The 115365-nt window shown below is 48.5% G+C and overlaps 2 protein-coding genes and 21 non-coding genes across 24 annotated transcripts; 22 read left to right on the forward strand and 1 right to left on the reverse strand.

Annotated features, from left to right (window-relative positions):
• Window positions 1-2695: 2695 nt before the first annotated feature.
• On the forward strand, window positions 2696-2767 carry trnam-cau (transfer RNA methionine (anticodon CAU)). The gene has a single exon. It is a non-coding gene; the product is annotated as a tRNA-Met (tRNA).
• A 3213-nt stretch (window positions 2768-5980) lies between these two features.
• On the forward strand, window positions 5981-6052 carry trnam-cau (transfer RNA methionine (anticodon CAU)). The gene has a single exon. It is a non-coding gene; the product is annotated as a tRNA-Met (tRNA).
• A 3210-nt stretch (window positions 6053-9262) lies between these two features.
• trnam-cau (transfer RNA methionine (anticodon CAU)) lies at window positions 9263-9334 on the forward strand. Its single transcript has one exon. It is a non-coding gene; the product is annotated as a tRNA-Met (tRNA).
• A 3209-nt stretch (window positions 9335-12543) lies between these two features.
• On the forward strand, window positions 12544-12615 carry trnam-cau (transfer RNA methionine (anticodon CAU)). Its single transcript has one exon. It is a non-coding gene; the product is annotated as a tRNA-Met (tRNA).
• A 3203-nt stretch (window positions 12616-15818) lies between these two features.
• trnam-cau (transfer RNA methionine (anticodon CAU)) lies at window positions 15819-15890 on the forward strand. Its single transcript has one exon. It is a non-coding gene; the product is annotated as a tRNA-Met (tRNA).
• Window positions 15891-19100: 3210 nt separating this feature from the next.
• trnam-cau (transfer RNA methionine (anticodon CAU)) lies at window positions 19101-19172 on the forward strand. Its single transcript has one exon. It is a non-coding gene; the product is annotated as a tRNA-Met (tRNA).
• A 3209-nt stretch (window positions 19173-22381) lies between these two features.
• Window positions 22382-22453, forward strand: trnam-cau (transfer RNA methionine (anticodon CAU)). The gene has a single exon. It is a non-coding gene; the product is annotated as a tRNA-Met (tRNA).
• Window positions 22454-25650: 3197 nt separating this feature from the next.
• Window positions 25651-25722, forward strand: trnam-cau (transfer RNA methionine (anticodon CAU)). Its single transcript has one exon. It is a non-coding gene; the product is annotated as a tRNA-Met (tRNA).
• A 3196-nt stretch (window positions 25723-28918) lies between these two features.
• Window positions 28919-28990, forward strand: trnam-cau (transfer RNA methionine (anticodon CAU)). Its single transcript has one exon. It is a non-coding gene; the product is annotated as a tRNA-Met (tRNA).
• A 3204-nt stretch (window positions 28991-32194) lies between these two features.
• trnam-cau (transfer RNA methionine (anticodon CAU)) lies at window positions 32195-32266 on the forward strand. Its single transcript has one exon. It is a non-coding gene; the product is annotated as a tRNA-Met (tRNA).
• Window positions 32267-35465: 3199 nt separating this feature from the next.
• On the forward strand, window positions 35466-35537 carry trnam-cau (transfer RNA methionine (anticodon CAU)). Its single transcript has one exon. It is a non-coding gene; the product is annotated as a tRNA-Met (tRNA).
• A 3205-nt stretch (window positions 35538-38742) lies between these two features.
• trnam-cau (transfer RNA methionine (anticodon CAU)) lies at window positions 38743-38814 on the forward strand. The gene has a single exon. It is a non-coding gene; the product is annotated as a tRNA-Met (tRNA).
• A 3207-nt stretch (window positions 38815-42021) lies between these two features.
• trnam-cau (transfer RNA methionine (anticodon CAU)) lies at window positions 42022-42093 on the forward strand. Its single transcript has one exon. It is a non-coding gene; the product is annotated as a tRNA-Met (tRNA).
• A 3211-nt stretch (window positions 42094-45304) lies between these two features.
• trnam-cau (transfer RNA methionine (anticodon CAU)) lies at window positions 45305-45376 on the forward strand. The gene has a single exon. It is a non-coding gene; the product is annotated as a tRNA-Met (tRNA).
• A 3213-nt stretch (window positions 45377-48589) lies between these two features.
• trnam-cau (transfer RNA methionine (anticodon CAU)) lies at window positions 48590-48661 on the forward strand. Its single transcript has one exon. It is a non-coding gene; the product is annotated as a tRNA-Met (tRNA).
• Window positions 48662-51875: 3214 nt separating this feature from the next.
• trnam-cau (transfer RNA methionine (anticodon CAU)) lies at window positions 51876-51947 on the forward strand. Its single transcript has one exon. It is a non-coding gene; the product is annotated as a tRNA-Met (tRNA).
• A 3212-nt stretch (window positions 51948-55159) lies between these two features.
• trnam-cau (transfer RNA methionine (anticodon CAU)) lies at window positions 55160-55231 on the forward strand. Its single transcript has one exon. It is a non-coding gene; the product is annotated as a tRNA-Met (tRNA).
• Window positions 55232-58440: 3209 nt separating this feature from the next.
• trnam-cau (transfer RNA methionine (anticodon CAU)) lies at window positions 58441-58512 on the forward strand. Its single transcript has one exon. It is a non-coding gene; the product is annotated as a tRNA-Met (tRNA).
• Window positions 58513-65003: 6491 nt separating this feature from the next.
• Window positions 65004-65075, forward strand: trnam-cau (transfer RNA methionine (anticodon CAU)). The gene has a single exon. It is a non-coding gene; the product is annotated as a tRNA-Met (tRNA).
• Window positions 65076-68285: 3210 nt separating this feature from the next.
• On the forward strand, window positions 68286-68357 carry trnam-cau (transfer RNA methionine (anticodon CAU)). The gene has a single exon. It is a non-coding gene; the product is annotated as a tRNA-Met (tRNA).
• Window positions 68358-71566: 3209 nt separating this feature from the next.
• trnam-cau (transfer RNA methionine (anticodon CAU)) lies at window positions 71567-71638 on the forward strand. Its single transcript has one exon. It is a non-coding gene; the product is annotated as a tRNA-Met (tRNA).
• Window positions 71639-80085: 8447 nt separating this feature from the next.
• LOC132809818 (zinc finger protein 239-like) lies at window positions 80086-93098 on the forward strand. 2 transcript variants are annotated; one of them, XM_060822590.1, is made up of 2 exons: window positions 80086-80164; window positions 90010-93098. In XM_060822590.1, the coding sequence occupies exon 2, from the start codon at window positions 90409-90411 to the stop codon at window positions 91414-91416; it is 1008 nt and encodes a 335-aa protein (XP_060678573.1). In that variant the 5' UTR covers window positions 80086-80164; window positions 90010-90408; the 3' UTR covers window positions 91417-93098. The 2 variants fall into 2 exon arrangements, with proteins under 2 accessions (XP_060678573.1, XP_060678574.1); XM_060822591.1 differs by lacking the exon at window positions 80086-80164 and adding an exon at window positions 88847-88963.
• A 6064-nt stretch (window positions 93099-99162) lies between these two features.
• LOC132809817 (oocyte zinc finger protein XlCOF6.1-like) lies at window positions 99163-104868 on the reverse strand. The gene is made up of 2 exons (XM_060822589.1): window positions 104804-104868; window positions 99163-100798 (listed from the first exon to the last, which is right to left on the reverse strand). The coding sequence occupies exon 2, from the start codon at window positions 100409-100411 to the stop codon at window positions 99200-99202; it is 1212 nt and encodes a 403-aa protein (XP_060678572.1). The 5' UTR covers window positions 100412-100798; window positions 104804-104868; the 3' UTR covers window positions 99163-99199.
• Window positions 104869-115365: the final 10497 nt, after the last annotated feature.

A 115365-nucleotide genomic window follows, 5' to 3' on the forward strand; every position in this document is an offset into this window, starting at 1 on the left:
CCGTCCCTTCCGTGTTGGACTGCCTGCAGTCCCTCAGCTCAGGGCCGTGGGGAGGACTCTCAGTGAGTGAAGGTTTCACTCGGATTCTCATCATCTGGGACACTTGGGGCTCAGATGTTAACTGCGCGCGGTAGCAACAAAGAAAGCGATGCCCACTTGCTATAGACTTTCCGTAAGATTGCTGCGTGAAGACGATTTCTAACACCAAGAAGGCTGCACAACAATGTGAATTTACCTGGGCGAAGAGTCCTCGGTGTCCATTTCTTTCTGTCCTTCCAGCACAGCATCTTTCCATCTCTCAGATAACAGACCTTTGGAGAAAGTTCACAATAAAGTTGTGTCATGTTCCCCGCATTAATGCAACTGACACCTCTCACCCCAAGGGTTTCAGAGAGTGAGAGAGAGAGAGAGAGAGACTCTAACCCCGCCCCCACCCTACACCCCGCCCCACCCCACCCCAGAACAACGTGCAAGTAGAAATAAATTGGTTTAATTATCGAGCAGTGGAGATAGTCCAGTTCCTGGGAATGAGACAAACATCATCGCCCCGGGGACAGAATGACAAGCAGAAGTTCTGGAAACGCTTTGCTGCTTGCAATTCTGGAGCAATGTGGAATGTACTTCACACTGAGCAACTTTCAGCTGGCTCAGAGTCTCCAATGTACATTGCTGTGTTTGCCGCCAGCTCAGAGAGAGAGAACAATAGGAAGGACGTAGGAGTGAATAACGATCCGCGTGAGAGGGCGAATAGCTGCTCATGGAGACTGTTAGTGGCTAACAATACGTAGTCTGTCATAGCCGACGAGGTGATAACAAGGAGTCGTTTGTGTGGTAGGGGTCAAGGACATGGGGGAGTTCAGGCCCTAAAGTTATGGAACTCGATATTGAAGACCGGAGGGCTGTAAGGTCTCCAAGTGGAAAATGAGTTGTTGTTCTTTCATCTGGAGCTAGAACACTGCTGCAAGCCTGAGACAGAGATGTTGGTCAGGGAACAGGGTGATGTGTTAAAGTGGCAGACAACCGCCAGGTCAGGGCCTTTTTCCTGCGGGCAGAACCGGGATGTTCTGCGAAGCAGTCACCCAGTTTATGCTTCATGCTACATTGGGAAACGACACTGTGAGCAGCGAATGCAGTGGACTAGGTTGTGGCAAAAGTGCTGCTTCACCTGGCAGGTATGTTTGAGCCCTTGGATATTCAGGAGGGAGCCGGTAAATGGGCAGGTGTTGCACATTCGGCAGTTTCAGGCGAAAGCGACTTGGCACTATGGGAGGTGGGTGTGGGGTGTTGCGAGTGAAGGAAGAGTGGACCCGAAGTGTAACCCCGGCACAACGGGTGCGTGTTGGGACCATAACCCACTCTCTCCTATTCACTCAATGTCGTCTTTAGCAGCTTTCCCTTATAACTGCGCTCTGTTCTGCACCTCGCCTTCTCATCTGCTTCCGAAAAAAAGGCTTGGACATAAATATTTCACAGTGATATACTGGCCCAATGTGCACAGTCGAGTTGATACACTCGTGGAGATCTGCGTGGTCTTCTCCTGTTCTCTGTATCCCATGGTGAGGAGGGTAATGCTTGTCACTGGCCGCTCGGGTGTCATAGAAAAATTTCAAAACAAAATGTTTGAATTGTCTGCCAGTGGAGAGAGCCCGGTTCCTGGGGACGTGACAAACAGCAGCAGGGAGACTGAATGAGAAGCAGCTGTTCGAGAAACTCTTTGCCGCTAGCAATTCTTCGAGCAATCTCAAATGTATTTCATAGTGAGCACGTCTCAGGTCACTCAAGCGGTGTGGGGCATCTATCGCGGGCCGGCTCTCTGGCTCGTTGGTCTAGGCGTATGATTCTCGCTTTGGGTGCCGTACTGTGATGAGTTGCGAGAGGTCCCGGGTTCAAATCCCGGACGAGCCCGAGGTTTTTCTAAAACTTGACTTGTGCAAAACTGCCTGATTAATTTTCTCAAAAAGCACCTTGGTGAAACGAGGTTGGGCTGTCTGGAGTACGGACAAGGCAGAAAACAGGGAAGTGAAATGGTTGGATGTCGTGTCGAACAGGTTGACGTGAGCTGTGCGGTGTTTGGGGAATGTCAGCAATGAAGGTAGATTGGAAAATTGGGACAGCTCTCCTCGGAGAACCGAAGTTTTCCAAGTCATGAGGGACCTAGAAACAGGAAATAATGTTGTGAAAATGTTCCCACACCTGAAAGGTCCACAACGATTCGGCAGAATTTTAAGGTCACCAGGAAAACAAGTAAAAATGACAGGAGGAAGAACGTTTTCGTACAGGGAGTGGTTAGTGTCAGTAAGTCCCTGTCGGACATTGACAAAGAGGAAGATTCAATGAACACAAAAGGGAATTCGGTGGTCACGTTCAGATGTGCAGATTTACGCTGAGAATGCGAGAGAATGAAACGAATAGACACACGTTGACTGAAGTATAGAACCAGCAGAGCGAAGGTGGGCCGCATGGCCTCCGTCTGCGCTGCGACACATGTGATTTCACACATTCAGTGTGAAATCACAGTTCGACCAACAGAATGTGGGAATTTAGTAAAAACGTTTCTATTTACACAGCCTCCGTACGTCTGCGAAACAGCATATCACACGACAGCAGCGGAGGTCTTTGACATCAGTCTCGAACGTGCGAGCCGCGTGCCAGATGAAAAGCTGAATCGCTCTGTGGACAGGGCTCAGAGCGTGGCAGCAGAGTGGCGCAGCGGGAGCGTGCTGGGCCCATAACCCAGAGGTCGATGGATCGAAACCATCCTCTGCTATTATTCAATGTCACCTCGAGCTGATTTCCTTTGGATCGGTGCTCTCTTCTGCCAGCTGCATACCCGAATGGCGTGAAGCATATCGATGCACTCGCCAAATCCACTCCATGCAAGGTGCGTGGTTTTAGAGGTCTCAGTGGCATTCTGTTGTTCGGCGGTTTTTATTCTGAACTGGATCGCAAAACCAGTTCTCTGCGATGCCAATCAGCTGGTCAAGTTGAAACAAATGTCTTGCGGTTTCGTCCATTCCCTGCAGTAATTCGCTACCCTGGTTCAGACGTGAATGACAAGCATGTCAAAAACCTCATCACGACTCAGACACAGTTCCCCCACGATTAGGACGGATCCCACCGATTGTGAATAACCTCAGAGAGAGAGAGACAGGCAATCGGCGTGGATTCGATGGGTTGAACGGCTTGTGTCTACGCGAGAATGGTGCTACGTGTTTATGGCGTCCCACTGCCTGTCTCTGGGACAGAGAGGCTGAGGGAGCAAAACTGGTTCATTTTTACCCGTCCCTTCCGTGTTGGACTGCCTGCAGTCCCTCAGCTCAGGGCCGTGGGGAGGACTCTCAGTGAGTGAAGGTTTCACTCGGATTCTCTTCATCTGGGACACTTGGGGCTCAGATGTTAACTGCTGCGCGGTAGCAACAAAGAAAGCGATGCCCACTTTGCTATAGACTTTCCGTAAGATTGCTGCGTGAAGACGATTTCTGAACACCAAGAAGGCTGCACAACAATGTGAATTTACCTGGGCGAAGAGTCCTCGGTGTCCATTTCTTTCTGTCCTTCCAGCACAGCATCTTTCCATCTCTCAGATAACAGACCTTTGGAGAAAGTTCACAATCAAAGTTGTTCATGTTCCCCGCATTAATGCAACTGACACCTCTCACCCCAACGGTTTCAGAGAGTGAGAGAGAGAGAGAGAGAGAGACTCTACCCGCCCCCCCCCCACACCCCCCCCCCACCCCACCCCAGAACAACGTGCAAGTAGAAATAAATTGGTTTAATTATCGAGCAGTGGAGATAGTCCAGTTCCTGGGATGAGACAAACATCATCGCCCCGGGGACAGAATGACAAGCAGAAGTTCTGGAAACGCTTTGCTGCTTGCAATTCTTGGAGCAATGTGGAATGTACTTCACACTGAGCAACTTTCAGCTGGCTCAGAGTCTCCAATGTACATTGCTGTGTTTGCCGCCAGCTCAGAGAGAGAGAACAATAGGAAGGACGTAGGAGTGAATAACGATCCGCGTGAGAGGGCGAATAGCTGCTCATGGAGACTGTTAGTGGCTAACAATACGTAGTCTGTCATAGCCGACGAGGTGATAACAAGGAGTCGTTTGTGTGGTAGGGGTCAAGGACATGGGGGAGTTCAGGCCCTAAAGTTATGGAACTCGATATTGAAGACCGGAGGGCTGTAAGGTCTCCAAGTGGAAAATGAGTTGTTGTTCTTTCATCTGGAGCTAGAACACTGCTGCAAGCCTGAGACAGAGATGTTGGTCAGGGAACAGGGTGATGTGTTAAAGTGGCAGACAACCGCCAGGTCAGGGCCTTTTTCCTGCGGGCAGAACCGGGATGTTCTGCGAAGCAGTCACCCAGTTTATGCTTCATGCTACATTGGGGGAAACGACACTGTGAGCAGCGAATGCAGTGGACTAGGTTGTGGCAAAAGTGCTGCTTCACCTGGCAGGTATGTTTGAGCCCTTGGATATTCAGGAGGGAGCCGGTAAATGGGCAGGTGTTGCACATTCGGCAGTTTCAGGCGAAAGCGACTTGGCACTATGGGAGGTGGGTGTGGGGTGTTGCGAGTGAAGGAAGAGTGGACCCGAAGTGTAACCCCCGGCACAACGGGTGCGTGTTGGGACCATAACCCACTCTCTCCTATTCACTCAATGTCGTCTTTAGCAGCTTTCCCTTATAACTGCGCTCTGTTCTGCACCTCGCCTTCTCATCTGCTTCCGAAAAAAGGCTTGGACATAAATATTTCACAGTGATATACTGGCCCAATGTGCACAGTCGAGTTGATACACTCGTGGAGATCTGCGTGGTCTTCTCCTGTTCTCTGTATCCCATGGTGAGGAGGGTAATGCTTGTCACTGGCCGCTCGGGTGTCATAGAAAAATTTCAAAACAAAATGTTTGAATTGTCTGCCAGTGGAGAGAGCCCGGTTCCTGGGGACGTGACAAACAGCAGCAGGGAGACTGAATGAGAAGCAGCTGTTCGAGAAACTCTTTGCCGCTAGCAATTCTTCGAGCAATCTCAAATGTATTTCATAGTGAGCACGTCTCAGGTCACTCAAGCGGTGTGGGGCATCTATCGCGGGCCGGCTCTCTGGCTCGTTGGTCTAGGCGTATGATTCTCGCTTTGGGTGCCGTACTGTGATGAGTTGCGAGAGGTCCCGGGTTCAAATCCCGGACGAGCCCGAGGTTTTTCTAAAACTTGACTTGTGCAAAACTGCCTGATTAATTTTCTCAAAAAGCACCTTGGTGAAACGAGGTTGGGCTGTCTGGAGTACGGACAAGGCAGAAAACAGGGAAGTGAAATGGTTGGATGTCGTGTCGAACAGGTTGACGTGAGCTGTGCGGTGTTTGGGGAATGTCAGCAATGAAGGTAGATTGGAAAATTGGGACAGCTCTCCTCGGAGAACCGAAGTTTTCCAAGTCATGAGGGACCTAGAAACAGGAAATAATGTTGTGAAAATGTTCCCACACCTGAAAGGTCCACAACGATTCGGCAGAATTTTAAGGTCACCAGGAAAACAAGTAAAAATGACAGGAGGAAGAACGTTTTCGTACAGGGAGTGGTTAGTGTCAGTAAGTCCCTGTCGGACATTGACAAAGAGGAAGATTCAATGAACACAAAAGGGAATTCGGTGGTCACGTTCAGATGTGCAGATTTACGCTGAGAATGCGAGAGAATGAAACGAATAGACACACGTTGACTGAAGTATAGAACCAGCAGAGCGAAGGTGGGCCGCATGGCCTCCGTCTGCGCTGCGACACATGTGATTTCACACATTCAGTGTGAAATCACAGTTCGACCAACAGAATGTGGGAATTTAGTAAAAACGTTTCTATTTACACAGCCTCCGTACGTCTGCGAAACAGCATATCACACGACAGCAGCGGAGGTCTTTGACATCAGTCTCGAACGTGCGAGCCGCGTGCCAGATGAAAAGCTGAATCGCTCTGTGGACAGGGCTCAGAGCGTGGCAGCAGAGTGGCGCAGCGGGAGCGTGCTGGGCCCATAACCCAGAGGTCGATGGATCGAAACCATCCTCTGCTATTATTCAATGTCACCTCGAGCTGATTTCCTTTGGATCGGTGCTCTCTTCTGCCAGCTGCATACCCGAATGGCGTGAAGCATATCGATGCACTCGCCAAATCCACTCCACGCAAGGTGCGTGGTTTTAGAGGTCTCAGTGGCATTCTGTTGTTCGGCGGTTTTTATTCTGAACTGGATCGCAAAACCAGTTCTCTGCGATGCCAATCAGCTGGTCAAGTTGAAACAAATGTCTTGCGGTTTCGTCCATTCCCTGCAGTAATTCGCTACCCTGGTTCAGACGTGAATGACAAGCATGTCAAAAACCTCATCACGACTCAGACACAGTTCCCCCACGATTAGGACGGATCCCACCGATTGTGAATAACCTCAGAGAGAGAGAGACAGGCAATCGGCGTGGATTCGATGGGTTGAACGGCTTGTGTCTACGCGAGAATGGTGCTACGTGTTTATGGCGTCCCACTGCCTGTCTCTGGGACAGAGAGGCTGAGGGAGCAAAACTGGTTCATTTTTACCCGTCCCTTCCGTGTTGGACTGCCTGCAGTCCCTCAGCTCAGGGCCGTGGGGAGGACTCTCAGTGAGTGAAGGTTTCACTCGGATTCTCTTCATCTGGGACACTTGGGGCTCAGATGTTAACTGCTGCGCGGTAGCAACAAAGAAAGCGATGCCCACTTTGCTATAGACTTTCCGTAAGATTGCTGCGTGAAGACGATTTCTGAACACCAAGAAGGCTGCACAACAATGTGAATTTACCTGGGCGAAGAGTCCTCGGTGTCCATTTCTTTCTGTCCTTCCAGCACAGCATCTTTCCATCTCTCAGATAACAGACCTTTGGAGAAAGTTCACAATCAAAGTTGTTCATGTTCCCCGCATTAATGCAACTGACACCTCTCACCCCAAGGGTTTCAGAGAGTGAGAGAGAGAGAGAGAGAGACTCTACCCGCCCCCCCCCCACACCCCCCCCCACCCCCCCCCCAGAACAACGTGCAAGTAGAAATAAATTGGTTTAATTATCGAGCAGTGGAGATAGTCCAGTTCCTGGGGATGAGACAAACATCATCGCCCCGGGGACAGAATGACAAGCAGAAGTTCTGGAAACGCTTTGCTGCTTGCAATTCTTGGAGCAATGTGGAATGTACTTCACACTGAGCAACTTTCAGCTGGCTCAGAGTCTCCAATGTACATTGCTGTGTTTGCCGCCAGCTCAGAGAGAGAGAACAATAGGAAGGACGTAGGAGTGAATAACGATCCGCGTGAGAGGGCGAATAGCTGCTCATGGAGACTGTTAGTGGCTAACAATACGTAGTCTGTCATAGCCGACGAGGTGATAACAAGGAGTCGTTTGTGTGGTAGGGGTCAAGGACATGGGGGAGTTCAGGCCCTAAAGTTATGGAACTCGATATTGAAGACCGGAGGGCTGTAAGGTCTCCAAGTGGAAAATGAGTTGTTGTTCTTTCATCTGGAGCTAGAACACTGCTGCAAGCCTGAGACAGAGATGTTGGTCAGGGAACAGGGTGATGTGTTAAAGTGGCAGACAACCGCCAGGTCAGGGCCTTTTTCCTGCGGGCAGAACCGGGATGTTCTGCGAAGCAGTCACCCAGTTTATGCTTCATGCTACATTGGGGAAACGACACTGTGAGCAGCGAATGCAGTGGACTAGGTTGTGGCAAAAGTGCTGCTTCACCTGGCAGGTATGTTTGAGCCCTTGGATATTCAGGAGGGAGCCGGTAAATGGGCAGGTGTTGCACATTCGGCAGTTTCAGGCGAAAGCGACTTGGCACTATGGGAGGTGGGTGTGGGGTGTTGCGAGTGAAGGAAGAGTGGACCCGAAGTGTAACCCCTGGCACAACGGGTGCGTGTTGGGACCATAACCCACTCTCTCCTATTCACTCAATGTCGTCTTTAGCAGCTTTCCCTTATAACTGCGCTCTGTTCTGCACCTCGCCTTCTCATCTGCTTCCGAAAAAAGCTTGGACATAAATATTTCACAGTGATATACTGGCCCAATGTGCACAGTCGAGTTGATACACTCGTGGAGATCTGCGTGGTCTTCTCCTGTTCTCTGTATCCCATGGTGAGGAGGGTAATGCTTGTCACTGGCCGCTCGGGTGTCATAGAAAAATTTCAAAACAAAATGTTTGAATTGTCTGCCAGTGGAGAGAGCCCGGTTCCTGGGGACGTGACAAACAGCAGCAGGGAGACTGAATGAGAAGCAGCTGTTCGAGAAACTCTTTGCCGCTAGCAATTCTTCGAGCAATCTCAAATGTATTTCATAGTGAGCACGTCTCAGGTCACTCAAGCGGTGTGGGGCATCTATCGCGGGCCGGCTCTCTGGCTCGTTGGTCTAGGCGTATGATTCTCGCTTTGGGTGCCGTACTGTGATGAGTTGCGAGAGGTCCCGGGTTCAAATCCCGGACGAGCCCGAGGTTTTTCTAAAACTTGACTTGTGCAAAACTGCCTGATTAATTTTCTCAAAAAGCACCTTGGTGAAACGAGGTTGGGCTGTCTGGAGTACGGACAAGGCAGAAAACAGGGAAGTGAAATGGTTGGATGTCGTGTCGAACAGGTTGACGTGAGCTGTGCGGTGTTTGGGGAATGTCAGCAATGAAGGTAGATTGGAAAATTGGGACAGCTCTCCTCGGAGAACCGAAGTTTTCCAAGTCATGAGGGACCTAGAAACAGGAAATAATGTTGTGAAAATGTTCCCACACCTGAAAGGTCCACAACGATTCGGCAGAATTTTAAGGTCACCAGGAAAACAAGTAAAAATGACAGGAGGAAGAACGTTTTCGTACAGGGAGTGGTTAGTGTCAGTAAGTCCCTGTCGGACATTGACAAAGAGGAAGATTCAATGAACACAAAAGGGAATTCGGTGGTCACGTTCAGATGTGCAGATTTACGCTGAGAATGCGAGAGAATGAAACGAATAGACACACGTTGACTGAAGTATAGAACCAGCAGAGCGAAGGTGGGCCGCATGGCCTCCGTCTGCGCTGCGACACATGTGATTTCACACATTCAGTGTGAAATCACAGTTCGACCAACAGAATGTGGGAATTTAGTAAAAACGTTTCTATTTACACAGCCTCCGTACGTCTGCGAAACAGCATATCACACGACAGCAGCGGAGGTCTTTGACATCAGTCTCGAACGTGCGAGCCGCGTGCCAGATGAAAAGCTGAATCGCTCTGTGGACAGGGCTCAGAGCGTGGCAGCAGAGTGGCGCAGCGGGAGCGTGCTGGGCCCATAACCCAGAGGTCGATGGATCGAAACCATCCTCTGCTATTATTCAATGTCACCTCGAGCTGATTTCCTTTGGATCGGTGCTCTCTTCTGCCAGCTGCATACCCGAATGGCGTGAAGCATATCGATGCACTCGCCAAATCCACTCCACGCAAGGTGCGTGGTTTTAGAGGTCTCAGTGGCATTCTGTTGTTCGGCGGTTTTTATTCTGAACTGGATCGCAAAACCAGTTCTCTGCGATGCCAATCAGCTGGTCAAGTTGAAACAAATGTCTTGCGGTTTCGTCCATTCCCTGCAGTAATTCGCTACCCTGGTTCAGACGTGAATGACAAGCATGTCAAAAACCTCATCACGACTCAGACACAGTTCCCCCACGATTAGGACGGATCCCACCGATTGTGAATAACCTCAGAGAGAGAGAGACAGGCAATCGGCGTGGATTCGATGGGTTGAACGGCTTGTGTCTACGCGAGAATGGTGCTACGTGTTTATGGCGTCCCACTGCCTGTCTCTGGGACAGAGAGGCTGAGGGAGCAAAACTGGTTCATTTTTACCCGTCCCTTCCGTGTTGGACTGCCTGCAGTCCCTCAGCTCAGGGCCGTGGGGAGGACTCTCAGTGAGTGAAGGTTTCACTCGGATTCTCTTCATCTGGGACACTTGGGGCTCAGATGTTAACTGCTGCGCGGTAGCAACAAAGAAAGCGATGCCCACTTTGCTATAGACTTTCCGTAAGATTGCTGCGTGAAGACGATTTCTGAACACCAAGAAGGCTGCACAACAATGTGAATTTACCTGGGCGAAGAGTCCTCGGTGTCCATTTCTTTCTGTCCTTCCAGCACAGCATCTTTCCATCTCTCAGATAACAGACCTTTGGAGAAAGTTCACAATCAAAGTTGTTCATGTTCCCCGCATTAATGCAACTGACACCTCTCACCCCAAGGGTTTCAGAGAGTGAGAGAGAGAGAGAGAGAGACTCTACCCGCCCCCACCCTACACCCCGCCCCACCCCACCCCAGAACAACGTGCAAGTAGAAATAAATTGGTTTAATTATCGAGCAGTGGAGATAGTCCAGTTCCTGGGGATGAGACAAACATCATCGCCCCGGGGACAGAATGACAAGCAGAAGTTCTGGAAACGCTTTGCTGCTTGCAATTCTTGGAGCAATGTGGAATGTACTTCACACTGAGCAACTTTCAGCTGGCTCAGAGTCTCCAATGTACATTGCTGTGTTTGCCGCCAGCTCAGAGAGAGAGAACAATAGGAAGGACGTAGGAGTGAATAACGATCCGCGTGAGAGGGCGAATAGCTGCTCATGGAGACTGTTAGTGGCTAACAATACGTAGTGTGTCATAGCCGACGAGGTGATAACAAGGAGTCGTTTGTGTGGTAGGGGTCAAGGACATGGGGGAGTTCAGGCCCTAAAGTTCTGGAACTCGATATTGAAGACCGGAGGGCTGTAAGGTCTCCAAGTGGAAAATGAGTTGTTGTTCTTTCATCTGGAGCTAGAACACTGCTGCAAGCCTGAGACAGAGATGTTGGTCAGGGAACAGGGTGATGTGTTAAAGTGGCAGACAACCGCCAGGTCAGGGCCTTTTTCCTGCGGGCAGAACCGGGATGTTCTGCGAAGCAGTCACCCAGTTTATGCTTCATGCTACATTGGGGAAACGACACTGTGAGCAGCGAATGCAGTGGACTAGGTTGTGGCAAAAGTGCTGCTTCACCTGGCAGGTATGTTTGAGCCCTTGGATATTCAGGAGGGAGCCGGTAAATGGGCAGGTGTTGCACATTCGGCAGTTTCAGGCGAAAGCGACTTGGCACTATGGGAGGTGGGTGTGGGGTGTTGCGAGTGAAGGAAGAGTGGACCCGAAGTGTAACCCCCGGCACAACGGGTGCGTGTTGGGACCATAACCCACTCTCTCCTATTCACTCAATGTCGTCTTTAGCAGCTTTCCCTTATAACTGCGCTCTGTTCTGCACCTCGCCTTCTCATCTGCTTCCGAAAAAAAGCTTGGACATAAATATTTCACAGTGATATACTGGCCCAATGTGCACAGTCGAGTTGATACACTCGTGGAGATCTGCGTGGTCTTCTCCTGTTCTCTGTATCCCATGGTGAGGAGGGTAATGCTTGTCACTGGCCGCTCGGGTGTCATAGAAAAGTTTCAAAACAAAATGTTTGAATTATCTGCCAGTGGAGAGAGCCCGGTTCCTGGGGTCGTGACAAACAGCAGCAGGGAGACTGAATGAGAAGCAGCTGTTCGAGAAACTCTTTGCCGCTAGCAATTCTTAGAGCAATCTCAAATGTATTTCATAGTGAGCACGTCTCAGGTCACTCAAGCGGTGTGGGGCATCTATCGCGGGCCGGCTCTCTGGCTCGTTGGTCTAGGCGTATGATTCTCGCTTGGGTGCCGTACTGTGATGAGTTGCGAGAGGTCCCGCGTTCAAATCCCGGACGAGCCCGAGGTTTTTCTAAAACTTGACTTGTGCAAAACTGCCTGATTAATTTTCTCAAAAAGCACCTTGGTGAAACGAGGTTGGGCTGTCTGGAGTACGGACAAGGCAGAAAACAGGGAAGTGAAATGGTTGGATGTCGTGTCGAACAGGTTGACGTGAGCTGTGCGGTGTTTGGGGAATGTCAGCAATGAAGGTAGATTGGAAAATTGGGACAGCTCTCCTCGGAGAACCGAAGTTTTCCAAGTCATGAGGGACCTAGAAACAGGAAATAATGTTGTGAAAATGTTCCCACACCTGAAAGGTCCACAACGATTCGGCAGAATTTTAAGGTCACCAGGAAAACAAGTAAAAATGACAGGAGGAAGAACGTTTTCGTACAGGGAGTGGTTAGTGTCAGTAAGTCCCTGTCGGACATTGACAAAGAGGAAGATTCAATGAACACAAAAGGGAATTCGGTGGTCACGTTCAGATGTGCAGATTTACGCTGAGAATGCGAGAGAATGAAACGAATAGACACACGTTGACTGAAGTATAGAACCAGCAGAGCGAAGGTGGGCCGCATGGCCTCCGTCTGCGCTGCGACACATGTGATTTCACACATTCAGTGTGAAATCACAGTTCGACCAACAGAATGTGGGAATTTAGTAAAAACGTTTCTATTTACACAGCCTCCGTACGTCTGCGAAACAGCATATCACACGACAGCAGCGGAGGTCTTTGACATCAGTCTCGAACGTGCGAGCCGCGTGCCAGATGAAAAGCTGAATCGCTCTGTGGACAGGGCTCAGAGCGTGGCAGCAGAGTGGCGCAGCGGGAGCGTGCTGGGCCCATAACCCAGAGGTCGATGGATCGAAACCATCCTCTGCTATTATTCAATGTCACCTCGAGCTGATTTCCTTTGGATCGGTGCTCTCTTCTGCCAGCTGCATACCCGAATGGCGTGAAGCATATCGATGCACTCGCCAAATCCACTCCACGCAAGGTGCGTGGTTTTAGAGGTCTCAGTGGCATTCTGTTGTTCGGCGGTTTTTATTCTGAACTGGATCGCAAAACCAGTCTCTGCGATGCCAATCAGCTGGTCAAGTTGAAACAAATGTCTTGCGGTTTCGTCCATTCCCTGCAGTAATTCGCTACCCTGGTTCAGACGTGAATGACAAGCATGTCAAAAACCTCATCACGACTCAGACACAGTTCCCCCACGATTAGGACGGATCCCACCGATTGTGAATAACCTCAGAGAGAGAGAGACAGGCAATCGGCGTGGATTCGATGGGTTGAACGGCTTGTGTCTACGCGAGAATGGTGCTACGTGTTTATGGCGTCCCACTGCCTGTCTCTGGGACAGGAGGCTGAGGGAGCAAAACTGGTTCATTTTTACCCGTCCCTTCCGTGTTGGACTGCCTGCAGTCCCTCAGCTCAGGGCCGTGGGGAGGACTCTCAGTGAGTGAAGGTTTCACTCGGATTCTCTTCATCTGGGACACTTGGGGCTCAGATGTTAACTGCTGCGCGGTAGCAACAAAGAAAGCGATGCCCACTTTGCTATAGACTTTCCGTAAGATTGCTGCGTGAAGACGATTTCTGAACACCAAGAAGGCTGCACAACAATGTGAATTTACCTGGGCGAAGAGTCCTCGGTGTCCATTTCTTTCTGTCCTTCCAGCACAGCATCTTTCCATCTCTCAGATAACAGACCTTTGGAGAAAGTTCACAATCAAAGTTGTTCATGTTCCCCGCATTAATGCAACTGACACCTCTCACCCCAAGGGTTTCAGAGAGTGAGAGAGAGAGAGAGAGAGACTCTACCCGCCCCCCCCCCACACCCCCCCCCACCCCCCCCCCAGAACAACGTGCAAGTAGAAATAAATTGGTTTAATTATCGAGCAGTGGAGATAGTCCAGTTCCTGGGGATGAGACAAACATCATCGCCCCGGGGACAGAATGACAAGCAGAAGTTCTGGAAACGCTTTGCTGCTTGCAATTCTTGGAGCAATGTGGAATGTACTTCACACTGAGCAACTTTCAGCTGGCTCAGAGTCTCCAATGTACATTGCTGTGTTTGCCGCCAGCTCAGAGAGAGAGAACAATAGGAAGGACGTAGGAGTGAATAACGATCCGCGTGAGAGGGCGAATAGCTGCTCATGGAGACTGTTAGTGGCTAACAATACGCAATGTGTCATAGCAGACGAAGTGATAACAAGGAGTCGTTTGTGTGGTAGGGGTCAAGGACATGGGGGAGTTCAGGCCCTAAAGTTCTGGAACTCGATATTGAAGACCGGAGGGCTGTAAGGTCTCCAAGTGGAAAATGAGTTGTTGTTCTTTCATCTGGAGCTAGAACACTGCTGCAAGCCTGAGACAGAGATGTTGGTCAGGGAACAGGGTGATGTGTTAAAGTGGCAGACAACCGCCAGGTCAGGGCCTTTTTCCTGCGGGCAGAACCGGGATGTTCTGCGAAGCAGTCACCCAGTTTATGCTTCATGCTACATTGGGGAAACGACACTGTGAGCAGCGAATGCAGTGGACTAGGTTGTGGCAAAAGTGCTGCTTCACCTGGCAGGTATGTTTGAGCCCTTGGATATTCAGGAGGGAGCCGGTAAATGGGCAGGTGTTACACTTTCGGCGGTTGCAGGCGAAAGCGACTTGGCACTATGGGAGGTGGGTGTGGGGTGTTGCGAGTGAAGGAAGAGTGGACCCGAAGTGTAACCCCTGGCACAACGGGTGCGTGTTGGGACCATAACCCACTCTCTCCTATTCACTCAATGTCGTCTTTAGCAGCTTTCCCTTATAACTGCGCTCTGTTCTGCACCTCGCCTTCTCATCTGCTTCCGAAAAAAGCTTGGGTATAAATATTTCACAGTGATATACTAGCCCAATGTGCACAGTCGAGTTGATACACTCGTGGAGATCTGCGTGGTCTTCTCCTGTTCTCTGTATCCCATGGTGAGGAGGGTAATGCTTGTCACTGGCCGCTCGGGTGTCATAGAAAAGTTTCAAAACAAAATGTTTGAATTATCTGCCAGTGGAGAGAGCCCGGTTCCTGGGGACGTGACAAACAGCAGCAGGGAGACTGAATGAGAAGCAGCTGTTCGAGAAACTCTTTGCCGCTAGCAATTCTTAGAGCAATCTCAAAGGTATTTCATAGTGAGCACGTCTCAGGTCACTCAAGCGGTGTGCGGCATCCGCTGTTGCCCGGCTCTCTGGCTCGTTGGTCTAGGCGTATGATTCTCGCTTTGGGTGCATGGCTGTGATGAGTTGCGAGAGGTCCCGGGTTCAAATCCCGGACGAGCCCGAGTTCTTTTAACGTGACCTGTGCAAAACTGCCTGATTAATTTTCTCAAAAAGCACCTTGGTGAAACGAGGTTGGGCTGTCTGGAGTACGGACAAGGCAGAAAACAGGGAAGTGAAATGGTTGGATGTCGTGTCGAACAGGTTGACGTGAGCTGTGCGGTGTTTGGGGAATGTCAGCAATGAAGGTAGATTGGAGAATTGGGACAGCTCTCCTCGGAGAACCGAAGTTTTCCAAGTCATGAGGGACCTAGAAACAGGAAATAATGTTGTGAAAATGTTCCCACACCTGAAAGGTCCACAACGATTCGGCAGAATTTTAAGGTCACCAGGAAAACAAGTAAAAATGACAGGAGGAAGAACGTTTTCGTACAGGGAGTGGTTAGTGTCAGTAAGTCCCTGTCGGACATTGACAAAGAGGAAGATTCAATGAACACAAAAGGGAATTCGGTGGTCACGTTCAGATGTGCAGATTTACGCTGAGAATGCGAGAATGAAACGAATAGACACACGTTGACTGAAGTATAGAACCAGCAGAGCGAAGGTGGGCCGCATGGCCTCCGTCTGCGCTGCGACACATGTGATTTCACACATTCAGTGTGAAATCACAGTTCGACCAACAGAATGTGGGAATTTAGTAAAAACGTTTCTATTTACACAGCCTCCGTACGTCTGCGAAACAGCATATCACACGACAGCAGCGGAGGTCTTTGACATCAGTCTCGAACGTGCGAGCCGCGTGCCAGATGAAAAGCTGAATCGCTCTGTGGACAGGGCTCAGAGCGTGGCAGCAGAGTGGCGCAGCGGGAGCGTGCTGGGCCCATAACCCAGAGGTCGATGGATCGAAACCATCCTCTGCTATTATTCAATGTCACCTCGAGCTGATTTCCTTTGGATCGGTGCTCTCTTCTGCCAGCTGCATACCCGAATGGCATGAAGCATATCGATGCACTCGCCAAATCCACTCCACGCAAGGTGCGTGGTTTTAGAGGTCTCAGTGGCATTCTGTTGTTCGGCGGTTTTTATTCTGAACTGGATCGCAAAACCAGTTCTCTGCGATGCCAATCAGCTGGTCAAGTTGAAACAAATGTCTTGCGGTTTCGTCCATTCCCTGCAGTAATTCGCTACCCTGGTTCAGACGTGAATGACAAGCATGTCAAAAACCTCATCACGACTCAGACACAGTTCCCCCACGATTAGGACGGATCCCACCGATTGTGAATAACCTCAGAGAGAGAGAGACAGGCAATCGGCGTGGATTCGATGGGTTGAACGGCTTGTGTCTACGCGAGAATGGTGCTACGTGTTTATGGCGTCCCACTGCCTGTCTCTGGGACAGAGAGGCTGAGGGAGCAAAACTGGTTCATTTTTACCCGTCCCTTCCGTGTTGGACTGCCTGCAGTCCCTCAGCTCAGGGCCGTGGGGAGGACTCTCAGTGAGTGAAGGTTTCACTCGGATTCTCTTCATCTGGGACACTTGGGGCTCAGATGTTAACTGCTGCGCGGTAGCAACAAAGAAAGCGATGCCCACTTTGCTATAGACTTTCCGTAAGATTGCTGCGTGAAGACGATTTCTGAACACCAAGAAGGCTGCACAACAATGTGAATTTACCTGGGCGAAGAGTCCTCGGTGTCCATTTCTTTCTGTCCTTCCAGCACAGCATCTTTCCATCTCTCAGATAACAGACCTTTGGAGAAAGTTCACAATCAAAGTTGTTCATGTTCCCCGCATTAATGCAACTGACACCTCTCACCCCAAGGGTTTCAGAGAGTGAGAGAGAGAGAGAGAGAGACTCTACCCGCCCCCACCCTACACCCCGCCCCCCCCCCCCCCCAGAACAACGTGCAAGTAGAAATAAATTGGTTTAATTATCGAGCAGTGGAGATAGTCCAGTTCCTGGGGATGAGACAAACATCATCGCCCCGGGGACAGAATGACAAGCAGAAGTTCTGGAAACGCTTTGCTGCTTGCAATTCTTGGAGCAATGTGGAATGTACTTCACACTGAGCAACTTTCAGCTGGCTCAGAGTCTCCAATGTACATTGCTGTGTTTGCCGCCAGCTCAGAGAGAGAGAACAATAGGAAGGACGTAGGAGTGAATAACGATCCGCGTGAGAGGGCGAATAGCTGCTCATGGAGACTGTTAGTGGCTAACAATACGCAATGTGTCATAGCAGACGAAGTGATAACAAGGAGTCGTTTGTGTGGTAGGGGTCAAGGACATGGGGGAGTTCAGGCCCTAAAGTTATGGAACTCGATATTGAAGACCGGAGGGCTGTAAGGTCTCCAAGTGGAAAATGAGTTGTTGTTCTTTCATCTGGAGCTAGAACACTGCTGCAAGCCTGAGACAGAGATGTTGGTCAGGGAACAGGGTGATGTGTTAAAGTGGCAGACAACCGCCAGGTCAGGGCCTTTTTCCTGCGGGCAGAACCGGGATGTTCTGCGAAGCAGTCACCCAGTTTATGCTTCATGCTACATTGGGGAAACGACACTGTGAGCAGCGAATGCAGTGGACTAGGTTGTGGCAAAAGTGCTGCTTCACCTGGCAGGTATGTTTGAGCCCTTGGATATTCAGGAGGGAGCCGGTAAATGGGCAGGTGTTACACTTTCGGCGGTTGCAGGCGAAAGCGACTTGGCACTATGGGAGGTGGGTGTGGGGTGTTGCGAGTGAAGGAAGAGTGGACCCGAAGTGTAACCCCTGGCACAACGGGTGCGTGTTGGGACCATAACCCACTCTCTCCTATTCACTCAATGTCGTCTTTAGCAGCTTTCCCTTATAACTGCGCTCTGTTCTGCACCTCGCCTTCTCATCTGCTTCCGAAAAAAGCTTGGGTATAAATATTTCACAGTGATATACTAGCCCAATGTGCACAGTCGAGTTGATACACTTGTGGAGATCTGCGTGGTCTTCTCCTGTTCCCTGTATCCCATGGTGAGGAGGGTAATGCTTGTCACTGGCCGCTCGGGTGTCATAGAAAAGTTTCAAAACAAAATGTTTGAATTGTCTGCCAGTGGAGAGAGCCCGGTTCCTGGGGTCGTGACAAACAGCAGCAGGGAGACTGAATGAGAAGCAGCTGTTCGAGAAACTCTTTGCCGCTAGCAATTCTTAGAGCAATCTCAAAGGTATTTCATAGTGAGCACGTCTCAGGTCACTCAAGCGGTGTGCGGCATCCGCTGTTGCCCGGCTCTCTGGCTCGTTGGTCTAGGCGTATGATTCTCGCTTTGGGTGCATGGCTGTGATGAGTTGCGAGAGGTCCCGCGTTCAAATCCCGGACGAGCCCGAGTTTTTTCTAAAACTTGACTTGTGCAAAACTGCCTGATTAATTTTCTCAAAAAGCACCTTGGTGAAACGAGGTTGGGCTGTCTGGAGTACGGACAAGGCAGAAAACAGGGAAGTGAAATGGTTGGATGTCGTGTCGAACAGGTTGACGTGAGCTGTGCGGTGTTTGGGGAATGTCAGCAATGAAGGTAGATTGGAGAATTGGGACAGCTCTCCTCGGAGAACCGAAGTTTTCCAAGTCATGAGGGACCTAGAAACAGGAAATAATGTTGTGAAAATGTTCCCACACCTGAAAGGTCCACAACGATTCGGCAGAATTTTAAGGTCACCAGGAAAACAAGTAAAAATGACAGGAGGAAGAACGTTTTCGTACAGGGAGTGGTTAGTGTCAGTAAGTCCCTGTCGGACATTGACAAAGAGGAAGATTCAATGAACACAAAAGGGAATTCGGTGGTCACGTTCAGATGTGCAGATTTACGCTGAGAATGCGAGAGAATGAAACGAATAGACACACGTTGACTGAAGTATAGAACCAGCAGAGCGAAGGTGGGCCGCATGGCCTCCGTCTGCGCTGCGACACATGTGATTTCACACATTCAGTGTGAAATCACAGTTCGACCAACAGAATGTGGGAATTTAGTAAAAACGTTTCTATTTACACAGCCTCCGTACGTCTGCGAAACAGCATATCACACGACAGCAGCGGAGGTCTTTGACATCAGTCTCGAACGTGCGAGCCGCGTGCCAGATGAAAAGCTGAATCGCTCTGTGGACAGGGCTCAGAGCGTGGCAGCAGAGTGGCGCAGCGGGAGCGTGCTGGGCCCATAACCCAGAGGTCGATGGATCGAAACCATCCTCTGCTATTATTCAATGTCACCTCGAGCTGATTTCCTTTGGATCGGTGCTCTCTTCTGCCAGCTGCATACCCGAATGGCGTGAAGCATATCGATGCACTCGCCAAATCCACTCCACGCAAGGTGCGTGGTTTTAGAGGTCTCAGTGGCATTCTGTTGTTCGGCGGTTTTTATTCTGAACTGGATCGCAAAACCAGTTCTCTGCGATGCCAATCAGCTGGTCAAGTTGAAACAAATGTCTTGCGGTTTCGTCCATTCCCTGCAGTAATTCGCTACCCTGGTTCAGACGTGAATGACAAGCATGTCAAAAACCTCATCACGACTCAGACACAGTTCCCCCACGATTAGGACGGATCCCACCGATTGTGAATAACCTCAGAGAGAGAGAGACAGGCAATCGGCGTGGATTCGATGGGTTGAACGGCTTGTGTCTACGCGAGAATGGTGCTACGTGTTTATGGCGTCCCACTGCCTGTCTCTGGGACAGAGAGGCTGAGGGAGCAAAACTGGTTCATTTTTAACCGTCCCTTCCGTGTTGGACTGCCTGCAGTCCCTCAGCTCAGGGCCGTGGGGAGGACTCTCAGTGAGTGAAGGTTTCACTCGGATTCTCTTCATCTGGGACACTTGGGGCTCAGATGTTAACTGCTGCGCGGTAGCAACAAAGAAAGCGATGCCCACTTTGCTATAGACTTTCCGTAAGATTGCTGCGTGAAGACGATTTCTGAACACCAAGAAGGCTGCACAACAATGTGAATTTACCTGGGCGAAGAGTCCTCGGTGTCCATTTCTTTCTGTCCTTCCAGCACAGCATCTTTCCATCTCTCAGATAACAGACCTTTGGAGAAAGTTCACAATCAAAGTTGTTCATGTTCCCCGCATTAATGCAACTGACACCTCTCACCCCAACGGTTTCAGAGAGTGAGAGAGAGAGAGAGAGAGAGACTCTACCCCCCCCCCCCCAACACCCCCCCCCCCCCCCACCCCAGAACAACGTGCAAGTAGAAATAAATTGGTTTAATTATCGAGCAGTGGAGATAGTCCAGTTCCTGGGGATGAGACAAACATCATCGCCCCGGGGACAGAATGACAAGCAGAAGTTCTGGAAACGCTTTGCTGCTTGCAATTCTTGGAGCAATGTGGAATGTACTTCACACTGAGCAACTTTCAGCTGGCTCAGAGTCTCCAATGTACATTGCTGTGTTTGCCGCCAGCTCAGAGAGAGAGAACAATAGGAAGGACGTAGGAGTGAATAACGATCCGCGTGAGAGGGCGAATAGCTGCTCATGGAGACTGTTAGTGGCTAACAATACGCAATGTGTCATAGCAGACGAAGTGATAACAAGGAGTCGTTTGTGTGGTAGGGGTCAAGGACATGGGGGAGTTCAGGCCCTAAAGTTATGGAACTCGATATTGAAGACCGGAGGGCTGTAAGGTCTCCAAGTGGAAAATGAGTTGTTGTTCTTTCATCTGGAGCTAGAACACTGCTGCAAGCCTGAGACAGAGATGTTGGTCAGGGAACAGGGTGATGTGTTAAAGTGGCAGACAACCGCCAGGTCAGGGCCTTTTTCCTGCGGGCAGAACCGGGATGTTCTGCGAAGCAGTCACCCAGTTTATGCTTCATGCTACATTGGGGAAACGACACTGTGAGCAGCGAATGCAGTGGACTAGGTTGTGGCAAAAGTGCTGCTTCACCTGGCAGGTATGTTTGAGCCCTTGGATATTCAGGAGGGAGCCGGTAAATGGGCAGGTGTTACACTTTCGGCGGTTGCAGGCGAAAGCGACTTGGCACTATGGGAGGTGGGTGTGGGGTGTTGCGAGTGAAGGAAGAGTGGACCCGAAGTGTAACCCCTGGCACAACGGGTGCGTGTTGGGACCATAACCCACTCTCTCCTATTCACTCAATGTCGTCTTTAGCAGCTTTCCCTTATAACTGCGCTCTGTTCTGCACCTCGCCTTCTCATCTGCTTCCGAAAAAAGCTTGGGTATAAATATTTCACAGTGATATACTAGCCCAATGTGCACAGTCGAGTTGATACACTTGTGGAGATCTGCGTGGTCTTCTCCTGTTCTCTGTATCCCATGGTGAGGAGGGTAATGCTTGTCACTGGCCGCTCGGGTGTCATAGAAAAGTTTCAAAACAAAATGTTTGAATTATCTGCCAGTGGAGAGAGCCCGGTTCCTGGGGACGTGACAAACAGCAGCAGGGAGACTGAATGAGAAGCAGCTGTTCGAGAAACTCTTTGCCGCTAGCAATTCTTAGAGCAATCTCAAAGGTATTTCATAGTGAGCACGTCTCAGGTCACTCAAGCGGTGTGCGGCATCCGCTGTTGCCCGGCTCTCTGGCTCGTTGGTCTAGGCGTATGATTCTCGCTTTGGGTGCATGGCTGTGATGAGTTGCGAGAGGTCCCGCGTTCAAATCCCGGACGAGCCCGAGTTCTTTTAACGTGACCTGTGCAAAACTGCCTGATTAATTTTCTCAAAAAGCACCTTGGTGAAACGAGGTTGGGCTGTCTGGAGTACGGACAAGGCAGAAAACAGGGAAGTGAAATGGTTGGATGTCGTGTCGAACAGGTTGACGTGAGCTGTGCGGTGTTTGGGGAATGTCAGCAATGAAGGTAGATTGGAGAATTGGGACAGCTCTCCTCGGAGAACCGAAGTTTTCCAAGTCATGAGGGACCTAGAAACAGGAAATAATGTTGTGAAAATGTTCCCACACCTGAAAGGTCCACAACGATTCGGCAGAATTTTAAGGTCACCAGGAAAACAAGTAAAAATGACAGGAGGAAGAACGTTTTCGTACAGGGAGTGGTTAGTGTCAGTAAGTCCCTGTCGGACATTGACAAAGAGGAAGATTCAATGAACACAAAAGGGAATTCGGTGGTCACGTTCAGATGTGCAGATTTACGCTGAGAATGCGAGAGAATGAAACGAATAGACACACGTTGACTGAAGTATAGAACCAGCAGAGCGAAGGTGGGCCGCATGGCCTCCGTCTGCGCTGCGACACATGTGATTTCACACATTCAGTGTGAAATCACAGTTCGACCAACAGAATGTGGGAATTTAGTAAAAACGTTTCTATTTACACAGCCTCCGTACGTCTGCGAAACAGCATATCACACGACAGCAGCGGAGGTCTTTGACATCAGTCTCGAACGTGCGAGCCGCGTGCCAGATGAAAAGCTGAATCGCTCTGTGGACAGGGCTCAGAGCGTGGCAGCAGAGTGGCGCAGCGGGAGCGTGCTGGGCCCATAACCCAGAGGTCGATGGATCGAAACCATCCTCTGCTATTATTCAATGTCACCTCGAGCTGATTTCCTTTGGATCGGTGCTCTCTTCTGCCAGCTGCATACCCGAATGGCATGTAGCATATCGATGCACTCGCCAAATCCACTCCATGCAAGGTGCGTGGTTTTAGAGGTCTCAGTGGCATTCTGTTGTTCGGCGGTTTTTATTCTGAACTGGATCGCAAAACCAGTTCTCTGCGATGCCAATCAGCTGGTCAAGTTGAAACAAATGTCTTGCGGTTTCGTCCATTCCCTGCAGTAATTCGCTACCCTGGTTCAGACGTGAATGACAAGCATGTCAAAAACCTCATCACGACTCAGACACAGTTCCCCCACGATTAGGACGGATCCCACCGATTGTGAATAACCTCAGAGAGAGAGAGACAGGCAATCGGCGTGGATTCGATGGGTTGAACGGCTTGTGTCTACGCGAGAATGGTGCTACGTGTTTATGGCGTCCCACTGCCTGTCTCTGGGACAGAGAGGCTGAGGGAGCAAAACTGGTTCATTTTTAACCGTCCCTTCCGTGTTGGACTGCCTGCAGTCCCTCAGCTCAGGGCCGTGGGGAGGACTCTCAGTGAGTGAAGGTTTCACTCGGAGTCTCTTCATCTGGGACACTTGGGGCTCAGATGTTAACTGCTGCGCGGTAGCAACAAAGAAAGCGATGCCCACTTTGCAATAGACTTTCCGTAAGATTGCTGCGTGAAGACGATTTCTGAACACCAAGAAGGCTGCACAACAATGTGAATTTACCTGGGCGAAGAGTCCTCGGTGTCCATTTCTCTCTGTCCTTCCAGCACAGCATCTTTCCATCGCTCCGATAACAGACCTTTGGAGAAAGTTCACAATCAAAGTTGTTCATGTTCCCCGCATTAATGCAACTGACACCTCTCACCCCAACGGTTTCAGAGAGTGAGAGAGAGAGAGAGAGAGACTCTACCCGCCCCCACCCTACACCCCGCCCCACCCCACCCCAGAACAACGTGCAAGTAGAAATAAATTGGTTTAATTATCGAGGAGTGGAGATAGTCCAGTTCCTGGGGATGAGACAAACATCATCGCCCCGGGGACAAAATGACAAGCAGAAGTTCTGGAAACGCTTTGCTGCTTGCAATTCTTGGAGCAATGTGGAATGTACTTCACACTGAGCAACTTTCAGCTGGCTCAGAGTCTCCAATGTACATTGCTGTGTTTGCCGCCAGCTCAGAGAGAGAGAACAATAGGAAGGACGTAGGAGTGAATAACGATCCGCGTGAGAGGGCGAATAGCTGCTCATGGAGACTGTTAGTGGCTAACAATACGCAATGTGTCATAGCAGACGAAGTGATAACAAGGAGTCGTTTGTGTGGTAGGGGTCAAGGACATGGGGGAGTTCAGGCCCTAAAGTTATGGAACTCGATATTGAAGACCGGAGGGCTGTAAGGTCTCCAAGTGGAAAATGAGTTGTTGTTCTTTCATCTGGAGCTAGAACACTGCTGCAAGCCTGAGACAGAGATGTTGGTCAGGGAACAGGGTGATGTGTTAAAGTGGCAGACAACCGCCAGGTCAGGGCCTTTTTCCTGCGGGCAGAACCGGGATGTTCAGCGAAGCAGTCACCCAGTTTATGCTTCATGCTACATTGGGGAAACGACACTGTGAGTAGCGAATGCAGTGGACTAGGTTGTGGCAAAAGTGCTGCTTCACCTGGCAGGTATGTTTGAGCCCTTGGATATTCAGGAGGGAGCAGGTAAATGGGCAGGTGTTACACTTTCGGCGGTTGCAGGCGAAAGCGACTTGGCACTATGGGAGGTGGGTGTGGGGTGTTGCGAGTGAAGGAAGAGTGGACCCGAAGTGTAACCCCTGGCACAACGGGTGCGTGTTGGGACCATAACCCACTCTCTCCTATTCACTCAATGTCGTCTTTAGCAGCTTTCCCGTATAACTGCGCTCTGTTCTGCACCTCGCCTTCTCATCTGCTTCCGAAAAAAGCTTGGGTATAAATATTTCACAGTGATATACTAGCCCAATGTGCACAGTCGAGTTGATACACTCGTGGAGATCTGCGTGGTCTTCTCCTGTTCTCTGTATCCCATGGTGAGGAGGGTAATGCTTGTCACTGGCCGCTCGGGTGTCATAGAAGAGTTTCAAAACAAAATGGTTGAATTATCTGCCAGTGGAGAGAGCCCGGTTCCTGGGGTCGTGACAAACAGCAGCAGGGAGACTGAATGAGAAGCAGCTGTTCGAGAAACTCTTTGCCGCTAGCAATTCTTAGAGCAATCTCAAATGTATTTCATAGTGAGCACGTCTCAGGTCACTCAAGCGGTGTGGGGCATCATCGCGCGCCGGCTCGCTGGCTCGTTGGTCTAGGCGTATGATTCTCGCTTTGGGTGCCTTACTGTGATGAGTTGCGAGAGGTCCCGGGTTCAAATCCCGGACGAGCCCGAGGTTTTTCTAAAACTTGACTTGTGCAAAACTGCCTGATTAATTTTCTCAAAAAGCACCTTGGTGAAACGAGGTTGGGCTGTCTGGAGTACGGACAAGGCAGAAAACAGGGAAGTGAAATGGTTGGATGTAGTGTCGAACAGGTTGACGTGAGCTGTGCGGTGTTTGGGGAATGTCAGCAATGAAGGTAGATTGGAAAATTGGGACAGCTCTCCTCGGAGAACCGAAGTTTTCCAAGTCATGAGGGACCTAGAAACAGGAAATAATGTTGTGAAAATGTTCCCACACCTGAAAGGTCCACAACGATTCGGCAGAATTTTAAGGTCACCAGGAAAACAAGTAAAAGTGACAGGAGGAAGAACGTTTTCGTACAGGGAGTGGTTAGTGTCAGTAAGTCCCTGTCGGACATTGACAAAGAGGAAGATTCAATGAACACAAAAGGGAATTCGGTGGTCACGTTCAGATGTGCAGATTTACGCTGAGAATGAAACGAATAGACACACGTTGACTTAAGTATAGAACCAGCAGAGCGAAGGTGGGCCGCATGGCCTCCGTCTGCGCTGCGACACATGTTGTGATTCAGTGTGAAATCACATCACAGTTCGACCAACAGAATGTGGGAATTTAGTAAAAACGTTTCTATTTACACAGCCTCCGTACGTCTGCGAAACAGCATATCACACGACAGCAGCGGAGGTCTTTGACATCAGTCTCGAACGTGCGAGCCGCGTGCCAGATGAAAAGCTGAATCGCTCTGTGGACAGGGCTCAGAGCGTGGCAGCAGAGTGGCGCAGCGGGAGCGTGCTGGGCCCATAACCCAGAGGTCGATGGATCGAAACCATCCTCTGCTATTATTCAATGTCACCTCGAGCTGATTTCCTTTGGATCGGTGCTCTCTTCTGCCAGCTGCATACCCGAATGGCATGTAGCATATCGATGCACTCGCCAAATCCACTCCATGCAAGGTGCGTGGTTTTCGAGGTCTCAGTGGCATTCTGTTGTTCGGCGGTTTTTATTCTGAACTGGATCGCAAAACCAGTTCTCTGCGATGCCAATCAGCTGGTCAAGTTGAAACAAATGTCTTGCGGTTTCGTCCATTCCCTGCAGTAATTCGCTACCCTGGTTCAGACGTGAATGACAAGCATGTCAAAAACCTCATCACGACTCAGACACAGTTCCCCCACGATTAGGACGGATCCCACCGATTGTGAATAACCTCAGAGAGAGAGAGACAGGCAATCGGCGTGGATTCGATGGGTTGAACGGCTTGTGTCTACGCGAGAATGGTGCTACGTGTTTATGGCGTCCCACTGCCTGTCTCTGGGACAGAGAGGCTGAGGGAGCAAAACTGGTTCATTTTTAACCGTCCCTTCCGTGTTGGACTGCCTGCAGTCCCTCAGCTCAGGGCCGTGGGGAGGACTCTCAGTGAGTGAAGGTTTCACTCGGAGTCTCTTCATCTGGGACACTTGGGGCTCAGATGTTAACTGCTGCGCGGTAGCAACAAAGAAAGCGATGCCCACTTTGCAATAGACTTTCCGTAAGATTGCTGCGTGAAGACGATTTCTGAACACCAAGAAGGCTGCACAACAATGTGAATTTACCTGGGCGAAGAGTCCTCGGTGTCCATTTCTTCTGTCCTGCCAGCACAGCATCTTTCTATCGCTCCGATAACAGACCTTTGGAGAAAGTTCACAATCAAAGTTGTTCATGTTCCCCGCATTAATGCAACTGACACCTCTCACCCAACGGTTTCAGAGAGTGAGAGAGAGAGAGAGAGAGACTCTACCCGCCCCCACCCTACACCCCGCCCCCCCCCACCCCCAGAACAACGTGCAAGTAGAAATAAATTGGTTTAATTATCGAGGAGTGGAGATAGTCCAGTTCCTGGGGATGAGACAAACATCATCGCCCCGGGGACAAAATGACAAGCAGAAGTTCTGGAAACGCTTTGCTGCTTGCAATTCTTGGAGCAATGTGGAATGTACTTCACACTGAGCAACTTTCAGCTGGCTCAGAGTCTCCAATGTACATTGCTGTGTTTGCCGCCAGCTCAGAGAGAGAGAACAATAGGAAGGACGTAGGAGTGAATAACGATCCGCGTGAGAGGGCGAATAGCTGCTCATGGAGACTGTTAGTGGCTAACAATACGTAGTGTGTCATAGCAGACGAGGTGATAACAAGGAGTCGTTTGTGTGGTAGGGGTCAAGGACATGGGGGAGTTCAGGCCCTAAAGTTATGGAACTCGATATTGAAGACCGGAGGGCTGTCAGGTCTCCAAGTGGAAAATGAGTGTTGTTCTTTCATCTGGAGCTAGAACACTGCTGCAAGCCTGAGACAGAGATGTTGGTCAGGGAACAGGGTGATGTGTTAAAGTGGCAGACAACCGCCAGGTCAGGGCCTTTTTCCTGCGGGCAGAACCGGGATGTTCAGCGAAGCAGTCACCCAGTTTATGCTTCATGCTACATTGGGGAAACGACACTGTGAGTAGCGAATGCAGTGGACTAGGTTGTGGCAAAAGTGCTGCTTCACCTGGCAGGTATGTTTGAGCCCTTGGATATTCAGGAGGGAGCAGGTAAATGGGCAGGTGTTACACTTTCGGCGGTTGCAGGCGAAAGCGACTTGGCACTATGGGAGGTGGGTGTGGGGTGTTGCGAGTGAAGGAAGAGTGGACCCGAAGTGTAACCCCTGGCACAACGGGTGCGTGTTGGGACCATAACCCACTCTCTCCTATTCACTCAATGTCGTCTTTAGCAGCTTTCCCGTATAACTGCGCTCTGTTCTGCACCTCGCCTTCTCATCTGCTTCCGGAAAAAAGCTTGGACATAAATATTTCACAGTGATATACTGGCCCAATGTGCACAGTCGAGTTGATACACTCGTGGAGATCTGCGTGGTCTTCTCCTGTTCTCTGTATCCCATGGTGAGGAGGGTAATGCTTGTCACTGGCCGCTCGGGTGTCATAGAAGAGTTTCAAACAAAATGGTTGAATTATCTGCCAGTGGAGAGAGCCCGGTTCCTGGGGACGTGACAAACAGCAGCAGGGAGACTGAATGAGAAGCAGCTGTTCGAGAAACTCTTTGCCGCTAGCAATTCTTAGAGCAATCTCAAATGTATTTCATAGTGAGCACGTCTCAGGTCACTCAAGCGGTGTGGGGCATCATCGCGCGCCGGCTCGCTGGCTCGTTGGTCTAGGCGTATGATTCTCGCTTTGGGTGCCTTACTGTGATGAGTTGCGAGAGGTCCCGGGTTCAAATCCCGGACGAGCCCGAGGGTTTTTCTAAAACTTGACTTGTGCAAAACTGCCTGATTAATTTTCTCAAAAAGCACCTTGGTGAAACGAGGTTGGGCTGTCTGGAGTACGGACAAGGCAGAAAACAGGGAAGTGAAATGGTTGGATGTAGTGTCGAACAGGTTGACGTGAGCTGTGCGGTGTTTGGGGAATGTCAGCAATGAAGGTAGATTGGAAAATTGGGACAGCTCTCCTCGGAGAACCGAAGTTTTCCAAGTCATGAGGGACCTAGAAACAGGAAATAATGTTGTGAAAATGTTCCCACACCTGAAAGGTCCACAACGATTCGGCAGAATTTTAAGGTCACCAGGAAAACAAGTAAAAAGTGACAGGAGGAAGAACGTTTTCGTACAGGGAGTGGTTAGTGTCAGTAAGTCCCTGTCGGACATTGACAAAGAGGAAGATTCAATGAACACAAAAGGGAATTCGGTGGTCACGTTCAGATGTGCAGATTTACGCTGAGAATGAAACGAATAGACACACGTTGACTTAAGTATAGAACCAGCAGAGCGAAGGTGGGCCGCATGGCCTCCGTCTGCGCTGCGACACATGTTGTGATTCAGTGTGAAATCACATCACAGTTCGACCAACAGAATGTGGGAATTTAGTAAAAACGTTTCTATTTACACAGCCTCCGTACGTCTGCGAAACAGCATATCACACGACAGCAGCGGAGGTCTTTGACATCAGTCTCGAACGTGCGAGCCGCGTGCCAGATGAAAGCTGAATCGCTCTGTGGACAGGGCTCAGAGCGTGGCAGCAGAGTGGCGCAGCGGGAGCGTGCTGGGCCCATAACCCAGAGGTCGATGGATCGAAACCATCCTCTGCTATTATTCAATGTCACCTCGAGCTGATTTCCTTTGGATCGGTGCTCTCTTCTGCCAGCTGCATACCCGAATGGCATGTAGCATATCGATGCACTCGCCAAATCCACTCCATGCAAGGTGCGTGGTTTTCGAGGTCTCAGTGGCATTCTGTTGTTCGGCGGTTTTTATTCTGAACTGGATCGCAAAACCAGTTCTCTGCGATGCCAATCAGCTGGTCAAGTTGAAACAAATGTCTTGCGGTTTCGTCCATTCCCTGCAGTAATTCGCTACCCTGGTTCAGACGTGAATGACAAGCATGTCAAAAACCTCATCACGACTCAGACACAGTTCCCCCACGATTAGGACGGATCCCACCGATTGTGAATAACCTCAGAGAGAGAGAGACAGGCAATCGGCGTGGATTCGATGGGTTGAACGGCTTGTGTCTACGCGAGAATGGTGCTACGTGTTTATGGCGTCCCACTGCCTGTCTCTGGGACAGAGAGGCTGAGGGAGCAAAACTGGTTCATTTTTAACCGTCCCTTCCGTGTTGGACTGCCTGCAGTCCCTCAGCTCAGGGCCGTGGGGAGGACTCTCAGTGAGTGAAGGTTTCACTCGGAGTCTCTTCATCTGGGACACTTGGGGCTCAGATGTTAACTGCTGCGCGGTAGCAACAAAGAAAGCGATGCCCACTTTGCAATAGACTTTCCGTAAGATTGCTGCGTGAAGACGATTTCTGAACACCAAGAAGGCTGCACAACAATGTGAATTTACCTGGGCGAAGAGTCCTCGGTGTCCATTTCTCTCTGTCCTGCCAGCACAGCATCTTTCCATCGCTCCGATAACAGACCTTTGGAGAAAGTTCACAATCAAAGTTGTTCATGTTCCCCGCATTAATGCAACTGACACCTCTCACCCCAACGGTTTCAGAGAGTGAGAGAGAGAGAGAGAGAGAGAGACTCTACCCGCCCCCACCCTACACCCCGCCCCCCCCCCCAACCCCAGAACAACGTGCAAGTAGAAATAAATTGGTTTAATTATCGAGGAGTGGAGATAGTCCAGTTCCTGGGGATGAGACAAACATCATCGCCCCGGGGACAAAATGACAAGCAGAAGTTCTGGAAACGCTTTGCTGCTTGCAATTCTTGGAGCAATGTGGAATGTACTTCACACTGAGCAACTTTCAGCTGGCTCAGAGTCTCCAATGTACATTGCTGTGTTTGCCGCCAGCTCAGAGAGAGAGAACAATAGGAAGGACGTAGGAGTGAATAACGATCCGCGTGAGAGGGCGAATAGCTGCTCATGGAGACTGTTAGTGGCTAACAATACGTAGTGTGTCATAGCAGACGAGGTGATAACAAGGAGTCGTTTGTGTGGTAGGGGTCAAGGACATGGGGGAGTTCAGGCCCTAAAGTTATGGAACTCGATATTGAAGACCGGAGGGCTGTAAGGTCTCCAAGTGGAAAATGAGTTGTTGTTCTTTCATCTGGAGCTAGAACACTGCTGCAAGCCTGAGACAGAGATGTTGGTCAGGGAACAGGGTGATGTGTTAAAGTGGCAGACAACCGCCAGGTCAGGGCCTTTTTCCTGCGGGCAGAACCGGGATGTTCAGCGAAGCAGTCACCCAGTTTATGCTTCATGCTACATTGGGGAAACGACACTGTGAGTAGCGAATGCAGTGGACTAGGTTGTGGCAAAAGTGCTGCTTCACCTGGCAGGTATGTTTGAGCCCTTGGATATTCAGGAGGGAGCAGGTAAATGGGCAGGTGTTACACATTCGGCGGTTTCAGGCGAAAGCGACTTGGCACTATGGGAGGTGGGTGTGGGGTGTTGCGAGTGAAGGAAGAGTGGACCCGAAGTGTAACCCCTGGCACAACGGGTGCGTGTTGGGACCATAACCCACTCTCTCCTATTCACTCAATGTCGTCTTTAGCAGCTTTCCCGTATAACTGCGCTCTGTTCTGCACCTCGCCTTCTCATCTGCTTCCGAAAAAAGCTTGGACATAAATATTTCACAGTGATATACTGGCCCAATGTGCACAGTCGAGTTGATACACTCGTGGAGATCTGCGTGGTCTTCTCCTGTTCTCTGTATCCATGGTGAGGAGGGTAATGCTTGTCACTGGCCGCTCGGGTGTCATAGAAGAGTTTCAAAACAAAATGTTTGAATTATCTGCCAGTGGAGAGAGCCCGGTTCCTGGGGACGTGACAAACAGCAGCAGGGAGACTGAATGAGAAGCAGCTGTTCGAGAAACTCTTTGCCGCTAGCAATTCTTAGAGCAATCTCAAATGTATTTCATAGTGAGCACGTCTCAGGTCACTCAAGCGGTGTGGGGCATCATCGCGCGCCGGCTCGCTGGCTCGTTGGTCTAGGCGTATGATTCTCGCTTTGGGTGCCTTACTGTGATGAGTTGCGAGAGGTCCCGGGTTCAAATCCCGGACGAGCCCGAGGGTTTTTCTAAAACTTGACTTGTGCAAAACTGCCTGATTAATTTTCTCAAAAAGCACCTTGGTGAAACGAGGTTGGGCTGTCTGGAGTACGGACAAGGCAGAAAACAGGGAAGTGAAATGGTTGGATGTAGTGTCGAACAGGTTGACGTGAGCTGTGCGGTGTTTGGGGAATGTCAGCAATGAAGGTAGATTGGAAAATTGGGACAGCTCTCCTCGGAGAACCGAAGTTTTCCAAGTCATGAGGGACCTAGAAACAGGAAATAATGTTGTGAAAATGTTCCCACACCTGAAAGGTCCACAACGATTCGGCAGAATTTTAAGGTCACCAGGAAAACAAGTAAAAGTGACAGGAGGAAGAACGTTTTCGTACAGGGAGTGGTTAGTGTCAGTAAGTCCCTGTCGGACATTGACAAAGAGGAAGATTCAATGAACACAAAAGGGAATTCGGTGGTCACGTTCAGATGTGCAGATTTACGCTGAGAATGAAACGAATAGACACACGTTGACTTAAGTATAGAACCAGCAGAGCGAAGGTGGGCCGCATGGCCTCCGTCTGCGCTGCGACACATGTTGTGATTCAGTGTGAAATCACATCACAGTTCGACCAACAGAATGTGGGAATTTAGTAAAAACGTTTCTATTTACACAGCCTCCGTACGTCTGCGAAACAGCATATCACACGACAGCAGCGGAGGTCTTTGACATCAGTCTCGAACGTGCGAGCCGCGTGCCAGATGAAAAGCTGAATCGCTCTGTGGACAGGGCTCAGAGCGTGGCAGCAGAGTGGCGCAGCGGGAGCGTGCTGGGCCCATAACCCAGAGGTCGATGGATCGAAACCATCCTCTGCTATTATTCAATGTCACCTCGAGCTGATTTCCTTTGGATCGGTGCTCTCTTCTGCCAGCTGCATACCCGAATGGCATGTAGCATATCGATGCACTCGCCAAATCCACTCCATGCAAGGTGCGTGGTTTTCGAGGTCTCAGTGGCATTCTGTTGTTCGGCGGTTTTTATTCTGAACTGGATCGCAAAACCAGTTCTCTGCGATGCCAATCAGCTGGTCAAGTTGAAACAAATGTCTTGCGGTTTCGTCCATTCCCTGCAGTAATTCGCTACCCTGGTTCAGACGTGAATGACAAGCATGTCAAAAACCTCATCACGACTCAGACACAGTTCCCCCACGATTAGGACGGATCCCACCGATTGTGAATAACCTCAGAGAGAGAGAGACAGGCAATCGGCGTGGATTCGATGGGTTGAACGGCTTGTGTCTACGCGAGAATGGTGCTACGTGTTTATGGCGTCCCACTGCCTGTCTCTGGGACAGAGAGGCTGAGGGAGCAAAACTGGTTCATTTTTAACCGTCCCTTCCGTGTTGGACTGCCTGCAGTCCCTCAGCTCAGGGCCGTGGGGAGGACTCTCAGTGAGTGAAGGTTTCACTCGGAGTCTCTTCATCTGGGACACTTGGGGCTCAGATGTTAACTGCTGCGCGGTAGCAACAAAGAAAGCGATGCCCACTTTGCAATAGACTTTCCGTAAGATTGCTGCGTGAAGACGATTTCTGAACACCAAGAAGGCTGCACAACAATGTGAATTTACCTGGGCGAAGAGTCCTCGGTGTCCATTTCTCTCTGTCCTGCCAGCACAGCATCTTTCTATCGCTCAGATAACAGACCTTTGGAGAAAGTTCACAATCAAAGTTGTTCATGTTCCCCGCATTAATGCAACTGACACCTCTCACCCCAACGGTTTCAGAGAGTGAGAGAGAGAGAGAGAGAGACTCTACCCGCCCCCACCCTACACCCCGCCCCCCCCCCCACCCCCAGAACAACGTGCAAGTAGAAATAAATTGGTTTAATTATCGAGGAGTGGAGATAGTCCAGTTCCTGGGGATGAGACAAACATCATCGCCCCGGGGACAAAATGACAAGCAGAAGTTCTGGAAACGCTTTGCTGCTTGCAATTCTTGGAGCAATGTGGAATGTACTTCACACTGAGCAACTTTCAGCTGGCTCAGAGTCTCCAATGTACATTGCTGTGTTTGCCGCCAGCTCAGAGAGAGAGAACAATAGGAAGGACGTAGGAGTGAATAACGATCCGCGTGAGAGGGCGAATAGCTGCTCATGGAGACTGTTAGTGGCTAACAATACGTAGTGTGTCATAGCAGACGAGGTGATAACAAGGAGTCGTTTGTGTGGTAGGGGTCAAGGACATGGGGGAGTTCAGGCCCTAAAGTTATGGAACTCGATATTGAAGACCGGAGGGCTGTCAGGTCTCCAAGTGGAAAATGAGTCGTTGTTCTTTCATCTGGAGCTAGAACACTGCTGCAAGCCTGAGACAGAGATGTTGGTCAGGGAACAGGGTGATGTGTTAAAGTGGCAGACAACCGCCAGGTCAGGGCCTTTTTCCTGCGGGCAGAACCGGGATGTTCAGCGAAGCAGTCACCCAGTTTATGCTTCATGCTACATTGGGGAAACGACACTGTGAGTAGCGAATGCAGTGGACTAGGTTGTGGCAAAAGTGCTGCTTCACCTGGCAGGTATGTTTGAGCCCTTGGATATTCAGGAGGGAGCAGGTAAATGGGCAGGTGTTACACATTCGGCGGTTGCAGGCGAAAGCGACTTGGCACTATGGGAGGTGGGTGTGGGGTGTTGCGAGTGAAGGAAGAGTGGACCCGAAGTGTAACCCCTGGCACAACGGGTGCGTGTTGGGACCATAACCCACTCTCTCCTATTCACTCAATGTCGTCTTTAGCAGCTTTCCCGTATAACTGCGCTCTGTTCTGCACCTCGCCTTCTCATCTGCTTCCGAAAAAAGCTTGGACATAAATATTTCACAGTGATATACTGGCCCAATGTGCACAGTCGAGTTGATACACTCGTGGAGATCTGCGTGGTCTTCTCCTGTTCTCTGTATCCCATGGTGAGGAGGGTAATGCTTGTCACTGGCCGCTCGGGTGTCATAGAAGAGTTTCAAAACAAAATGGTTGAATTATCTGCCAGTGGAGAGAGCCCGGTTCCTGGGGACGTGACAAACAGCAGCAGGGAGACTGAATGAGAAGCAGCTGTTCGAGAAACTCTTTGCCGCTAGCAATTCTTAGAGCAATCTCAAATGTATTTCATAGTGAGCACGTCTCAGGTCACTCAAGCGGTGTGGGGCATCATCGCGCGCCGGCTCGCTGGCTCGTTGGTCTAGGCGTATGATTCTCGCTTTGGGTGCCTTACTGTGATGAGTTGCGAGAGGTCCCGGGTTCAAATCCCGGACGAGCCCGAGGTTTTTCTAAACTTGACTTGTGCAAAACTGCCTGATTAATTTTCTCAAAAAGCACCTTGGTGAAACGAGGTTGGCCTGTCTGGAGTACGGACAAGGCAGAAAACAGGGAAGTGAAATGGTTGGATGTAGTGTCGAACAGGTTGACGTGAGCTGTGCGGTGTTTGGGGAATGTCAGCAATGAAGGTAGATTGGAAAATTGGGACAGCTCTCCTCGGAGAACCGAAGTTTTCCAAGTCATGAGGGACCTAGAAACAGGAAATAATGTTGTGAAAATGTTCCCACACCTGAAAGGTCCACAACGATTCGGCAGAATTTTAAGGTCACCAGGAAAACAAGTAAAAGTGACAGGAGGAAGAACGTTTTCGTACAGGGAGTGGTTAGTGTCAGTAAGTCCCTGTCGGACATTGACAAAGAGGAAGATTCAATGAACACAAAAGGGAATTCGGTGGTCACGTTCAGATGTGCAGATTTACGCTGAGAATGAAACGAATAGACACACGTTGACTTAAGTATAGAACCAGCAGAGCGAAGGTGGGCCGCATGGCCTCCGTCTGCGCTGCGACACATGTTGTGATTCAGTGTGAAATCACATCACAGTTCGACCAACAGAATGTGGGAATTTAGTAAAAACGTTTCTATTTACACAGCCTCCGTACGTCTGCGAAACAGCATATCACACGACAGCAGCGGAGGTCTTTGACATCAGTCTCGAACGTGCGAGCCGCGTGCCAGATGAAAAGCTGAATCGCTCTGTGGACAGGGCTCAGAGCGTGGCAGCAGAGTGGCGCAGCGGGAGCGTGCTGGGCCCATAACCCAGAGGTCGATGGATCGAAACCATCCTCTGCTATTATTCAATGTCACCTCGAGCTGATTTCCTTTGGATCGGTGCTCTCTTCTGCCAGCTGCATACCCGAATGGCATGTAGCATATCGATGCACTCGCCAAATCCACTCCATGCAAGGTGCGTGGTTTTCGAGGTCTCAGTGGCATTCTGTTGTTCGGCGGTTTTTATTCTGAACTGGATCGCAAAACCAGTTCTCTGCGATGCCAATCAGCTGGTCAAGTTGAAACAAATGTCTTGCGGTTTCGTCCATTCCCTGCAGTAATTCGCTACCCTGGTTCAGACGTGAATGACAAGCATGTCAAAAACCTCATCACGACTCAGACACAGTTCCCCCACGATTAGGACGGATCCCACCGATTGTGAATAACCTCAGAGAGAGAGAGACAGGCAATCGGCGTGGATTCGATGGGTTGAACGGCTTGTGTCTACGCGAGAATGGTGCTACGTGTTTATGGCGTCCCACTGCCTGTCTCTGGGACAGAGAGGCTGAGGGAGCAAAACTGGTTCATTTTTAACCGTCCCTTCCGTGTTGGACTGCCTGCAGTCCCTCAGCTCAGGGCCGTGGGGAGGACTCTCAGTGAGTGAAGGTTTCACTCGGAGTCTCTTCATCTGGGACACTTGGGGCTCAGATGTTAACTGCTGCGCGGTAGCAACAAAGAAAGCGATGCCCACTTTGCAATAGACTTTCCGTAAGATTGCTGCGTGAAGACGATTTCTGAACACCAAGAAGGCTGCACAACAATGTGATTTACCTGGGCGAAGAGTCCTCGGTGTCCATTTCTCTCTGTCCTGCCAGCACAGCATCTTTCTATCGCTCCGATAACAGACCTTTGGAGAAAGTTCACAATCAAAGTTGTTCATGTTCCCCGCATTAATGCAACTGACACCTCTCACCCCAACGGTTTCAGAGAGTGAGAGAGAGAGAGAGAGAGAGAGAGACTCTACCCGCCCCCACCCTACACCCCGCCCCCCCCCCCCAACCCCAGAACAACGTGCAAGTAGAAATAAATTGGTTTAATTATCGAGGAGTGGAGATAGTCCAGTTCCTGGGGATGAGACAAACATCATCGCCCCGGGGACAAAATGACAAGCAGAAGTTCTGGAAACGCTTTGCTGCTTGCAATTCTTGGAGCAATGTGGAATGTACTTCACACTGAGCAACTTTCAGCTGGCTCAGAGTCTCCAATGTACATTGCTGTGTTTGCCGCCAGCTCAGAGAGAGAGAACAATAGGAAGGACGTAGGAGTGAATAACGATCCGCGTGAGAGGGCGAATAGCTGCTCATGGAGACTGTTAGTGGCTAACAATACGTAGTGTGTCATAGCAGACGAGGTGATAACAAGGAGTCGTTTGTGTGGTAGGGGTCAAGGACATGGGGGAGTTCAGGCCCTAAAGTTATGGAACTCGATATTGAAGACCGGAGGGCTGTCAGGTCTCCAAGTGGAAAATGAGTCGTTGTTCTTTCATCTGGAGCTAGAACACTGCTGCAAGCCTGAGACAGAGATGTTGGTCAGGGAACAGGGTGATGTGTTAAAGTGGCAGACAACCGCCAGGTCAGGGCCTTTTTCCTGCGGGCAGAACCGGGATGTTCAGCGAAGCAGTCACCCAGTTTATGCTTCATGCTACATTGGGGAAACGACACTGTGAGTAGCGAATGCAGTGGACTAGGTTGTGGCAAAAGTGCTGCTTCACCTGGCAGGTATGTTTGAGCCCTTGGATATTCAGGAGGGAGCAGGTAAATGGGCAGGTGTTACACATTCGGCGGTTGCAGGCGAAAGCGACTTGGCACTATGGGAGGTGGGTGTGGGGTGTTGCGAGTGAAGGAAGAGTGGACCCGAAGTGTAACCCCTGGCACAACGGGTGCGTGTTGGGACCATAACCCACTCTCTCCTATTCACTCAATGTCGTCTTTAGCAGCTTTCCCGTATAACTGCGCTCTGTTCTGCACCTCGCCTTCTCATCTGCTTCCGGAAAAAAGCTTGGACATAAATATTTCACAGTGATATACTGGCCCAATGTGCACAGTCGAGTTGATACACTCGTGGAGATCTGCGTGGTCTTCTCCTGTTCTCTGTATCCATGGTGAGGAGGGTAATGCTTGTCACTGGCCGCTCGGGTGTCATAGAAGAGTTTCAAAACAAAATGGTTGAATTATCTGCCAGTGGAGAGAGCCCGGTTCCTGGGGACGTGACAAACAGCAGCAGGGAGACTGAATGAGAAGCAGCTGTTCGAGAAACTCTTTGCCGCTAGCAATTCTTAGAGCAATCTCAAATGTATTTCATAGTGAGCACGTCTCAGGTCACTCAAGCGGTGTGGGGCATCATCGCGCGCCGGCTCGCTGGCTCGTTGGTCTAGGCGTATGATTCTCGCTTTGGGTGCCGTACTGTGATGAGTTGCGAGAGGTCCCGGGTTCAAATCCCGGACGAGCCCGAGGTTTTTCTAAAACTTGACTTGTGCAAAACTGCCTGATTAATTTTCTCAAAAAGCACCTTGGTGAAACGAGGTTGGGCTGTCTGGAGTACGGACAAGGCAGAAAACAGGGAAGTGAAATGGTTGGATGTAGTGTCGAACAGGTTGACGTGAGCTGTGCGGTGTTTGGGGAATGTCAGCAATGAAGGTAGATTGGAAAATTGGGACAGCTCTCCTCGGAGAACCGAAGTTTTCCAAGTCATGAGGGACCTAGAAACAGGAAATAATGTTGTGAAAATGTTCCCACACCTGAAAGGTCCACAACGATTCGGCAGAATTTTAAGGTCACCAGGAAAACAAGTAAAAGTGACAGGAGGAAGAACGTTTTCGTACAGGGAGTGGTTAGTGTCAGTAAGTCCCTGTCGGACATTGACAAAGAGGAAGATTCAATGAACACAAAAGGGAATTCGGTGGTCACGTTCAGATGTGCAGATTTACGCTGAGAATGAAACGAATAGACACACGTTGACTTAAGTATAGAACCAGCAGAGCGAAGGTGGGCCGCATGGCCTCCGTCTGCGCTGCGACACATGTTGTGATTCAGTGTGAATCACATCACAGTTCGACCAACAGAATGTGGGAATTTAGTAAAAACGTTTCTATTTACACAGCCTCCGTACGTCTGCGAAACAGCATATCACACGACAGCAGCGGAGGTCTTTGACATCAGTCTCGAACGTGCGAGCCGCGTGCCAGATGAAAAGCTGAATCGCTCTGTGGACAGGGCTCAGAGCGTGGCAGCAGAGTGGCGCAGCGGGAGCGTGCTGGGCCCATAACCCAGAGGTCGATGGATCGAAACCATCCTCTGCTATTATTCAATGTCACCTCGAGCTGATTTCCTTTGGATCGGTGCTCTCTTCTGCCAGCTGCATACCCGAATGGCATGTAGCATATCGATGCACTCGCCAAATCCACTCCATGCAAGGTGCGTGGTTTTCGAGGTCTCAGTGGCATTCTGTTGTTCGGCGGTTTTTATTCTGAACTGGATCGCAAAACCAGTTCTCTGCGATGCCAATCAGCTGGTCAAGTTGAAACAAATGTCTTGCGGTTTCGTCCATTCCCTGCAGTAATTCGCTACCCTGGTTCAGACGTGAATGACAAGCATGTCAAAAACCTCATCACGACTCAGACACAGTTCCCCCACGATTAGGACGGATCCCACCGATTGTGAATAACCTCAGAGAGAGAGAGAGACAGGCAATCGGCGTGGATTCGATGGGTTGAACGGCTTGTGTCTACGCGAGAATGGTGCTACGTGTTTATGGCGTCCCACTGCCTGTCTCTGGGACAGAGAGGCTGAGGGAGCAAAACTGGTTCATTTTTAACCGTCCCTTCCGTGTTGGACTGCCTGCAGTCCCTCAGCTCAGGGCCGTGGGGAGGACTCTCAGTGAGTGAAGGTTTCACTCGGAGTCTCTTCATCTGGGACACTTGGGGCTCAGATGTTAACTGCTGCGCGGTAGCAACAAAGAAAGCGATGCCCACTTTGCAATAGACTTTCCGTAAGATTGCTGCGTGAAGACGATTTCTGAACACCAAGAAGGCTGCACAACAATGTGAATTTACCTGGGCGAAGAGTCCTCGGTGTCCATTTCTCTCTGTCCTGCCAGCACAGCATCTTTCTATCGCTCCGATAACAGACCTTTGGAGAAAGTTCACAATCAAAGTTGTTCATGTTCCCCGCATTAATGCAACTGACACCTCTCACCCCAACGGTTTCAGAGAGTGAGAGAGAGAGAGAGAGAGAGAGAGACTCTACCCGCCCCCACCCTACACCCCGCCCCCCCCCACCCCCAGAACAACGTGCAAGTAGAAATAAATTGGTTTAATTATCGAGGAGTGGAGATAGTCCAGTTCCTGGGGATGAGACAAACATCATCGCCCCGGGGACAAAATGACAAGCAGAAGTTCTGGAAACGCTTTGCTGCTTGCAATTCTTGGAGCAATGTGGAATGTACTTCACACTGAGCAACTTTCAGCTGGCTCAGAGTCTCCAATGTACATTGCTGTGTTTGCCGCCAGCTCAGAGAGAGAGAACAATAGGAAGGACGTAGGAGTGAATAACGATCCGCGTGAGAGGGCGAATAGCTGCTCATGGAGACTGTTAGTGGCTAACAATACGTAGTGTGTCATAGCAGACGAGGTGATAACAAGGAGTCGTTTGTGTGGTAGGGGTCAAGGACATGGGGGAGTTCAGGCCCTAAAGTTATGGAACTCGATATTGAAGACCGGAGGGCTGTCAGGTCTCCAAGTGGAAAATGAGTCGTTGTTCTTTCATCTGGAGCTAGAACACTGCTGCAAGCCTGAGACAGAGATGTTGGTCAGGGAACAGGGTGATGTGTTAAAGTGGCAGACAACCGCCAGGTCAGGGCCTTTTTCCTGCGGGCAGAACCGGGATGTTCAGCGAAGCAGTCACCCAGTTTATGCTTCATGCTACATTGGGGAAACGACACTGTGAGTAGCGAATGCAGTGGACTAGGTTGTGGCAAAAGTGCTGCTTCACCTGGCAGGTATGTTTGAGCCCTTGGATATTCAGGAGGGAGCAGGTAAATGGGCAGGTGTTACACATTCGGCGGTTGCAGGCGAAAGCGACTTGGCACTATGGGAGGTGGGTGTGGGGTGTTGCGAGTGAAGGAAGAGTGGACCCGAAGTGTAACCCCTGGCACAACGGGTGCGTGTTGGGACCATAACCCACTCTCTCCTATTCACTCAATGTCGTCTTTAGCAGCTTTCCCGTATAACTGCGCTCTGTTCTGCACCTCGCCTTCTCATCTGCTTCCGAAAAAAGCTTGGACATAAATATTTCACAGTGATATACTGGCCCAATGTGCACAGTCGAGTTGATACACTCGTGGAGATCTGCGTGGTCTTCTCCTGTTCTCTGTATCCCATGGTGAGGAGGGTAATGCTTGTCACTGGCCGCTCGGGTGTCATAGAAGAGTTTCAAAACAAAATGGTTGAATTATCTGCCAGTGGAGAGAGCCCGGTTCCTGGGGACGTGACAAACAGCAGCAGGGAGACTGAATGAGAAGCAGCTGTTCGAGAAACTCTTTGCCGCTAGCAATTCTTAGAGCAATCTCAAATGTATTTCATAGTGAGCACGTCTCAGGTCACTCAAGCGGTGTGGGGCATTCATCGCGCGCCGGCTCGCTGGCTCGTTGGTCTAGGCGTATGATTCTCGCTTTGGGTGCCGTACTGTGATGAGTTGCGAGAGGTCCCGGGTTCAAATCCCGGACGAGCCCGAGGTTTTTCTAAAACTTGACTTGTGCAAAACTGCCTGATTAATTTTCTCAAAAAGCACCTTGGTGAAACGAGGTTGGGCTGTCTGGAGTACGGACAAGGCAGAAAACAGGGAAGTGAAATGGTTGGATGTAGTGTCGAACAGGTTGACGTGAGCTGTGCGGTGTTTGGGGAATGTCAGCAATGAAGGTAGATTGGAAAATTGGGACAGCTCTCCTCGGAGAACCGAAGTTTTCCAAGTCATGAGGGACCTAGAAACAGGAAATAATGTTGTGAAAATGTTCCCACACCTGAAAGGTCCACAACGATTCGGCAGAATTTTAAGGTCACCAGGAAAACAAGTAAAAGTGACAGGAGGAAGAACGTTTTCGTACAGGGAGTGGTTAGTGTCAGTAAGTCCCTGTCGGACATTGACAAAGAGGAAGATTCAATGAACACAAAAGGGAATTCGGTGGTCACGTTCAGATGTGCAGATTTACGCTGAGAATGAAACGAATAGACACACGTTGACTTAAGTATAGAACCAGCAGAGCGAAGGTGGGCCGCATGGCCTCCGTCTGCGCTGCGACACATGTTGTGATTCAGTGTGAAATCACATCACAGTTCGACCAACAGAATGTGGGAATTTAGTAAAAACGTTTCTATTTACACAGCCTCCGTACGTCTGCGAAACAGCATATCACACGACAGCAGCGGAGGTCTTTGACATCAGTCTCGAACGTGCGAGCCGCGTGCCAGATGAAAAGCTGAATCGCTCTGTGGACAGGGCTCAGAGCGTGGCAGCAGAGTGGCGCAGCGGGAGCGTGCTGGGCCCATAACCCAGAGGTCGATGGATCGAAACCATCCTCTGCTATTATTCAATGTCACCTCGAGCTGATTTCCTTTGGATCGGTGCTCTCTTCTGCCAGCTGCATACCCGAATGGCATGTAGCATATCGATGCACTCGCCAAATCCACTCCATGCAAGGTGCGTGGTTTTCGAGGTCTCAGTGGCATTCTGTTGTTCGGCGGTTTTTATTCTGAACTGGATCGCAAAACCAGTTCTCTGCGATGCCAATCAGCTGGTCAAGTTGAAACAAATGTCTTGCGGTTTCGTCCATTCCCTGCAGTAATTCGCTACCCTGGTTCAGACGTGAATGACAAGCATGTCAAAAACCTCATCACGACTCAGACACAGTTCCCCCACGATTAGGACGGATCCCACCGATTGTGAATAACCTCAGAGAGAGAGAGAGACAGGCAATCGGCGTGGATTCGATGGGTTGAACGGCTTGTGTCTACGCGAGAATGGTGCTACGTGTTTATGGCGTCCCACTGCCTGTCTCTGGGACAGAGAGGCTGAGGGAGCAAAACTGGTTCATTTTTAACCGTCCCTTCCGTGTTGGACTGCCTGCAGTCCCTCAGCTCAGGGCCGTGGGGAGGACTCTCAGTGAGTGAAGGTTTCACTCGGAGTCTCTTCATCTGGGACACTTGGGGCTCAGATGTTAACTGCTGCGCGGTAGCAACAAAGAAAGCGATGCCCACTTTGCAATAGACTTTCCGTAAGATTGCTGCGTGAAGACGATTTCTGAACACCAAGAAGGCTGCACAACAATGTGAATTTACCTGGGCGAAGAGTCCTCGGTGTCCATTTCTCTCTGTCCTGCCAGCACAGCATCTTTCTATCGCTCCGATAACAGACCTTTGGAGAAAGTTCACAATCAAAGTTGTTCATGTTCCCCGCATTAATGCAACTGACACCTCTCACCCCAACGGTTTCAGAGAGTGAGAGAGAGAGAGAGAGAGAGAGAGACTCTACCCGCCCCCACCCTACACCCCGCCCCCCCCCCCCAACCCCCAGAACAACGTGCAAGTAGAAATAAATTGGTTTAATTATCGAGGAGTGGAGATAGTCCAGTTCCTGGGGATGAGACAAACATCATCGCCCCGGGGACAAAATGACAAGCAGAAGTTCTGGAAACGCTTTGCTGCTTGCAATTCTTGGAGCAATGTGGAATGTACTTCACACTGAGCAACTTTCAGCTGGCTCAGAGTCTCCAATGTACATTGCTGTGTTTGCCGCCAGCTCAGAGAGAGAGAACAATAGGAAGGACGTAGGAGTGAATAACGATCCGCGTGAGAGGGCGAATAGCTGCTCATGGAGACTGTTAGTGGCTAACAATACGTAGTGTGTCATAGCAGACGAGGTGATAACAAGGAGTCGTTTGTGTGGTAGGGGTCAAGGACATGGGGGAGTTCAGGCCCTAAAGTTATGGAACTCGATATTGAAGACCGGAGGGCTGTCAGGTCTCCAAGTGGAAAATGAGTCGTTGTTCTTTCATCTGGAGCTAGAACACTGCTGCAAGCCTGAGACAGAGATGTTGGTCAGGGAACAGGGTGATGTGTTAAAGTGGCAGACAACCGCCAGGTCAGGGCCTTTTTCCTGCGGGCAGAACCGGGATGTTCAGCGAAGCAGTCACCCAGTTTATGCTTCATGCTACATTGGGGAAACGACACTGTGAGTAGCGAATGCAGTGGACTAGGTTGTGGCAAAAGTGCTGCTTCACCTGGCAGGTATGTTTGAGCCCTTGGATATTCAGGAGGGAGCAGGTAAATGGGCAGGTGTTACACATTCGGCGGTTGCAGGCGAAAGCGACTTGGCACTATGGGAGGTGGGTGTGGGGTGTTGCGAGTGAAGGAAGAGTGGACCCGAAGTGTAACCCCTGGCACAACGGGTGCGTGTTGGGACCATAACCCACTCTCTCCTATTCACTCAATGTCGTCTTTAGCAGCTTTCCCGTATAACTGCGCTCTGTTCTGCACCTCGCCTTCTCATCTGCTTCCGGAAAAAAGCTTGGACATAAATATTTCACAGTGATATACTGGCCCAATGTGCACAGTCGAGTTGATACACTCGTGGAGATCTGCGTGGTCTTCTCCTGTTCTCTGTATCCCATGGTGAGGAGGGTAATGCTTGTCACTGGCCGCTCGGGTGTCATAGAAGAGTTTCAAAACAAAATGGTTGAATTATCTGCCAGTGGAGAGAGCCCGGTTCCTGGGGACGTGACAAACAGCAGCAGGGAGACTGAATGAGAAGCAGCTGTTCGAGAAACTCTTTGCCGCTAGCAATTCTTAGAGCAATCTCAAATGTATTTCATAGTGAGCACGTCTCAGGTCACTCAAGCGGTGTGGGGCATCATCGCGCGCCGGCTCGCTGGCTCGTTGGTCTAGGCGTATGATTCTCGCTTTGGGTGCCGTACTGTGATGAGTTGCGAGAGGTCCCGGGTTCAAATCCCGGACGAGCCCGAGGTTTTTCTAAAACTTGACTTGTGCAAAACTGCCTGATTAATTTTCTCAAAAAGCACCTTGGTGAAACGAGGTTGGGCTGTCTGGAGTACGGACAAGGCAGAAAACAGGGAAGTGAAATGGTTGGATGTAGTGTCGAACAGGTTGACGTGAGCTGTGCGGTGTTTGGGGAATGTCAGCAATGAAGGTAGATTGGAAAATTGGGACAGCTCTCCTCGGAGAACCGAAGTTTTCCAAGTCATGAGGGACCTAGAAACAGGAAATAATGTTGTGAAAATGTTCCCACACCTGAAAGGTCCACAACGATTCGGCAGAATTTTAAGGTCACCAGGAAAACAAGTAAAAGTGACAGGAGGAAGAACGTTTTCGTACAGGGAGTGGTTAGTGTCAGTAAGTCCCTGTCGGACATTGACAAAGAGGAAGATTCAATGAACACAAAAGGGAATTCGGTGGTCACGTTCAGATGTGCAGATTTACGCTGAGAATGAAACGAATAGACACACGTTGACTTAAGTATAGAACCAGCAGAGCGAAGGTGGGCCGCATGGCCTCCGTCTGCGCTGCGACACATGTTGTGATTCAGTGTGAAATCACATCACAGTTCGACCAACAGAATGTGGGAATTTAGTAAAAACGTTTCTATTTACACAGCCTCCGTACGTCTGCGAAACAGCATATCACACGACAGCAGCGGAGGTCTTTGACATCAGTCTCGAACGTGCGAGCCGCGTGCCAGATGAAAAGCTGAATCGCTCTGTGGACAGGGCTCAGAGCGTGGCAGCAGAGTGGCGCAGCGGGAGCGTGCTGGGCCCATAACCCAGAGGTCGATGGATCGAAACCATCCTCTGCTATTATTCAATGTCACCTCGAGCTGATTTCCTTTGGATCGGTGCTCTCTTCTGCCAGCTGCATACCCGAATGGCATGTAGCATATCGATGCACTCGCCAAATCCACTCCATGCAAGGTGCGTGGTTTTCGAGGTCTCAGTGGCATTCTGTTGTTCGGCGGTTTTTATTCTGAACTGGATCGCAAAACCAGTTCTCTGCGATGCCAATCAGCTGGTCAAGTTGAAACAAATGTCTTGCGGTTTCGTCCATTCCCTGCAGTAATTCGCTACCCTGGTTCAGACGTGAATGACAAGCATGTCAAAAACCTCATCACGACTCAGACACAGTTCCCCCACGATTAGGACGGATCCCACCGATTGTGAATAACCTCAGAGAGAGAGAGAGACAGGCAATCGGCGTGGATTCGATGGGTTGAACGGCTTGTGTCTACGCGAGAATGGTGCTACGTGTTTATGGCGTCCCACTGCCTGTCTCTGGGACAGAGAGGCTGAGGGAGCAAAACTGGTTCATTTTTAACCGTCCCTTCCGTGTTGGACTGCCTGCAGTCCCTCAGCTCAGGGCCGTGGGGAGGACTCTCAGTGAGTGAAGGTTTCACTCGGAGTCTCTTCATCTGGGACACTTGGGGCTCAGATGTTAACTGCTGCGCGGTAGCAACAAAGAAAGCGATGCCCACTTTGCAATAGACTTTCCGTAAGATTGCTGCGTGAAGACGATTTCTGAACACCAAGAAGGCTGCACAACAATGTGAATTTACCTGGGCGAAGAGTCCTCGGTGTCCATTTCTCTCTGTCCTGCCAGCACAGCATCTTTCTATCGCTCCGATAACAGACCTTTGGAGAAAGTTCACAATCAAAGTTGTTCATGTTCCCCGCATTAATGCAACTGACACCTCTCACCCCAACGGTTTCAGAGAGTGAGAGAGAGAGAGAGAGAGAGAGAGACTCTACCCGCCCCCACCCTACACCCCGCCCCCCCCCCCCCCAACCCCAGAACAACGTGCAAGTAGAAATAAATTGGTTTAATTATCGAGGAGTGGAGATAGTCCAGTTCCTGGGGATGAGACAAACATCATCGCCCCGGGGACAAAATGACAAGCAGAAGTTCTGGAAACGCTTTGCTGCTTGCAATTCTTGGAGCAATGTGGAATGTACTTCACACTGAGCAACTTTCAGCTGGCTCAGAGTCTCCAATGTACATTGCTGTGTTTGCCGCCAGCTCAGAGAGAGAGAACAATAGGAAGGACGTAGGAGTGAATAACGATCCGCGTGAGAGGGCGAATAGCTGCTCATGGAGACTGTTAGTGGCTAACAATACGTAGTGTGTCATAGCAGACGAGGTGATAACAAGGAGTCGTTTGTGTGGTAGGGGTCAAGGACATGGGGGAGTTCAGGCCCTAAAGTTATGGAACTCGATATTGAAGACCGGAGGGCTGTCAGGTCTCCAAGTGGAAAATGAGTCGTTGTTCTTTCATCTGGAGCTAGAACACTGCTGCAAGCCTGAGACAGAGATGTTGGTCAGGGAACAGGGTGATGTGTTAAAGTGGCAGACAACCGCCAGGTCAGGGCCTTTTTCCTGCGGGCAGAACCGGGATGTTCAGCGAAGCAGTCACCCAGTTTATGCTTCATGCTACATTGGGGAAACGACACTGTGAGTAGCGAATGCAGTGGACTAGGTTGTGGCAAAAGTGCTGCTTCACCTGGCAGGTATGTTTGAGCCCTTGGATATTCAGGAGGGAGCAGGTAAATGGGCAGGTGTTACACATTCGGCGGTTGCAGGCGAAAGCGACTTGGCACTATGGGAGGTGGGTGTGGGGTGTTGCGAGTGAAGGAAGAGTGGACCCGAAGTGTAACCCCTGGCACAACGGGTGCGTGTTGGGACCATAACCCACTCTCTCCTATTCACTCAATGTCGTCTTTAGCAGCTTTCCCGTATAACTGCGCTCTGTTCTGCACCTCGCCTTCTCATCTGCTTCCGGAAAAAAGCTTGGACATAAATATTTCACAGTGATATACTGGCCCAATGTGCACAGTCGAGTTGATACACTCGTGGAGATCTGCGTGGTCTTCTCCTGTTCTCTGTATCCCATGGTGAGGAGGGTAATGCTTGTCACTGGCCGCTCGGGTGTCATAGAAGAGTTTCAAAACAAAATGGTTGAATTATCTGCCAGTGGAGAGAGCCCGGTTCCTGGGGACGTGACAAACAGCAGCAGGGAGACTGAATGAGAAGCAGCTGTTCGAGAAACTCTTTGCCGCTAGCAATTCTTAGAGCAATCTCAAATGTATTTCATAGTGAGCACGTCTCAGGTCACTCAAGCGGTGTGGGGCATTCATCGCGCGCCGGCTCGCTGGCTCGTTGGTCTAGGCGTATGATTCTCGCTTTGGGTGCCTTACTGTGATGAGTTGCGAGAGGTCCCGGGTTCAAATCCCGGACGAGCCCGAGGTTTTTCTAAAACTTGACTTGTGCAAAACTGCCTGATTAATTTTCTCAAAAAGCACCTTGGTGAAACGAGGTTGGGCTGTCTGGAGTACGGACAAGGCAGAAAACAGGGAAGTGAAATGGTTGGATGTAGTGTCGAACAGGTTGACGTGAGCTGTGCGGTGTTTGGGGAATGTCAGCAATGAAGGTAGATTGGAAAATTGGGACAGCTCTCCTCGGAGAACCGAAGTTTTCCAAGTCATGAGGGACCTAGAAACAGGAAATAATGTTGTGAAAATGTTCCCACACCTGAAAGGTCCACAACGATTCGGCAGAATTTTAAGGTCACCAGGAAAACAAGTAAAAGTGACAGGAGGAAGAACGTTTTCGTACAGGGAGTGGTTAGTGTCAGTAAGTCCCTGTCGGACATTGACAAAGAGGAAGATTCAATGAACACAAAAGGGAATTCGGTGGTCACGTTCAGATGTGCAGATTTACGCTGAGAATGAAACGAATAGACACACGTTGACTTAAGTATAGAACCAGCAGAGCGAAGGTGGGCCGCATGGCCTCCGTCTGCGCTGCGACACATGTTGTGATTCAGTGTGAAATCACATCACAGTTCGACCAACAGAATGTGGGAATTTAGTAAAAACGTTTCTATTTACACAGCCTCCGTACGTCTGCGAAACAGCATATCACACGACAGCAGCGGAGGTCTTTGACATCAGTCTCGAACGTGCGAGCCGCGTGCCAGATGAAAAGCTGAATCGCTCTGTGGACAGGGCTCAGAGCGTGGCAGCAGAGTGGCGCAGCGGGAGCGTGCTGGGCCCATAACCCAGAGGTCGATGGATCGAAACCATCCTCTGCTATTATTCAATGTCACCTCGAGCTGATTTCCTTTGGATCGGTGCTCTCTTCTGCCAGCTGCATACCCGAATGGCATGTAGCATATCGATGCACTCGCCAAATCCACTCCATGCAAGGTGCGTGGTTTTCGAGGTCTCAGTGGCATTCTGTTGTTCGGCGGTTTTTATTCTGAACTGGATCGCAAAACCAGTTCTCTGCGATGCCAATCAGCTGGTCAAGTTGAAACAAATGTCTTGCGGTTTCGTCCATTCCCTGCAGTAATTCGCTACCCTGGTTCAGACGTGAATGACAAGCATGTCAAAAACCTCATCACGACTCAGACACAGTTCCCCCACGATTAGGACGGATCCCACCGATTGTGAATAACCTCAGAGAGAGAGAGAGACAGGCAATCGGCGTGGATTCGATGGGTTGAACGGCTTGTGTCTACGCGAGAATGGTGCTACGTGTTTATGGCGTCCCACTGCCTGTCTCTGGGACAGAGAGGCTGAGGGAGCAAAACTGGTTCATTTTTAACCGTCCCTTCCGTGTTGGACTGCCTGCAGTCCCTCAGCTCAGGGCCGTGGGGAGGACTCTCAGTGAGTGAAGGTTTCACTCGGAGTCTCTTCATCTGGGACACTTGGGGCTCAGATGTTAACTGCTGCGCGGTAGCAACAAAGAAAGCGATGCCCACTTTGCAATAGACTTTCCGTAAGATTGCTGCGTGAAGACGATTTCTGAACACCAAGAAGGCTGCACAACAATGTGAATTTACCTGGGCGAAGAGTCCTCGGTGTCCATTTCTCTCTGTCCTGCCAGCACAGCATCTTTCTATCGCTCCGATAACAGACCTTTGGAGAAAGTTCACAATCAAAGTTGTTCATGTTCCCCGCATTAATGCAACTGACACCTCTCACCCCAACGGTTTCAGAGAGTGAGAGAGAGAGAGAGAGAGAGAGAGACTCTACCCGCCCCCACCCTACACCCCGCCCCCCCCCCCCCCAACCCCCAGAACAACGTGCAAGTAGAAATAAATTGGTTTAATTATCGAGGAGTGGAGATAGTCCAGTTCCTGGGGATGAGACAAACATCATCGCCCCGGGGACAAAATGACAAGCAGAAGTTCTGGAAACGCTTTGCTGCTTGCAATTCTTGGAGCAATGTGGAATGTACTTCACACTGAGCAACTTTCAGCTGGCTCAGAGTCTCCAATGTACATTGCTGTGTTTGCCGCCAGCTCAGAGAGAGAGAACAATAGGAAGGACGTAGGAGTGAATAACGATCCGCGTGAGAGGGCGAATAGCTGCTCATGGAGACTGTTAGTGGCTAACAATACGTAGTGTGTCATAGCAGACGAGGTGATAACAAGGAGTCGTTTGTGTGGTAGGGGTCAAGGACATGGGGGAGTTCAGGCCCTAAAGTTATGGAACTCGATATTGAAGACCGGAGGGCTGTCAGGTCTCCAAGTGGAAAATGAGTCGTTGTTCTTTCATCTGGAGCTAGAACACTGCTGCAAGCCTGAGACAGAGATGTTGGTCAGGGAACAGGGTGATGTGTTAAAGTGGCAGACAACCGCCAGGTCAGGGCCTTTTTCCTGCGGGCAGAACCGGGATGTTCAGCGAAGCAGTCACCCAGTTTATGCTTCATGCTACATTGGGGAAACGACACTGTGAGTAGCGAATGCAGTGGACTAGGTTGTGGCAAAAGTGCTGCTTCACCTGGCAGGTATGTTTGAGCCCTTGGATATTCAGGAGGGAGCAGGTAAATGGGCAGGTGTTACACATTCGGCGGTTGCAGGCGAAAGCGACTTGGCACTATGGGAGGTGGGTGTGGGGTGTTGCGAGTGAAGGAAGAGTGGACCCGAAGTGTAACCCCTGGCACAACGGGTGCGTGTTGGGACCATAACCCACTCTCTCCTATTCACTCAATGTCGTCTTTAGCAGCTTTCCCGTATAACTGCGCTCTGTTCTGCACCTCGCCTTCTCATCTGCTTCCGGAAAAAAGCTTGGACATAAATATTTCACAGTGATATACTGGCCCAATGTGCACAGTCGAGTTGATACACTCGTGGAGATCTGCGTGGTCTTCTCCTGTTCTCTGTATCCCATGGTGAGGAGGGTAATGCTTGTCACTGGCCGCTCGGGTGTCATAGAAGAGTTTCAAAACAAAATGGTTGAATTATCTGCCAGTGGAGAGAGCCCGGTTCCTGGGGACGTGACAAACAGCAGCAGGGAGACTGAATGAGAAGCAGCTGTTCGAGAAACTCTTTGCCGCTAGCAATTCTTAGAGCAATCTCAAATGTATTTCATAGTGAGCACGTCTCAGGTCACTCAAGCGGTGTGGGGCATTCATCGCGCGCCGGCTCGCTGGCTCGTTGGTCTAGGCGTATGATTCTCGCTTTGGGTGCCTTACTGTGATGAGTTGCGAGAGGTCCCGGGTTCAAATCCCGGACGAGCCCGAGGTTTTTCTAAAACTTGACTTGTGCAAAACTGCCTGATTAATTTTCTCAAAAAGCACCTTGGTGAAACGAGGTTGGGCTGTCTGGAGTACGGACAAGGCAGAAAACAGGGAAGTGAAATGGTTGGATGTAGTGTCGAACAGGTTGACGTGAGCTGTGCGGTGTTTGGGGAATGTCAGCAATGAAGGTAGATTGGAAAATTGGGACAGCTCTCCTCGGAGAACCGAAGTTTTCCAAGTCATGAGGGACCTAGAAACAGGAAATAATGTTGTGAAAATGTTCCCACACCTGAAAGGTCCACAACGATTCGGCAGAATTTTAAGGTCACCAGGAAAACAAGTAAAAGTGACAGGAGGAAGAACGTTTTCGTACAGGGAGTGGTTAGTGTCAGTAAGTCCCTGTCGGACATTGACAAAGAGGAAGATTCAATGAACACAAAAGGGAATTCGGTGGTCACGTTCAGATGTGCAGATTTACGCTGAGAATGAAACGAATAGACACACGTTGACTTAAGTATAGAACCAGCAGAGCGAAGGTGGGCCGCATGGCCTCCGTCTGCGCTGCGACACATGTTGTGATTCAGTGTGAAATCACATCACAGTTCGACCAACAGAATGTGGGAATTTAGTAAAAACGTTTCTATTTACACAGCCTCCGTACGTCTGCGAAACAGCATATCACACGACAGCAGCGGAGGTCTTTGACATCAGTCTCGAACGTGCGAGCCGCGTGCCAGATGAAAAGCTGAATCGCTCTGTGGACAGGGCTCAGAGCGTGGCAGCAGAGTGGCGCAGCGGGAGCGTGCTGGGCCCATAACCCAGAGGTCGATGGATCGAAACCATCCTCTGCTATTATTCAATGTCACCTCGAGCTGATTTCCTTTGGATCGGTGCTCTCTTCTGCCAGCTGCATACCCGAATGGCATGTAGCATATCGATGCACTCGCCAAATCCACTCCATGCAAGGTGCGTGGTTTTCGAGGTCTCAGTGGCATTCTGTTGTTCGGCGGTTTTTATTCTGAACTGGATCGCAAAACCAGTTCTCTGCGATGCCAATCAGCTGGTCAAGTTGAAACAAATGTCTTGCGGTTTCGTCCATTCCCTGCAGTAATTCGCTACCCTGGTTCAGACGTGAATGACAAGCATGTCAAAAACCTCATCACGACTCAGACACAGTTCCCCCACGATTAGGACGGATCCCACCGATTGTGAATAACCTCAGAGAGAGAGAGAGACAGGCAATCGGCGTGGATTCGATGGGTTGAACGGCTTGTGTCTACGCGAGAATGGTGCTACGTGTTTATGGCGTCCCACTGCCTGTCTCTGGGACAGAGAGGCTGAGGGAGCAAAACTGGTTCATTTTTAACCGTCCCTTCCGTGTTGGACTGCCTGCAGTCCCTCAGCTCAGGGCCGTGGGGAGGACTCTCAGTGAGTGAAGGTTTCACTCGGAGTCTCTTCATCTGGGACACTTGGGGCTCAGATGTTAACTGCTGCGCGGTAGCAACAAAGAAAGCGATGCCCACTTTGCAATAGACTTTCCGTAAGATTGCTGCGTGAAGACGATTTCTGAACACCAAGAAGGCTGCACAACAATGTGAATTTACCTGGGCGAAGAGTCCTCGGTGTCCATTTCTCTCTGTCCTGCCAGCACAGCATCTTTCTATCGCTCCGATAACAGACCTTTGGAGAAAGTTCACAATCAAAGTTGTTCATGTTCCCCGCATTAATGCAACTGACACCTCTCACCCCAACGGTTTCAGAGAGTGAGAGAGAGAGAGAGAGAGAGAGAGACTCTACCCGCCCCCACCCTACACCCCGCCCCCCCCCCCCAACCCCCAGAACAACGTGCAAGTAGAAATAAATTGGTTTAATTATCGAGGAGTGGAGATAGTCCAGTTCCTGGGGATGAGACAAACATCATCGCCCCGGGGACAAAATGACAAGCAGAAGTTCTGGAAACGCTTTGCTGCTTGCAATTCTTGGAGCAATGTGGAATGTACTTCACACTGAGCAACTTTCAGCTGGCTCAGAGTCTCCAATGTACATTGCTGTGTTTGCCGCCAGCTCAGAGAGAGAGAACAATAGGAAGGACGTAGGAGTGAATAACGATCCGCGTGAGAGGGCGAATAGCTGCTCATGGAGACTGTTAGTGGCTAACAATACGTAGTGTGTCATAGCAGACGAGGTGATAACAAGGAGTCGTTTGTGTGGTAGGGGTCAAGGACATGGGGGAGTTCAGGCCCTAAAGTTATGGAACTCGATATTGAAGACCGGAGGGCTGTCAGGTCTCCAAGTGGAAAATGAGTCGTTGTTCTTTCATCTGGAGCTAGAACACTGCTGCAAGCCTGAGACAGAGATGTTGGTCAGGGAACAGGGTGATGTGTTAAAGTGGCAGACAACCGCCAGGTCAGGGCCTTTTTCCTGCGGGCAGAACCGGGATGTTCAGCGAAGCAGTCACCCAGTTTATGCTTCATGCTACATTGGGGAAACGACACTGTGAGTAGCGAATGCAGTGGACTAGGTTGTGGCAAAAGTGCTGCTTCACCTGGCAGGTATGTTTGAGCCCTTGGATATTCAGGAGGGAGCAGGTAAATGGGCAGGTGTTACACATTCGGCGGTTGCAGGCGAAAGCGACTTGGCACTATGGGAGGTGGGTGTGGGGTGTTGCGAGTGAAGGAAGAGTGGACCCGAAGTGTAACCCCTGGCACAACGGGTGCGTGTTGGGACCATAACCCACTCTCTCCTATTCACTCAATGTCGTCTTTAGCAGCTTTCCCGTATAACTGCGCTCTGTTCTGCACCTCGCCTTCTCATCTGCTTCCGGAAAAAAGCTTGGACATAAATATTTCACAGTGATATACTGGCCCAATGTGCACAGTCGAGTTGATACACTCGTGGAGATCTGCGTGGTCTTCTCCTGTTCTCTGTATCCCATGGTGAGGAGGGTAATGCTTGTCACTGGCCGCTCGGGTGTCATAGAAGAGTTTCAAAACAAAATGGTTGAATTATCTGCCAGTGGAGAGAGCCCGGTTCCTGGGGACGTGACAAACAGCAGCAGGGAGACTGAATGAGAAGCAGCTGTTCGAGAAACTCTTTGCCGCTAGCAATTCTTAGAGCAATCTCAAATGTATTTCATAGTGAGCACGTCTCAGGTCACTCAAGCGGTGTGGGGCATCATCGCGCGCCGGCTCGCTGGCTCGTTGGTCTAGGCGTATGATTCTCGCTTTGGGTGCCTTACTGTGATGAGTTGCGAGAGGTCCCGGGTTCAAATCCCGGACGAGCCCGAGGGTTTTTCTAAAACTTGACTTGTGCAAAACTGCCTGATTAATTTTCTCAAAAAGCACCTTGGTGAAACGAGGTTGGGCTGTCTGGAGTACGGACAAGGCAGAAAACAGGGAAGTGAAATGGTTGGATGTAGTGTCGAACAGGTTGACGTGAGCTGTGCGGTGTTTGGGGAATGTCAGCAATGAAGGTAGATTGGAAAATTGGGACAGCTCTCCTCGGAGAACCGAAGTTTTCCAAGTCATGAGGGACCTAGAAACAGGAAATAATGTTGTGAAAATGTTCCCACACCTGAAAGGTCCACAACGATTCGGCAGAATTTTAAGGTCACCAGGAAAACAAGTAAAAGTGACAGGAGGAAGAACGTTTTCGTACAGGGAGTGGTTAGTGTCAGTAAGTCCCTGTCGGACATTGACAAAGAGGAAGATTCAATGAACACAAAAGGGAATTCGGTGGTCACGTTCAGATGTGCAGATTTACGCTGAGAATGAAACGAATAGACACACGTTGACTTAAGTATAGAACCAGCAGAGCGAAGGTGGGCCGCATGGCCTCCGTCTGCGCTGCGACACATGTTGTGATTCAGTGTGAAATCACATCACAGTTCGACCAACAGAATGTGGGAATTTAGTAAAAACGTTTCTATTTACACAGCCTCCGTACGTCTGCGAAACAGCATATCACACGACAGCAGCGGAGGTCTTTGACATCAGTCTCGAACGTGCGAGCCGCGTGCCAGATGAAAAGCTGAATCGCTCTGTGGACAGGGCTCAGAGCGTGGCAGCAGAGTGGCGCAGCGGGAGCGTGCTGGGCCCATAACCCAGAGGTCGATGGATCGAAACCATCCTCTGCTATTATTCAATGTCACCTCGAGCTGATTTCCTTTGGATCGGTGCTCTCTTCTGCCAGCTGCATACCCGAATGGCATGTAGCATATCGATGCACTCGCCAAATCCACTCCATGCAAGGTGCGTGGTTTTCGAGGTCTCAGTGGCATTCTGTTGTTCGGCGGTTTTTATTCTGAACTGGATCGCAAAACCAGTTCTCTGCGATGCCAATCAGCTGGTCAAGTTGAAACAAATGTCTTGCGGTTTCGTCCATTCCCTGCAGTAATTCGCTACCCTGGTTCAGACGTGAATGACAAGCATGTCAAAAACCTCATCACGACTCAGACACAGTTCCCCCACGATTAGGACGGATCCCACCGATTGTGAATAACCTCAGAGAGAGAGAGAGACAGGCAATCGGCGTGGATTCGATGGGTTGAACGGCTTGTGTCTACGCGAGAATGGTGCTACGTGTTTATGGCGTCCCACTGCCTGTCTCTGGGACAGAGAGGCTGAGGGAGCAAAACTGGTTCATTTTTAACCGTCCCTTCCGTGTTGGACTGCCTGCAGTCCCTCAGCTCAGGGCCGTGGGGAGGACTCTCAGTGAGTGAAGGTTTCACTCGGAGTCTCTTCATCTGGGACACTTGGGGCTCAGATGTTAACTGCTGCGCGGTAGCAACAAAGAAAGCGATGCCCACTTTGCAATAGACTTTCCGTAAGATTGCTGCGTGAAGACGATTTCTGAACACCAAGAAGGCTGCACAACAATGTGAATTTACCTGGGCGAAGAGTCCTCGGTGTCCATTTCTCTCTGTCCTGCCAGCACAGCATCTTTCTATCGCTCCGATAACAGACCTTTGGAGAAAGTTCACAATCAAAGTTGTTCATGTTCCCCGCATTAATGCAACTGACACCTCTCACCCCAACGGTTTCAGAGAGTGAGAGAGAGAGAGAGAGAGAGAGAGACTCTACCCGCCCCCACCCTACACCCCCCCCCCCCCCAACCCCCAGAACAACGTGCAAGTAGAAATAAATTGGTTTAATTATCGAGGAGTGGAGATAGTCCAGTTCCTGGGGATGAGACAAACATCATCGCCCCGGGGACAAAATGACAAGCAGAAGTTCTGGAAACGCTTTGCTGCTTGCAATTCTTGGAGCAATGTGGAATGTACTTCACACTGAGCAACTTTCAGCTGGCTCAGAGTCTCCAATGTACATTGCTGTGTTTGCCGCCAGCTCAGAGAGAGAGAACAATAGGAAGGACGTAGGAGTGAATAACGATCCGCGTGAGAGGGCGAATAGCTGCTCATGGAGACTGTTAGTGGCTAACAATACGTAGTGTGTCATAGCAGACGAGGTGATAACAAGGAGTCGTTTGTGTGGTAGGGGTCAAGGACATGGGGGAGTTCAGGCCCTAAAGTTATGGAACTCGATATTGAAGACCGGAGGGCTGTCAGGTCTCCAAGTGGAAAATGAGTCGTTGTTCTTTCATCTGGAGCTAGAACACTGCTGCAAGCCTGAGACAGAGATGTTGGTCAGGGAACAGGGTGATGTGTTAAAGTGGCAGACAACCGCCAGGTCAGGGCCTTTTTCCTGCGGGCAGAACCGGGATGTTCAGCGAAGCAGTCACCCAGTTTATGCTTCATGCTACATTGGGGAAACGACACTGTGAGTAGCGAATGCAGTGGACTAGGTTGTGGCAAAAGTGCTGCTTCACCTGGCAGGTATGTTTGAGCCCTTGGATATTCAGGAGGGAGCAGGTAAATGGGCAGGTGTTACACATTCGGCGGTTGCAGGCGAAAGCGACTTGGCACTATGGGAGGTGGGTGTGGGGTGTTGCGAGTGAAGGAAGAGTGGACCCGAAGTGTAACCCCTGGCACAACGGGTGCGTGTTGGGACCATAACCCACTCTCTCCTATTCACTCAATGTCGTCTTTAGCAGCTTTCCCGTATAACTGCGCTCTGTTCTGCACCTCGCCTTCTCATCTGCTTCCGGAAAAAAGCTTGGACATAAATATTTCACAGTGATATACTGGCCCAATGTGCACAGTCGAGTTGATACACTCGTGGAGATCTGCGTGGTCTTCTCCTGTTCTCTGTATCCCATGGTGAGGAGGGTAATGCTTGTCACTGGCCGCTCGGGTGTCATAGAAGAGTTTCAAAACAAAATGGTTGAATTATCTGCCAGTGGAGAGAGCCCGGTTCCTGGGGACGTGACAAACAGCAGCAGGGAGACTGAATGAGAAGCAGCTGTTCGAGAAACTCTTTGCCGCTAGCAATTCTTAGAGCAATCTCAAATGTATTTCATAGTGAGCACGTCTCAGGTCACTCAAGCGGTGTGGGGCATTCATCGCGCGCCGGCTCGCTGGCTCGTTGGTCTAGGCGTATGATTCTCGCTTTGGGTGCCTTACTGTGATGAGTTGCGAGAGGTCCCGGGTTCAAATCCCGGACGAGCCCGAGGTTTTTCTAAAACTTGACTTGTGCAAAACTGCCTGATTAATTTTCTCAAAAAGCACCTTGGTGAAACGAGGTTGGGCTGTCTGGAGTACGGACAAGGCAGAAAACAGGGAAGTGAAATGGTTGGATGTAGTGTCGAACAGGTTGACGTGAGCTGTGCGGTGTTTGGGGAATGTCAGCAATGAAGGTAGATTGGAAAATTGGGACAGCTCTCCTCGGAGAACCGAAGTTTTCCAAGTCATGAGGGACCTAGAAACAGGAAATAATGTTGTGAAAATGTTCCCACACCTGAAAGGTCCACAACGATTCGGCAGAATTTTAAGGTCACCAGGAAAACAAGTAAAAGTGACAGGAGGAAGAACGTTTTCGTACAGGGAGTGGTTAGTGTCAGTAAGTCCCTGTCGGACATTGACAAAGAGGAAGATTCAATGAACACAAAAGGGAATTCGGTGGTCACGTTCAGATGTGCAGATTTACGCTGAGAATGAAACGAATAGACACACGTTGACTTAAGTATAGAACCAGCAGAGCGAAGGTGGGCCGCATGGCCTCCGTCTGCGCTGCGACACATGTTGTGATTCAGTGTGAAATCACATCACAGTTCGACCAACAGAATGTGGGAATTTAGTAAAAACGTTTCTATTTACACAGCCTCCGTACGTCTGCGAAACAGCATATCACACGACAGCAGCGGAGGTCTTTGACATCAGTCTCGAACGTGCGAGCCGCGTGCCAGATGAAAAGCTGAATCGCTCTGTGGACAGGGCTCAGAGCGTGGCAGCAGAGTGGCGCAGCGGGAGCGTGCTGGGCCCATAACCCAGAGGTCGATGGATCGAAACCATCCTCTGCTATTATTCAATGTCACCTCGAGCTGATTTCCTTTGGATCGGTGCTCTCTTCTGCCAGCTGCATACCCGAATGGCATGTAGCATATCGATGCACTCGCCAAATCCACTCCATGCAAGGTGCGTGGTTTTCGAGGTCTCAGTGGCATTCTGTTGTTCGGCGGTTTTTATTCTGAACTGGATCGCAAAACCAGTTCTCTGCGATGCCAATCAGCTGGTCAAGTTGAAACAAATGTCTTGCGGTTTCGTCCATTCCCTGCAGTAATTCGCTACCCTGGTTCAGACGTGAATGACAAGCATGTCAAAAACCTCATCACGACTCAGACACAGTTCCCCCACGATTAGGACGGATCCCACCGATTGTGAATAACCTCAGAGAGAGAGAGAGACAGGCAATCGGCGTGGATTCGATGGGTTGAACGGCTTGTGTCTACGCGAGAATGGTGCTACGTGTTTATGGCGTCCCACTGCCTGTCTCTGGGACAGAGAGGCTGAGGGAGCAAAACTGGTTCATTTTTAACCGTCCCTTCCGTGTTGGACTGCCTGCAGTCCCTCAGCTCAGGGCCGTGGGGAGGACTCTCAGTGAGTGAAGGTTTCACTCGGAGTCTCTTCATCTGGGACACTTGGGGCTCAGATGTTAACTGCTGCGCGGTAGCAACAAAGAAAGCGATGCCCACTTTGCAATAGACTTTCCGTAAGATTGCTGCGTGAAGACGATTTCTGAACACCAAGAAGGCTGCACAACAATGTGAATTTACCTGGGCGAAGAGTCCTCGGTGTCCATTTCTCTCTGTCCTGCCAGCACAGCATCTTTCTATCGCTCCGATAACAGACCTTTGGAGAAAGTTCACAATCAAAGTTGTTCATGTTCCCCGCATTAATGCAACTGACACCTCTCACCCCAACGGTTTCAGAGAGTGAGAGAGAGAGAGAGAGAGAGAGAGACTCTACCCGCCCCCACCCTACACCCCCCCCCCCCCAACCCCCAGAACAACGTGCAAGTAGAAATAAATTGGTTTAATTATCGAGGAGTGGAGATAGTCCAGTTCCTGGGGATGAGACAAACATCATCGCCCCGGGGACAAAATGACAAGCAGAAGTTCTGGAAACGCTTTGCTGCTTGCAATTCTTGGAGCAATGTGGAATGTACTTCACACTGAGCAACTTTCAGCTGGCTCAGAGTCTCCAATGTACATTGCTGTGTTTGCCGCCAGCTCAGAGAGAGAGAACAATAGGAAGGACGTAGGAGTGAATAACGATCCGCGTGAGAGGGCGAATAGCTGCTCATGGAGACTGTTAGTGGCTAACAATACGTAGTGTGTCATAGCAGACGAGGTGATAACAAGGAGTCGTTTGTGTGGTAGGGGTCAAGGACATGGGGGAGTTCAGGCCCTAAAGTTATGGAACTCGATATTGAAGACCGGAGGGCTGTCAGGTCTCCAAGTGGAAAATGAGTCGTTGTTCTTTCATCTGGAGCTAGAACACTGCTGCAAGCCTGAGACAGAGATGTTGGTCAGGGAACAGGGTGATGTGTTAAAGTGGCAGACAACCGCCAGGTCAGGGCCTTTTTCCTGCGGGCAGAACCGGGATGTTCAGCGAAGCAGTCACCCAGTTTATGCTTCATGCTACATTGGGGAAACGACACTGTGAGTAGCGAATGCAGTGGACTAGGTTGTGGCAAAAGTGCTGCTTCACCTGGCAGGTATGTTTGAGCCCTTGGATATTCAGGAGGGAGCAGGTAAATGGGCAGGTGTTACACATTCGGCGGTTGCAGGCGAAAGCGACTTGGCACTATGGGAGGTGGGTGTGGGGTGTTGCGAGTGAAGGAAGAGTGGACCCGAAGTGTAACCCCTGGCACAACGGGTGCGTGTTGGGACCATAACCCACTCTCTCCTATTCACTCAATGTCGTCTTTAGCAGCTTTCCCGTATAACTGCGCTCTGTTCTGCACCTCGCCTTCTCATCTGCTTCCGGAAAAAAGCTTGGACATAAATATTTCACAGTGATATACTGGCCCAATGTGCACAGTCGAGTTGATACACTCGTGGAGATCTGCGTGGTCTTCTCCTGTTCTCTGTATCCCATGGTGAGGAGGGTAATGCTTGTCACTGGCCGCTCGGGTGTCATAGAAGAGTTTCAAAACAAAATGGTTGAATTATCTGCCAGTGGAGAGAGCCCGGTTCCTGGGGACGTGACAAACAGCAGCAGGGAGACTGAATGAGAAGCAGCTGTTCGAGAAACTCTTTGCCGCTAGCAATTCTTAGAGCAATCTCAAATGTATTTCATAGTGAGCACGTCTCAGGTCACTCAAGCGGTGTGGGGCATTCATCGCGCGCCGGCTCGCTGGCTCGTTGGTCTAGGCGTATGATTCTCGCTTTGGGTGCCTTACTGTGATGAGTTGCGAGAGGTCCCGGGTTCAAATCCCGGACGAGCCCGAGGTTTTTCTAAAACTTGACTTGTGCAAAACTGCCTGATTAATTTTCTCAAAAAGCACCTTGGTGAAACGAGGTTGGGCTGTCTGGAGTACGGACAAGGCAGAAAACAGGGAAGTGAAATGGTTGGATGTAGTGTCGAACAGGTTGACGTGAGCTGTGCGGTGTTTGGGGAATGTCAGCAATGAAGGTAGATTGGAAAATTGGGACAGCTCTCCTCGGAGAACCGAAGTTTTCCAAGTCATGAGGGACCTAGAAACAGGAAATAATGTTGTGAAAATGTTCCCACACCTGAAAGGTCCACAACGATTCGGCAGAATTTTAAGGTCACCAGGAAAACAAGTAAAAGTGACAGGAGGAAGAACGTTTTCGTACAGGGAGTGGTTAGTGTCAGTAAGTCCCTGTCGGACATTGACAAAGAGGAAGATTCAATGAACACAAAAGGGAATTCGGTGGTCACGTTCAGATGTGCAGATTTACGCTGAGAATGAAACGAATAGACACACGTTGACTTAAGTATAGAACCAGCAGAGCGAAGGTGGGCCGCATGGCCTCCGTCTGCGCTGCGACACATGTTGTGATTCAGTGTGAAATCACATCACAGTTCGACCAACAGAATGTGGGAATTTAGTAAAAACGTTTCTATTTACACAGCCTCCGTACGTCTGCGAAACAGCATATCACACGACAGCAGCGGAGGTCTTTGACATCAGTCTCGAACGTGCGAGCCGCGTGCCAGATGAAAAGCTGAATCGCTCTGTGGACAGGGCTCAGAGCGTGGCAGCAGAGTGGCGCCGCGGGAGCGTGCTGGGCCCATAACCCAGAGGTCGATGGATCGAAACCATCCTCTGCTATTATTCAATGTCACCTCGAGCTGATTTCCTTTGGATCGGTGCTCTCTTCTGCCAGCTGCATACCCGAATGGCATGTAGCATATCGATGCACTCGCCAAATCCACTCCATGCAAGGTGCGTGGTTTTCGAGGTCTCAGTGGCATTCTGTTGTTCGGCGGTTTTTATTCTGAACTGGATCGCAAAACCAGTTCTCTGCGATGCCAATCAGCTGGTCAAGTTGAAACAAATGTCTTGCGGTTTCGTCCATTCCCTGCAGTAATTCGCTACCCTGGTTCAGACGTGAATGACAAGCATGTCAAAAACCTCATCACGACTCAGACACAGTTCCCCCACGATTAGGACGGATCCCACCGATTGTGAATAACCTCAGAGAGAGAGAGAGACAGGCAATCGGCGTGGATTCGATGGGTTGAACGGCTTGTGTCTACGCGAGAATGGTGCTACGTGTTTATGGCGTCCCACTGCCTGTCTCTGGGACAGAGAGGCTGAGGGAGCAAAACTGGTTCATTTTTAACCGTCCCTTCCGTGTTGGACTGCCTGCAGTCCCTCAGCTCAGGGCCGTGGGGAGGACTCTCAGTGAGTGAAGGTTTCACTCGGAGTCTCTTCATCTGGGACACTTGGGGCTCAGATGTTAACTGCTGCGCGGTAGCAACAAAGAAAGCGATGCCCACTTTGCAATAGACTTTCCGTAAGATTGCTGCGTGAAGACGATTTCTGAACACCAAGAAGGCTGCACAACAATGTGAATTTACCTGGGCGAAGAGTCCTCGGTGTCCATTTCTCTCTGTCCTGCCAGCACAGCATCTTTCTATCGCTCCGATAACAGACCTTTGGAGAAAGTTCACAATCAAAGTTGTTCATGTTCCCCGCATTAATGCAACTGACACCTCTCACCCCAACGGTTTCAGAGAGTGAGAGAGAGAGAGAGAGAGAGAGAGACTCTACCCGCCCCCACCCTACACCCCGCCCCCCCCCCCAACCCCCAGAACAACGTGCAAGTAGAAATAAATTGGTTTAATTATCGAGGAGTGGAGATAGTCCAGTTCCTGGGGATGAGACAAACATCATCGCCCCGGGGACAAAATGACAAGCAGAAGTTCTGGAAACGCTTTGCTGCTTGCAATTCTTGGAGCAATGTGGAATGTACTTCACACTGAGCAACTTTCAGCTGGCTCAGAGTCTCCAATGTACATTGCTGTGTTTGCCGCCAGCTCAGAGAGAGAGAACAATAGGAAGGACGTAGGAGTGAATAACGATCCGCGTGAGAGGGCGAATAGCTGCTCATGGAGACTGTTAGTGGCTAACAATACGTAGTGTGTCATAGCAGACGAGGTGATAACAAGGAGTCGTTTGTGTGGTAGGGGTCAAGGACATGGGGGAGTTCAGGCCCTAAAGTTATGGAACTCGATATTGAAGACCGGAGGGCTGTCAGGTCTCCAAGTGGAAAATGAGTCGTTGTTCTTTCATCTGGAGCTAGAACACTGCTGCAAGCCTGAGACAGAGATGTTGGTCAGGGAACAGGGTGATGTGTTAAAGTGGCAGACAACCGCCAGGTCAGGGCCTTTTTCCTGCGGGCAGAACCGGGATGTTCAGCGAAGCAGTCACCCAGTTTATGCTTCATGCTACATTGGGGAAACGACACTGTGAGTAGCGAATGCAGTGGACTAGGTTGTGGCAAAAGTGCTGCTTCACCTGGCAGGTATGTTTGAGCCCTTGGATATTCAGGAGGGAGCAGGTAAATGGGCAGGTGTTACACATTCGGCGGTTGCAGGCGAAAGCGACTTGGCACTATGGGAGGTGGGTGTGGGGTGTTGCGAGTGAAGGAAGAGTGGACCCGAAGTGTAACCCCTGGCACAACGGGTGCGTGTTGGGACCATAACCCACTCTCTCCTATTCACTCAATGTCGTCTTTAGCAGCTTTCCCGTATAACTGCGCTCTGTTCTGCACCTCGCCTTCTCATCTGCTTCCGGAAAAAAGCTTGGACATAAATATTTCACAGTGATATACTGGCCCAATGTGCACAGTCGAGTTGATACACTCGTGGAGATCTGCGTGGTCTTCTCCTGTTCTCTGTATCCCATGGTGAGGAGGGTAATGCTTGTCACTGGCCGCTCGGGTGTCATAGAAGAGTTTCAAAACAAAATGGTTGAATTATCTGCCAGTGGAGAGAGCCCGGTTCCTGGGGACGTGACAAACAGCAGCAGGGAGACTGAATGAGAAGCAGCTGTTCGAGAAACTCTTTGCCGCTAGCAATTCTTAGAGCAATCTCAAATGTATTTCATAGTGAGCACGTCTCAGGTCACTCAAGCGGTGTGGGGCATTCATCGCGCGCCGGCTCGCTGGCTCGTTGGTCTAGGCGTATGATTCTCGCTTTGGGTGCCTTACTGTGATGAGTTGCGAGAGGTCCCGGGTTCAAATCCCGGACGAGCCCGAGGTTTTTCTAAAACTTGACTTGTGCAAAACTGCCTGATTAATTTTCTCAAAAAGCACCTTGGTGAAACGAGGTTGGGCTGTCTGGAGTACGGACAAGGCAGAAAACAGGGAAGTGAAATGGTTGGATGTAGTGTCGAACAGGTTGACGTGAGCTGTGCGGTGTTTGGGGAATGTCAGCAATGAAGGTAGATTGGAAAATTGGGACAGCTCTCCTCGGAGAACCGAAGTTTTCCAAGTCATGAGGGACCTAGAAACAGGAAATAATGTTGTGAAAATGTTCCCACACCTGAAAGGTCCACAACGATTCGGCAGAATTTTAAGGTCACCAGGAAAACAAGTAAAAGTGACAGGAGGAAGAACGTTTTCGTACAGGGAGTGGTTAGTGTCAGTAAGTCCCTGTCGGACATTGACAAAGAGGAAGATTCAATGAACACAAAAGGGAATTCGGTGGTCACGTTCAGATGTGCAGATTTACGCTGAGAATGAAACGAATAGACACACGTTGACTTAAGTATAGAACCAGCAGAGCGAAGGTGGGCCGCATGGCCTCCGTCTGCGCTGCGACACATGTTGTGATTCAGTGTGAAATCACATCACAGTTCGACCAACAGAATGTGGGAATTTAGTAAAAACGTTTCTATTTACACAGCCTCCGTACGTCTGCGAAACAGCATATCACACGACAGCAGCGGAGGTCTTTGACATCAGTCTCGAACGTGCGAGCCGCGTGCCAGATGAAAAGCTGAATCGCTCTGTGGACAGGGCTCAGAGCGTGGCAGCAGAGTGGCGCAGCGGGAGCGTGCTGGGCCCATAACCCAGAGGTCGATGGATCGAAACCATCCTCTGCTATTATTCAATGTCACCTCGAGCTGATTTCCTTTGGATCGGTGCTCTCTTCTGCCAGCTGCATACCCGAATGGCATGTAGCATATCGATGCACTCGCCAAATCCACTCCATGCAAGGTGCGTGGTTTTCGAGGTCTCAGTGGCATTCTGTTGTTCGGCGGTTTTTATTCTGAACTGGATCGCAAAACCAGTTCTCTGCGATGCCAATCAGCTGGTCAAGTTGAAACAAATGTCTTGCGGTTTCGTCCATTCCCTGCAGTAATTCGCTACCCTGGTTCAGACGTGAATGACAAGCATGTCAAAAACCTCATCACGACTCAGACACAGTTCCCCCACGATTAGGACGGATCCCACCGATTGTGAATAACCTCAGAGAGAGAGAGAGACAGGCAATCGGCGTGGATTCGATGGGTTGAACGGCTTGTGTCTACGCGAGAATGGTGCTACGTGTTTATGGCGTCCCACTGCCTGTCTCTGGGACAGAGAGGCTGAGGGAGCAAAACTGGTTCATTTTTAACCGTCCCTTCCGTGTTGGACTGCCTGCAGTCCCTCAGCTCAGGGCCGTGGGGAGGACTCTCAGTGAGTGAAGGTTTCACTCGGAGTCTCTTCATCTGGGACACTTGGGGCTCAGATGTTAACTGCTGCGCGGTAGCAACAAAGAAAGCGATGCCCACTTTGCAATAGACTTTCCGTAAGATTGCTGCGTGAAGACGATTTCTGAACACCAAGAAGGCTGCACAACAATGTGAATTTACCTGGGCGAAGAGTCCTCGGTGTCCATTTCTCTCTGTCCTGCCAGCACAGCATCTTTCTATCGCTCCGATAACAGACCTTTGGAGAAAGTTCACAATCAAAGTTGTTCATGTTCCCCGCATTAATGCAACTGACACCTCTCACCCCAACGGTTTCAGAGAGTGAGAGAGAGAGAGAGAGAGAGAGAGACTCTACCCGCCCCCACCCTACACCCCGCCCCCCCCCCAACCCCCAGAACAACGTGCAAGTAGAAATAAATTGGTTTAATTATCGAGGAGTGGAGATAGTCCAGTTCCTGGGGATGAGACAAACATCATCGCCCCGGGGACAAAATGACAAGCAGAAGTTCTGGAAACGCTTTGCTGCTTGCAATTCTTGGAGCAATGTGGAATGTACTTCACACTGAGCAACTTTCAGCTGGCTCAGAGTCTCCAATGTACATTGCTGTGTTTGCCGCCAGCTCAGAGAGAGAGAACAATAGGAAGGACGTAGGAGTGAATAACGATCCGCGTGAGAGGGCGAATAGCTGCTCATGGAGACTGTTAGTGGCTAACAATACGTAGTGTGTCATAGCAGACGAGGTGATAACAAGGAGTCGTTTGTGTGGTAGGGGTCAAGGACATGGGGGAGTTCAGGCCCTAAAGTTATGGAACTCGATATTGAAGACCGGAGGGCTGTCAGGTCTCCAAGTGGAAAATGAGTCGTTGTTCTTTCATCTGGAGCTAGAACACTGCTGCAAGCCTGAGACAGAGATGTTGGTCAGGGAACAGGGTGATGTGTTAAAGTGGCAGACAACCGCCAGGTCAGGGCCTTTTTCCTGCGGGCAGAACCGGGATGTTCAGCGAAGCAGTCACCCAGTTTATGCTTCATGCTACATTGGGGAAACGACACTGTGAGTAGCGAATGCAGTGGACTAGGTTGTGGCAAAAGTGCTGCTTCACCTGGCAGGTATGTTTGAGCCCTTGGATATTCAGGAGGGAGCAGGTAAATGGGCAGGTGTTACACATTCGGCGGTTGCAGGCGAAAGCGACTTGGCACTATGGGAGGTGGGTGTGGGGTGTTGCGAGTGAAGGAAGAGTGGACCCGAAGTGTAACCCCTGGCACAACGGGTGCGTGTTGGGACCATAACCCACTCTCTCCTATTCACTCAATGTCGTCTTTAGCAGCTTTCCCGTATAACTGCGCTCTGTTCTGCACCTCGCCTTCTCATCTGCTTCCGGAAAAAAGCTTGGACATAAATATTTCACAGTGATATACTGGCCCAATGTGCACAGTCGAGTTGATACACTCGTGGAGATCTGCGTGGTCTTCTCCTGTTCTCTGTATCCCATGGTGAGGAGGGTAATGCTTGTCACTGGCCGCTCGGGTGTCATAGAAGAGTTTCAAAACAAAATGGTTGAATTATCTGCCAGTGGAGAGAGCCCGGTTCCTGGGGACGTGACAAACAGCAGCAGGGAGACTGAATGAGAAGCAGCTGTTCGAGAAACTCTTTGCCGCTAGCAATTCTTAGAGCAATCTCAAATGTATTTCATAGTGAGCACGTCTCAGGTCACTCAAGCGGTGTGGGGCAATCATCGCGCGCCGGCTCGCTGGCTCGTTGGTCTAGGCGTATGATTCTCGCTTTGGGTGCCGTACTGTGATGAGTTGCGAGAGGTCCCGGGTTCAAATCCCGGACGAGCCCGAGGTTTTTCTAAAACTTGACTTGTGCAAAACTGCCTGATTAATTTTCTCAAAAAGCACCTTGGTGAAACGAGGTTGGGCTGTCTGGAGTACGGACAAGGCAGAAAACAGGGAAGTGAAATGGTTGGATGTAGTGTCGAACAGGTTGACGTGAGCTGTGCGGTGTTTGGGGAATGTCAGCAATGAAGGTAGATTGGAAAATTGGGACAGCTCTCCTCGGAGAACCGAAGTTTTCCAAGTCATGAGGGACCTAGAAACAGGAAATAATGTTGTGAAAATGTTCCCACACCTGAAAGGTCCACAACGATTCGGCAGAATTTTAAGGTCACCAGGAAAACAAGTAAAAGTGACAGGAGGAAGAACGTTTTCGTACAGGGAGTGGTTAGTGTCAGTAAGTCCCTGTCGGACATTGACAAAGAGGAAGATTCAATGAACACAAAAGGGAATTCGGTGGTCACGTTCAGATGTGCAGATTTACGCTGAGAATGAAACGAATAGACACACGTTGACTTAAGTATAGAACCAGCAGAGCGAAGGTGGGCCGCATGGCCTCCGTCTGCGCTGCGACACATGTTGTGATTCAGTGTGAAATCACATCACAGTTCGACCAACAGAATGTGGGAATTTAGTAAAAACGTTTCTATTTACACAGCCTCCGTACGTCTGCGAAACAGCATATCACACGACAGCAGCGGAGGTCTTTGACATCAGTCTCGAACGTGCGAGCCGCGTGCCAGATGAAAAGCTGAATCGCTCTGTGGACAGGGCTCAGAGCGTGGCAGCAGAGTGGCGCAGCGGGAGCGTGCTGGGCCCATAACCCAGAGGTCGATGGATCGAAACCATCCTCTGCTATTATTCAATGTCACCTCGAGCTGATTTCCTTTGGATCGGTGCTCTCTTCTGCCAGCTGCATACCCGAATGGCATGTAGCATATCGATGCACTCGCCAAATCCACTCCATGCAAGGTGCGTGGTTTTCGAGGTCTCAGTGGCATTCTGTTGTTCGGCGGTTTTTATTCTGAACTGGATCGCAAAACCAGTTCTCTGCGATGCCAATCAGCTGGTCAAGTTGAAACAAATGTCTTGCGGTTTCGTCCATTCCCTGCAGTAATTCGCTACCCTGGTTCAGACGTGAATGACAAGCATGTCAAAAACCTCATCACGACTCAGACACAGTTCCCCCACGATTAGGACGGATCCCACCGATTGTGAATAACCTCAGAGAGAGAGAGAGACAGGCAATCGGCGTGGATTCGATGGGTTGAACGGCTTGTGTCTACGCGAGAATGGTGCTACGTGTTTATGGCGTCCCACTGCCTGTCTCTGGGACAGAGAGGCTGAGGGAGCAAAACTGGTTCATTTTTAACCGTCCCTTCCGTGTTGGACTGCCTGCAGTCCCTCAGCTCAGGGCCGTGGGGAGGACTCTCAGTGAGTGAAGGTTTCACTCGGAGTCTCTTCATCTGGGACACTTGGGGCTCAGATGTTAACTGCTGCGCGGTAGCAACAAAGAAAGCGATGCCCACTTTGCAATAGACTTTCCGTAAGATTGCTGCGTGAAGACGATTTCTGAACACCAAGAAGGCTGCACAACAATGTGAATTGACCTGGGCGAAGAGTCCTCGGTGTCCATTTCTCTCTGTCCTGCCAGCACAGCATCTTTCTATCGCTCCGATAACAGACCTTTGGAGAAAGTTCACAATCAAAGTTGTTCATGTTCCCCGCATTAATGCAACTGACACCTCTCACCCCAACGGTTTCAGAGAGTGAGAGAGAGAGAGAGAGAGAGAGAGACTCTACCCGCCCCCACCCTACACCCCGCCCCCCCCCAACCCCCAGAACAACGTGCAAGTAGAAATAAATTGGTTTAATTATCGAGGAGTGGAGATAGTCCAGTTCCTGGGGATGAGACAAACATCATCGCCCCGGGGACAAAATGACAAGCAGAAGTTCTGGAAACGCTTTGCTGCTTGCAATTCTTGGAGCAATGTGGAATGTACTTCACACTGAGCAACTTTCAGCTGGCTCAGAGTCTCCAATGTACATTGCTGTGTTTGCCGCCAGCTCAGAGAGAGAGAACAATAGGAAGGACGTAGGAGTGAATAACGATCCGCGTGAGAGGGCGAATAGCTGCTCATGGAGACTGTTAGTGGCTAACAATACGTAGTGTGTCATAGCAGACGAGGTGATAACAAGGAGTCGTTTGTGTGGTAGGGGTCAAGGACATGGGGGAGTTCAGGCCCTAAAGTTATGGAACTCGATATTGAAGACCGGAGGGCTGTCAGGTCTCCAAGTGGAAAATGAGTCGTTGTTCTTTCATCTGGAGCTAGAACACTGCTGCAAGCCTGAGACAGAGATGTTGGTCAGGGAACAGGGTGATGTGTTAAAGTGGCAGACAACCGCCAGGTCAGGGCCTTTTTCCTGCGGGCAGAACCGGGATGTTCAGCGAAGCAGTCACCCAGTTTATGCTTCATGCTACATTGGGGAAACGACACTGTGAGTAGCGAATGCAGTGGACTAGGTTGTGGCAAAAGTGCTGCTTCACCTGGCAGGTATGTTTGAGCCCTTGGATATTCAGGAGGGAGCAGGTAAATGGGCAGGTGTTACACATTCGGCGGTTGCAGGCGAAAGCGACTTGGCACTATGGGAGGTGGGTGTGGGGTGTTGCGAGTGAAGGAAGAGTGGACCCGAAGTGTAACCCCTGGCACAACGGGTGCGTGTTGGGACCATAACCCACTCTCTCCTATTCACTCAATGTCGTCTTTAGCAGCTTTCCCGTATAACTGCGCTCTGTTCTGCACCTCGCCTTCTCATCTGCTTCCGGAAAAAAGCTTGGACATAAATATTTCACAGTGATATACTGGCCCAATGTGCACAGTCGAGTTGATACACTCGTGGAGATCTGCGTGGTCTTCTCCTGTTCTCTGTATCCCATGGTGAGGAGGGTAATGCTTGTCACTGGCCGCTCGGGTGTCATAGAAGAGTTTCAAAACAAAATGGTTGAATTATCTGCCAGTGGAGAGAGCCCGGTTCCTGGGGACGTGACAAACAGCAGCAGGGAGACTGAATGAGAAGCAGCTGTTCGAGAAACTCTTTGCCGCTAGCAATTCTTAGAGCAATCTCAAATGTATTTCATAGTGAGCACGTCTCAGGTCACTCAAGCGGTGTGGGGCAATCATCGCGCGCCGGCTCGCTGGCTCGTTGGTCTAGGCGTATGATTCTCGCTTTGGGTGCCTTACTGTGATGAGTTGCGAGAGGTCCCGGGTTCAAATCCCGGACGAGCCCGAGGTTTTTCTAAAACTTGACTTGTGCAAAACTGCCTGATTAATTTTCTCAAAAAGCACCTTGGTGAAACGAGGTTGGGCTGTCTGGAGTACGGACAAGGCAGAAAACAGGGAAGTGAAATGGTTGGATGTAGTGTCGAACAGGTTGACGTGAGCTGTGCGGTGTTTGGGGAATGTCAGCAATGAAGGTAGATTGGAAAATTGGGACAGCTCTCCTCGGAGAACCGAAGTTTTCCAAGTCATGAGGGACCTAGAAACAGGAAATAATGTTGTGAAAATGTTCCCACACCTGAAAGGTCCACAACGATTCGGCAGAATTTTAAGGTCACCAGGAAAACAAGTAAAAGTGACAGGAGGAAGAACGTTTTCGTACAGGGAGTGGTTAGTGTCAGTAAGTCCCTGTCGGACATTGACAAAGAGGAAGATTCAATGAACACAAAAGGGAATTCGGTGGTCACGTTCAGATGTGCAGATTTACGCTGAGAATGAAACGAATAGACACACGTTGACTTAAGTATAGAACCAGCAGAGCGAAGGTGGGCCGCATGGCCTCCGTCTGCGCTGCGACACATGTTGTGATTCAGTGTGAAATCACATCACAGTTCGACCAACAGAATGTGGGAATTTAGTAAAAACGTTTCTATTTACACAGCCTCCGTACGTCTGCGAAACAGCATATCACACGACAGCAGCGGAGGTCTTTGACATCAGTCTCGAACGTGCGAGCCGCGTGCCAGATGAAAAGCTGAATCGCTCTGTGGACAGGGCTCAGAGCGTGGCAGCAGAGTGGCGCAGCGGGAGCGTGCTGGGCCCATAACCCAGAGGTCGATGGATCGAAACCATCCTCTGCTATTATTCAATGTCACCTCGAGCTGATTTCCTTTGGATCGGTGCTCTCTTCTGCCAGCTGCATACCCGAATGGCATGTAGCATATCGATGCACTCGCCAAATCCACTCCATGCAAGGCGCGTGGTTTTCGAGGTCTCAGTGGCATTCTGTTGTTCGGCGGTTTTTATTCTGAACTGGATCGCAAAACCAGTTCTCTGCGATGCCAATCAGCTGGTCAACTTGAAACAAATGTCTTGCGGTTTCGTCCATTCCCTGCAGTAATTCGCTACCCTGGTTCAGACGTGAATGACAAGCATGTCAAAAACCTCATCACGACTCAGACACAGTTCCCCCACGATTAGGACGGATCCCACCGATTGTGAATAACCTCAGAGAGAGAGAGAGACAGGCAATCGGCGTGGATTCGATGGGTTGAACGGCTTGTGTCTACGCGAGAATGGTGCTACGTGTTTATGGCGTCCCACTGCCTGTCTCTGGGACAGAGAGGCTGAGGGAGCAAAACTGGTTCATTTTTAACCGTCCCTTCCGTGTTGGACTGCCTGCAGTCCCTCAGCTCAGGGCCGTGGGGAGGACTCTCAGTGAGTGAAGGTTTCACTCGGAGTCTCTTCATCTGGGACACTTGGGGCTCAGATGTTAACTGCTGCGCGGTAGCAACAAAGAAAGCGATGCCCACTTTGCAATAGACTTTCCGTAAGATTGCTGCGTGAAGACGATTTCTGAACACCAAGAAGGCTGCACAACAATGTGAATTGACCTGGGCGAAGAGTCCTCGGTGTCCATTTCTCTCTGTCCTGCCAGCACAGCATCTTTCTATCAAGCGGTGTGGGGCGTCCGTCGCGGATCGGCTCTCTGGCTCGTTGGTCTCGGCGTATGATTCTCGCTTTGGGGGCTTTGCTGTGATGAGTTGCGAGAGGTCCCGGGTTCAAATCCCGGACGAGCCCGAGTTCTTTTAACGTGACTTGTGCAAAACTGCCTGATTAATTTTCTCAAAACGCACCTTGGTGAAACGAGGTTGGGCTGTCTGGAGTACGGACAAGGCAGAAAACAGGGAAGTGAAATGCTTGGATGTAGTGTCGAACAGGTTGACGTGTGAACCGAAGTGATGTGGGACCGAGAAAAAGGGAGGTAAAATGACTTTATGTAGGACGTTTTCGTGCAGAGAGTGGTTCGGGTCAGATTTACACAGTTGCGCTGGCACCCTTGTGGAGCTCTGAGTTGTCTTGTCCTCTTCTGTCGGTGTGTTCTGACCTCAAGTGTGAAACCTCTTCTCTCAGATGGTAATGAACTGGTGAAGTTGAAACACGTGACTTGCTGTTTTTGTCCATTTCCTGCGGTAAAGAAACAGACGCCCGTGTAACAAAATACTTTCTGCAGGATTGCTGTGTCAAGGCAAATTCTGAACACCAAACAGGCTGCACAAGAAGGCACTCGTATCAATTTACCTGAGGGAAGACTCTCCGGTCTCCATTTCTGTCTGTACCGATAGCACATCACCTTTCCATTTCTCCCATAACAGATCTTTGGAGCAAGTTCAAAGTTGTCCTTTGATGCATTCGTCTCCTACCTCAAGTGATAGTGATAGAGAGCAGAAGAGCGAATGGGCTCTGCCTTCCACCAGCACAGCGTACAAGTAGAAACAAAATGGTTCAATTATCCACTAGTGGAGAGAGCCCGGTCCCTGGGGACGGGACAAACAGCAGTGTTCTGGGAGCAGGAGACAGATCGACAAGCAGATGTTCTTGAAACGCTTTGCTGCTTGAAATTCTGGGAGGAATGTACAATGTATTTCATACTGAGCAAGTCTCAGCTGCTTCTGGAGCTGGCTGCGCCCATGGCATGTGGCTCGTTGGTCTCAGGCTATGAACAGGTTGACGTGAATGGTGCCGTGCCTGAGGAGTGTCAGCAATGAAGGTAGATTGGAAAGTTGGGACAGATCTCCTTGGACCTGTGGTTCTGTGGAGGAGGATCATAAGACACAGAATATAGAATAAAAGATTATAGTGTCATGTAACATAAATGATATATTGAAGAAACCTAGATTGATGTAGAGTCTTTCATCTTTTAAAACGGGTTGTAGATTTCGATTCATTAATCTGTAAATCCCAGAACGTTTTAAAAGTCACATTCTCCAGGTAACTTAAGGTTTATAAAAGGAGGTGACACCTCAGGTCAGACAATGCATGAAAACTGTGAGGGTACGGTCTCTCTGTATCCTAACCTTGAGTGAGACTGGTTCTATTTCCAAATATATAATCCTGCAAACGCAGATTCACCCCAAATACTTCTCTATGTGAGTACATGCATGAGAGAGAGTGGTTGAGTTTGCGTGTGCATGCTCGGTACAGTGTGTGTATGTGTGTGTGATGGAGTATAAGCATGTGAGATGGTGTGTGCGTGGGTTTGAGTGTGGGGTTATGTTACTGTGTGTCTGAGAGAGAGAGCATGTCTATCAGTGAGGGTCTGCACGAGCGTGTGAGTATGTAAGAGAGTGTGCTTGTGTGTGTGAGAGTGTATTGTGTAGGTGGGTCTCCTGTAGTGTGACATGAACCCAGGGTCTCGGCTGAGGCCATCCTCATGTGTTCTAAACTTGGCTATCAGCCTCTGCTCGGCCACTAGATCAAAGAGGGCTGAGGCACGAGAAAGGACCAGCGGGGGCACTGGTGGTGGTGGAGAAGGGAGAGAAATGGAGAGGGGACAGAGGTTGGGGAGTAGAGAATGACTGGGGTTCAGAGGGTTGGGGAGAGAATCGGGGTGCAGTGTGAAAAGGGGAGAAAGGGCAGGGGGCAGTGGGTGGGGAGAAAATGGACAAGGGGCAGAATGTGAAGTGAGAGACAGCACAAATCCCACCTTCCCCAGGACTGGTGTCAGTGTCCCACGAACTGGAACCCACTCGTCCCACAGCAGATTTGGGGTAATCATTTCTCAATATAAGCATGGCTAAGGCATATCATCCCTGCAGGCCATTCACACCGACCTTCCCAACAGCATCCCACCCAGACCCACTCATTTACGCTGCAGCTCTGCAGTTCCCCATGGCTATTTTCTGATGAAGGGTTTTGCCGAAAACATCGATTCTCCTGCTCCTTTTCCAGCACACAGCCTCGACCCTAATCTCCAGCATCTGCCGTCCTCACTTTCGCCCTGTAAGGGGTGAATGTTATATTCCTAGTCTTTTAAATCTTTTAAAATCTTTTCCCCTCACCCTAAACCTATACCCTGTAGTTTTGGAATACCTCTACCCTGGGGAAAGGACAGAAACATTGAGCAGCCAGACAAAATGCAAAAGGAATAACATGTCAAGGCACAGGGAAAAAACATTTCGACAAAAAATTGCTTTGGTATTTTTCTCTCGTATTCGCAGTTGGACACTTAAAATTTGTCATGATGTGGACTTGCCCGTGATGGACTGGGGTGTACCAAGTTAAAAATCACACAACAGCAGGTTACAGTCCAATCGGCTTGTTTGGAAGCACTAGCTTTCGGAGCGCCGCTCCTTCATCAGGCGGGTGTGGAGTATAAGATCATAAATTCTGTGTCTTACGATCTTACACTCCACAATCACCTGGTGAAGGAGCAGCGCTCTGAAAGCTAGTGCTTCCAAATCAGTCTGTTGGACTATAACCAGGTGTTTTGTGATTTTTAACTTTAAAATCTGTAACAAATTCCTGCATACTGAGCATGCTCCGCGGTGTCAGCAAGCACTGCGCATGACCGCCGGTGTCAGCAAAACACTGCGCGTCTTCCTTGGTGCCCGCAGAAACTGCGCGTCAGCTCCTTTCCATGGACCAATGAAGAACCTTGGAGGACCGGAAAGAGACTGGTCCTCCTGCCAATCAGGGCCGCCCATTGTCGAAATGTGCAGGTTGGACCGTGAGTTCTGAAGTTGCTGCTGCTCCTTCCTCTGTGAACTTTACTCCAGACTGTAACTTCCTTCCTCTGTCTAACTTTTGTGAGTACAACAGTCTGTTTATCACCACTTTATCCATTTTTTGTTTCATTCTGGGGTTCAATTGTTAATACGCAGCAACTGAAAGGAAAGAGTGAATTGAGGTGGGGGAGGTGTGTGTGTGCGACAGACTCTGGAAAAGTTGATCCAGGTCTGTGTCGCAATTTGCAAACACATGGCAAATGAAGTGACACAATCTATAGCCTTTGATGTTAAAAAAAACGCAGAGAAGAGGCGCATTGTTTAAATGGTGACATGTTGAGATGTGGCGAAAGTGAGATGATGGAGATCAGAGTTGAAAAGTGTGGCGCTGGAAAAGCACAGGAGGTCAGTCAGGAACTGAGGAGGAGGAGAGTCAATGTTTTGGGCACGAACCCTTCATCAGGAATGATGTGTGGATGGACAAAGGGGCCTCAGCATCCTTCTACACCAGTCACTGCCTGTTGTCAGTCAGGAGCAGCAAGCAATCAGCAAGGCCAATGATATATTAGCAAGAGAAGTTGAGTTCACAAGTGGCGATGTCTTCCTGCAGTTAGGTCAGCCATTGAATGTATTCAACGCTGAGTTCACTTGACTTTGAAGAACAAAGAAGTGGGTGGGTATTGGGGAAGGTAAGAAACTGGTTTTAAGACCAGTATTGAAAATGTGTTGCTGGTTAAAGCACAGCAGGTCAGGCAGCATCCAAGGAACAGGAGATTCAACGTTTCGGGCAAAAGCTCTTCATCAGGAATGAGGAAAGTGTGTCCAGCAGGCTAAGATAAAAGGTAGGGAGGAGGGACTTGGAGGAGGGGCGATGGAGATGTGATAGGTAAGAGTTTCTGTGCAGAGGAGATGACCTGGGGGGTGCAGTGAGAGAGAGATTCACTGAAATCCTTGTAGAGGGAGGAAGAGAGCTTCTTCAAGGAAGGCATCCTTGCAAGATGATTCGCAGTAGGTTAAAATCTTCGAGTAAAAAGTGAGGACTGCAGATAGTTACAGTCATAAAGCACAGGAACAGACCATTAAGTCCAACTAGTCCATGCTGACTGTGTTCTGAAACTAAACTAGTCCCACCTGCCAGTGTTTGGTCCAGACTCTCTGAACCTTTCCTATTACAATTGCAACATTTAAGAGGCATTTGGACGGGTATATGAATAGGAAGGGTTTGGAGGGATATCGGCCGGGTGCTGGCAGGTGGGACTAGATTGGGTTGGGATATCTTGTCGGCATGGACGGGTTGGACCGAAGGGTCTGTTTCCATACTGTACACCTCTATGACTCTATGTACTTATCCAAATGTCTTTTAAACACTGTAACTGTACCTGTATCCACCACCTCCCCTGGACATTGATACCACATGAGAACCATTCTCTGTCTTAAAATAAAAAGGTGCCCCTCATGTCTTTTTAAAATGCCTGCCCATACTCCCAATTTCTTCGTCTCCGCCGCATCTGCTCCCAGGAGGACCAGTTCCAATACAGTAAAACCCAAATAGCCACCTTCTTCAAAGACCGCAATTTCCCCCCAGATGTGATTGATGATACCCTCCACACCATCTCCTCCACCTCCCGCTCCTCCGCCCTTGAGCCCCGCCCCTCCGATCGCCACCAGGACAGAACCCCACTGGTCCTCACCTACCACCCCACCAACCTACACCCGGACTAACCAACCCACCCACCCCGTGGCTCAACACTTCAACTTCTCCTCCCACTCCGCCAAGGACATGCAGGTCCTTGGACTCCTCCATCGCCAGACCATAGCAACACGACGGCTGGAGGAAGAGCACCTCATCTTCTTCCTAGGAACTCTCCAACCACAAGGGATGAACCTAGATTTCTCCAGTTTCCTCATTTTCCCTCCCCCCACCTTGTCCCAGTCAAATCCCTCGAACTCAGCACCGCCCTCCTAACCTGCAATCTTCTTCCTGACATCTCCACCCCCATCCCCTCTCTGGCCTATCACCCTCACCTTGACCTCCTTCCACCTATCGCATTTCCATGGCCCCTCCCCCAAGTCCCTCCTACCTACCTTTTATCTTAGCCTTCTGGACATGCTTTCCTCATTCCTGAAGAAGGGCTCATGCCAGAAACGTCGATTTTCCTGCTCTTTGGATGCTGCCTGACCTGCTGCGCTTTTCCAGCAACACATTTTCAGTTTTGCAAGGAAGTGTACAAACAACTGAACAGGAACACGACAGGCAACTACCAGCTGATCTGACCAAAAAATACAACCATGAACTGACAACATTCATCAAGACTTCTGATCCAATCCTTCCAGAAGCTCAGCATCCACAGACTATTTGAATCCGTGGACGTGTCAGTATTCTACACCAGCATTCCTCACGATGATGGCATCTCGGTAACAGCCTCAGTACTCAATACCAACAACTGCCAATCTCTGAGCACTGTCCTACAACTCATCCGCTTCATTCTCAACCACAACATTTTCACCTTTAACAACCAATTCTTTATCCAGACACATGGAACAGCCATGGGGACCAAATTTGCACTCCAGTATGCCAACGCTTTCATGCACAGTTTCGAACAAGGCTTCTTTTCTGCACAGGACCTCCAATCAACACTATACAGCAGATATATTGATGACATTTCTTCCTCTGGACCCATGGTGAGGAGTCACTGAAACAACGATACTGTGATATTAACAAGTTTCATCCCACCATCACACTCGCCACACTATTTAGTATCTGTCTCATTTTTGAACACATGCAGCTCTATCAAGAATGGATGTCTCAGCACTTCTCTATACCGCAAAACCATGGATAACCTGACAGTGCTACACTTCTCTAGTGAAACATATTAAAACAGCCATCCCCTCTGGACAAGCCCTGTTCAGGTGAGGAGGAACGTGACAGACACTTGGAAGTACACAAGCATGCTCTCATAAGAACGGGGTGCAATGTTCAACTCATCAACTGCCAGTTCCAATGTGTCACAGCAAGAAACTGTAATGACTTATTTTAGGAGACAGACACGAGCTGCAACCAAAATGGTACCCTTTGTTGTCCAGTACTTCTCAGGAGCCGAAGCACTCCGCCACGTTCTTCGCAGCCTGCAACACATTATTGATGAGGATGAGCAGCTCGCCAAGACCTTCCCCACGCCTCCACTTCTCGCATTCAAACAACCACCAAACTTTAAACAAATAGTTGTTCGCAGAAAACCACCTGGCCTTCAGGACAACACGATACAACTCTGTCACGGCAGATGATGAAAGACGTATCAGAGTGTTGACACGATTAGCACCATTACACATGGGAACACCACCCACCATGAGTGTAGCAGGTACTCATGTGACTTAGCCAGCATTGTTTATCTCATATGCTGCAGGCAACGATGCCCTGAGTCTTGGTATATTGATGAGACCAAGCAGAGGCTACAGCAACAAATGAATGGACACTGCACAACAATCACCAGCCAGGCGTGTTCCCTCCCAGTCGGGGAACATTACAGGAGTCCAGGACATTCAGCCTTGGATCTTCGGGTGACCATCCTTCAAGGTAGACTTCAGGATAGGCAAAAAAGGAAAGTGTGATAGCCAAGTTCAATACCCATGGAGATGGCCTCAACCAGGACGTTGGGTTCATGTCACACTCCAGGTGACCCCATTCTGTCTCTCACTCACTCACTCTCTCACACACACACCTTCAAGCCAACACAATCACACAGACTCTCTCATACACATGCACTCTCTCAAATGCTCTCTCTCTCTCTCACACATACACCCTCTCACAGACTTATACTCCATTATACTCTCTCACACACATATAATCACTCGGTTTCTCCTGCGCACACACACACACACACACACAAGTTTGTGGGTTGAATTTGTACTTGCAGAATCGCATTTTATTTTGCACAAAAACGCATACATGTAAGATTCTGTAATACCACGATAGAAATAGAATCCGTCTGACCTAACATTGCGACACAGACAGACTTTAGCTTAACACCTTCAATGCATTATCTGATTGAGATGACACCTATTGTTAAAAGCTATCTTGAGAACGTAACTTTTGAAAAGTTCTGGGATTTACAGATGTAGGAATCAAAACTAACATGGTCATTCTAAAAGGTGGTAGAGGTCAGCTGAAGTTGTTTAATATTACATCCCATGACACTGCAATCCTGTTGCTATAAAGTCTGTGTGTTTTGATTCTGCTCCACAACGAACCGATGAAGAAGCAGCGCTTAGAAAACTAGTGATTCCAAATGAACCTGTTGGGCGACAACGTGGCATTGTGTGATTTTTAACTTTGAAAATCTGTCAGTAATGCCAACATCTCCGTACTGCGCATGCTACTCGGTGTCAGCAACGCAGTGCGCATGTTCCATGGTGTCAGCAAAATATTACGCATGCTCACGCAAAAAGCGGAAGCACTCCGTGATCTTGTTTTGATGGACCAATGAGAAGCTCTGGAGGACCGGATGGAGACTGGTCCTCCTGCCAATCACAGCAAACCCATTGTCTGGATGCGGAAGTAGGACCATGAACTTCTGAAGTTGCTGCTGCTGCTGCTCCTCTCTCCCTGAAAGAAGATTGAGCTTCACCCCAGACTGCAACTTCCTTCCTCTCTCCAACATCTGTGAGTACAGCACGCTCTTTTCTCAACCCCTTTTCCATTCCGGGGTTCAGCTGTTGACTTGCAGGAACTGAAGGGAAACGGAGTGAATCCAGGGAGGGGAGAGACTCTGGGAAAGTGAGTCCAGGTCTTTTTTCAATGGAAAATACAGGAGAATTGACATTTCAGGCTCGAGCCTTGCATCAGAAATGATGTGTGAATATACAATAGGGCCTCTGCGTCCTTCTAATCCAGTCAGTGCAAGTTGTCAGACAGGTGCAGCAAGTAGCGAGCAAGGCAAGTGGGATATTGGCAAGAGGAATTGAGTTGAGAAGTGAGGACGCCTTCCTGCAGTTTGGGAGTAATTGAATATCTCCAAGGCTGAGTTCATCTGCTTATTGAACAACAAAGAAGTGATGGTTATGGGGGAAGGCAAGACCAGTACAGATCAGTTACAGAAACAGACCCTTCAGTCCAACTAATCCATGCTGACTATGTTCTCAAACTAAACTGGACCCACCTGCCTGTGTTTAACCTATATCCCTCTGAATCTTTTATATTGGAGTCATAGAGATGTACAGCACAGAAACAGACCCTTCGGTCCAATTTGTCCATGCCTACCAATTATCCTAATCTAGTTTATTTACCAGCCCTGGGCCCATATCCTTCGAACCCCTTCTATTATAGCTGGGTGGGGGGGGGGGGGAGAGAAGAGAAATGGCGATCCTCATGTCCTTTTAAAATCTTTCTCCTCTCTTTCTTTCAAAAATTTGCTGCGTAGACTTGAACCCCCAGCCTAGAGAAAGGATTTTGGCCATTCACCTCATCTATACCCCTCACGATTTTATAATCCTCCTCTGCTCCAGTGGAAAAAATTCCAGCCTATTAACCTGAATGTAGGTATATTCATGGCAGGTCAGGCAGCATCCGAGGAGCAGCCTGACCTGCTGTGTTTTTCCAGCACCACTCTAATCTAGACTCTGGTTTCCAGCATGTGCAGTCCTTGTTTTACCCTTTTACGTAGGTATACTCATATCTACTTATGATCTGTTCAATGCTGGTGCAAACCCGACAGGCGAAATGGCCTATTCCTGCTCCCAATTTGCACACTCCTAGTCCAGGACAGCAAGAGACCATAAAACACAGGAGCAGAAATTAGGCCTCTCAGCCCATCAGGGCTGCTCCACTATCAAGTTCTGGCTGATAAGTTTCTCAATCCCTTTCTCCCTGTAACCCTCGACCCCCTTGATCCTCAAGAACCATCTACCTCCATCTTAAATCTACTCCGTGACCTGGCCTCCACAGCCTTCTGTAGCAATGAATTCCACATATTCACCACTCACCGGCTGAAAATGTTTCACCTTATCTTTGTTCTAAAAGATATTCCTTTTACTCTGATGCTGTGCCCTCAGGTCCTAGACTCTCCTATAAATAGGAACATCTTCCCCTGAACTCTGTCCAGGCCAGTCAGAATTCTGTCTGTTTCAATTAGATCTCCACCTCCCCCGAGTGTGGGCCTGTTAATCAGCATGAACCACACCCTTCAGGATGAGTTACAGCAGGAATTAGGTTCAGCAAAGTCAGAATGGAGGAAGTGTGTGTGGGATGGAGATTCTCAGCTTTTAGGGGATGAGAGAGGAAACAAAGTTCAATACAAATTAGAATTGATCGGTGGGCTGATGGGTCAAGGAGTGGCAGAATGAGTTTAATTTAGATAAATGTGAGGTGTTTCATTTTGTAAGGCAAATCAGGGCACGACTTACATAGTTAAAGGGGAGTGTTGCTAAACAAAGTGTCCTTGCAGGTTCATAATTCCTTGAAAGTGGAATTGCAGGGAGACAGGATAGTGAAGAAGGCATTTGGTACACTTTCCTTTTTGGGTCAGAGCATTGAGTACAGGTGTTGGGAGGTCATGTTAGGCCACTTTTGGAATACTGTGTGCAATTCCAGTTGCCGCCCTCTGGTAGAATGTTGTGAAACTTAAAAGGGTTCAGAAAAGCTTTACAAAGATGTAGGCAGAGTTGGAGGGTTTGAGCGATAGGAAGATGCTGAATACACCAGAGATAATTTCCCTGGAGCATTGGAGGCTGATGGGTGACCTTACAGAAGTTTATAAAGGGTATGGATAGGTTGGATTGCCAAAATCTTTTCCCCATGGTAGGCGACTCCAAACCTAGAGGGCATCGATTTCACGTGAAAGGGGAAAGATCTAAAACGGACCTGAGGGTCAACTTTTTCACACGGGGGTAGTGCATGTTTGGAATGAGCTGTCAGAGGAAGTGGGGAGGCTGCTACAATTACAACGTTTAAAAGGCATCTGGATGGGTATGTGAATAAGAAGGATTTAGAGGGATACAGGCCAAATGCTGGCAAGTGGGATTAGACCAGTTTAGGATATCTGGTCGGCATGGATGAGTTGGACTGAAGGCTGTGTTTCTGTGCTGTATGACTTTAATCATCTTACGTGAAAGCAGAAGTGTTGTTGTGAAGACTGGAGTTTCAGAGCAGCTTTCAAAGATGTTTTGCCTTTACTGGAAGCAGAAGAAGTTACAATGAAACCTTTCATTGGTGAGACAGCAACTGAGTACATGAGTACGTCTAGGATTTTGGTGGAATGTGGGAATTCATTGCACTGTGGGGGTGAGCAGTAAGGACAGTGTGCTGATTGGGGTGCCCAGTGAAGGGCTAGGTGGATTTTTGAGTTAAACTGCTCATTTCTGTCAGCCTCCGATGTTTTGTTTCCAATGCTGTCCATCAGAAGGAGCGGTGAATGAGTAACTGGTCTTGTTAGAAGCCTTACAGTTTTCAGTACTGCAGGAATTGCATTATTTCATCAGCATTGTAAAGGTTACTGGCAGCAGCAGGAGGTATGGGCTGTATTCACTAGAAATGATTAAGCATTTAGATAACATACATACAAGGGGAGGGGGGTCTTGTCTTTTGATTTGCAGAAGGTGGGAGATTCTGGGAGCTGTGATCTAAGGCAAACACAACTGCGGTAAATCATAGAAGTCCTACAGTGTGGAAGCAGGCCAATCAGCCCATCAAGTCCATTCTGACCCCTCCAAAGAGTATCCTGCTCCCGTCCCCATCCCTCGGGGAATCAAGGGTAGTCGGGATAATGCAAGTAAGAGCTGAGATGATGGATAGATCAGCCATGATCTTAATAAATGGTGAAGCAGGCTCAACAGGCCCAATGGCTTACTCCTGCTTCTATTACGATGAAACTATAACCCTGCATTTCCCATTGGCTAACCCACCTAACCTGTACATCCCTGGGCACTATGGGCAATTTAGCAAGGCTAATCCAACTCAAGGTAGATAAGCAATGGAGTGATGTGGAAAATGGACATCAGAGAACAATAGAAAGGAACAAGGAGAATAAACGTACCAGCAATTAAAACTGGATTCAAAAGATTACAAACAATAAAACTAAAAGGTCAGTATTTGACTGTGTGCTTGTTATGAAGGGGTAGAGGTACTGTACCTTTAAGAGAGTTTTAAAAAATCGAGCAGAACAAAGTGTTATAAACAAGATGAGAATGTAATATTTGGTCAACACAAATAGAGCAACTGGGTTGCCATGAGGCACAAACAAATTTAAATTTGGCCAATCAGTTTAAATTTTGCCCCAAAATACCAAAGTCCAATCAAGTTTGAATTAAGTATTTTGATAATATTAACACCAATAAAATGATTTGATGTTTTGGACTATAAAACCGGGCATTTTTATGAGTTTTAATATTCTCTGTTGGACATAAAGAGTAAACTTGTTAATTTTTACTTTAAATATTTACCTTTGGGATAGTTATTTGCCTCTTGAACTTTTACATATTACTGCATGGGGTGAATCATCTCTATATTGCTGGTTTAATTTAGCAGAGGGGGTTACCCCGTGTCGTAATAGCGCTGCAACGTAACAAAAGTGAATGAATTGACTGCTCACATTGAAGAGAATAATTATGATCTGAGACTCCTTACAGAGACATAGCTTCAGGATGACAAGGATTGGATCCTAAATATTGAGGGGAGATGTGGCATTCATGTCGAATGGGAAGCTAGGTAAAGGTAGAGGGTTGACACTGCTAATCAAAGCACTGACCACAGGGCAGTCTGGTGTCGGCTCGGATTTCAGGTCCTGGTTTCTTTGTCCTTGGTTGATCTTCCTGTTCCCACACAGTTGTTGTCTGTTCTCAGCTGTGCTTCATTTCTGCTGAAGCTTTAACCTCCTTTGACACCTTTCGGGACAATAAAACATTCACTCAATCAAAGTCCAACCTACAATCTCCCAGCCTGTAAACCATCCAGACACCGAGTATCATCATACCAGAAAATATAACAAAAAAGGTGAAAAATTAGAATTAAATAGGTGCTTGTGTCTGTTCATTGGCAAGTAAACTAGAAATAGGGGTCTGCTAGGATTCTTGTAGTGCCCTAATTGAAGAATTCTCTCTCCCTTACGTCTAAGTATTAGTACCCAGCTATGATTTATAACAATATTTACATCAACAGAAATGAAGCATCTGTTATGCAATAGACATAGAGATATACAGTATGGAACTAGACTTTTTCTCTCTCTCATGTGCGCGTGCGCGCGCGCGCACACACACACACACACACACACACACACACACACAGGTCTATGGGGTGAATTTGTATTTGCAGATACATTGTGCATTTTTTGAGCAAAATGCAATCTGCAGGCAGACAATACATGGAATATTTTGTAAATTCCACTTTGGAAATAGAACCAGTCTGACTCAAAAACTGGGATACATACAGAATCTGGCCTCACACCTTTAATGCATTGTCTGAGTTGAGTTGTCACCTTTTCTTATATAACCTTAAATTATCTCGAGTAGGTGTCTTTTAAGAAGTTCTGGGATTTACATATTAATGACACCGGCAACTCATTCTAAAAGATGAAAGACTTTACAATCCAGGTTTCTTCAATGTATCATTTCAGTGGCATGACTCTGTAGTGTTTTGCTGTAAACTCAGTGTCTTATGATCTTATAGTCCACAACCACCTGATGAAGGAGCAGCGCTCCAAAAGCTAGTGCTTCCAAATAAATCTGTTGGACTGGTGTCATGTGATTTTTATCTTTGCCCAGGTTAGGGTGGATTGGCCCTGCTAAATTACCCAGAGTGTTCAGGGTTTTGCAGGTTGGGAGAATTGTTAGAAGTGATTTGATTCCACCTTCTCGTGACTGTCTGTGTGAACTTTGGTATGTTCTCCCCCTTCTGTCTGCATGGGTTACCTCTGGGTGCTCCGGTTTCCTCCCACAGTCCAAAGATCTGCAGTTTCGGATGGATCGGCTGTGCTAAAGTGTCCAGGGATGTGCAGGTTAGAGTGGGTTAGCCATGGGGAACTGCAGGGCTGTCGGGTAAGTGGATGAGTCTGGGTGGGATGCTGTGTGGAAGGTCGTTGTGAATTTGATAGGTGAAATGGGCTCTGCAGGGATTATATAATTCTTCTGCTTTAGCCATATGTAGATTGAGAAATGACTGCTGTGGGAGGAGTAGGTTCCAGTTCATGGGACACAGTCCCAGTCGTGGGGAAGATGGGAATTGTGCTGTCTCTCTCCCCACTCACTGCCCCCATCCATTCTCTCTCGCCCTGCAACTTTCTGTCCCCCATTTTCTCTCTCTCTCCCTCATTCTCTTCTTCCATCCTTTGACCCCCGAGTCTTTCCTTTCCGCCCCCACCACCCTCTGTTCCCCCCAGTCTCTCAATGGCCCCCACACTCTGTCACCCTGTCCATTCTGATTCTTTTCCAACCCCCACTAAACTTTCTCATGCCTCGAGCAGTCTTTGATTGCTGTATCATGCTCTTCTCAGAAGATAGAGAGAGAGAATGGTTGGTGATGACACTGCCTGGGAAATGGGGGTGCACAAGAAATGACTAATCTTTCAAATTGAGAATAGCTACAATAATATATTCAGAAACAGCATTAAAGTTTGAACGCATGTTCAATTTTATATTAAGACAAAGCTGCAGCCATCTTTCTCAAACTTGCTTTGAACTATGTGCAGTTGAGGACAGGCTGTTCGGGGTGAATGAGGCTTTTGCCCAAAATGTCAATTTTCCAGCTGCTCGGATGCTGCCTGACCTGCTGTGCTTTTCCAGCACCACACTCTTGACTCTAATCTCCAGCATCTGCAGTACTCACTTTCACCTGTTAGGGGTGAATGGCCGATTCCTAGTCTTGAAAAATTGGCTTCTGTTAGAAGGTGTAGAGGTGTATTCTACCTTTTAAGAGAATTGAAAAGTGAGTAGAACCACCTGATATAGCACCAAGCGTACTGAACAAGGTAACAATTTAACATTTGGTCGAACAGCTCGGTAGCTGGGTTGCCTGGGGACAAAAACATACTCAATTTTGGCCAATAGATTTAAATCTTGCCCCAAAATACTGAATTCCAATCCCCGTGTCTGCATGGGTTTCCTCCGGGTGCTCCAGTTTCCTCCCACAGCCCAAAGATGTGCAGGTCAGGTGAATTGGCCATGCTAAATTGCCCATAGTGTTAGGTGCATTAGTCAGAGGGAAATGGGTCTGGGTGGGTTACTCTTCGGAGGGTCAGTGTGGACTGGTTGGGCCGAAGGGTCTGGTTCCGCACTGTAGGGAATTTAATCTAATCTAATAACACCAATGAAATGATTTGATGCTTTGGAGTATAAAATCAAAAAAAAATTGAACAGTTGCAGGAGAACTGCCAAAAGACCAACAAATGTAGGCTGCTAGTGAGAACTCTCTGAGAGGTACCTGTCCAGATAAGGAGTTTGCACAGAAAAAAAAACATTGACACCGACCTGGAAAGCAAATATACAGAGGAAGATACAAAGAGAAGATTTAAAAGCTGGCTGGTTTTGAAGTTTGAATCTTTCGGTAAATCTTAATCAGGGGTTTTCATTGGACTGGTATCATACAGGGGAAAGTAGAAGATAGGTTAGAGAAAGGAGTTGTAAATAGTTGTTAATTAATTATTCTCCATTAGACTTAAAGAAATAAAGTTGTTAATTTTAACTTTAAATACTGACCTTTGGGAATAGTTTCTTGGTTCTTGAATTTTCACAGATTACTGCAAGGGTTAAACCTTCTCTATGTTGCTGGTTTAAATTAGGTGGGGGAGATTGCACCCAGTGTTGTAAAATTTGGGGGCTTTCGCCCGAGATTTGAACTGGTTTAGACAGATTTGAATAGATTTGGGAGTACGAAAAGTCCCAGCAGATTTAAACACTTGCAAGTTAGTGCCCTAGATCATTAAATAAAACTTTAAATAGTGACTTGGAAACAGTTCCTTACCTCTTGAATTTTCACATTTGCACATGGGGTAAATCTTTTTTTGCTTTTAAATTAGTGGGGGGAGTGCAGTCCGTGTCATAACAGTTCTGACTATGTAGAAATAGAATCATGGAGTAGTGGATCATGGAAACAAGCTGTTTGTTCTGTGCCAATCGGATATCCTAGATTAATCAGGACACATTTGCCAGCTCTTGGCCCATATCCCTCCAAACCTTCCTGTTCATATACCCATCCAGATGCCTGTTGAATATTGTAATTGTACCAGCCTCCACCACTTCCTCTGGGAGCTCATTCAATCCACGCACCACCCACTGCGTGAAATAGTTGCCCTTTAGGTCCCTTTTAATCCTTTCCCTTGTCACCCTAATATAAATCAATTGCTGCTTCTTCTGAACAGGCTCAGTGGTTAGCACTGCTGCCTTATAACGCTAGGGACCCGGGTTTGATCCCAGTCTCTGGTAACTGTCTGAGTGGAGTCTGCATGGGATTCCTTTGGGTGCTCCGGTTTCTTCCCACAATCCAAAGATGTACAGGTTTGGAAAGAGTATTTCTTGACGGGAATTAACTTTCACACTTCTTTTCTACTCCTTAGGTCCCTTTTAAATCTTTCCCCTCTCACCTTCAACCTATGCCCTCCAGTTTGGGAGTCCCCTACCCTGAGGAAAAGATGGGTAGTCAAATAAAATGCAAAAGGAATAAAATGTCAAGCCGCAGGATAAATATAAAACGTCACTCCAGCCTTTCTTGTCTCTGATTGTCATTTGGGTACAAAATCTGTCAGTAACACCAGCAACTTCACACAGCACCTTGCGCGTGCTCCTCGGTGACAACACACACTGCGCATGTCCGCCGGTGTCAGCAAAACCTGTGCGTGCTCCTAACTGTCCGCGGTAACTGCGCATGCTCTTCTTTTGTTGGGCCAATAGGAAGTCCTGGAGGACCGGAAAGAGCGTGGTCCTCCTGCTAATCAGAGACCCCCCTATTGTGTCTATCTCTCGCGCTCAATCACAATTTATGGAGGGGACAGATTCTGGAAAAGTTGGGCCAGGTCTGTGTCTCAGTTGGCAACCTCATGGAAAATGCAGGGCCACGATGTGAAGTGATAGCATTCCCTTGCGGGGCGGGGGAAGCAGAAAGGAGATGCATTGTTTAAATGGTGAGAAATTGGGATGTGGAGAAAATGAGGACTGCAAATGCTGGAGATCAGAGTCAAAAAGTGTGGTGCTCGAAAAGCACAGCAGATGAGGCAGCATCCGAGGAGCAGTAGAGTCAGCGTTACAGGCTTGAGCCCTTCATCAGGAATGTGTATAAAGGGGCCTCAGCGTCCTTCCATACTAGTCAATGCCAGTTGTCAGACAGGCGCAGCAAGCAATGAGCAAGTCAAGTGGTATATTAGCAAGAGGAATTGAGTTCAGAAGTGGGGAGTCTTCCTGCAGTTATGGGATCATTGAATATATTCAAGGCTGAGTTCATCTGATTTTGGAACAACAAAGAAGTGGATATTTATGGGGGAAGGTAAGAAAATAGTTTTCAGGCCATTTCAGAACAGTCACCGAGTCAAACAGCACAGAAACAGTCCCTTCAGTCCAACTACTCCATGCTATGTTCTCAAACTAATCTAATCCCACCTGCCAGTGTTTGGCCTATATCCCTCTGTCACAAAGCTGGTCCTTCTCGAGGATGCTGTGTCCTTGGTTTTTTTTCAGAGGGGTGGTAAAAAGACCCGGGCTCCGAAGCGACTGGTTTAGTACAGAGATGAAAAACGGTATTGGGAGGCATTTTTGGTCAGATATGAACAGATGAGACTTGAGGCCAAAGCTTTTATGTTTTAGAAGTGACCTGTACAATGAAAGGGGAGTGGTCAGTCCTGAAAGCTGAAGTCTCGTTTGGGTGAGTTAAACAGTGGACTGTGTGGAGAAAGGCTGCTAGCACTGTCTCCTTCCGCCCTTCTAACTTCAACTGTAAGCCTCTGTTTCAGTTTTACTTTAAGGGTGTTTTTTTGGTACTGTTGTGTACAAGCATTACGAAGAGTGTTAAGAGTTTCTCCACAGCTTGTACTTTATTAAGTAAAGTTTGGTTGTTCACAGAAGTTGGCGTATTGCAGTGTAAGAAGCTCAAGCAAAAGAACTTAACAAAGGAACCTAAGGGATAAGTCTTTCATGCAGAAAGTGGCGTGTTTAAGGAAAGAGCTGTCAGAGTAGGTGGTGGCTGCTGGCACAATTATGACATGAAAAGGCATCTGGATGGGTATACGATTAGGAAGGGTTTAGACAATATGGTCCAAATGCTGGCAAATCGGCCGAGATTAGGTTAGGTTATCTAGTTGGCACGGATGAATTAGACCGAAGGGTCTGTTTCTGTGCTACATATCTCTGAGATGCTGCCTAACCTGCTGTGCTTTGACCAGCAACACATTTGCAGACATATCTCTATCGCTCTGACTTGCCACGAACACTTGCCACATCTATATGTTCAGTTTCTCTCTGGTGTCAGTGTAAATGCCTTGATGTCTCATTCTTAACCGGACTGGCAGTAATGACTTTTGTAATCTTTTCTTACAGACTATCTGAAGACAAAAGTTTCAAAGTCAACAGATAAAGGGCTTATGCCCAAAATGTTGATTCTTCTGCTTCTCTGATGCTGCTTGCCTTGCTGCGCTTTTCCAGCGACGCATTTTTTGATTCTGACTCTCCAGCGTCTCCAGTCCTCACTTTCACATCAATGTCTGACAGTCACTCAGTCCATCAGGACCGCAACAATTTTCAACTGATTCTGTGAGAAGGAGCAACGCGTTCTCTTTGGTTCCTGTTTGAGTACGGGGGGACTGGTTGAAAGACTCTACTGTTGCAGCGCAGTGTGTGTGGAGCCTGAAACAACTCTACTGCGTGGAAAGAGGAATTCATTGCGGGATTGTACACGTGTGTGTGTGTGTGTGTGTGTGTGCAGCTGAAGCTTCAGCCATGGAGAAACCTGAGGAAACACGCCCCGTTGAGAAACCATGGAAGTGTGGTGACTGTGGGAAGGGCTTCCGTGTCCCACCTGTCCTAGCGGCTCATCAGTGCAATCACACTGGGGAGAGGCCGTTCTCCTGCCCCGAGCAGGCGAAGGGCTTTACTTGCTCCTGTGTCCTGCTGGCCCACCAGCAAATACAGACTGGTGAGAGGACGTTTTACTGCTCCATGTGCGGGAAAGGGTTCACTTGGGTGGACAACTTCCAGACCCACCAGCGATTCCACGCAGGGGAGAGGCTCTTCAGTTGCCATGAGTGTGGGAAAGCCTTCAGCAATTCCTCCGACCTGCTGAAGCACCGGCGAGTCCACACGGGGGAGAGGCCATTCAGCTGCCCCGAATGCGGGAAGGCCTTCAGCGACTCCTCCAACCTGCTGAGGCACCGGCGGGTCCACACGGGGGAGAGGCCCTTCAGCTGCCCAGAGTGTGGGAAGGCCTTCAGCAATTCCTCCAACCTGCTGGCCCATCAGCAGGTCCACACAGGGGAGAGGCCCTTCAGCTGCCCAGAATGCGGAAAGGCCTTCAGTAAATCCTCCAACCTGCTGGCCCATCAGCGGGTTCACACGGGTGAGAGGCCCTTCAGCTGCTCAGAGTGCGGGAAGGCCTTCAGCAATTCCTCCGACCTGCTGAGACATCGGCGAATCCACACGGGGGAGAGGCCTTTCGCCTGCCCAGAGTGTGGTAAGGCCTTCAGCAATTCCTCTGACCTGTTATCCCACCGGCGGGTCCATACCAGGGAAAGGCCATTCAGCTGCCCCGAGTGCGGGAAGGGGTTCACCCGCTCCTCCAAACTGCTGGCCCACCAATGGGTCCACACCGGGGAGAGGCCGTTTGCCTGCCCCGACTGCGGGCGGAGGTTCACATTGTCCTGCAACTTGCGGAGGCACCAGCAGGGGCACAAGTGCATCCAACAATCAGATTCCACCAGTGATGCTGCAGTGGGTCACCCCCAAAGCTGAACCTCCTGCCTATTCTGACAGTGGGTGCAGTGGGCTTTTGTTGTTTTGTGCTGGACTCACCCTCTTTTCCCCCCCCCCCTAACACCACCTCCCAAGCCCACCTATGTGGCTCAGGGGTGGCATGGTGACTCAGTGGTTAGTACCACTACCTCATGATGTTGACCTGGGTTCAATTGCATCCTCAGGGTGACAGTCTGTGTGTAGCTTTCACAATGCCCCCCACATCTGTAGGGGTTACCTCTGAGTGCTCTGGTTTCCTTCCCCTGGTCTAAAGGTGTGCAGGTTAGGATGGATTGGCCCATCTAAATTGTCCCATAGTGTTCAGGGATGTGCAGGTGTGGTGCATTAGTTGGGGTAAATGTAGAGGAATAGGGATAGGGGAATGGGTCTGGCTGGGTTACTCTGCAGAGGGCCAGTGTGGACTTGTTGGGCCAAAGGACCTGTTTCCATAATGTAGGGAATCTAATCTTCAAAAAAATTCCTCCAAGCGATACTGATAAAATATGCCGAGTTGGACAAAGTATCCCATCAAGTTTGAGACAAACCCAGAGTTGAAGAAGTCGGAAGTCACACAACACCATGTTACAGTGCGAAAGGTTTATTTGAAATCACAAGCTTTAGGAGCATTGCTCTTTCATGAGTGCTGCTCCTTCATCAGGTGCCGTGTGACTTCTGACCTTGTCCACCCCAATTCAACACCAGCACCTCTGCATCACAGTTGACAAATGAGATTGGATTTTATTCGGCCTGATTTAGTGAAATGTTCATTTGGAAACTCAAAACTGTCGGACCTACAAAGAGACGCGAATCATAGAGTCCTACAGCAGGAAACAGGCCCTTCTGCCCAACATGGTCCATGCTGACCAAACTGTCCATCAACACTCAGCCCATTTCCCTGCACTTGGCCCATTTCCTTTCATACCTTTCCAATCCACGTATTTGTCCAAATGCCTTTTAAATGTTGTTAATGTACCCACCTCAACCACTTCCGCTGGCATCTCATTCCATATGTGTACCACCGTCTGTGTAAAAACAAAAGTTGCCCCTCACATTCCCTGTTATTCTTTTTCCTCTAACCTTAAACTGATGCCCGCTAGCCCTCACTTCCCCAACCCGGGGTAAAAGTGAGTGCATTCACCCCCTCCATGCGTCTCACGATCTCTTCACTTCTCTAAGGGCCTCTCTCAGTCTCTAATGCTCTAAATAAAAATATCTTAGCTTGTCTAACCTCTCCCTTTTACACAGACCCTTGAGTCCTGGCAACATCCTTGTATATGTCTTCAGCACTCTTCCAAGTTTAATAACATATTTGTTATAGACACTGCCCTGTCTACCTATTTTGTTGGAAATATAGGACCTAATCCAAACAGGATAATCTGGCTGATGGGACAGGAAACCACTTCCTTTCTTGAGAGACAGTCTCCTGGAGAGAACTGGCTGGCTGACTGAGTCCACACATTTGCCTAAGGTGGTGCTCGAAACCTTTATCATCTTTGGGATGGATCCCCATTCATTCAGTGCTTTGGAGTCATGCAGCCTGGAACAGACCCTTCAAACCAGCCAGTCCATGATCCCCAACTAAACCCGTGCCACCCATCTGCTCCTGGCCTGTTAACAGTTTGTTAATAGTTTTGTTCATTTGTTCACCGTGAGAGTTGGATAAATAAATTGCTGATTTTAAAGTGTTGGGGATTTACTCTTATCACTAGAACAAGTTACACCACTTTTCATGCTAATTTTACAGATTATTGGGTGACACGCTCCTCTGGGTGTTTCTGTTTGAGAAAGGTGGTGCTGTCAGCCTTCGCTTTATAAGGGTATTGACGTGATGTACTGCTGAATGCAATGGAGTCAACATGAATCCCAGCCTCTCACTGTGGTTGTGGGTGAATCGCCTTAATTTGGCTCTTAACTCAGAAACTGCACACAATAAACTGCTGAAACAATCACTTACACTTTATTGTATGTAGCAACCAAAAATAAAACTCCTCAAGTAACCAAGTTCAACCTCACTCACAACTTGGCTATCACCCAATTGATGGCAGAATTTAACTGAGTTTCCACCGACAGTATCTGTCTCTGGAAGTGTCCAGGGATTCACTGCAGTGTTGTTCTTCCAAGTACTGCTGCCCCGTGTATAAATGTTGATGAATATCGGGAAGAGGGGGGAAGGGAAACCGTTCCTGCATTTTCATGATTTCTCCATGGTGCAGGTGTCCTCGTATTTCTCCAGGTTCAACAATCAGTTGAAACTCGTTCACACTTACAGCATAGGTGTGGTGTTACTGGTGAACCCTCTGATAATTGAAGGACTTCATTCAGTCTGTAAAGCATGTTCCAGTCACTACTCTGGTGTGTGAGTATGTGAGACTCTGAGTTTCCAGTCACACTGACATTTAAAACCTAACAAAGCAGACAGACCTTCTCCCCTTTGTTTTCAAGGCCATCAATATCCAAGTCCTGGTGAATCAAGCAACTGTCAGACTTCGATGTGATGTTTGGTCTGAGATTTCTGCCTCCAAATTCTTCTCTTGTAATATTCCTGTGGAAAGAGATGACAAAGGTCATCGCTGTCAGTCCACAATAGAAAATCAAAACACACAATTCTCGTTTCTGTGGAACATTTTTTCCTCTCTTAGTACCCAAGATCTTTGTGCTGATCTATATGTAAATGTATACAGCAGGGTAATGTGGTGGATTGCATTCTCCATGAAGAGTTCACTCAAGTTGCTGAATGGACATCTATCATGCTGTACTGACGTTCTTATTGAAGATATACAATATTATGAGCCCTGAAACAACTGCAAATCAGGCTTTTAGAGCCACAAACATTCCTTCAAATATGGAACATAAAGCCCAGACTTATCTGTCTTATATTAACACATGGTTGTCTTACATTTCCAGAAGACTCAGATTTAAGTTTCAAGTGTGACTTTTTGTAAAAGAAGCCATCTTTTGGACTCCTTCCATACCATACTGACTCTATTACTAGAAATACATCCATATTACACCAGGATTCATGGATCAGTGACGTGAGGCTTATCTTTACCCTCGTATAATTTTCTGTTGCATAAATGTTTTGACGAATGCCAGTCATGAGTCAGAGACATAAAACACAGAAACAAATCCTTCAATCTAACTTGTCCATGCCGACCGGATATCCAAAATTAGTCTAGTTCCATTTGCCATCACTTAGTCCATATCCCTCTAAACCCTTCCTTTTCACATACCCATCCAGATGCCTCCACCACTTCCTCTGGCAGCTCATTCCATACACACATCACCCTCTGCAAAAAAAGGTTGACTGCAAGGTCCCTTTTAAATTTTTCCCCTCTTGCCCTAAACCTATGCCCTCTAGTTCTGCACTCCCCCTATCCCAAGGAAAAGACCTTGTCTATTCACCCCATCCACACCCCTCAAGTTTTTATAAACCTCTTTAAAAAACACACACTCAGCCTGCGATGCTCTATGGAAAACAGGCCCACCTTATTCAGCCTCTCCTTGTGGTTCAAACCCTCTTACCCTGGCAACAGCCTTGTGAATCTTTTCTGAATCCTTTCAAGTTTCACAACATCCTACCTATAGGAGGGAGACCAGAATTGCACACAATATTCTCGAAGAAGCCGACTGAAACTGACTTTTGCAGAATCTGCTCCCTGCTTGGATTCACACTCTCTGCCTCCCGTTGTTGCAAGTGAACAGTTCTTTCCCGCTTCTCTCTCTTCCAGGATAAGGAATGGAAAGGGGGAGAATTGCTTCATTCCCAGATTTTGCCCAGAAGAGCCCTCCTATTGTCTGAATGCACAAGTTGGACCATGAGCTTCTAAAGCTACTGCTGCTCCCCTCTTTTTCTGAATGAAGATTGAGCTTCACCTTTCCTCTGTCCAAACATCTGTGAGCACAGCACATTTTTGTTGAAGTAAGGCATCTTTCCTGAATGTTACAATTAAAGGGATGTCTTCCCCCTAATACTCAAAGGGATGGTAAGTCAGAGAAGGACCATGCCTTGTATTGTGTGGCATGTGTGACAGTTGCAACAGGATGTCCCAACTCCTATGCTCAATTCAAAGTTTGTGAGAAGATTTGTAGCTCGGGTGCTTGTTGTTGTAGTTCTGTTCGCCGAGCTGAATTTGTGTTGCAAACGTTTCATCCCCTGTCTAGGTGACATCTTCAGTGTGAAGCGCTTCTGTGATGTTTCCTCCGGCATTTATAGTGGTTTGTCTCTGCCGCTTCTGGTTGTCAGTTCCAACTGTCCGCTGCAGTGGCCGGTATATTGGGTCCAGGTCAATGTGTTTGTTGATAGAATCTGTGGATGGGTGCCATGCCAGAGAACAGCCAGGGAACTCCTAGAGGTATGGCCTCTAAGCATTTTTCCAGCACCACATTTTTCAACTCTGGATCTGGGACAAGGTGTGTGGTGTGGAGGTGGGTGGAGGGGAGGGGAAATAAGGAAACTGGTGAAATCTACATTGATCCTATGTAGTTAGTGGGTCCCAAGGCAGAAGACAAGATTGTGGGTGGCACGGCAGTTAGTACTGCTGTCTCGCAGCGCCTGAGAGCTGGGTTCAGTTCCCGACTCAGGCGACTGACTGTGTGGAGTTTCCGCGTTCTTCCCGTGTCTACGTGGGTTTCCTCCTGGTGCTCCAGTTTCCTCCCACATTCCAAAGATGTGCGGGATGAATTGGCTATGCTAAATTGCCCGTAGTGTTAGGTTAGGGGTATGGGTGGGTTGCACTTCGGTGGGTCGGTGTGGACTTGTTGGGCCAAAGGGCCTGTTTCCACACTGTAAGTAATCTAATCTAAATGTTCTTCCTACAAGCGTTAGGTAGCTAGAACTTGGAGGGGGTGGCAGCAGAGTACTTGCATGTCCTTGACAGATTGGGAGGGGGAGTTAAAGCATTCAGCCACAAGGCGGTGGGGTCGTTTAGTTTTGGCATTCCAGAGCTGTTCCCTGAAATGTTCTGCAAGTTGGTGTTCCGTCTCCCCAATGTGGCAGAGACCACATCAAGAGCAATGGACGTATCAATAAATCTTATAAACAAATTGTACAAATCTTAGCCTGCCAGAGTTATTTTATTTAATTAAGTTAAAGAAAATTTTAATTAAATTGGGTGACTACATGAAATGGTTTGTTGGTCAGACTCAAATCATCCTCAAATGAGACAATGCCATTAATATCAGTGAGCTGCTTTTTTTTGTTAGAACCACAAGTTCTTGATTTAATTGACATCTGCACATTCAATGTCAAACTCTGACATCAGAAATGACATGGCACCATTAATTTTTTCTTACAATAATCCAACAAACAAATTAATAACACACAGTCAATACCAAGTCTCATTAATATGATATTAAATTTGACCAAATAAAATGTAAAATTGAGATGAGAGATAACAGATGGGGGAAGGGCAGAAGGTAAGAAATGCAGCATCATAGAAGGTGTTCCTCCAGGGAGTGTATTTTACCAACTACAACTGCTCAATATAAACAAACACTCTGACATGATCCTCCGGTTTTAATGTAAACCATACCCCCATACAGTAGGTACCATTTAAATAAGTTAATAGATACAAGCCTTGAGTAAATCCAGCCTCCAGCCGGACCCCCCGCTTCTTGGAGCTCGGACCTTCCTCCAGCTCCGGGGGGTTGTTGAGCTCCTGGGCTCCGGCCGCCGCCGAAGAAGCCGCGGGCGCCGGCTCTCTCTCCTCCACCGCCGACAGTTTTAATTTGTTTTCCCGTTCACCCGGTAACCGTCACCTCTTGTTTGAAAAGTTCCGACTTTAATGTGAAATGTATTTTAAAGGTATTTTCTGAGGTAAACGATGCCTGTCTGCCCCCCTCCCTCCGTCAGAAACCGCAGCCTCGCGCCGCCATCTTTGTTTTTCTTCTCCTTCTGTGACACGCGTCATCCACGCTCCCTCCAATCAGAGCGCACCTGACCAATAGCGGCCGCGTTTGCGTGTCGTGTTGTCCCACCCTCTGCAATCTCTCTCTCCGATTGGTCGGTACTGACCACAAGCTTTGGGATTGGTGGGGAATGTCACAAGCGGCTCAGTGTATCCGCCCTTTTCATTCCCGTTCATTCATTCAACAGCAGCTGACCCAATTTACTGCAACGGGCTCTGGGGCTATAGCGGTAGTGTCACATATTCAGGGGCAAGATGTGATTTTTAACGATTTCAACTGTGGCACCTCCACATCCATTCATTCAACCGAAGAGGACTCAATTTAGTGTAATGGGCTCTGAGGGTATAATATTTGTATCCCATGTTGAGAAGAAACCTCTCCCCATTCATTCAACAGAAGAGGACTATTTGCTGCAGAGGGTTTTATTTTATGGCGCAGTGGTGGTGTCCCAATCTTCGAGCCCTGAAATCTCACTGCTATGAGGATGCGTGATAACAAATTTTTTTAGTCATAAGTCACATGACACCAGGTTATAGTCCAGCAGGTTGTTTGGAAGATCTTACAGAAATATATTAAATTCTGAAAGAAATAGAAATATAATGTTGCACTGGTAGGTGAGACTAGGATAAAAGCGCATGGCCTCAAGATTAGAGGAAGCAGGTTTAAAACTGAACCCAGAAGAAACTTCGTCACCCAGAGGGTTGTTAATATATGGAATTCCTTGCCCAGGGAAGGATTTGACATTACTTCAGCAATCACTAGAAGCAGTAGATACGTTTTTTGAAAAAAATAAAACAATTAAGGGATCAGGTGAAAACGCAGGTAAGTGGAGTATAGTCCACGAAAAGATGAGTCATGATTTTATTGAGTGGTGAAGCAGACTCGAAGGGCCGGAAGGCCGACTCTTGCTCCTAGTTCTTATGTTGAAATCACAAGCTTTTGGAGTGTAGTCACTTCAGCAGATGAAGTCATGAAAAAAAAAGTGCAGGAAAGAGAATTTAGATAAATGAAAGACAGATGATCTCACTACACAGCAAGTTGTGTGTTTTCCATTGTTTATTTCCATTGTTTAAAAACAAATATTTAAAATGAACAGTTTGTTTTTCCTCACTTGGACACATTGTGACCCACAACAATTTATATAGCACTGTGAATATCATAAACCCTCTCATGAGATATCATAGGAACAATTCATAAACTAGATTTGTCACTGAATCACTCAAATAGATACTAGAAAGGAGAAAAAATCCCAACATGTGCAGGATGCTAACGAAAAGTCAGCAACCTGAAATGGTAACAGGAGCAAGTGAACAGCCCCAATCAGGAAACTCATACTCTGACGTCCACTACAGTACCTTGTACTATTCTTCACTGAACACTGCAATTGCTTTCCTTTTCAGTTTAATGATCCACCTCTATTTTGACTACTGTAATTGAATCTGACTCCAACACACTCTCTGGCAGACAGTTCCAGAGGTCAAAGTATTTTCAATCATTAACAAAGTAAGTTTTGGATCCATCCCAAAGACAATTCCAATGGACTTTTGCTTCCAAACATTTACAGTAAGTTCTTGGCATGGACACATTTCCAACTTAGTAGGTTTATTCAAATTTTATAACATATTGGGGGGTAGCACACTGCTTAGCATTGCTACCTCACAGCATAAGGGACCCAAGTTCAATTCCAGCCTCAGGTAACTGTCTGTGTGGAATTTGCATGTTTTCCCTGTCTGCACAGGTTTCCTTCCACAGTCCAAAGAGGGGCTTCGGTACATCTGTGTGGACCTCCTCCAGTAAACTGAGGGCAATGGGGCACTGTGAGGATCAGTAGATCAGACAATCAATCAGTCAGCAAGTTCTCTCCAGGAGACTTGTCTCAAGGCAGGCAGCGGTTTCTTATCTCATCCATTCTCCTACCCTCCACAAACTCCACACAGACAGTTGCCCCAAGGGTGGAATTGATCCTTGGTTCCTGGTGCCATGAGGCAGCAGTGCTAATCACTGAGTCACCATGGGGTTGCAGTCCAACGGAAAACAAATACAGTGCACCAACTCTCCCACTGCACCCACTGTCAGGAGAATCAGTCCTGGGGGGACTCACAGCAGTGTCAGTGGTGGAATCTGATTGTTGTGAGCGCTGGTGCCCCCGCTGGTGCTTCCGTAAGTTGCGGGAAAATGTAAACCTCTTCCCGCACTCAGGGCAGCTGAAGGGCCTCTCCCCGGTGTGGACTCGCTGGTGCTTCAGCAGAGCAGAGGAATCGCTGAAGGCCTTCCTGCACTCGGGGCAGCTGAATGGCCTCTCCCCTGTGTGGACCCGCCGGTGGGCCACGAGGTGGGAGGAAACAGCAAAACCCTTCCCGCACTCGGGGCAGGAGAACGGTCTCTCGCAGGTGTGGATCCGCTGGTGGGTCAGCAGGTTGGAGGGCTGGGTAAAGCACTTTCCGCACTGGAGGCAGGAGTACGGCCTCTCCCCAGTGTGGACTCGCTGGTGCCTCAGCAGGTGGGAAGACCTGCTGAAGGCCATCCTGCACTCAGGGCAGCTAAAGGGCTTCTCACCCGTGTGGACCCGCAAATGGGTCAGCAGAGCGGAAGAGCGGGTGAAGCCCTTCCTGCACTCAGGGCACGAGAACGGCCTTTTCCCGATGTGGACCCACTGGTGCCTCAGCAGGGTAGAGGAATCACTGAAGGCCTTCCCGCACTCAGGGCAGCTGAATGGCCTCTCCCCTCTGTGGACCCGTTGGTGCTTCAGCAGGTCCGAGGATTTGCTGAAGGCCTTCCCACACTCAGAGCAGGGGAAGGGCCTTTCCCCAGCGTGGACGCGCTGGTGGGCCAGCAGGTGGGAGGAGTAGGTGAAGCCCTTCCCACATTCAGGGCAGGAGAATGGCTTCTCCCCAGTGTGGACTCGGCGGTGGTCCAGCAGGTGGGAGGAGCAGGTAAAGCCTTTCCCGCACTCGGGGCAGGAGAATGGCCTCTCCCCGGTGTGACTTCGCCGATGAATCTCCAGGACAGATGGGGCATGGAAGCCTCTCCCGCAGTCGCAACACTTCCACGGTTTCTCCACAGTGTGGGATTCCTCTGGTTTCACCATGGCCGCAGCTACAGCCCCATGTACGGCCCCTGCCCACAGTAAATTCCTCTTTCCTGGCCGTATAACTGTTTCAGGCTTTACACAAAGTGCGCTGTAACAGTAGAGACTCTCATCCAGTCCCGCTGATGCTGAAAATGGTCTGAAACAGGAACCAAAATGTTTTGCTCCTTCTCACAGAATCATAGTTGAAAATCGTTGAGGTCCCGATGGATTGAGTGACTGTCAGACATTGATGTGAAAGTGGGGACTGCAGAGGCTGGAGAGGAGTTGAAAAGTGCGGTGCTGGAACAGCACAGCAGGTCAGGCAGCATCCAAACAGCAGGAGAATCGACGATTCAGGCATAGGCCCTTCATCTGTTGATTTTTAAACTTCAGTCTTCAAATACTCTGGAAAGAGAGATTACAAAAGTCATCACGGTCAGTCCAGGGTAGAAATTCAGAACAAGCTCCTCCACTTTCTGCAGAACATTTTTTTCTTTTGCTGTTCCACAAAATTGAAAGCATCCCACTCTCTCCTCCTCCTCCATTCTCACTCCGCTCAAACTAATTCTCCTGAAGGTGCTGATTCCGGATCTTACAGGGACAGAAAAAGCAAAAACGTCAGGACTGACATCTGCGAATTTTGGATAACACCACGTGAAAGTTAATATCTTTCAGGATATTGCTGAGAGTGAGCAAGTCTGATTTTGGGAAGCAAAAGAAGTGTAAATTCAGGTTGAACCTGCAATACAGCTTCTTGATAAAAAAACAGACATGAATTGGTTATCGTCCCTGTGGTGGGTGGTGGTGGTGGGTGGTAGTGGTGGTGGTATGTGGTGGGTGGAATGAGACATCAAGTCATTGAAACAGACAACCCGAGAGAAACTAAACATACGGACATGGCAAATGTTTGTGGCAAGCCAGAGTCAGATCTACAACATAGAAACAGCCCCTTCGGGCCAACCAGATATCCTAGCCTAATCTAGTCCCATTTGCCAGCACTTGGCCCATATCCCTCTAAACCTTTCCTAGTCAAATACCTATCTAGATGCCTTTTCAATGTCATAGCTGAATCAACAGCCACCACTTCCTCTGGCAGCTCATTCCTTCCACACACCACTCTCTGCATGAAAAGGTTATTCCTTAGGACCCTTTCAAATCTTGCCCTCCTCCACTCTAAACCTTTTACCCTCTAGTTCTGGACTCTCTCACCCAGGGAAATGTCCTTGTCTATTTACCCTATCCATGCCTCTCATGATTTTATTAATGACTCTCAGTCACCCCTCAGCCTCTGGTGCACGAGGAAAAACAGCCCAGCCCATTCAGCTCAACCCTGGCAACATCCTTTTAAATGTGTTCTGAACCCTTTCAAGTTTCACAACATCATTCTGATAGGAGCGAGACCAGAATTGCACACAACATTCCAAAAGTGGTCTACCCAATGTCCTATCAGCCACAACACAACTTCCCAACTCTTATCCTCAGTCAGAGGATTGGGAAAGTTTTCAAAACCCACAAAAAGACAACCAGGAAAGAATGCAGGGACAAACCAAATTTGAGGGTCAGCTTGGAAGCATCAATGAGAAAATGGCGCACTGGGTTTATTGCTACCCGTTCTTCTTGAGTACGTATACGTATTTCTCTTCTGCTCTTCGCAGTTCCTCTGTGCTGCAATGTGTGGTGGCTCGTTGAAATAATCTGATGCAGCTTCGTTTGTGGGTGTTGGGATGATTGTTTCTGTAGTTACGTATTTGGTCCGTGTGTACTGTTTCTTGTCGACGTGAGTTTGAAGTTCCCCTTAACTGTTTGCTCTACTGTGACATCTAGGAATGGCACTTTGTTGCTGTTCCCTCCTGTTCAAACCAGGAGCCCCCCTCAGGCCCACAGTCTCACCACTTGGAACACCAGTATACAGACTAGTCAAAGGCCTCCAGTGAAGACGAAAACACTGAGTAGAAGATTCATGCCACTCCATTCACTCCACCCAAGAATTCCTGAACACCAAAGACACCAAGATAGAAGAGGATGAAATAATGCTGTCCTTTGACATAACAGCCCCGCTCACATCCATGAACATCAACATGGCCAAAGAAACACTGACTACACTACAAAAACCACCAAAGACACAAACACCAAACAGCACCAACTTCATCAGCAAAGATAACACTGTCAAGCTTGTGGACCCGTATCTTATCACCTACTTCACTTTCAATAATAAGCCTTACAAATAAATCAACAGAACACCCATGAGACCACCAATATCAAGGTTCCTAGCAGAAGCAATAATGCAGAGACTGGAACAAACAGCCCTCCCAACGCTCCAACCCAAAATTTGGGTCCACCACAGTGATGACACCTTTATCACAAAATGAAACAGATTAGAGGAAACCTACAACACCATGAACAATTTCCTTACTGGCATTAAATTCACAAAAGAGAACAACAAAGTGCCATTCTTAGATGTCAGTAGAGTGAACAGTCAATAGGGAACTTCAGACTAACGTCTACAGGAAAACAACATACACAGACCCAAGTACCTAATGCAGAAGCAAATTATCCCAAAAAAATCTGCATCAGGACACTATTTCAACGAGCCACGACATACTGCACCACCCAGGAACTATGAAGAGCAGAAGATAAATACTTATACAGCATATTCAAGAAGAACAGGTACCCAATAAACCCTGTCCACTGATTTCTCAACAACGAACTCAAACAAGCAGACACATGCACAGAAACCCCAGCCACATTACCTTACATCAAAGACATCTGTCAAGTGTGAGGTTGTCCAGTTTGGAACGACAAATAAGAATGCGGAATACAGGGTTAACGGTAGGGTTCTTAGTAAGGTGGAGGAACAGAGGGATCTTGGGGTCTTTGTTCATAGCTCTTTGAAAGTTGCCACTCAGGTGGATGGAGCTTGTAAGAAGGCCTATGGTGTATTAGCGTTCATTAGTAGAGGAAGTGAATTCAAGAGTCGTGAGGTGATGTTGCAGCTTTACAGGACCTTGGTGAGGCCACATTTGGAGTACTGTGTGCAGTTCTGGTCGCCTCACTTTAGGAAAGATGTGGAAGCTTTGGAGAGGGTGGAGAGGAGATTTACCAGGCTGTTGCCTGGAATGGAGAATAGGTCATACGGGGATAGGTTGAGAGTGCTAGGCCTTTTCTCATTGGAACGGCGAAGGATGAGGGGTGACTTGATAAAGGTTTAAAAGATGATCAGGGGAATATATAGAGTAGTCAGTCAGAGACCTTTCCCCCGGGTACAGAGTGTTACAAGGGGACATAAATTTAAGGTGAAGGGTGGAAGGTATGGGGGGGATGTCAGGGGTACGTTCTTTACCCAGAGAGTGGTGGGGGCATGGAATGCGCTGCCTGTGGGAGTGGCAGGGTCAGAATCATTGGTGACCTTTAAGCGGCAATTGGATAGGTACATGGATAGGACAAATGTTTGGCACAACATCGTGGGCCGAAGGGCCTGTTCTGTGCTGTATTGTTCTATGTTCTAAATAATGTCTAGACAACTCAAACCTCTCTGCATCATGGTAGCCCACAAACCTACCAACACACTTAAGCAGCAGCTAATGAACCTGAAAAAAAACAAATATTATTTACAAATTACCATACAAAGAAATATAGACATAGACTCTGTCCCCATAGTTCTCGGTGGCAAGAAATGCTGGGATGAGATAAGGAAGATTGTTTTCAGTCAGAAAGTGGTGACTCTGCGGAACGCATTGCCACTGAAACGAGGCAAGTAACTGAGTGCTTTTAAAGCAGATAAAGATAGGCTCTTGATTAGTAAGGAAATCAAGGGTTACAGGGAGGAGGCAGGAGAATGGGGTTGAGAAACATTGGCCATGATCGAATGGTGGAGCAGATTCAACAAGTTGAATGGACTGATTCTGCTTCTGTATCTTATGGATCTGTAACCACAAAGATCTGACTTAATTTTCACGACTTTTACTGTGTCCCTGTCGTATTTATAGCAAGCGTGTGGCAATACGTTGTAGATTTCTCAAGCTAGATCTTCTAATTTGATATCAAATATTGATAATTGGAGCTAATATTAGAGAGAGTAAAGGTGCGTATTTCTTGGATAAATAAACCTGTCATGCATTTTAAGCTTAAACCTTGCATACTTGCAAAATTAGAGTTACCATTTTGCTCGCTGTCATCAAATCTCCAATTATACTTCCCTTTCACTTGATAACCCATTTTGGGAAATATAAACATAACTGAGGTTGTGTGTTTTATGCAAGCGCTTTAAGCTTTTGATATAATGATTTTAAGCCATCTACACAGAGTGTGATTGAATTTCTAAACTTAAGTAACAGCCTTATTGTTATTTGTGTCACTCACATAACTGTAATTAATGTAAATATTGAATTAAACTTATTGAAAAGAACATACTTGCTGAATTAGAGTCAGCATTGTTTTCAGTGCTTTGTCCATTATTCCCTTTCACCTTATTACCTATTTTAGAGAAAGAAAAAGATTGCACATGTTTGAACATTTACTTTTTTGGCAATATTATAAAATGAAGAAAGCAGTTCAGTCAGTCAACTTCAATCTTCATCCCGTCACTTTTTAGAAAAGGTTTTGAGCAGTTATAAAATAATAATGCAAGATTACCTAATTTGCAGCATTGCTTGAGACAGATTTAATAGTACAAGAAGTTATGATCTCGATTCAGTAATGTCTTGATTTGAACATAGTTTAAGTTAAGCAAAGGGTGTTGCGGAAATTGAAGTCATTGTGAAAATGTTACCAGGGAAAACATTGGATCAAAAAAAAAATCTGGTTTGAGTTTCTTCTTTGGGTATAAACAGATACTGGATCCAAGTATCCTCCTAATCTTCTAAAACTATGCCCACAAAATGAACACAATGCAACCTCAATAAATCAGGCCCAAAAGAAATTCAGAACCCACACTAATATATGGCAAGGAGGAAAGTTTTAGACTACAGGGCAATAAAGATGGCTTGGTCAGATGAGCAGAACAATGGCAGATGGAGTTCAATCCTGAAAAGATTGAGATGATACATTTCAGGAGGATCAACAGGCAAGGGAGTACATGATGAATCGCAAGAACTTAGAATGTACTGAAGATCAGAGAAAGGTATATGTGTTCATAGATTCTTGAAGGCAACAGGACATGTGGATTAAATGGTTAAGGCGCCATATGAAATACTTGCCCTTAGTAGTTAAGGCATTGAACATGAGAGCCAGGAGATCATGATGGAACTGTACAAGACATTAGTTGGGCCATAGCTGGAGTAGTGGATCTGGTTGTCACATTATTCGAAAAATGTGATGGCACTAGAAAGGGTGCAGAAGGGAATACGAACCCAGGGTGGTGCATGTTGGTGGGTTTCAGCTATGTGAGTGATTAGATCGGCTGAGGATATTTTCCTTAGAGCAGAGAAGGCTGGGTGAGGACCTGTTTGGATTGTACAGATAAGACACTTAGGGTCTAGATAGGAAGAAACTTTTCCCCTTGGTGGATGGCTTCAGCAGTTCAGACAGGGAAAAACTTTGTTCTTGTGGTGGTCAGTGGAGACTTACTCAATCAAATATTAACTACCAGTGCATCTCACATAGATGCTGTATAAATCAAATCTTATTGATCACTATTGACAAAATTAAACCTATTGACCTGACTCTTGACAAAATAAGAACATATTTTAGTGCATAACATTTTCCCATAATACAGACATTTGTAGTAGTGCAGTTATGTGAAAAGAAACCTGCGTTGTTAATTTAGTTTGTTGCTCCACTTCATAAATGTTGTTTTCATTTATTTTGAAACATCAACCCTTCCACTCTTTCTAAAGGTACATGACACTTTAATTTCTTTTTCTTTGCCAATTTTCTTTCACCAACAAAACCATTCACTTTTTTGGCATTGGGTGGGGGAGCTCTGCCAGTTGACAATTTCTTGCTGAAATTGTTTCACTTGACATGAGTCTTGCCAATAAATGACAGCAACAGCAACAGCTAATACTAATGATAATATTTCAACAAAAGTATACCAAGGTGCTTCACATTATGTATCACCCAAGTTGGAGAAATGTGAGGATCTCCTTCTCGGCCTTGCCCCTCGGCTGAGGTGTGGTGACCCTCAAGATAAACCACCACCAGCCATCTCTAATGAGAGAGAACAGTCTAATCCTCTGGGAAGACTGTGATGAATGTGTTTAAAGTTGAAAGACTGTTGAAATAGAAGGGAGCGGCACGGTGGCTCAGTGGTTAGCACTGCTGCCTCACAGCACCAGGGACCCGGGTTCAATCCCATTCTGGGGCTACTGTCTATGTGGAGTGTGCACAATCTCCCCGTGTGTGTGTTGGTTTCCTCCGGGTGATCCGGTTTCCTCCCACAATCCAAAGATATGCAGGCTAAGTGAACATGCTAAAATTGCCCATAGTGGTACATAAGTCAGGGGTAATTGTAGAGGAATGGGCTTGGCTGGCATACTCTCTACAGGGTCGGTATGGAGTTGTTGGGCAGAAGGGCATATTTCCACACATAGGGATTCTATGACTGGAACAAACACTACATCTGACAAACAGGTATAAAACTAGCCACCAGGATATATGAACATCAACTAGCCACAAAAACACACGATCCACTATCACTCGTATCTTTACATACAAAGGAGGACACCCTGTTGACTGGGACCATACATTCATCCTATGACAAGCCACCATCCTATAAGCCAACCAGAAACACACAAGAATTCCTCGGAGCACGTCATCCCAACTGGAAATCTATTGATTTGGACCCCCCCAGAGTTTATAAACTCCCAGTCTCCCTCCTCCGCGGTTTCCAATCCTCCCCGTCTTACTGTCTCCTCCGGTAAAAACAATGACTGCAGACGCTGGAAACCTGAGTCTAGATTAGAATGGTGCTGGAAAAGCACAGCAGTTCAGGCAGCATCTGAGGAGCAGGAAAATCGACATTTCGGGCAAAAGCCCTTCATCAGGAATACAGGCAGAGATCCTGAAGGGTGGAGAGATAAATGAGAGTAGGGTGGGGGTGGGGAGAAAGTAGCATAGAGTACAATAGGTGAGTGGGAGTGGGAAGAAAGTGATAGGTATGGGGGGAGGGGGTGTGGAGTGGATAGGTGGAAAAGAAGATAGGCAGGTTGGACAAGTCACGGGGACAGTGCTGAGTGGAAGTTTGGAACTGGGGTGAGGTGGGGGAAGGGGAAAATGAGGAAACTGTTGAAATCCACATTGATGCCCTGGGTTGAAGTGTTCCGAGGCGGAAGATGAGGTGTTCTTCCTCCAGGCATCTGTTGGTGAGGGAGCAGCGGTGAAGAAGGCCCAGGACTTCATGTCCTCGGCAGAGTGTGAGGGGGATTTGAAATGTTGGGCCACAGGGCGGTGTGGTTGATTGGTGCGGGTGTCCCAGAGATGTTCCCTAAAGCGCTCTGCTAGAAGGTATCCAGTCTCCCCAGCATACAGGAGACCGCATCTGGAGCAATGGATACAATAAATGATATTGGTGGATGTGCAGGTAAAACTTTGATGGGTGTGGAAGGCTCCTTTAGGGCCTTGGATTGAGGTGAGGGAGGAGGTGTGGGCACAGGTTTTGCAATTCCTGCAGTGGCAGCAGAAGGTGTCAGGATCGGAGGGTGGGTTGTAGGGGGCATGGACCTGACCAGGTAGTCACAGAGGGAACGGTCTTTGCAGAAGGTGGAAAGGGATGGGGAGGGAAATATATCCCTGGTGGTGGGGTGTTTGGAGGAGGCGGAAATGTTAGCGGATTATTTGGTTTATACGAAGGTTGGTAGGGTGGAAGGTGAGCACCAGAGGCGTTCTGCCCTTGTTACAGTTGGAGGGGTGGGGTCTGAGGGCGGCGGTGTGGGATGTGGACAAGATGCATCTTTAACCACGTGGGAAGGGAAATTGCGGTATCTGAAGGCGGCGGTCATCTGGTGTGTTCTGTGGTGGAACTGGTCCTCCTGGGAACAGATACGGCGGAGGCAAAGGAATTGAGAATACGGGATGGCACTTTTGCAGGAGGTAGGGTGGGGAAGGCAGCTGTGGGAGTCGAATGGTTTATAAAATGCCAGTGTCAAGTCGGTCGTTATTAATGGAGATGGAGAGGTCCAGGAAGGGGAGGGAGGTGTCAGATGGTCCAGGTAAATTTAAGGTCAGGGTGGAATGTGTCGGTGAAGTTTGCTCAACCTCCTCCGGGAGCACGAGATGGCGCCAATGCAGTCATGAATGTAGCGGAGGAAGAGGTGGGGAGTGGTGCCGGTTTATTTACGGAAGATGGTCTTTTCTACATAGCCAACAGAGACGGGCATTGCTGGGACCCATACAGGTGCCCATGCTACCCCTTTGGTCTGGAGGAAGGGGAGGTTCAAAGGAGAAATTGTTAAGGGTGAGGACCAGTTTGGCCAGATGAATGAGTGTGTCGGTGGAAGGGTACTGTTGGGGACGTCGGAGAGGAAGAAACAGAGGGCTTGGAGGTCCTGGCCATGGCGGATGGAGGTGTAGAGGGATTGGATATCCATGGTGAAGATGAGACATTGGGGGCTGGGGAAACGGAAGTCTTGGAGGAGGTGGAGGGTGTGGGTGGTGTCCTGAACGTATGTGGGGGGGGACTGGGGGGGGGGGGATAGGACAGTGTCGAAGTAGGTACTCACTGTCCCCTCTCCCGGGCGCTCAGGCCTGGCGACCTCTCCGGGATGTTTCCGAAACCTGTTTCTGTTCTGAAAGAGAATCACTGGACACGTAACGTTTCCTCGGATTCTCTTGACACATGCAGCCAGGGCTGCTCAGCTTTTCCAGCGTTTCTGTTCTTGTTCCTTCAGCCGCCGGCGCCATTCCTCTCCCACACTCAGTAACACTGTCTTTGTCCCACTACATGACCCACACTGCACATGCGCCAACTCACAAGGGCTGGGTCACCAAACCGTGACGTCACCCCGCGTGGAGTGGGCGCGGTTCGACGAGGCATCCAACCAATCGGAGACAATGGGGGCGGGGCGAATGTGTTCCCTGCTCCCCTCGCCAGCCACCTGAAAGGTGGGTTTTTCTTTAAGTTTTAACGTAGTTAAAAAAATTCAGTCTTTTCCGAAATGTTATTCCAGACCTCGAAAGATGAAACATTGGAAAACTTGCAAAAATAAACGAAGGGATACTAAAAAAAAGAATAAAGATAAATTACGAAAGAAACCTAGCGCAAAATATCAAAAAGAATAGCAAAAGCTTCTGTTGGCATGCTGAAGGGAACAGAGTTACTCAAGCCCCTTGGAAGATGAAACCGGTGAGTTAATAGGAGGAACACTGAAATGGCAGAGATGCTAAGTCAATCCTTTGCCTCAGTTTTCAAGCTCGAGGACAATAGTACCATTCCTATTGGAATGGGCAAGTCAGAGATGATAGAAAGGATAGAACTTAAACAATAACATTGAGAGGGAAAAGGTACACAGCAAACTATTAGGATTGAGGGCAGACAAATCCCCTGGGCCTGACGGCCTACATGCCAGGGTACTATATAGACTTCAGTAAGGTGTTTGACAAGATTCCCCAAGGGGACAAGTTCGCAAGGTTAGATATCATGGAATACAGCGAGAACTAGCCATTTGGATACAGTACCAGCTCACAGGTAGGAAGACAGAGGGTGATGGTGGAGAGTTGCTTTTCAGACTGGAGGCCTGTGACCAGCAATACCACAAGGATGGGTGCTGGGTCCACTACTTTTCATCATTTATATAAATATTCCTGTCAGGGTGAAAGGGAAGGCTGGTAGGTATAGGGAATGCTGGATGAGTAAAGAAACTGAGGGTCTGGTTAAGAAAAAGAAGGAAGCATATGTCAGGTATAGGCAGGATAGATCGAGTGAATCGTTAGAAGAGTATAAAGAAAGTAGGAGTATACTTAAGAGGGAAATCAGGAGGGCAAAAAGGGGACATGAAATAGCTTTGGCAAATAGAATTAAGGAGAATCCAAATGGTTTTTACAAATATATTAAAGACAAAAGGGTAATAGGGAGAGAATCGGGCCCCTCAAAGATCAGCAGGTCAGGCAGCATCCAAGGAGCAGAGAACTGATGTTTCGGGCATAAGCCCTTCTTCAGAAATCAGGCTTATGCCCGAAACGTCAATTCTCCTGCTCCTTGATGCTGCTTGACCTGCTGCGCTTTTCCAGTAACACATTTTTCAGCTCTGATCTCCAGCATCTACAGTCCTCACTTTCTCCTCAAAGATCAGCAAGGTGGCCTTTGTGTGGAGCCACAGAAAGTGGGGGAGATACTAAATGAATATTTTGTGGAAGTATTTACTGTGGAAAAGGACATGGAAGATATAGACTGTAGGGAAATAGATGGTGACATCTTGCAAAATGTCCAGATTACAGAGGAGGGAAGTGCTGGATGTCTAGAAACGTTTAAAAGTGGATAAATCCACAGGACCTGATCAGGTGTACCCGAGAACTCTGTGGAAGCTAAAGAAGTGATTGCTGGGCCTCTTGCTGAGATATTTGTATCATCGATAGTCACAGGTGAGGTGCCGGAAGACTGGAGGTTGGCAAACGTGGTGCCACTGTTTAAGAAGGGGGGTAAAGACAAGCAGGGAACTATAGACCAGTGAGCCTGACCTCGGTGGTGGGTAAGTTGTTGGAGGGAATCCTGAGGGACAGGATGTGCATGTATTTGGAAAAGCAAGGACTGATTCGGGATAGTCAACATGGCTTTGTGCGTGGAAATCATGTCTCACAAACTTGATTGAATTTTTTGAAGTAACAAAGATGATTGATGATGGCAGAGCAGAAGATCTGATCTATATGGACTTCAGTAAGGCGTTCGACAAGGTTCCCATGGGAGACTGATTAGCAAGCTTAGATCTCATGGAATACAGAGAGAACTAGCCATTTGAATACAGAACTGCTCAAAGGTAGAAGGTGGTGATGGAGGGTTGTTTTTCAGACTGGAGGTCTGTGACCAGTGGAGTGCCACAAGGATCGGTGCTGGTTCCCTACTTTTTGTCATTTACATAAATGATTTGGATACAAGCATAAGAGGTACAGTTAGTAAGTTTGCAGATGACACCAAAATTGGAGGTGTACTGGACAGCGAAGAGGGTTACCTCAGATTACAACAGGATCTTGACCAGATGGGCCAATGGGCTGAGAAGTGGCAGATGAAGTTTAATTCAGATAAATGCGAGGTGCTGCATTTTGGGAAAGCAAATCTTAGCAGGACTTATACACTTCATGGTAAGGTCCTTGGGAGCGTTGCTGAACAAAGAGACCTTGGAGTGCAAGTTCATAGCTCCTTGAAAGTGGAGTTGCAGGTAGATAGGATAGTGAAGGCGGCGTTTGGTATGCTTTCCTTTATTGGTCAGAGTATTGAGTACAGGAGTTGGAAGGTCATGTTGCGACCGTACAGACCACTGTTGGAATATTGCATGCAATTCTGGTCTCCTTCCTATCGGAAAGATGTTGTGAAACTTGAGGGGTTCAGAAAAGATTTACAAGGATGTTGCCAGGGTTGGAGGATCTGAGCTACAGGGAGAGCTGAACAGGTGGTGCTGTTTTCCCTGGAGCGTCGGAGGCGGAGGGGTGACCTTTTCGAGGTTTACAAAATTATGAGGGGCATGGATAGGATAAATAGACAAAATCTTTCCCTGGGGTTGGGGAGTCCAGAACGAGAGGGCATTGGTTTAGGATGAGAGGGGAAAGATATAAAAGAGATCCAAGGGGCACTTTTTCATCGCAGACGATGGTATGTTTATTGAATGAACTGCCAGAGGAAGTGGTGAAGGCGAGAACAATTGCAACATTTCAGAGGCAGTTGGATGGGTATATGAATAGGAAGGGTTTGAAGGGATATGGGCTGGGTGCTGACAGGTGATTGGGTTGGGATATCTGGTCGGCATGGATGGGTTAGACTGAAGGGCCTGTTTCCATGCTGTGCATCTCTATGACTCTAAATGCTGTTGATGTCACTTTACGAAGTTATAGTTACTAATTTTGCAGATGACCAAAATTAAAGGTGTAGTGGACAGCGAAGATGCTTAGCTCAGAGGACAACAGGACCTTAATCAGATGGGTCAATGGCTGAGAAGTGGCAGATGGAGTTTGATTTAGATACATATGTGGCACTGCATTTTCGAAAAGCATATCAGAGGAGGACTTATACACTTAATGGTAAGATCCAAGGAGTGTTGCTGAACAAAGAGATCTGGAGTACGTTCATAGCTCCTTGAAAGTAGTCACAGGTAGATAGGATAGTGAAGGCGGGTTTGGAATGCTTTCCTTTAATGGTCAGAGTATCAAGTATTGAAGTTTGGAGGTGATGTTGCAGCTGTACAGGGCATTGGTTAGACCACTTTTGGAATATTGTGTGCAGTTCTGGTCTCCTTTCTGTCTGAAGTTTGTTGTGAAACTTGAAAGGGTTCAGAAAAGATTTAGAAGGACGTTGCCAGGGTTGGAGATTTGAGCTATCGGGAGAAGCTGAATAGGTTGGTCTGTTTTCTGGAGTGTCAGAGGCTGAGAGGTGACCCTATAGAGGTTTATAAAATCATGAGGGGCATTGATAGGATAAAGAGACAAGGTCTTTTCCCTGAGTTTTTTTTTTTTTGGGGGGGGGGGGGGGGGGGAGGAGCTAGAATTAGATGGCATACATTTAGGGTGAGAGGGAAAGAAATAAAAGGGACTTAAGGGACAACTTTTTAACGCAAAGGGTGGTGCGGATATGGAATTAGCTGCTTGAGGAAGTCGTGGAGGCTGGTAAAATTACAATTTGAATGGAATCTGGATGGAAGGGTTTAGAGGGATATGGGCCAAGTGCTAGCAAATGGTACTAGACGGTTTAGGCTAACTGGTCAACATGGATGAGTTAGAGTGTTAAAGTAGGGATTTGAGACAGCCCAGGGAATCCCTTGTGAAGTCAGACCTGTAGCCTCTCACGATTCGTCCTGGAGATCGTACTCTTTGACAGTCTGGAATAAAAACAAACTCTTACAGACTGTTCAGTTTAATTTTAGTTATCCCCTTTATTTACCAACAGCTCCTCTGATACCGATAAGCTAAACTACCTAGGTTCTAGTAACTTAGGAGAGTAGGGGACCAACTCTTCAAGTGCCCTGGCAGGTTACTCTGATGTACTGATACAAAGTGGTTTCCTTTACACAAAGATTTACAAAAACGTTGCATGTTCTTAATTCGTAAGGAAGAAAGGTTAATTGACAGGTCTCTGTACTTGACTAATCACTCCCACAGGCCCCAAGCCATTCATCAGGTGGGAAAAACATACCCAGCTGAGTTAGGTGCCTGCTAGCGAGATAAACTCCTATCATAAAGAGTACCAGTCTGAGCTAATTGGAGAGTTCCTAACCTTGCACAGGTCACAGGTCAGATACAACTGTTTTCCAAAATGGCTTCTTAGCAGGAGGGCAAACTTTTGACCATAAAATGGCTTGCTGACACATTGTGCCAGAATCTCTTCAATGTTCAGCCTAGAATAATTTCTAAGCGAGGAGCAGACCCCTGCTTTTTAGGCACTGAATCATACTGTACTGAGGCTGCGATGTAACCAAAAGGACTGCATTAGTCTTCGAATTAAACATTGCTTTCTTTTCAGGGTTGTGATTCAAATAAGACATAAGATCTGATTAGTTGGAATTCACAGTGGGGCAGTCTGAAAGGTCTGTTGAGTGGTCTGCAAGAACAGCAAGTTAAAGCTTCATCAATGTTACCTTTTACAGAGTTCATATTTAATAACCGGTTAATGGCTACTCAATACCATCATAAAGTCTCAAAAATGCAATTACGTTCAATCCAAAGCAGGTAAGCATGAAGACTTAATTTTTTAATGGCTTCGGGAGCCCCAGTGCTACAATGTTTCTCTCTCTCTTGTCCTTTTGAACTCTTAAGTCAGGGAGTTGTAACAGCAAAGGTGTTTTTCCTTGGTTTGCCTAGCTTGCAAGGGGTAATAAGAATCCATTATAATTAACAGTTCCTGACTGTCAATTACAAGGCTTTGATAGTACTGAATTTTGTTTCGGGTCAGAATCAAACGCTGTCATTAATTTGACAAGGGAACAGCCATGAATGTTATCACTCTGTGTCCTATTTACACAGATTCACTGTTAAGGCAAATGTTCTTAATTGCCTTAAAGTACCTGTTATCACTTGGTTATCTTCTGCATACCTTGAGTTCTCCCCTTTTACCAAGCCTCCCTGTCTGTCTATTTTTTAGTGTGCACCAAATGTGCTCTATAATTCAACATTACATTTTAGTTTAAATGTTTAAAGACAAGTTTTTATGGCTATAGACTTTCTTATTCCCTCCTTTGTTATTTCATGACAACTACTTGGCTTATGACTATAATTAGTCCATCTAGTCAATTTGTTTTTTCAAATAAGTGCCTCCTCTGACAGGTCATCGTCCAGAGAAGCAGACAAGGGTCAATTAACCAGATTGCTCTTTGGCTTAGGTGAAAAACAATGCACAGTCATTTCACGCATAAGCGGACAACAGTGTATATTCCTAGGATGAGACCAAGGACTATCAGTACATCCCACACGATCCATCCACACAGCGATCATAGCCAGCAAGTAAACTTCCATCCACATGAATCAGACGACAGTTGGGCAGGTATCTTCCCTGCATCGTGACCAGTTTTGTTGATCACATCTGTGTCGTCCGTAAGATCAGAACATGGTTTAGTAACAAGTTCATTTATGAAAACACAATCATGGGGATCAGGCAGTTCAAGCGGTTCTTCCTGCAGGAATGTAGGGGGGTTAATGTTAGAGCAGTATTTAAAGGAGAGAAATGGATTCAGAAGTAATGAAATCTCATAGCGACTGATACGAACCATAGCGGGGTGCAGAGTATGTTTAGAAATCCTCCTCCCCTTCCTAGACCTTTCCATCTCTTCTCAGGCGACCGACTCAACACAGACATCTACTATAAACCGACTGACTCTCACAGCTACCTGGACTACACCTCC

Source organism: Hemiscyllium ocellatum, unplaced genomic scaffold (assembly GCF_020745735.1).
Source record: "Hemiscyllium ocellatum isolate sHemOce1 unplaced genomic scaffold, sHemOce1.pat.X.cur. scaffold_1345_pat_ctg1, whole genome shotgun sequence".
Taxonomy (NCBI): Eukaryota; Metazoa; Chordata; class Chondrichthyes; order Orectolobiformes; family Hemiscylliidae; genus Hemiscyllium; species Hemiscyllium ocellatum.

Bases quoted from the DNA above. Each gene is read 5' to 3' on its own strand.
- LOC132809818 (XM_060822590.1), top strand. From the start codon at position 90,409: ATGGAGAAACCTGAGGAAACACGCCCCGTTGAGAAACCATGGAAGTGT.
- LOC132809817 (XM_060822589.1), bottom strand. From the start codon at position 100,411: ATGGTGAAACCAGAGGAATCCCACACTGTGGAGAAACCGTGGAAGTGT.